At 42.0% G+C, this 142,808-nt stretch overlaps 4 protein-coding genes and 1 pseudogene across 14 annotated transcripts; 3 read left to right on the top strand and 2 right to left on the bottom strand.

Moving 5' to 3' along the window:
* The first annotated feature begins 2,033 nt into the window (after positions 1–2,033).
* RRN3 (RRN3 homolog, RNA polymerase I transcription factor) lies at positions 2,034–36,125 on the top strand. Its single transcript, XM_079120478.1, has 18 exons — positions 2,034–3,289; positions 4,774–4,879; positions 7,241–7,297; positions 11,627–11,716; positions 11,808–11,937; positions 12,744–12,803; positions 13,361–13,424; positions 14,299–14,368; positions 18,191–18,289; positions 19,996–20,088; positions 21,531–21,669; positions 23,406–23,536; positions 25,302–25,432; positions 26,708–26,892; positions 29,316–29,424; positions 31,798–31,950; positions 32,814–32,901; positions 34,383–36,125. The coding sequence occupies exons 1-18, from the start codon at positions 3,060–3,062 to the stop codon at positions 34,563–34,565; spliced, it is 2,118 nt and encodes a 705-aa protein (XP_078976604.1). The 5' UTR covers positions 2,034–3,059; the 3' UTR covers positions 34,566–36,125.
* On the bottom strand, positions 5,278–6,540 carry LOC306649460 (peptide chain release factor 1-like, mitochondrial; annotated as a pseudogene). The gene is made up of 2 exons (XR_013766958.1): positions 6,163–6,540; positions 5,278–6,038 (listed from the first exon to the last, which is right to left on the bottom strand). The product of XR_013766958.1 is annotated as a peptide chain release factor 1-like, mitochondrial (transcript).
* Positions 36,126–39,287: 3,162 nt separating the features above from the next.
* NTAN1 (N-terminal asparagine amidase) lies at positions 39,288–55,837 on the top strand. 5 transcript variants are annotated; one of them, XM_079120590.1, is made up of 10 exons: positions 39,288–39,414; positions 45,642–45,744; positions 45,821–45,886; positions 46,165–46,273; positions 47,978–48,051; positions 49,254–49,307; positions 49,777–49,830; positions 50,668–50,765; positions 52,322–52,435; positions 52,790–53,882. In XM_079120590.1, the coding sequence occupies exons 1-10, from the start codon at positions 39,334–39,336 to the stop codon at positions 52,967–52,969; spliced, it is 933 nt and encodes a 310-aa protein (XP_078976716.1). In that variant the 5' UTR covers positions 39,288–39,333; the 3' UTR covers positions 52,970–53,882. The 5 variants fall into 5 exon arrangements, with proteins under 5 accessions (XP_078976716.1, XP_078976719.1, XP_078976717.1 ...); XM_079120591.1 differs by having other exon boundaries at positions 39,319–39,414; positions 45,642–45,663; XM_079120592.1 differs by lacking the exons at positions 39,288–39,414; positions 52,790–53,882 and adding exons at positions 40,100–40,202; positions 55,324–55,837.
* On the bottom strand, positions 52,415–100,377 carry PDXDC1 (pyridoxal dependent decarboxylase domain containing 1). 5 transcript variants are annotated; one of them, XM_079120578.1, is made up of 25 exons: positions 100,160–100,376; positions 87,332–87,405; positions 86,759–86,824; positions 84,284–84,364; positions 82,300–82,446; positions 81,314–81,503; positions 78,881–78,949; positions 77,900–77,978; positions 73,510–73,594; positions 72,602–72,650; positions 72,392–72,493; positions 71,172–71,297; positions 67,624–67,674; positions 67,080–67,181; positions 64,224–64,287; positions 62,616–62,746; positions 61,604–61,709; positions 59,111–59,282; positions 58,353–58,471; positions 57,934–58,055; positions 57,017–57,109; positions 56,834–56,930; positions 55,844–55,948; positions 55,133–55,362; positions 52,415–52,489 (listed from the first exon to the last, which is right to left on the bottom strand). In XM_079120578.1, exons 1-25 carry the CDS (start codon positions 100,178–100,180, stop codon positions 52,430–52,432), a joined length of 2,541 nt encoding a protein of 846 aa, XP_078976704.1. In that variant the 5' UTR covers positions 100,181–100,376; the 3' UTR covers positions 52,415–52,429. The 5 variants fall into 5 exon arrangements, with proteins under 5 accessions (XP_078976704.1, XP_078976702.1, XP_078976703.1 ...); XM_079120576.1 differs by lacking the exon at positions 100,160–100,376 and adding an exon at positions 88,065–89,142; XM_079120575.1 differs by lacking the exon at positions 52,415–52,489 and adding an exon at positions 53,636–54,255 and having other exon boundaries at positions 100,160–100,377.
* Positions 100,378–114,861: 14,484 nt separating this feature from the next.
* Positions 114,862–130,557, top strand: MPV17L (MPV17 mitochondrial inner membrane protein like). 2 transcript variants are annotated; one of them, XM_079120599.1, is made up of 4 exons: positions 114,862–115,210; positions 118,192–118,262; positions 124,473–124,502; positions 124,698–130,557. In XM_079120599.1, the coding sequence occupies exons 1-4, from the start codon at positions 114,901–114,903 to the stop codon at positions 124,875–124,877; spliced, it is 591 nt and encodes a 196-aa protein (XP_078976725.1). In that variant the 5' UTR covers positions 114,862–114,900; the 3' UTR covers positions 124,878–130,557. The 2 variants fall into 2 exon arrangements, with proteins under 2 accessions (XP_078976725.1, XP_078976726.1); XM_079120600.1 differs by having other exon boundaries at positions 124,794–130,557.
* Positions 130,558–142,808: the final 12,251 nt, after the last annotated feature.

Genomic DNA, 142,808 nt, shown 5'->3' on the forward strand with positions numbered 1-142,808 from the left:
CAAAAGTTAAAAGAATTTACAAATAGAAAGCCTGCGCTACAGAATATCCTCAACAAAATATTCCATGAGGAGGAAATGAAAAACAACAATGGAGGTCAGCAAAGGGAGGAAATATCTTAAAGGAAAATCCATTCAAAGGAGAAACCAAGCCAAGTTAAAAACCAAAAATGAGCCCAAATGACTGGGAATACACATCATATGTCAGTAATGACCCTGAACGTTAATGGCCTAAACTCATCAATCAAAAGACATAGACTGGCAGAATGGATTAAAAGGAAAGACCCAACAACATGCTGCCTTTAAGAGACTCATCTCATAGAAAAAGACATCCACAGACTAAAGGTGAAAGGATGGGGGAAAAAACTACCACGCGCATGGACTCAGTAAAAAAGCAGGGGTTTCCATCCTAATTTCAGATAAAGTGGACTTCAAGTCAAAGTTAGTCAGAAGGGATAAAGAAGGACATTTCATACTGCTTAAGGGAACCATAAATCAGGAACATAATGATTGTAAATATTTATGCCCCAAACAACAGTGCAAATCCTTCTCAATTCCAGGAATCAAATAGACCACAACACAATAATTCTGGGTGACTTTAACACACTGCTGTCACCACTGGATAGATCTTCCAAACAAAAACTAAACAAAGAAACCACAGAACTCAATAACACAATCAAAAACTTAGACTTAACAGATATATAAAGAATATTCTATCCATCAGTGAGTGAATACACTTTCTTCTCAGCAGCACATGGAACCTTCTTGAAAATAGACCATATGTAATGCCAGAAAGCAGTCCTTAGGAAATTTTTAAAAATAGAGATACTGCCTTGTGTTCTATCAGATTATAATGGAATAAAATTAGAAATCAATGAGAAAATAAAAAACTGAAATTACTCCAACACCTGGAGACTAAATAATATGCTACCGAATGAAGCATGGGTAACAGGAAACATCAGGGAGGAGATAAAGGAAGATGTGATTCTGGGGAAGGCAGAACTGGATAAAGGAGGCTTTTATCTCAGCAAGATTAGGTGGCCCATGGATCAGGTTGGCCGAATAGGATCCTTAAAGAAGGGGCATGACTACAGAAGTCTAACAATAAATTATGCAATTTAGTTTTACGTGTGTCCTTCCCATTTTGTACCCCTACCTTCTGGGATTAAACCCAGGGCCTTGTGCATGCTAGTAAGTGTGCTACTACTAATCTATTCTCAGTTCTATTTTAATTTTTCCTAGTGTTATATTCAGGGTTCCATTTAAAATATGTATTTTTTTAACATAGCAGCCTAGTCTTTGTTTTTTGAACCTTTCACATTTACTCTTTTATTCTTTCGCTTATTTGTTCATTCAGCAGATGGGTCTTCGTGGTGAGTGCATCTTTCCACCGTGAGACTGAATGCTCCACAGGCTGGGGCTCCATTGAGCAGCCTAGTCTTATCTGTTCTTTAGAAAAATAAGTAGCTACGGTGAAGCTTAAGGAGGGGATATTGCTGGTAGTGTATACTGGTACAGCCACTTTGGAAAACTTTTTCTTTTTCATATTCAAATAATGGAATGCATTATGACAAAATAAACCAAACCTACATACAATAGGGATGTGAAGTATACTGTTGAAAAAAAGTAGTAGCATGATATAGCATGGAAATAATTCTTTTAAATTTAAAGATAAGCAAAAATGAATAGTACATTGGTGGCTGTTTGTGTAGGTTGGTGGTAGAACCTGAGCATGCTCTAGTCCTAGGTTCAATCCCTAGCACCAAAACAAACAAACAAAAACCATGTTTAGGAATATATGTGGTATTTACATAATAAAACTAAAACTGATTTTTGAAAAATCAGGATAGTGATTACCTTTGAGAGTAAAGCATGGAGAAAATCATATCTAGAAACTTCAATAGTGCTGAGTAATCTATTTTTACATTATTCAGCACATTCACAGGTGTTCTTTTTAAAATGTTCTTTTTTTCACATGTTTGCCTTTTTATTTATTTTTTATTCATTTTTATTGTAAACAAATGGGATACATCTTCTCTGTACATGAAGGAGAAGCATACCGTTTTTGTAATCATACATTTACCTAGGGTAATAGTTTTTGATTCATTCTGTTTTTTTTTCTTCTTCCCCCTCACCATGTTCAACTTTTTAAACGAAATGATAAAATGAATTGCACGAGAGTTTAGTTACACTTCTACTGACACGAATTGTGCCCGTGAACTGTATTTAGCTTTGTTTTGGGGGTGCGGTGGAAGCAATTTCTGCGAAAACAGCTCTCTTGAAGTATCCTCGTGAGCTAGAAGCCAGCTATTTCTCCATTCTTGGGACACTGATGATTTGTAATATTTTCCTGGAACTCCAAAAGCACTGTCAACTGGAGACAGCAGAAAGTTAGTGATTTGACAGTTTAACAGAACTAGTCTTTATATTTAACAAGCTGCTGTAGCTGGTTTTATGCATTAATAGTGATACACAGTTTCCAAAAGTTCAACCCCTCTTAGGTCCTGAGCAGTCCCCAGGCCTTGGCCTCTGCAGTTCCCTTTGCCTGGAAGAGCCCTCTCACTGCTGGTTGGCCTGGCTGACTTCGTCCTCCTTTTACAAACGCGTAGCTGGGGCTCAGCGGTAGAGCTTAAGCACGGTCAAGACTAACGCTCTAGAAACTGTCGCTTCTGATTTTTCACCACGGCCCAGAGGCTCTCAGTAGGTCACTTGGCGGAGGAGCAGTAGGTCACCTTGGGCGTCCATAAGGAGGGGCAGCGGCACGAGGCCGGCTCCTGGGACTCGCCGTAGGGTTCGAAGCCCCTTCTGCTGGGGGCTGGGTTAATTACAGGGCTGTTTAATTGAGGGAGGTTCTAACTCCAGGAAACCGATACTCGGGGCTGTGCGCCACGGCTGTGCGCTTGGGTGTCCTGGCCCTTCCTTTGGGAACCGCAGGACCTGGCACAGCGGATGCCCAGCGCGCGGCGGCCGGGAACACGCCCCCAGTGCGGGGTAGAGAAAGTCCTCCGAGTGGAAGGAGGGGCCTGGTGGGGGCGGCGGCGCTCCAGCCCCGCGGCCTCTCGATGCTCTCCCCACGTGGGGGCTCTGATTGGTCGAAGGCCGCCGCTCGCCAGAGCGACTTCCGGGACAGAGGCGCAGGGGAGGAGAGGTGCCTGGAAGCAGGAGGATTTCCGGCGCGAAGCGCAGACATCGCGCCGGGCGCGATGGCGGCCCAGCTGCTTCACACGCGGTTGCCTGGGGAGGGCGCCGCTTCGGCTCCAGCGGTCACGACGCTCAGCGCGTCGCGGACTGGGTAAGATTCGGGCCGTTTGCGTCTGCGGCTGTGGGGCCAAGCCCACAGCGTCCGTGTCGGGGGAGCGGATCGGAAGGGATCTGGGATAAAGCTGATGGAGTGTGGTGGGAGCAGGGATGGAGGATCATCTCAGGTGCGCGAGAGTGAGCGCATTCCCCCGTCGTGTGTACTGGAGGTGGGAGGGATAACGAGTCTGTCCTCTGGCCCCGTATCCCCCATTCATGCCTCTGGCTCCCTCAGTGGGGCCCAGGCCTAGACACTGCCTGCTTCTGTACTCTTCCCTCACTCTTCTAGGTTTGGAAGGGATTCTCAAGGGTGTGGGTTTTCAGCTGAACGCTGTCACTGATGACAATTCCTAGAAATTGGTTTGAAATGTTTCTACACACCTATGTATATTAACAGTCTTGCTGGACTTTTAAAAAGCCCTTAATCCCCATAAACACTTGGGGTTTAACTTTCAGAATAAGTAGGATGCTGTACCCGCCGCCCCCATCCACCCGCAAACCTGCTCAGTTTAAACAAGTAAACCTTGTAAAACACAGCCTTATGTTCACATTTACTTATTTATTTGTAGCACTGGGATTGAACCCGGGCCTGCTCTACCATTGAACTACAACTCCAACCCTTTTTTATTTTTTATTTTGAGACAGGGTCTTACTAAATTGTTGAGGCTGGTCCTTAACTTGCATCCTCCTGGCTCAGCTGGAATTACAAGTGTGCACCACTGTCTTCGTCTCATGATCATTTATTGAGTGCAGACTTAAACTGTGCTAGACACTGGGAACATTGGATAACCAGAGACTGATGTTCTTGCTCTCAACAGTGCTTACAGTGTGCCAGTGGTACAGTAAATAGAACAATAAATAAATGAATGAGATGATTTCACATAGTGATAAATACAACAGAGGAATGGAAGATATAAGGGAGAGATGAGGTACATTAGAGTTCTAATGGGGAAGGCCTCCTGCATTTGAACTGCAGCTTGAATGAAGTGTTTGTGATGGTGTGAACAGCAAGTGAAATGGAACCAGCTTGACAAGTTTGAAGAACAGAAAAGACAGTATGCCTACAGTAAAACGAGTGGCTGGAGATGAGGTCAAATAGGTAGGCAGGGGCCAGATTGATATATGATCTTGTAGGATTATTGTGGAACTTTGTTATAAACTAAAGACCAGTGTAGGTTGGGGGATACAGCTCAGTATTTGCAGTGCAGCAGGAAGACTGTTTTTACTGAGTGAAGAATGACTTGTTGGGGGATAAGAGAGGAAGCAGAGAGACCATTTAAGAAACCTTAGCATAGTCTCCCAAAAAGTTGTTGGTTCGGTAAATGCTTTATTTTTTTCTTATAGTGCTAGGGATCTAATCCAGGACTCGTGCATGCTAGGCAAACACACTACTATTGAACTGCATCCCCAGTTGTGCCTATTATAATTTTTGTTTTTCTGTGTCATGAACTTAATAGTTTGATAATCTTGGTTCTACAGGATTTCAGATATGATTGCATTAGAGAATGAATTCTTCAATTCTCCCCCAAGAAAGACTGTTCGTTTTGGTGGAACTGTGACAGAAGTGTTGCTGAAATACAAAAAGGTAAGAGGAGATGACGTGTAAGGTTTGGTTTTGTTCATCACAATATGGCAAGAGTTTATAAAATAAAGACCAGTGTAGGGGTGAGGGGTACAGCTCAATATTAGAGCATGTGCTTAACGTGAACAAGGCCCTGGGTTCAATTCCCAGAGCCAAGAAAAGAATAATCCACTATACATTTAAAAAATGAATTTTAGGTACCAATATTGCAATCAAATATTTAATAACATGTATGATACTATGTTCTCAAAATTAGAGTAATAATGTCTTTGCTGAGGTCTCACAGTATTTACTTAGTATTTCTTGAGAACTTTAATAAGTGTTAGAATAAAAAAACTATTAGAACATTTTATTTCTTTTTTTTTCATGATTATGTATGTTTATTACTACATTGAGGGAGGTCTACATTAATTATGCATTAAGAAATATGCATATTACTTCCCATTGTAAAAACTTTTTTTTTTAGAATACTGGTGAGTAAGCACAATTGATGTGCTATAGAATTTTCCTAAGCTCATAAAATACTTTTAATAACAAATCAACCTAAACTTTTTTGGAAATAATTTCAAGTAAAGATTCATAATCTGCATAGTCCTTCAGTGACTGTATAAGTTCATCCAGTAGATAATCTCCTTGCATAAAATCTCAAGACTGTGCAGTGATTTGTTTATTCTGTGATCTGTAACTCGGTTCTGTGGAAAATTATATGTTCTTATTTTCTCTGATCTTCCTTTAGTTCCAACCTGAATCTTCCTCGCACTGTATCTTCTGCTTATTTCTTCCTCTAGATGCATATTGTACAGCTTTGCCCATAACTTTTTCATAGCCATCTCTCTATTTTTCAGTTGAGACCTTTCTTGTTGACATTCAGAAACAACACCTGTTGGAAGATGAACGATCCGGACAGCACTGTCCGTGGTATTTACATGCTGACCCCCAGCTCCACTGGCTCGCTTACTATCTATTCTCAAATCTTTAGGATCAATCACCAGATTAATCTCAGTGGGCTGGGGTAATATTGCCACTGTCATGGTGCTAGTATGGATGCGGCCTTGCTTCTCTGTCTTTGGCACTCTCTGTACTCTTTGCACTCCCCCTTCAAATTTCATGTGTTTATAGGCTTCTGAACCGCTAATGCTGGCAGATGCATGTCTAAGGCCACCTATTTCACTTGGAAATTATTCCAGGGTTTCAAAATGCCATCTTTTATATGCAGCATACTGATACATATCAAACATCTCTGAAGTAAGTAACATTGCCTCCTGATCCCCAACTCCTTCAGTTACCTCCAGAATCAAATCATTTTCATCAGTTTCTTCTGATGCTTCAACTGGGCTATTTCTTTTTGACACAAAGTTATTCTCTGCAAGCTTCCTTAAATCTTCATTCTCATCGTGGAGCAAGGGCTCGGTCTCCCGCAGCTCCTGCTCCTTCTTGCTGAGGAGTTTGGTGGCCGCTACTAGCTCTGGCCCCCGAAATCGTAACTGGGCTTCTGACCCTGCCTGGCGCTCGAGGAAGGTCCGTAAGGGCCCGCCGCGGGCCAGCAGCTCCTCCAGGGGCGGGCTACTGCAGCTCAGGGGCCGGCGGGCTGCGCCAACAGCCCGCCCAGCCCACAGACAACGGGCAGCGCCCCACAGAAGTCCGCCCCGCATCGCAGGCCCGAGACCGCCCAGAACGTTTTATTTCTTAAGAAATTAATTACCTAAGCACTACTTTGGAACAATAAACCAAATAGAGATTTTTATTTTTGTGTTAGCTTTTCTTTACCAGTATTAGAGTTTTAACCCAGGGCCTCACGAATACTGGGCAGGTGCTCTACCACTGAGCTACCTCCCCAGCCATTTTATTTATTTTAAGACAGGGTGTTACTATGTTGTCCTGGCCTCAGACTTTCTATTGTTCTGCCTTAGCTTTCTGAACAGTTGGTGTTTTTATATTAATTTCCTAGTACTCCCACTAGATCTCACCAGTAGAAACATTTATATATAATATCCATGCATTTGAATGTTTACTATCTAATCTATCTAATGTTTAGTTCCCCTTGAATTAGATCATTATAGTGCTTTTTCCCCCCTTATACTTTGAGAATTCTCAAGAATATCAACTGCAGTATTCAAATGTCAGTACAGAAGTGTAGCTCAATATGAATGGCTTCAGAATTACTTGTCATTTGCTTTTTTTTGAAGCCCCCTTCCCCACTAACATGAGTTTTTCAATTTTTGTAGTCATGATTTTATAATCACAAGTGATATGAAAGTTATAAGGTTATTTTTGCAAATCATCTCATGCTAAAGTATAAGTAAAAGTTCTATTTTACAAGAAACCACAATAAGCATAATTGAATTTTCCCCCTTTCTTCTTTAGGGTGAAACAAACGATTTTGAGTTGTTGAAGAACCAGCTGTCAGATCCAAACATAAAGGTAACTTTCCTTTGGCCAGTAGCAAAGCATTGCTAGTTTAACAGGCATTAGTTTGTACTTTTGGTGTTAGAACTTCTCCCTATGATCCTGTCTTACTTTAACCCAGTAGTTCTCAAGCAGGTCCCTTAGTGTGACACCTAAGGGACATTTTGGCAATGCCTGGAGATATTTTTGGTTGTCATAATTGGGAGGGAGGGGTTTTGCTGGCATCTAATAGGTGGATGACAGAGATACTGAAAAATCAGGATAATAACAATAGAGGTTTTTCCAACATGGAGGTTTTTAAGGAGGATTCAGCACACTAATGTACAAGAAACAGCCTCTGACCCCAAGTACAGACTTCATAATTATTAGCTGTTACTGTGGTCCTGTTGACAGCATATGCTTCCTCGTTTCTCATTTACATTTCAGTGCACCGTTATCAGTGTGTAATTACCCTGGCAGAGAGGTTACCGGTGCTTTCCTGTGTGCTGATTTGAAGCCTTTTACTAATTCTTCATAGAGTTGGCACTGCTGGGTGTCCACTTCTTGAAAACTGGCCTGCAGTGCCTGTGCTCCTCTTCTGTTGTGATCACTTAGCTGGATTCACTCTTTCGACAGTTTGTTAACTTTGGTGTTGATTGGGTTTCCAAACTCCCTCCCCTTTCTCACTGTAGACTCTTCCCTTGTGGTTACCTTTTGCCTCCTGGCTTTAGAATCTGTGTCCTTTGTTTCTGTAGCTCAGAATGTTCTTTCAGGCTCAAGACTTGTTTCTTAATTATGTGTGGAATGTATTTATCCCAGAATTGTTATAGGTACTCCAAATTAGACATTCAGACTCATCTCCCTCCCAGACCTACTCTTCTGAAGTCCCCTGCATCCCCGCCCCCATACTGCAGACAGGGGTGCTTACTCATGAACTACATCTCCTCAGTGCTTTGATTTTTCCTTTTTTCTTCAGGGCCAAGGACCAAATTCAGGGCCTTGGTGTGTGCTAGGCAAGTGCTCTGCCACTGAGATAAATACTCAAGCCCTCTTCATGCTTTTTTAAATTTTGAGATAGGGTTTTGCTGAGTTGCCAAGGCTGGCCATGAATTTGTGGTCCTCCTGTCTCAGCTTCTGGATTCACTGATGTTACAGGTGTTACCACCACACCAACTTTTTTTCTTTTGTACCAGGGATTCCTCCCAAGGGTGCATCCTTAGCCCTTTTTTAAAATTTTTTATTTTGAGGCAGGGTCTTGCTAAGTTGCTTAGGGTCTCGATAAATTGCTGAGGCTGGTTTTGAACTTGCAGTCCTCCTGCCTCAGCCTCTGGAGCTGCTGGGGTTACAGGTGTGCACCACCATGCTGACTCTTACGTTTTACTGTTTATCGCTAAACCAGTGCTTGAACTAGGAACTGTGGAGTCTTTCTGGATTTTCTTACCCTTATCAATTCATTTACCAAGTTCTTTGGGGTGGCGGGGGCGGGGGCATCTTTCAGATCTTTTGTTTGTTGGTAGGTACTCTTTTATCTGGATTTTTCCAGTTACCTTTTAGTGGTCTATAGGTCCTATCTCCTGTATATCCCTCTTCCCTCCAGATTTATTCTGAGTAGTGTAGCCTGATTCTTCTCTCCAGAGGACATGTCTACGTATGTTATTCCCCTTCTAAAGAACTTCAAGCCTATAGCTTGAAGGGCCAGCTTCTTGGCACAGCCTGCAACATTTTTCTGTGTGCAATCTCAAGAGATACTTCATTCCCTGAAATTGCTGCTTTCATCTTTGTACCTTTGCATGTGACTTTTTTTTGGAGGAGCTCCTCTTATGCGCCTTATTTGAACATGGGCTCTGGCTGCATTGCTTTCTTACTAGCTGTGTGACCAAGGGCAATTACTGCTCTTTGCTTCAGTGGCCTCATCCATAAAATGGGAGTTGGGAGTAGCCCCTGTTTCATGGGTGGCTTTAATGAGTTGATATATGTTAAAGTTTTAGAACAGTGCCTCGCACAAGGTAAGTGCAGTATTAGTGTTTAGTGCCGTTATCAACACCATTATTGTGATCTACAGAACTACTCACTCTTTCAGACCCAGTTGCAGTATAGGCTTCTTTACTGGAGCTTTTTTTGATTCTCAGTTTATACGTTGACTTGCTTACCATATTCTCCAGCCATACTGAAATACTTTGTTTTCTGAAAACATTCTTTTCCCTTTGTAAGGAATATAACCCTCAAAAAAATGTTACCATTTAAAGACAGCTGAAGCCTCACTTCCTCTTTTTTTATTTGTAGATGAACACAATACCTTTATTTTATTTATTTATTTTTATGTCGTGCCAAGAATCGAACCCAGTGCCTCACACATGCCAAGCAGGCACTCTACCACTGAGCCAAAACCCCATCTTTTAATTTTTTTGCAGTGCTAGAGTTTGAACCCAGGATCCCCGTGCCTTCTAGGCAAGTGCTTTACCATTGAGCTACATCTCCAGTCCTTGTACCCTGCTTCTCTCCAGTACTCAGGGGCACTTTACCACTCAGCCACACCTCTGTGCATTTTCATTTTTTGGCCCATGGTCTCACTGAGTTGCCCAAACTGACCTCAAACATGGAATCCTCCTACCTCAGCCTCCAGAGTTGCTGGGGTTTCAGATATGTGTTGCCATGCCTAATCTTTGCACTTTTTTTGGTGGAAAAGAAATAGGACAGATTTTACTCATTTATTTTCCTTTGCAGTGCTGGTTTCAGTTGCTGTACACATACTAGGCAAGTGCTCTACCTCTGGGATACAGCCCCTCTGTTCAGTATTTGTATTTATTTTTTTGTGGTACTGGGTTGTTGAATTTACTCATCTTTGCATGTGGCCTCTGGTCTCAGTGAGCTACCATTAGTGTTATTCACAGTGGTTGTGGACATGGCTATAGTACAAGTGAGTTGTGGTTTACTTAATTTTCCTGCCAAGTTATTTGAGGTTTCATCAGAAATTGCTCAAACCCTTGGAAGTTTGTCACATGGTCATGGCATAGAGAGCACTGAGTAATTGAATGGAGGTGGGGGAAAAGTGGCAGCTCCTTTGATGCATGGAGCAAGGCACTGTGGGAGAGTGGACTGAACTAGCTTTGACCCCAGCAGGCAGGTTTGACCCTGGCTTTTTATTGGCTTCGTGGTTGGGTAAGTGGCTTATTAATCTCTGTTAATCTTAGATTCGTCTATTGTGAAATGGGAATAACCAATCATCTTGCTGAGTTTTTAGAATTAGAAAAAGATATATTTACAGTGCCAGTTACCATACCTGTTTCTCACTAGATGGTACTTTTATTTCCTCTAACGAGTCTTAATGAACATTAATCATTTTGTTTCACAAATTGGGGCTTTTCCTTATTTTTTTTCCTGTGCATGTTATGTATATGCATGAATATGAATAATGTCTTTTGGGGGCTTCTCTCAGTACTGCAGAGAAGCAGGGTACAAGGACTGGAGATGTAGCTCAATGGCAAATTGCATGCTTAACATGCACAAGCCCTGGGTTTGATCCCCAGCAGCAGCACCAAAAAAAGTCCTTATTTTATATAACTGATAATGTACATGGTTTTAGTTATGTCACTAAAAATTATTTTGAACAGTAATTTTGTTACCTGAAAAACATTTCATGGTAGTGGAATGAAACCATGATTTGTACAAACATATTCTAACACATTTTTAAATCCAGGCAAGATTCAATTTAGAAGTTTATTTGTTGATGACTACAGTCAATCAGCTGAAAACTATCTAGATTTCGTCAGCTCAGATATAGAGGAAATAGAGTAGATGTTGGTCCTTTGCTGTCTTTTAGGGTTTGAATCTGTTATAATTCCATGGTTTAAAAAAATCCCAGGCGTCAGCATTTGAGGTGGTTTCACTGGTAAGGGGCAAACAGTGATGAGGCTGAAGTATTATATTTATTTTTCCTGTATTTCAGAGTTACAGATTACCTTTTTTTAAAACAGGAAAGTTTCTTGTGATTTTTTTTTTTTTTATCTATTTTGATGCTTACTTTGGTTTAATTCCAAGTTTTGTTACTTTTTCACAGTTTAAATATTATTTATTTTTGCTGTACTGGAGATTAAACCCAGGGCCTGTGCACACTAGGCAAACCTACTCTTACTGAGCTACACCCCCAGCCCTTTTTAAATTTTGAACAGGGTGTCACTGAGTTCCCCATGCTAGCCTTGAACTTGCAATCCTTCTATCTCAGTCTCCTGAGTTGCTGATAGTATAGATGTGCACCCCCATTCTCAGTTCTTCAGTCTTGAATTTAAATGTTATTGATAGCTGGGATATTTTCTTTACCTTTGAAGATTTGTGATTTTGAAAGTACTTTTCTGTGTTTCATTAAAGGACGACCAGATTATTAACTGGCTGCTGGAATTCCGCTCCTCTATCATGTACTTGACAAAAGACTTTGAGCAGCTTATCAATATTCTTTTGGTAAGTTCCCCATTTATTTCACTCACCAATTCACTACTTTGAAAATAGTAACTATCAGTGAAATGTTTCCATTATCTTCTCTGAACACCAGAAATTGCCTTGGTTAAATAGAAGTCAAACAGTGGTGGAGGAGTATTTGGCTTTTCTCGGACATCTTGTTTCAGCACAGACAGTCTTCCTCAGACCGTGTCTCAGAATGATTGCTTCTCATTTCGTACCCCGTAAGTGGTTACTCTTTGCTTCTCTCTTCCTTCTTCTCACATTCCTTCCCTCCCTTTTTCCTTCCTTTTTGTAAAGAAAAGAGGTTTATTTTGGCTCATGGTTCTGGCCCAAAGTCAAGGGGCCATATCTGCTGATGGCTGCCATGCTGACCTTTCTGAGGTGGTGTAGGCAAGAGATACGCAACATGTGCGTCATGTGTGTGTGTGATTAAAAAAAAAAAATCTCTTGTATTAGAATATTTTCTTCCCCTTATGTACTGACATTTTGCCACCATGGAAAATTCCAGGGTGCAAGTGCCATTCTGATAGACACTTGTCCCCTATGGAGGCATCTCGATTCATGTTGAGCTATGATTTTGTTGAGTTGTAATTTGCTTTAGTGAACCTCTGATAGTCTTGGCACTCATTTAGGAATTAGTAGCTGTTTACAAATGACCAAGCTAAGTGAGGTCGCCCATGCCTGTAAACCCAGTGATTTGGGAGGCTGAGGCAGGAGGATCACCAGTTGGAGACCACCCTAGACAACTTAATGAGACGGTCTCAAGATAAAATCAAAAAAGGTCTGGGGATGTAGCTTATTGGTAGAGCACTCCTGAGTTCAATCCCCAGTACTGCAAAAGCAAAACAAAACAAAACAAAAAACCTGTCAAGTTGCTTCACTTTTTTTTTTTCTTTAGGTTGTGAATTAATCATTGTACTGTTTGAACTGTGGAAAACAGCTTTTTTTTTTTTTTTTTTTTTTGGTGTGATTGATTATTGTCTAAGTTTGTGACAGAGGATAACATATTTTCTTTTTCTTTTAAAAGCCCGAGTGATCATTAAGGAAGGTGACATAGATGTTTCAGATTCTGATGATGAAGATGATAGTAAGTGTAAAAAGGCTAATATTAGGTAGACGGGAGTGAAGGGAGGGGAAGGGGTGTGGGGGAAGGAATGACAGTAGAGTGAAACAGACATGATTACCTGATGTACTTGTATAACTGCATGACACATGTGATCCTGCATTATGTATAATCAGAAAATGAGATTACATTCTATTTATGTATGATCTATCAAAATGCATAAATGCTTTCTACTGTCATGTACAACTCATTAGAACAAATAAAATTAAAAAAAAAAAAAAATTAAAGCAAAGAATATACCCGGAGTGATAGAATGTGCTGACACATGTTCTAATAAGTAGATGGCAACAAATGACAACCTTTGGTAGAATCTTTTTGATACATTTGCTTTACAATGTATTGGTTGACATAAATTTGTCACTAATTTAACTAGTCTACTCAGTCTTCATTGATTGTAGAGAAAAATCTTGAAACAGTTTGTTTTATAAGATCTTCAGTTTTGGTTAGCAAGTGTTTTTGGCTTTCTTCATGCTTTTTTAGTTTTCTGTTGATGTTAATGCTCTTGACTTTTCTCCTTGTAGATCTTCCTGCAAATTTTGATACGTGTCACAGAGCCTTGCAAATAATAGCAAGATATGTTCCATCGTGAGTATACTTTTGAATCGTGGTGTTTAATTCTTAAGAAATTATGATTAAACTGGGGATACAGCTCGACTAGCATGTGCAAGGCCCTTGGTCTGATCCCCAGTGCTGTAAAGAGAAAGAAAATTGTAATCAGTTAGTAGGAAATTATAAAATATTAATTAGCATCAAATCTCAGACTGGTGTTTTTGTATTATTCTGATGAAATATCACATTTTTATAGAAAATTATTTTTCTGTTTTCATTATCTAATTATTTTTAAAAACTTTTATGCAGATTCTCCCCCAAATTTTGTATATTAGTTGGAATTTTGCTTTTTTCTTCAACAGTTATGCTATCCAGATATTTTCACTGAGAAACCTCTGTATTTGTGTCATGCCATTAAGAATAAAAATTACAGTTCTAAGAAAAGGTTTTTCAGGTTTGTGGATTTCTTTTGGAGGGGTGGACTTCAAGTTCCCTCTAGTTTATTACTGTTAATTTAAATCCAAGTTGATGACTTCTTTTCCCTTTTTAAAAAGTGTGTGTGTATATATTAGATATATGTGTGTGTATATATATGTATATATGTTAGATATATGCATATACATATATAAAAATATGGGAAATGTTTAGATTTTAAACTGAAGCTCTGTTAACTTTTGTAGAAGAAAAGCTTTCCTTTTGATTTGCTATTGATATCAAAGTTAGTAAAGCTTATTTTTCCCTAAGTTAATTTAGATTTTCTCTGAAACTATGCATTTTCACTTTGAATTGCTTGAGGTGTAGGGGTTCTTGTTTCCCTTGTGATCTATTCATATTTGCTCTTAGAAGGAAAATGTTGCCTTCCTAGAAAGTCTAGTTAACCTGGATTGATTGAAATTTTTTTTTTAAACAGGACGCCATGGTTTCTTATGCCAATACTGGTGGAAAAATTTCCATTTGTTAGAAAATCAGAGAGAACATTGGTAAGAATTTTTTTCATGGGGGAAATAATGGACAGATTGTTTTATGTGAGTTTGTTTTAGATGGTGTTGGGTCTTTTTCTTAAAAATCGCTTTTTAAGTTAATTCTTTTTTTTTTTTTTTTTTTTTTTTTTTAATCGTACTGGGGATTGAGCCCAAGGGCACTTAACCATCGAGCCACTTCCCCAGCTCTTTGTACATTTTATTTAGAGACAGGGCCTCACTGAGTTGCTCAGGGCCTCACTAAGTTGCTAAGGCTGCCTTTGAACTTGTGATTGTCCTGTCTCATCCTCCTTAGTCACTGGATTACAGGCATGCACCACTGTACCCAGCTAAAAAATGCTTTCTAGATTTTAAACTAAAGAGTAAGAATTTGACCGAGACTTTTTTCTTAGCAAGTGTTTATTGGGGATTCCCCAGTGCCCTTTTCTTTTATTATTATGTGTAAGTCATGGTCAGAATCCAATTTAGAAATATCCTTAGAGGCTTAATGCTTATGTAGACAAGAATTACTAGAAGATACTAGTTCATATTCACTAATTTTAAACATGCCTAATTTGAATATGAAAGCAGAACCTCATAGAAATCAATTCTGCTTAAGTAGCCAGGCAGGGGGGTGTACACTGTAATCACAGTGACTCAGGAGGCTGAGGCAAGAGGATCTCAAGTTTGAGGCCAGCCTCAGCAATTTAATGAAGCCCTAAGCAACTTATTGAGACTCTGTCTCAAAATAAAAAACAAATAAAAAGGGCTGGGAATGTGGCTCAGTGGTAAAGCATCCGAGTTTGATTCTTGGTGTCCCCCAAAAATTCTGCTTAAGTATTTGTACAACTTTTTTTTTTTTGTTTTCCTGCTGTGCTGGGGATTTGGCTGAGGACATTGCTCATGCTTGGCAAGCGCTCTATTGTTGAGCTCTATCCCCACCCTGCCCTGTCCAATATTTACTAGATTTTGTCTAGATTTTGATAAATGATAGTGGCTACTTTTTAAGCATAGTTTTTCCTAAATAAAGTAATAACATGTATTAAATAAGGAGTTAATAACTTTTGTTAATATTTGTGTTAGTGTGCTTCAAGTGGAACATTATAAACTACCATGTTGCTTATGAAAATAGGTGTAGAAATTCTCAAAAAATAGTAGCAGACTGATTCTAGCAACACAGGACAAGTTATGTACCATAAGTAGGTGGAGCTGATTTAATCAGTCAATATATACTGTATCAGTAGAATAAAGAACAGAAATCAGATGGTCACCTCAGTAGATGTAGAAAAAGTATTTGACAAACACTATAACCCTTTCAGGTCAAAAGCAGAAGGGAACTTTCTCAACCTGATAAGGGCATCTATGAAAAACCCACAGGTTATATCAGACTCAATGGTGCAAGACCAAAAGTTTCCCTAACATGAGGAACGGAACATGGTATCTGCTTTTGTTTCTGTTTTTTGATGGTGTCTTGCTATGTTGCCTAGACTCAGGCCATCCTGCTCCCTCGGCTTCCTGAGTAGCTGGGACTCTCTAGATGTACACTACTGGGTACCTACTCTTGCCACCTGTCTAGCCAGGGCATTTAGGCAAGAAAAAGAATGGCAAAGCATCCAGATGCAAAGTAAGACACAAGATGTTGACTCAGCCAGTAGTTCCAGCTACTTATAAGACTGAGGCAAGCAGGATCACAGGTTTGAGGGCAGCCTGGACAACTTAGTGAAACTCAGTCTTAAAATAAAAAGCCCTCCTTAAAAAGGAGGGGCTGGGGATAGAGCTCGGTTGATAGAGTGTTTGCCTCGCAAGCACAAGGCCCTGGGTTCAAATCCCCAACACCGCAAAAAAAAAAAAAAAAAAAAAGGACTGGGGGTGTAACTCAGTGGTAGACCACCTCTAGGTTCAATCCCCAGAACCACCAACAAAAAAAGAAAAAAGGAAGAAAGAAAACAAAAGATAACCTTTGTGGATTTTTTAAGGAATCCATAAAAAAACTATTAGAGCTAATGTCCGTGAGCATTGTTGTGGAATATAAGGTCAACATTAAAAAAAAAAAAGTCATAGGCTGGTGGTGTAGCTCAGAGCACTTAACCAGCATATGGGGTTCTGGATTCCATCTTCAACACCACAAATAAAGCAAGATAACAAGAAAAACCAGTCAGACAAAACAATTTAATGGGGGAGAAGTAGTCTTCTCAACAAATGGTATTAGCATAAGTGGATATTCACAGGCAAAAGAATGAAGTATATGGATATCAGCATATAAAAATGAACTCAAAGTGAATAAGAGCCCTAAGAAGTAAAACTATAAAAGTCTTAGAAATTGGGTGGGTTGGTGTGGGCCTGTAATTCCAGGTACTCCAGAAGATGAGTGAGTTAGGAGGATCCCAGGTTTGAGGCCAGCTTTAGCAACTTAGTGAGACCCTGTGTCAAAATAAACAGGGCTAAGGGTATAGCACACCTGAGTTCAATCCCCAGTTTTACAAACACAAACGAAAAACAGCAGCCAAACAACTCTTAGAAGAAAACATGTAAGTTTTCATGGCATTGGATTAGGCAGTAGTTTCTGGATGTGATACCTGAAGCATGACCAACAAAGACAAAATAGATAAATTAGACTTCAGAATTAAATGGTTTGCTTCATAGGACACTTTCAAGAAAATAAGAAAAAACTCCAGATAATGGGAGAAAATATTTGCAAATCAGGTATCCCATAAAGTATTTTTATCTATTTAAAAAAAAAAAAATTTACAACAATGGAAAGAAACTCAGCATCATTATCCATTTGGGAAATGTAGAGCAACACTACTTCATGCCTGCTAGCCTGGCCAGGATGAAAAGGGCCACAGGAACAAGCAACCGTGAGGACGGGCAGAACCTGGAACTCATCCATTGCTGGAAAAATGTAAAATGGTGCAGTCGCTGTGGAAAACAGTCTGATTTCTTCAGAAGGTTAAATGTAGAATTACTTTATGACTTCATTGATTCCACTGCTAGGTATATACCCAAGAGAAATGAAAATAAGTCGATCAGAAACTTACATGCAACTTACATGCGGAAGTTCTTAGCAACATTATATTCACAACAGCTAAAAGTAGAAACAACTTGAATGTTTTCAGACTCAAAAGTAAACAAAACATGTTATGTCTGTACAGGGAAGTACTCAGCAGCATATACAGGCTACAATATGAGTGAACCTTAAAAACATTACGGAAGACCACATGATTCCATTTACATGAAATATCTAGAATATACAAATTAATAGAAAGTAGTTGCCTAGGGTGGACTGCTAGTGGACATGGGGTTTCTTTTTAGGGTGATGTGTTCCAAAGCTGACTGTAGTGCTGTTCTCACAGTTCTGAATATATATTAAAACTGTCATACACTTATTTTTTGTAGTCAGCTGGGGATTGAACTTGGGGTGCTTTACCACTGAGCTACATCCCCAGCCCTTTTAATTTTTTATTTTGAGACAGAGTCTCAAAATAAAAGTTGCCCAGTCTGACCTTGAACTTGTAATCTTCCTGCCTCAGTCTCCTAAGTAGCTGGGCTTACAGGTGTGCTACCACACCTGCCTGCTGTATACTATAAATGTATAAATTGTATGGTATATGTATTATAAGAAGGAAAACTTTTTAAAACACTGTAAAAGTAAATTACAAATTCAGTTTACTTGGGATAATTGGTGTAATTATACTGAATGTTACATATATAAACAACAAAGTTTTTGTATTGCTAGATAATCTTTTATTTATGTTTAAACATATAAAGATGTGTAATTGATGTTTTGCTTAAATAGAAAACATTCAGTTGAAATGCTTATGTTTTCATGTTTTATGCTTTTAGGAGTGTTATGTTCATAACTTACTAAGGATAAGTGTGTATTTTCCAACCTTGAGACATGAAATTCTGGAGCTTATTATTGAAAAGCTGCTCAAGTTGGATGTAAGTATTGAGTAATCTACTTTTCTTTTTAATTTTCTTGTATCATATATATTGTTTGTTGACAACAGTGGAAAAGAATCTACACATTTAACCATCCTTTGCTATTTTGCTTTTAATATTTGTGAACTCCGTGTCAGTGCTGGGAGTTAGGGACAGTGGTGTCCCATGTTGGGGGGAAAGACATTTACACAGTCACTCGAAGGGTGTGGAAGCCCTGGGAGGAAGTGCATTTGTTAGGAGCTGGAACACCTGGTCTGGAGGGGTGGCGCACAGCAGGGCCTTCCTCAGGAAGTGATGTTGAAAAGGGGTTCTATATACCTTTTCTTGTGTTTGAAGTTTTTTTTTTTTAATATGCAAATTGGAATGCTAAACAAGTAAAAGTGCTATTTTATTTGTGAAGGGACACCCAGATAAGGTGCGGGGAATGTGAAGGGCAGTGGTGGGTCCTAGTGTGGAGGAAAGGTGAACTGCTAGTCCTCGAGGCTGAGTTGGAAGTGGGGAAACAGTGTAAGGGAAGGGAGTCCTTCAGAGGTGGCTGGAAAAACAAGTAGGACCCCTAAAGCTCAGAAATGATGTTAATAAATGTTAATAAAGGGATGACATTAGATTTAAAAGCTTCTGCTTGGCAAAGGAAGCAATTAGGAATGTGAAGAGAATCTACAGAATGGGAGAAAATCTTTGCTAGCTACTTTTCTGACAGAAGATTAATACCTAGACTATACAAAGAATTCAACATCAAAAAATCAAATTACCCAATTAATAAATGGGAAAATGAATTAAACAGACACTTCTGAAAAGAAGAAATACACGTGGCCAATAAATAAATGAAAAAAAAAAAAGTTCAGTATCATTAGCAATTAGGAAAATGCAAATCAAAACCACACTGAGGGGCTCAGTGGTAGAGCGCCTTCCTAGCACATGTGAGGCACTGGGTTCGAGCCTCAGCACCACATAAAAATAAATAAATAAAGGTTGATCAACAGCTAAAAAAATATAATTGTTAAAAAAAGTATGTTGTTACACTGCATGTTCAAATATTTAACAACAAATCCATCATTATGTACAACTATAGTGTACCAATAAAAAATGTAGAAAAACAAGACCAAAGTAGGTCTCGAAAGAGCTGACAGTGGTGCATGCTGGCAGCGTTTCCCTGGGGTTACCTCACTGTCCAGCTGCACGTGGAATCTGTTGTCTTTCTCTGGTGTATTCTGAAGGAACGTTATGAAGGTTGTCTGCAGATATCAGGCACGAATAATTGAAAAGGCTTGATTTGAGTAGTGTGCTGAACAGGATAAATGAGGTGTGGTGAGGAATCATTCACTTTGGCTTGTAGCTCAACCTTTTCTGCTCAGGTGATGGATGATGTTCTGAAAGGATGTGTGTGTGAGTGTCCAGAGCGTAGAAATAGATGAGTGAATGTTGATTTTTGTTGGGGCTGATTGAACGCAAGTGTCACATCACAGTTCATGTTGATTCATACAAGTATGTAGTGAAAGAAGCTTGGATTCTAGTATTTAGTATTGGATATAATACTGGAGTGTGATACATTCCTTCACTATCCAGATAGTTTGTAGATCTGTACCATAATTCTGTTTAAACAATATATTATATAGATACCGTTAAAGTATATGTAGCAGATGAACTTCCAGCCCCTAGATGTATTTTAAATGCTTTTATGTTTTGTCTTTTGTTGTTACATGTAGGTGAATGCATCCCGGCAGGATATCGAAGATGCTGAGGAAACAGCAGCTCAAACTGGCGGTGCCACAGATTCCACAGAAGGATTGTTTAATATGGTCAGCATTTCTATTAATGAGAGCAGACTTGGGAAGTTCATTGTTTCAGGATGTGGGAAGAGACAGCTCGTGGCTTGTCATCTTTTCAAGGGTTTAGGTTTAACAGTTAGGTTAAAATAGTTTAGCAAACCTGAAAACGATTCCTTCAGTGAGTAGTTTGCTGTCAGGTTGTTTACTGCCTGGGGTAATTTGTTTGTTTTCAAGGCTTCGAACTTGTTTTTGGTGAAATAGGTTTCACATTCGTCTATAAAATTTTTTTAGTATGTGTTATTGTCAACCACACATTGCAAGTGAGTAATTAAATTAAAAACAGGAGAGGTTAGTGTTTTACCAGTCATGTGCCTAAAAGCAGGGCTCTATCTGGGGTGGTGTTGAGGTGGGCTCAGGTCCTCTTGGGACAGTGTCAGGGAGCAGGACAGGGTGAGGATAGGGCTACGGGAGGCCAGGTCCTCCTGGGAAGTAGCGGCAGCTTCATCCTGCCAATTGCTCTGCAAAAGGAATTGCTCTTAGAGTTTGGTCCCAGCTTGAAACCAGAAATTGACCCTCTCTGACTTCTTGTCACTTAGTCATTGGTCCTCAGACATGGTCTTGGCTACTTTTCTGCTGAAGAAGGGAGATAGCTGTTAATCTTGGTTGACAACACTTCCACCACCGTGGAGATGGACTTGGGAGAGAGGACCAGGAGGGCTGGGGTTGTGGCTCAGTGGCAAAGTGCTTGCCTGGCATGTGTGATGCACTGGGTTCGATTCTTGGCACTGCATATAAATAAATAAAATAAAAAGATCTATCAACAACTAAAAAAATGTTAAAAAAAAAAGAGAGAGAGAGAGAGAGAGGATGAGGAGTGCGAGTTGGGGAATTTGGTGTTTGCCTGGCTAGCTCTTTGTGGGTGTTCTAAATGAGAATCAGGGCTGGGGTGTGGCTCAGTGCTAGAGCACACGCCTAGCGTGCCTGAGCCCCTGGGCTCCATTCCAACACCTAAATAAATAAATGGGATAGAATCAGCAGCTGCTGCTCTGCATATGGGCTTGCTTATTTTAAAAAAGTCTTTTATAATATTATTGTATTTTTTTAATACCTTTGTTTTATTTATTTTTATGTGGTGCTGAGGATGAAACTCAGTGCCTCACACGTACCAGGCAAGCATTCTATCACTGAGCTACAACTCCTGCCTGCATCTGAGCTTTTTAACCTCACAAATGCTTTTTGACTTGCATCTGTGACTGAGAGCCCATGCCTGAGAAGGTGCCTATGCATTTTCTCTTGGAGGAAATAATCGCTATAAGGGTTTTCCAAGTAAATCACTTTCACTGAAATTTTTTTTTTTTTTTTTTGCGGTGCTGGGGATTGAACCCAGGGCCTCGTGCTTGCAAGGCAAGCACTTTACCAACTGAGCTATATCCCCAGCCCTGAAATTTTTAATGTCAATTTTTACTTCTAAGGATGAAGATGAAGAAACTCAACCTGATACCAAGGTTGATCCAGAGCAGCTTGGCCAGATGGTCCATCCTGTAGCTGAACGCCTGGACATCCTGCTGTCCTTGCTATTGTCCTACATCAAGGACGTCTGCTATGTGGACGGTAACAACCTGTGATGATCTCAATAGCTGATGTACCTGGCTCTGTGCTGGATGTTTTTCATACCTTTTCTGTAGTATTAAGAAAAGTCTCTCACGTTATCAGATAGAAAAGGTTTAGAGAGATCAGCTTATTTGCTAATGAATGTCACAAAGTTTGAAAATGGTGGGAGTGGTGTTAAGACTTAGGTATAGGGCTGGGGTTGTAGCTCAGTGGTAGAGCCCTTGCCTAGCATGTATGAGGTACTGGGTTCAATTCTTAGCATCGCCATATAAATAAGTAAAGGTTCATTAACAACTAAAAAAATATTTTAAAACAAGACTTAGTTATATTTATCTTCAGAGCCTGTAATCTTCTCACTAATGTGTTAAAAGATGATATGTGGAGTTTGGCCAGTTTCAGGCAGAGTCAGATGGCACTCGAGTTGCCCAGGACGTGTAAGAATGGTGTAGCAGGCACTGCAGTGTGGTGCTTACATTCCTTACTGAGTTTAGAGGGTCTTTGCTTGGTGTCATTGTGCCAGGAGCTGGGACTGTACTGAATAAATCGGCATGCTGCTTACCCTCATGAAACAGCCAGGAGACTTTGCCAATGAAAAACAATTTTTTCCATGCACTTTGCTAACATCTAAGAATGAACTTAGTTACCGAGTGTAATAGGACTTGAATCTAGTTAACTCTGCTACTACTTTAAATGTTTTGATGTTATAAAATGTACATGTTGAGTAGAGAAAATTTGGAAACTATAGGACATTATAAACAATTGTGGCTATATTCTTAGTATTCAAAAAGCCATTGTTAGGATTTTGATGTATGTCTTTTCATTTTCATTTAGCATGTATGTACATACGAATATATGTAATTTTTGTTTGAGGTGCTGGGAATCAATTCCAGGACCTTGAGCATACTAGGCAAGCTCTAAGCCCCGAGCTATCTCCATAATGGCCCCAAATACATATTTTGATGGTTTTGAGGGAGGTCCACTAAATGTAGCATTTTTTTTTTTTCTTTCTTACTTTTTTTGAGAAAAAGGAAAAAAGTTTTATTGCTTTGCTAGTAAAGGAGAAGCTCAGGGGAATCCTGTCCCAGAGGCTGTGGTTTTGTGCATCAGAGGGAACAGGGGAGTTTTAAGGAGGTGATTGAAAGGGTACATTCCAAGTGTAAATACGGTGTTTCATAACTTACCTTTTACATGCATTTTCTTAATGTTCATTGTTCTAAAATAGTTTTTATTGAATGTATGAATTTAATTGGTCTCATTTTTCACCATTGTAAATAACAGTATAGTGAACATCCCTGTATATATATTTCTAGTTATTTGCTTGTGACAAATTCTTTGCAGTAGATTTACCACATCAAAGGACTTCTGGTACGTTAATTGTAAAGCTTCCCTTTAGAAAGTTTCACAGTACATGTGTGAAGTGAGGGACTACTTCCTTGCCGCTTCTGGATTATTGTACTTCAAAAGGAAAATCTGGGACTGGGATTTTGTAGCTCAGCGGTGGAGCGCTTGCCTAGCAAGTTTGAGGCTCTGGGTTTGATTCTTAACACCACATTAAAAAACGAAACAAGAGGAAAATCTGCAGCCCAGCATTTTGTTTTAATTACAGCCCTAATGGATAATGCTGTATTTCTTATTGGTGTCTTTTTTTTTTTTTTTTTTTTTTTTTAATTTGACAAATGAAACTGGTAACAAATAATTTTTATTCATAAAACTGAAATGCCAAATTTTCTCTGCAGGTAAGATTGATAACAACAAAACAAAGGATTTGTATCGCGATCTTGTAACCATCTTTGACAAACTCCTCCTGCCTACCCATGCCTCCTGCCATGTACAATTTTTCATGTTTTATCTCTGTAGCTTCAAATTGGTGAGTGAAAAGTCACTAACATTATCTTATTCTTGGCCACAATTTTTCCCTTAAAAACTGGGTGGAAAAAGACCATCAGGGATTTCTTTTCCTTGATTCAGTTTACTAGTATCCTTAAATAAAATTGCATTCCTTTATCAACACCGGGAGAGAAAAAGGGAGTTGGTTGCTGGGAGCTTAGCAGGGAACTCTGCAGATGTCATCCTGCCCTGGATCACTAGGTGGTGCCCTTCCCTTCAGCTCAGTTCTTTTTGTTAAAAATCTTATATGGGATATTTAATAATTACTTCCTTTATTACCTCTTAGGGTTGAGTTCTACCTAGTTCCAGTCAATTTTATGTGTTTGTGGCAGGGGGAAGGATGCTGGGGATTGAACCCAGGGGTGCTCTAATACTGAGCTTTTTTATTTTTTTATCTTGAGACAGGGTCTTGCTAAGTTGGCTAGACTAGTCTTGAACTTGTGATCCTTCTGCCATAGCCTCCCCAGTTGTTGGGATTATAGGTGTACACTACTACACCTGGTCCAACCAGCTTTTTTTTTTCTTTCTCTCGGTTTTACTTTGCTGCCAGGAATTGAACTCAGGGGCACTTATTCACTGAGCCACAATCCCAGCCTTTTTTTTGGACATAATATCTTTATTTATTTGTTTTTATATGGTGCTGAGGATCAAACTTCATGCCTCACACATGCTAGGCAAGTGCTCTACCACTGAGCCACAACCCCAGCACCTCCAGCTCTTTTCTGTATTTGATTTGAGACAAGGTCTCGCTGAGTTGCTTGGCTAAATTGCTGAGTCTGACTTTGAACTCTCAATCTTCCTGCCTCATCCTCCTGAGCTGGGATTACAGGCGTATGCCACTGCACCCAGCTCCAACCAGCTTTTTAATCCATATTTTTACAAGTTTGGGCTTTGGCCCTCATATTGGAAGTGCAAAAGAAATGCAGAAGACTCTCCCTTCTTAGTGAGTTAGGAGAGTATTGATAATGTATAAAAAGTTTAAAAACAGTCTGCCAAAATCCAAATGTTCCTAACTTTAGAAAAGAAATATTTGGCATAAGTTGGAGGTTGTACCCTTTATTAAGAAGCTTAGTCAGTCCTTTTTTCCATGAGCAGCATGATTAATCAAACACCAGCTGTACTTGAATCCATGCTTCTGTGTATGGTTAAGTTCAGTGTGTGCAGAGACAGGAAGGGAGCTTTGCACACTCAGAAGGAATTCCCATGGGGAATCCCAGGGAGTGTGGATGATCACTGGTTTCCACGTCTGGCTGAGCATCTTAGTCACTTGAAGAGTTTTCATAATATGCAGATTCCAAAGCCCTGTCTCAAACCTACTGCATATATAGCTTCAGAGTTGATCTTTTTTTTTTTTTTTTTTTCTTATTTGAGAGAGTCTTACTGTATTGTCTGCCCTGGCCTCAAATACCTGGGTTCAAGTGATCCTCCTACCTCAGCCTTCCTAGTAACTGGGATGACAGGTGTGTAACCAGCACACGTGACACTTGATTTTGATGCTCAGCTGGGTGAGGGATCCATTGGACCAATAACATCAGGATGCTTTTTAAGCTGTTTTAAATAGCATTATCTTGTGTTTTTTTTTTCAAAAGTTAGGAACCATTATTATTGTATTTATTATTAGCAGTACAACTGAGCTACTAGAACTTTCTTCCCCCATTGGTGAAGTAAAAAATCTGAAAATTCTGATAGCCAAACTATATTAAGCATTTAAAAAGGATCAGGCCAACACCTTCTCTTTTTTATAGGGATTTGCAGAAGCATTTTTGGAACATCTCTGGAAAAAATTGCAGGATCCAAATAATCCTGCCATCATCAGGCAAGCTGCTGGAAATTATATTGGGAGCTTTTTGGCAAGAGCTAAATTTATTCCTCTTATGTAAGTAACCTAATTTTCCACGTACTTTTTAATATCATGCTTTAGAAAGATTACGGCATCGTCTTGAGTCAAAAAAATTTATCTTGGTCTGTATTTAAAGTGAAAAAAATCTGTTTTGCCCATTCTGTGCAAGATGCTTATATTTCCAAAGGCAATTTAGAGTAGTGTCTCCTGTTTTAGATATGAAACCCCACATTGCAAGTATTCCCAGTATTGTGTGTGATTGCTCTGGAACGTGGAAATCATTTGTCTTCATGGGTGGCATAATGCCATATACTGTTTTCACTCTGTGGGCTTGTCTTTTTTTTCGTACCGGGGATTGAACCCAGGAGCACTTAACCACTGAGCCACATTCCCAACCCTTTCATTTTTTGAGACAGAGTCTTGCTAAGTTGCTCAGGGCCTCACTAAATTGCTGAGGCTGGCTTTGCACTTGCGATCCTCCTGCCTCAGCCTCCTGAACTGCTGGGATTACAGGAGTGTATTACCATGCCCGATGGTTTGTCATTTTTCATTCACACTTCAAATCAATTTTATCTGTTGGAGCTGAAGAAAAACCCTTTAAAAGGGGCAGTAGGAAGGGCTGGGGACGTAACTGAGTGATAAAGCATGTGCTGAGCATGGGTGACTCCCTGTGTTCAGTTACCAGCACCAGAAAAAAAAAGGGCTGGTGAGGAATTGGAGGAAAGGTCATATAAAGGCGTATCTAGGAGACCAGTTTCTTCCAGTAATCATGAAAACATCGTTAGGCAAGGATACTGCTAAAAAACCTTCCCCAACAACTTTAGAGCAGTCTGGCTTAAATTGTTGACCTTAGGACTTACCAGAATCCCATGGGAACCAGATTGCTTTTCTCCTATGAGATGTTGGTAATTGAGACAAATCTTTGCCCTCATCACCCCAGGGGCTGAGAGCACATCTGGAATCTCTTCTGAGTTAAGTAGGAGAAACTGTCCCCCATCCCTTGAGACATGTTTAGGGTCCTGTTTCTTGGAGAAGGTGACTGCTGCTTTGCCCCGTAGTTGGATCGCCATCCTTTATCTTCTGCCTCTGTCTGCACATGGGTGATTATTTCCCCTGCTGCTGGGGATGGAACTCAGGACCTTATGCATGCGAGGCAAGTGCTCTACCACTCGCCTACATCCCTGGCCTGTCAGTGGAATTTATAGAAACCTATGAATTTGTGGTTTGTGATGAATGGCCGTTGTGTGATTTTTGTCAGTCTGGTTTTCTTCCGAAATAAGTAAAGTTGACTTGAACTTTTCTTCTCCCCAGTACTGTAAAATCATGCCTCGACCTTTTGGTTAACTGGTTGCACGTATACCTCAATAACCAGGATTCAGGAACAAAGGCCTTTTGTGACGTTGCTCTCCATGGACCATTCTATTCAGCCTGCCAAGCTGTGTTCTACACTTTTGTTTTTAGACACAAGCAGCTTTTAAGTGGAAACCTGAAAGAAGGTCAGTGCTGTGGGATTGATGGTCTCAGATTGGATTTTCTTAGTGAGCTTGTCACTCTTTAGAATCATGATACCTTTCTTTTTTGAGGTTTTGGTAAAAACTATGGGTTTAGAAAAATAAAACTATGGGTTAAGAAAACTGCACATGCACTCACATTGTTACAAATAATTCCACATTGCTCAGAGGACCCTAGAGCCCTTAAGTCTTCTTTGTCTGCTAATGGACTTTAGGTTGAGGCTCCAGCTTCACAGATAGTGAAGTGGGAAGTCTGGGGCTGTTTGGGATGGGCCAGTGCCCTGCACAAAACTTCTGACAGCCCCTCTCCTTGTCCTCATAACAGCCTAGGGAAGGGTGTGGTTTGAGATCATGTGGTATTGGCAGTAAGTCAGTTTAGGCTGTTTTGTTTATTTTCATGAAAAGTTTAAATAGTTTTGTAGCTATTTTCTCTACAGTAGGGCTTCTCAGCCTTGGCATAATCCTTCATTGCGGGGGTTGTCCTGCGCACTGTGTAGCAGCACCCCGCACTTCCACCTGCTGGGTGTCAGTAGCAACCCCCTGCACACCCCCAGACCTCCTGACACTGCACATGTCCTCTGGGCAGTCTCCTTGGGCGAGAGTCACCGCTTTCACCTGAATCTTGCACGTTGTTGTGTTCATTGTATGTTTACTTACACCCTGCATGGTTTTAAGACATAGGGGTTAAAATTAGTTGTGTGAACTGGTAGGAGGATAGGCTTTATTACAAGTGAGCAAAATTTGGTTTTCTTTGTATAAATAAATGCCAGGTATCTTGATTCAAGAGGAAATATTTCTTGCAAGCCATGATGTCCCTTTTTTTTTTTTTTTTTTTTTTAACCAAAGTATACATTGAAAATATTCTGTTAAGGACTGAAGCAAGAGTATTGCAAATTCAAAGCTAGCCCTAGCTACTTTGTAAGCAAATTAGCAATTTAGACTCTCAAAATAGAAAATAAAAAGGATGGGGGTTATAGCTCCCTGATAAAGCATCCAAGGATTTAGTACCCAAAACAAAACAAAAAGTTCGATGTGGTTGTATATGCCTGTATTCCCACCTACTCAGGAGGATCACAAGTTCGAAATGCAACTTGGTGAGACACTGTCTCAAAATATAAAAGGGATTGAGGACATACCTCATTTCTCAGTTGAACCCAGAGGAGTGCCTCACGGTTCAATTCCTAATACCACCAAAAGGCGGGGAGGCTCTTAGCTTTTCATTGCCATGACAAAATACCTGAGAAAAACAACTTAAACAAGGAAAGATTTTAGGTCATGGTTTCAGAGATTTCAGTTCATGGTTGACTGGGTCCATTGCTTTGGGGTGGAGGAGGCGGAACATCATGGTAGAAGGCATGGTGGAAGAAAGCAGCTTACTTCACAGTAACTGAGGAGGAAAGAGACTGGGGATAATATATACCCTTCCAGGGCATGCCCCCAGTGACCTACTTCCACCAGTTAGGCCCTACCACCTACAGTTTCTACCACTTCCCAGTAGTTCATACAGATTATGAATCTATCAGTGGATTAATCCACTGATGAGACTAGAGCCTTCATGATCCCAATCATTTCCAAAAAGCCCTGTGACCATTGCTGCCTTCAACACATGAGCCTTGAGGACATTCCAGATTTGAACCATAGCAAATTCCTAAGAAAATATGTGTAAACACTAGTTGGTCTGTTTGCTTCTTAAATAATAAATGTGGAATCTGAATTTTCACTAATGTAGGAGAAAGAATTTTTGTTTTTCTTGAGATGGGGTCTTGCTGTATTCCCAGGTTGGTCCTGGGCTTGAGGGTCTTCCCACCTCTACCTCCTAGCTCCTGTTACTGTGGGCATGGGCCAGCACTTATTATATACTCACTAGTTCCAAGACAGAAGAAATGCAAGCAGCTGGTGCAAACTGAAAATGGGGTTCACCTTCACTGATAACTTAAGACATGAAATTTAAAATGAGGTTGCTGTTTTGTTTGTTGCCTAACATGATTATGACTGCAATCAAATCCTAAGGTCTTTTCCTTCCCTTTAACTTGGCACATGCTGAGCTTACACATGTGTGAACTCCAGATTGTCCTGTCATCTCAGTCTACCAGGAACAGGTGTCTAAACTGTGCTGTTCAGAAAAGTGGCCTCAGTCACAAATGGTTGTAGTCAGCCTGGTGACGTTCTTCTGAGCCACACATTGTGGGGCCGTTTACTTTTATTTATGCAAATAACATTGAAATTATTTTATCTTGGATGCTGGAGATCGAACCAGGGGACTTGTACATGTGAAGCACCATGTTTTACCACTGAGCTGTTCTCCCAGCCCTGCATTTTTTAAAAATGTGTGATGATTTGTACTTTTAAAGTTATCTTGAACTTTTCTGTTATATTTGTATCTTAAAAACTTTTTTTTTTAATCAAAGGTTTGAGGTATCTTCAAAGTCTCAATTTTGAACGTATAGTAATGAGTCAGCTAAACCCTCTGAAGATTTGCCTGCCGTCGGTGGTTAACTTTTTTGCTGCGGTCACAAAGTAAGTTCTGTACACTCTCTTTTATGAAATTACTTAACAATAAATGTTTGAGATTGACACAAGGCTTGTGAACCAAATTTATGTTCCTGTTAGTATTGTAAATTCCATTGTATTTTTGAGAATTACTAACAGTAAAACTTTGCAAAAACAACAGCCCGGCCCCTATGGGAAATGGCACTGCAGCTATTGTTTTCCTACTTTGGTGCCATTGGCAGGCGCTGCAGCTTTTTATTCAAAGATAAACTCCACAGAAGCATAGGCATTTTGAAAAATTGATGTAACCAGGAAGCTGAGAGGTACAAACCGAAGATGTCTAGTAGAGTGACAGCTGGAATACTAATAAAATAAACTGAACATAAGGTCAGTGTCCAGAGGAGGAGGCTGTGTGAGAAAAGGACCTGCTGTCTCAGGCCTAGTAATGCAGCTAATACGCAGGGCCCCCCGTGCCAGACGTAGGTCTGCACACCTCACACAGGACTCTTTTAGTCCTCATGTGACCCTGTGACTGCCTCACTCACCCCCTTTGTAAATGTGGAGGGGGGGCATGGGGCAAATTCCTTGCCTAAAGTCATGTGGCTAGACTGTGGAGCGGGGCTGGCATGTGGCTCAGTGGCAGAGTACTAGCCTAACATGCATGAGGCCCTGGGTTTCATCCCTAGCACCAAAAAGAAAGAAAGAAAATAAATGCAGGCAGCCTGGCTCCTTCGTTAACACTCACTCGCGAAGTTATTCTGCTTCTGGGAGAAAGTGATTCAGACTTGGGCATCTGGTTGGGATACTCTTCAGCAGTAAGACTCTCCTCTTTTCATCCTCAGACCCCATTCTTCAGCCTAAATCCTCCTCTGGTGGGCATCTAGTTCAGGGTCTCTTCTCTCTACTGAAGTGGCAAAAGTGGTAGTGGCTGTGGAGTGTGGCTCAGTGGCAGAGCGCTCCATCCCTGGCACCACACACAAGAAGGGCAGTGAAGGGTGTGCAAAAGGAACAAAAAAACCCAGTTAGCAGTAGTGTTGAGTGGGTGAAAGGTTTCTGCACATTGCTGAAGGCAGGAAGAGCTGGAAGGATATAGACTGAGGAAGTAAAGCAGAGGTAGCAGTTTCTGGAATGTTCTTGAGGTGGGGGCAGTGGGCTGCAGCTGATGGTGCAGCTGGTCAGGCTGTAGGTCTGGGGTTGGCACGTGCAGCCAGGGTCAGGGTGAGTGAATGCGAGGCTGAGAGCAGGGTGGCGCCCAGGCCCGTGCCTGGGAGTCAGCGTGCTGGTCCACGGCTCTGAGATTCGAACCACTCTCCCTGTTCTGATGATTTTTCTTACCAAGTCCTTGTCGGGAATTGTTAGCTTTTCAATGTTGGGAGGGACATAGGAACATTGTTGCACGAGTGTCTTGGTGTATGGGCTCACAGTCCTTGTCATACACCACACAGTGGGGTGGCTGGTCCAGGAGGGACAGGAGTTCACCTTGCCCAAGTCGGGTGTGGATGGTGATCCATGGCTGAGGGAACAGAACTAGGGGTGTGCTGCTTAAAGCCGCAGTGGCCCCTGGAACCTGGAGGGCCTCTGAGCCAGCGCTGTGGGCACGAAGGGGATTGGAGGGTGGCCGCTGTGAGCCGAGCCCTCCCTGAGGAGCAGCAGGGTGGTTTTCAGATTCTGTCCTATAGAGGTCACTTCCAGGAAAACTGACAGTGTGGCATGTTGTTTGTTAACGGGTTCTTCTATCTGCCCTCACCGTGCCCATGACTTCCTCCAGTTTCTGAGGCCATGACTCAGTCCCATGGCCGCCGCTCCTTGGCCAGCTGTTATTCCTCCTCAGTAACTCCTGGAATCCTATCTAACAAGCCCCTAATTTTTTTCCCCTTTTGGTGCTGGGGATTGAACTGAGGGCTCTTTACCTTTGAGCTCTGTCCAATATTTTTTATTTTTAAATTTGAGATAGACTCACCCAGATGCCGTGGGTCTACCTGAATTGCTCAGACCAGCCTTGAACTTGGTGATCCTCCTGCCTCGGGTGTGTGCCCCTGGACCCACAGACCTCTTAGTTCTATACCACCAGGCCCAGTTCTGATTCTTTTAAAACAACAGAAGTAAAGGTGCCTATCTCGTTATGTACCCTGACCCTGTGACCCACGTCTGCTTGCCAAACCTAGTCTGCCTGTGAATCATAAGCCCAGCTTCTCCCTCTAAGTGATGTTTACCAGTCTCTTTCCTTGTAAACGTGTCAATAATAGGCCCGAGAGCTGTATCCTGAATTATTTTTTGTTTATTTTTTTATTGCACTTGTTCTGTTCTCCATCTCTGGTCGTTTTAATGGTCACACTTGTCGTGTCCATGCAAGAGTAATTCTAGCATGTCGAGGGTCTCTGTTGGTTTTGGTGTTTGCAGTAAATACCAGCTCGTCTTCTGCTACACCATCATTGAGAGGAACAATCGCCAGATGCTACCAGTTATTAGAAGCACAGCTGGAGGGGACTCAGTGCAGACCTGCACAAACCCACTCGACACCTTCTTTCCCTTCGATCCTTGTGTACTGAAGAGGTAGGTCCTCTCAAACTGCGACACTGGCAGTGGTGAATTTGAATGTGAGAGATGTCTGCTTTTCCCAAGGTTGGGATTCACAGTTGCTTCATTATTGGGTGGCCCACTTGGTTGGTTTTCTAGACTTATTTGTTAGAGCCTCAGGGTCACCTCATACACGCTCCACAGGCCCAAACTGGAGGATGCCTGGAGCATTTGAGAGTCACAGGCATGGCAGGGTCTGCAGCTCTTCACCTTAGTAGGGGCCCAGAGACACGAAGCCCAGGGTCTTTTGTTTTTAAACTGGTTGTTTTAAACACACAGGGGCTCTGGATGGGGTGCCAGGAACGGAGGGGCTGCCTTTTCTGGCTTATCCCTTCTGCTGACTTCTTCCTTCCTCCAGAGACCACATCTCATACTGCTGCACAGGATAAAAGCTGTGTGATGTGTCTAGATGGGGCATTCTGGAAAACCCCAAGCCAGCCTTCACTTTATATTTGGATTAGGAAGCAAGATTTTTGCTTATTAAATAGTCCTAACTAGCAGCATGGAATTATTTTCGACTGGAATCAGATTAGTTGGTTTTCCAAGACTTATTTGTCAGCAGGTTACTGTAGGAATATAAAAAAGAGTTTCAGAATATTACATTTTAGTTTTCATTTGAATATAGTATAACTTGTCAGTATGGTTCAGAAAGTTTTGCTTGAAATATGAGAAATGGTAAGTATAAAATTCCATGTGCATGGATGAAGTTTTAATATTATCTGAGCTATAATCTTTACTTCGTGGTTTTAGGGAATAGAGCTTATGAGAAAAGAGCAGAACATTTTTTGACTTCTACTAAAGTATTTAACTGGACTTTGGTGTGTGATCCTTATTAACAGGTCAAAGAAATTTATTGATCCTGTTTATCAGATATGGGAAGACATTAGTGCTGAGGAGCTTCAGGAGCTTAAGAAACCCATTAGAAAGGTGAGCTTATGATACAGCACGCTTCCCGGGAATTTCCTTTGTGGTTATGGTCATGGTCACATGGTATACAGCAGTTTACACTTTACAAGTGCCACGTTTGTTTTCATTCTGCCTTTATAAAAGTTCCGGGCCCAGGTTACATTCTTACGTTATCTTGGTAACCAGATACTTCATACACTAACTTTGAGATGTGGTTAATCTTTACCACTCACTTGACTATTACCACTGAATAAAAATTTGGAATTGCTATATTTTGAAATGATGTCTGAAGTTGACATGAATTTTGTAAACCTTTGTGAATGTGGCTTAAGATGCAGATCGGGGCATGTCCACCAGTAACCATTATGGGGAGCTGGGCTAATTAATGCCAAACAAGAACACTGGAATCCAACAAGTAAAAAATAATGTCACTGTCTTTCCAGCACAAATAAGATGGCTTTTATTTACATTAAAATCCTCTTTAATGTGCCTGTTTCCCTCCTTTGTAAAACTATTTTTTATTTTTGTTGTGTGGGGATTGAACCCAGGGCCTGCTGCATGCTGGTCTCGCTCTCTACCACTGGGCTGTAACTCAGCCCGTTTGCTTTTTTATATGTGATCATTGGAAAGCTCATTTTATTTATTTATTTTTTGTTATAGTTTGCATTTTGGGGGGGCATTCATTCACATTGTGTTAGCTGCATGGGCTGTAACACTGAGCGAGAATGCATGTCCTATTCACCTGTCCTCATTGAGCTTAAAATCTGTTTGGAAATCAACTTTTTTTTTTTTTTTTGGTGCTGGGGATTGAACCCAGGGCCTGCTGCATGCTGGTCTCACTCTCTACCACTGGGCTATAACTCAGCCCGTTTGCTTTTTTATATGTGATCATTGGAAAGCTCATTTTATTTATTTATTTTTTGTTATAGTTTGCATTTTGGGGGGGCATTCATTCACGTTGTGTTAGCTGCATGGGCTGTAACACTGAGCGAGAATGCATGTCCTATTCACCTGTCCTCATTGAGCTTAAAATCTGTTTGGAAATCAACTTTTTTTTTTTTTTTTTTTTTTTTGGTGCTGGGGATTGAACCCAGGGCCTTGTGCTTGCGAGGCAGGCACTCTACCAACTGAGCTATCTCTCCAGCCCCAAAATCAACTTTAGACAAATAATTAAAAGTGTGCCGAGCACTTATGAGGGTAGTTTGTAATAAGGATGTGGGCATCAGCAGAAGCTTTTGCAATTATTTATCTTCATCCTTACAGAAAGCACATTCCTGAGAAAGCGGTTTCCTCTCTCCCTCCCTCCCTTTCTTTCGTGTTTGACACGGGGTCTTACCATGTTGCCCGGGCTGGTCTCTGACTCCTGGCTCAAGCCCTCCTGCCTCAGTCACCCAAGTAGCTGAGACCACAGGTGCATGCCACCGACCCTGGCAAGAAGGGAACTCTTGAAAACTTTTTAAAGCACCACTTGTGATCTTACTGATAGTATGCTTTTTACACAGGAGATGGTGGAAGATGAAGACGATGATTTTTTGAAAGGCGAAGTACCCCAGAATGATGCTGTGATTGGGATCACACCGAGCTCCTTTGATGCCCACTTCCGAAGTCCTTCCAGTAGTGTGGGCTCCCCCCCTGTGTTGTACATGCCAGGCCAGTCCCCTGTCACCTCGAGGATTTGTGATTGAGGCGCTCTGCCTTTCCATGGTGTCCTCTGTGGCCAACCTCGTTGCGAGGGGTCCCCCTGGGCTGGAGCACACGCTGCAGGATTGCGCTTTCATGCCAGACTTCCTCCAGCGTCTGAACAGAGGTGGCTGGTTCTGTTTGCTGTCCTCGCAATGAAAAGAATATCATGGTGCAATATTATACAGTGGGGTCAGTGATAAACGGTGGAGACTGCTCGTTAATGTAACATGTACATTTTTTGTGTTGCAGCTTTTTGATGAAATTGTTGTATAATTTTATATCGGCCTATTTTTAACCAATAACTTTTAAGTTTTTCTCAGAACTGCAGCCACAGGACTCCAGTGGCCGCACTGTTCTCTTTGTGCTATAATTGTGTTGACCCTGGGACTTGAGGGGTCAGAGAAGATGGAGAGAGGAAGCGGGTGATGCCAGAGCTGGGTTGGAATGTTGAGTTGAGCTGCCACCACAGCAGATCTCCAGGGACTTCAGAGACCTAGGAAGGCTAGGAGTGGATTTAGGAAAACAGAATCAGACGTTTTACCTGTGCAGTGCAGAAATGGACTTGAGAGAAAAATGGAGGTTTAGATAAATACAATTCACATTGATTGAAAGTGGGCTTGGCCTCTTGTGAGACACAACACGGTATTGTACCCTTTGACTTTTCAGCGTCCCCTCTGCAGCAGCTACACTGAGCTACTTGTGACCAGCATCAATTGGTTATTTTAGAATTTTTTTTTATCCAAACAGGAAAGGGTTTTTTCAGTCAGTTTTTGGAGTGGTTTGCTAGCTACAGTAGACCACCCTTACTCCTGTTGCAGAACCCACTGCGGCTGCGCCCAGCCTGGGTTCAGCCTGGAAGCCCTAGCAAACTTCTAGTTTTATGTCAGCACTGAGAGGGAATCTGAAGACGCCACCTTGGACAGGTCTGTGCAAGCACGTCAGGTTTGTGTTGAAGCCCAGTGTATTTCCCGTCGTTCCTTACATGTGTATTTCTTGGTGTATGTGAAAATGGTCATCTTTAAGCATATTTATTTTTCTGCTACTTCTATTTATTTAAAGGCAAGCAATATTTTCTTGATTACAAATATTTTGTAATGAAGTACTTCATTTTTCCTAGGGCTTTATATGCTCTTGTATAATTAATTACATTGATGGCAATGTAGAGTTTGAATTTCTGTCTGTAAATATCTTTTTAGAGGAAAGATTTTATTGCTTTAAAAAGTTTTGGATATTGGTGATTTTATTTTGGTGACTTGGTGGAAAATTGTTTGAGAACCTTAAGGTTCTCTTTTTTTAAACTGCTGACAAGAAGGTAGATTTTTGTATACTGGATAAAATGAGGAAATGGAATTGTATCACAGAAATTTATGGGGATTGGGATCTTAGTGGTTTGGGAAGTAGTTATAATCTAGTAGGATATATTTACAAATAAGTCTGTTTAATATCAAAGGGGTTTGAGAAAAAATCCATTGTGAAAATAAAACAATTACATGGTTATTCTGGAACTTTCATTCTTATGTTAATAAAGGGGAGGGTACCTTAATAAAAAGACTTCTCACATATGTTTTGATGTCTGTACATTGTTTTTAACTGGTGTGTTAAAGCATCTTTTTTTTTTTGTTAGCAAAAAAATTTTTAGTTGTTGATGGGCCTTTATTTATTTATTTATATGTGGTGCTGAGAGTCAAACCCAGTGCCTCACACATGTGAGGCAAGTGTTGTACCACTGAGCCACAACCCCAGCCCTAAAGCATCTTTTTTTGCACTGAAAAACTGCTCCTGAGACCTCAGCTATTTTATTTTATTTATTTTATTTTTTTGCGGTACTGGGGATCAAACCCAGGGCTTCATGCTTGCAAGGCAAGCACTCTACCGACTGAGCTATCTCCCCAGCCCCGTATTTTTGATACTTGGGATTGAACCTAGGGGCACTTAACCACTGAGCTGTTATTTTTAAATTTTGAGACAGGGTCTCACTAAGTTGCTTAGGGCCTTGCTAAGTTGCTGAAGTTGGCATTGAGCTTGCAATCCTCCTCCCTCAGCCTCCCAAGCTGCTGGGATTAAAGATGTGTTCTGCATCCAGTGAGACCTCATGTTAAAGAGAAGAATAATTGCCATTATGATTGGGAATGTTTGGAAATAAATTGCATGTCCCGGTGAGGATGGCTCCCATGTGCATCCTCTGAAGCATCAGGACTCTTCTTGAGCACGCACAGCCAAGATTGACAGGCTCGAACAGGCCCAAGGAAACACTTTGAAAAGTCACATGTAGCTGGTGTGAATGGACTAGTGTCTTCTAAAGTGTCACTGGTGTCGACCTGACTTCCCTTTCTAACAGCTGTTTGCCTTGAGCAAGTTACCAATCCCGTCTCCAAGCTTCTTTTTTGTCGAGCTGTGAAGTAGGAATAGCTGAAGCCAGGCCTGGGGCTAGTGCCTGCTTCCCAGCACTTGGGTGTCTGAGGTCGGAGGATGACTTGAACTCAAGAGTTCCAGATCAACCTGGGCAACGGAGCAAGATGCTGTCCCTAAAAACAGGAAGGGAATAACGGAGAACTGCTTTATGGTCGATGAGTGTAAAAGTTAATCATGGGACTGGTGGCTACCTCATGAAAAAAGACCTTTCCTTATGTGGAAAGTTCTTTTCAGGGCAAAGATGACTTCCGTTTCTTCCATGTCACTTTTGTGGTACCAACTTAAAAAGATCCAAATGGGCCAGAATGCTCCCTCTGCCAGTCACTGCTTATAATGGTGGTTCTTAAGTCCTCATAGTCCCTAGGTTGACCTCAGGAGCTTTGAAAAACTATTAGATTAGGCAAAACCCACGGAGTATTCTCTGCAATTTCAAAATGACTCATTTGCCCTTTCTTGGCAATGGAACGCAGGATGTCACATATGCCAGGCAAGTGCTCTACCTCTAAGCTATTTTCCAGCGATTGTTTTTTAAGACAGGGTCTGAAACTGCCTACACTGCCCTTGAACTGGAAATCCTCCTCTCTCAGCCTCTCAACTAGCTGAGATTATACATCTGCTACTGCTCCTGGCCCAAAATGTCTCACTTTCATTATCTACACTTTGTAAATCTGTTGATCAGTGGTTGCCAAGTTTTAAATTATTTTTATCTGGTGTTTTTAAATTGGTGCATTATGCTTAAACATAATGGTGGGGTTTGTTATGTATTTGTATGTGTACATGATGTGACAGTTTGACAAGTATCATTTCCCACTATTTTCCCTTTCCCCAAACTTCGCAATTCTAATAATTATTGCCCCCCCCCCCCCCGGGCTTTTTTTAAACTAGAGATTGAACCCAGAGGTACTTTATGTAGGACTGGAGAGCCTTTTTTACGTTTTATTTTGAGACAGGGTCTCATTAAGTTGTTTAGAGCCTTGCCAAATTGCTGAAGCTGGCTTTGAACTTGGCAATCCTCCTGCCTCAGCCTCCTGGGATTACAAGCCTGGGCAACCACGCCTGGCTTTTTTATTTACTGCATGCCTGGTAACCCTTTATCATCTCTATTCTTCAGGTGAGGAAACCAGTTCAAAAGAGTATCTTGCTCAGTTACACAGCTGGTATTTGCTACGTTGGATTCACATCTTCATTTTAGCCCAAATCTTTCCACTTGGGCTTTAATTTCACCTGCATTACAACAAGTCCTACTATTTGGGCTATATTATGGTGATAGAACTGGCTTTGGAATCACTCAAAGCCAGCTTTAACCTTAGTTCAACCACTTATGACTGTATGACTTAGGGCGAGTTAATGCTGTCATAGGTGTTGATGCTAACCTCCACGTTTTTGAAAAGCAAATGAGAAATACAGGTAATTCATGGAGAAGTGCTTGCCCAGTAGGGAGAAACGGTTCTGGGTGAGAAGTTGGTAAGCTGGGGATGGGGCAGACACCTCTGGACTGTCTCCTACTGTCACTTCTCTAAGTACTGGGATCTTGGATGAGGGAGCATGTAAACTGAGGGAGGTGTATGAAGGAAGAGGACGCAGAACACAGCTGGAGAGTTCTAACGAAGTTCCTGCTCTGCGTGAGGCGCTCCTCTCGTCCCAACACCTTTCGGAAAGTCACCTCCTGTTAGTGTGGTTGGATCTGTTTGAGTAATGCTCCCAGGTGTTGGAAGAGAGCCCCGCGCGGAGGCACCGCCCCGCAACGCTGTTTCCGCCAGGGTTCCAAACACCACGTGTTGCCCACGGTTTCTAGGCGTGGGGGCCGGCACAGTTCGGGATCTATTTTCCCAGCAAATCCCTGGGTGCAGCACAGCAGGGACCCCCGCTTGCACAAGGTCACACACCTGGGGAGCGGTGGAGCAGGGAAAGGAAGCCAGAGGGCACCAGCAGCGTCCCACAGGTCCCGCTGGCTGCCACCCCCCGGCGAGGGCCACTCCGCCGCTGCCCTCGCCCCGCCCCGCCCCGCGGACTCGCCCCGCCCCCTCCGCCCCGCCCCGCCCCCTCCGCCCCGCCCCGCCCCCGACTCCCACGCTCTCAGGACTCCACTTCCCGGCGCCCCTTGCGGAGGAGGCTGCCGCGCTGGGACTACATTTCCCGTGAGGCCCTGCGGTTCCTCCCTGGCTCCGATTCTCCGCGGCAATCCCTGCTTTCTGCGGGCGGCGCCGCGGCCGTCCGGGACTCCATTTCCCGGCAGCATCCGCGGCGGGGCGGGACGGGGCGGGCGGGACGCGGCGGCCCGAGGGGCGGGGGCGGCGGCGGCGCCGGGGCTGGGGAGGCCGCCGCCTCCCTGGGCCTGCCCGGGCGGCCGCCTCCGCGATGCCGCTGCTGGTCGACGGGCGGCGCGTGAGGCTGCCGCAGTCCGCCGGGGACCTGGTCCGAGCCCACCCGCCTCTGGAGGTGAGCGGAGCCGGGCGCGGGGGCTTCGGGGCGGGCCCGAGGGGAGCCGCCGGGCCAGGCTGCCCGGCGGGAGGAGCCCTCCTCCGCCCGCCGCCGCCACCGCCGTCCCTCTCCCGACCCGGAGTTGAAACTTGGCGCAGCCGGCGCGCCCGGAGCCCGGCCGCAGACGCGGTTTCCTCTCGGGGGTCCGCGGAGCTCTTCCCTCCTTTGGACCTCTGAGGGCATCTGCTCAGGCCCCTCTATTACAGAAGAGGGGACGGGCCCAGAGAGGTTAGGTGACTTGCCCAGGGTCGCACAGCGCCGCGGCTGGAGGATCCCCGGGCCGCGGCTGCCAGCGGGGCGGTGCCTCCGCCACCCCGGACCTGCTGCTTCGAGGCACACCTGGGCGTCCACACTGCTCACTGGCTCTCGCAGGGGTCCCCGCCCACCCCGTGGTGAACCGCGCTTCGTCCTTGTGCCCGCGTGGGCTGCGGACCGCGGCGGGGCAGAGGTGTCCCGGCGGGGTCCGCTCTGCTTTCGCCTCTTGCCCTGCTGCCCCCGGGGCGTGGGGCGCCTGGTTATTTTTAGCCGGAGGAAAGGGCCCTGCTTCCCCGGCGGCCGGCGAGGACCACGCCCTGATGGGAGGTTCAGCCTTTGTTGTCCTCCGGAGTCCCTGCACCCAGTCCGCGCTCTGCAGGGCCGTGGGGCAGGGAGCGCGAACAATGGGAACCTCGGGCCCGCTGGCCGCGGATCCCGCCAGCGGGGCGGCGACCAGCCCACTGGCTTGGGAGGCGCGTGCCGAGCCCCTGGTAAGTGCTGGCCGCCGTCCTGACCGCTGGCCCGACCTCGGGGGGCTCCCAGGCGCGTAGGGGAACAGGTTCGTCCTCAAACGGCTCCGATATCCCGAAGGGTTAAGGGCCGTGAAGAAAGGTGGCCGCTGTCACTCCGAGGCGTGCGGCGGAGGAAGCGGTCTGGGTCGGGACGCCTTCCGAGCTGCCCCAGCTGTGCTGCCCCGGGTCTGTGCCCCACGTCAGCTTCCCCAAGGCGTCTTCACCTTTGCACCGGGGAGCCAGCGCAGTCCCCAGCTAGACTTTGTGCTCAGTAAATACGAGTGACATAGATGAACGAACAGACTGACCCCTGAAAATGGTGTGCAGGCTGCCAGAGTGACGGCGGGGGACCAGGCGGGCAGCTCCCTGGATTCGCAAGGTGAATGTCAAGACCCGCAGTGGTGTATTAGCAGATTCCTGTGGGCTAGGCATTGCGCTGTCGCTTTCCTTGTGCGATGTCACACGCCCTTGCTGTGTAGACTAGTGAAATCACCAAGGGAAAGAAATTTCAGCTACTTAAAAAGTTTAGGTGACTCTCAACTTTCATGTCTGTTCAAAAAGGCCTATGATGGAAAGTTAGGTTGGTGTCCAGGGCACGCCTCTCAAGGAAAGTTTTGGCTTATTTAGGGAGATCTGGCCCAGAAAGGCTGCAGGGTGGGGACCATGCCTGTTACAGAAACATGGACCAGGATGCCACTGGTGGGCAGCGGGCGGGGGCCTGGTCCCGGAGAGTGAGCTGGAGCATGAAGGAAGTAAACCTGGAGAGGCGGGTCCATCCGGACGACTGAGCCTCTCACGTGACCTTTCACTTAGTGATTGAACCCACTGAACTACATCCCCAGCCCTCTTAATTTTGTAGTTGTGAGACATGCTAAATCTCACTAAATTGCTTAGGGTCTTGCTAAATTTCTGAGGCTGGCCTTGAACTTGGAATCCTCCTGCCTCAGCCTCCCAAGTCGGTGGGATTATGGGTGTGCACCAACACACACCTGGCACAAGATGTGCTCTTCAAAATGATGGCATGACTGGATACAGTGCCACACACCTGTAATCCCGACAGCTCAGGAGGCTGAGACAAGAGGATTGTAAGTTTGAGGCCAATCTAAGCAACGTATTGAGACGTGTCTCAAAATGAATAAAAAGGACTGGGGATGTAGCTAAGTGGTTAAGTACCACCCTGGGTTCAATCCCTGGTAGCAAAAAAAAAAAAAAAAAAGCATACTATGGGTCTTTTGTGTGTGATGATTAAGGTAGGCAGGCAGTACCAACATTTATAGCCTGTGACAAGCACGTATAGTCTTCCATCCTTATCTGTAGTTTTGCTTCCTGCAACTTGAACCAGTCTAAAAATATTAAATGGAGAATTCTAGAAATAAATAATCCTTAAGTTTTAAATAGCTTTTATTGAGTTATATTGCTTGATTTTTTATTGTACTGTTTAATCTCTTTTTTGGTACCTGGGATTGAACCCAGGGCACTTAACCACTGAGCCATATCCCCAGACCTTTTTATTTTTTGAGGCAGGGTCTCACTAAGTTACTTAGGGCCTCACTATGTTGCTGAGACTGGTCTTGAATTTGGGATTCTCCTGCCTCAGTCTGTCCAAGTCGCTGGGATGACAGGTGTGGCCCCCAGGACTGTTGTTAGTCTTACCGTGCTGAATTTAGAAATCTTATCACTTGTGCGTATGAAATCCTGTAGGGTTCAGTACCGTCCATGTTCAGGCATCCACCAGGCGTCTTGAACCAGGTCCCCCTCCCAAGGACTGAGTGACAGCCCGTGACCAGCCCTGGGACCCTGCCATGCACCCTGCTGCCCTGTGAAATCAATGTAGTTGCTGTTCTTATTTTACAGACAAGGACTGAGGATCGGGGAAGTTGAGCGACCTGCCCGAGGTCCCAGATCCTCCAAGTGGTGAAGCAGGGCTGGAACCCTGGCAGTCTGCCCTTGCCTTTGCTGCCGTGTAACTCGATACAGCAGCCTTAGCTGCATGGCTATTTACATTAAAATTAAAAGAAATAAAATCTAAGTATCAGTTCCTCAGTCACACTAGCCACGTTTCAAGTGCTCAAGGGCCACAGGTGGCTGCTGTATGAGCCAGTGTAGACACAGCCATTGCCACCAGGCTCCCAGTCCCTTTGTGCGGTGCCGTCTGCAGCTTAAACTCTTTATTTTTGTGTGTGGCATTAGGGCTTGAACTTGGGAACTTTTTACCACTGAGCTACATCCCTGGAAACCCTCCCCCATTAAAATTTTTTTTAAAACAGGGTCTTGTTCTGTCACCCTGGCTGGCCTTGAGCTCGTGACCCTCCTGCCTCAGCCTCGGAGCAGCTGGGAACACAGCGTGCGCCACCATGCTGGCCAGCTTCCACTTTGTTTGTTTGCACTAGGGGTTGAACCAGAGGCACTTGAACTCTAAGTCACAGTCCCAACCCCTTTTTTATTTTTAATTTTGAGACAGGGTCTCACTAAGTTGCTTAAGACCTGGCTACATTGCCAAGGTTGGCCTTGAACTAGAAATCCTCCTGTCTCAGCCTCCCGAGTAGCTGGGATGACAGGCGTGCACCTTGGTGCCTGCCTCGCCTCACTCTTAACCATTCACTCGGTTTAGTGACCATCCTGGAATGTCTTGTTGAATGCTTCCACAGAATTCCACGATGGCTTAATTAACTTAATTTCTGCTTTCTTATTTTTGTGACTTTTAAGAATTTATTGTTATTATTATTATTTACAAAAAACAAATGGGAATGGAACCCAAGGCCTCAGGAATGCGGGCAAGTACTTTACCCCTGAGCCACACCCCAGCCCTGTTTCTCCTTTTATTTATTTTTTAATTTGTTAAAAATTTTATTTATTTTGTGGAAGTGGGGATTAAACCAGGGGTGCTCTACCACTGAGCTCCACCTCAACCCTTTTTATTTTTTATTTTGAGAAAAAGTCTTGCTGAGTTGCTGAGGCTGGCCTTGAACTTGCAATCCTCCAGCCTGAGCCTCCCAAGTCTTTGGGATTACAGGCGTGCGCCATTGACCTGACTGCTTTTAAACGTGAGGATGTTTGTGAGATATCACCAGTATGAACATTCTCAGAGCTAAATCTTCATGAACAGGCTTAGGTTTTTTTTTTTTTTTAATATTTTATTAGTTGTTTATGAACCTTTATTCATTTATTTATTTGTATGTGGTGCTGAGAATCGAACCCAGGGCCTCACACATGCTAGGCAAGTGCTCTACCACTGAGCCACAACCCCAGCCCCAGACTTAGGTTTTTGAGTAGAAAAGTGATGTAACAAAATCAGTGTTTTGAGGCAGTGAGGCTGGTGGCCCTTGGATAGGACTGGCCAGGCAAGGGAGACCCTGGGGGCTGGGGCACAGAGGTGGGGAAGGGTGACGGCCACCCACTGGTGAGCTCTCATCAGGGGCCCACACCCTGGCATAGTGCCTCTCTGGATCCTCACCCACCTGACGAGTGACGTCATCCTGCCATTTACCAGAGGGGGACCCAGGCACGAGGACCGGCGGCGCCGGCTGTTGCTCGGGTCTGATGCTCATGACTTGTGCTGCAGTGAGGCTTTTGCGGTACCCGGATGGAACCCGGGCCCGCGAGGCAGGTGCTCCACCCCGGAGCTTTAGTACGTAGGTGTGACGAGGCCAGGGTGCAGCCATGGTGGTGGGAAGGGAGGCCGAGTGTGAGAGCTGCGTCTGTGGACCATTCCTCCCACGGGGCTTTGCCGTGCAGGAAAGGTCGCCAGGTAAGGGAAGCAGGCTCACCCCCTCGGTTGCCGCTGAGTGGCAGTGACCATGGCAAGCTGCAGCCTGCCAGCCACACCGTCTGTGTCTAGCCTATTGGTCAAGAAGGGCCTTTGCATTTTTAAGTAGTTGAAAAATCATCAAAAGAATGTTTTGTGACATGATTTACATGAAACTCAAACTTCGGTGTTCCCTGGGAGTCAAGTCCTGCTGGCACCGCCCGCCTGGTCTGTGGCAGCAGCAGAGCCTCAGCCCTTGGGTAAAGGAACAGCCCCGGAGAGTTGGGGAGCAGAGAGGGGACTGGCGGGAGGGAGTCTCGTGCACGTCGGTGTCCAGAAAGTGTCACAAGTCGAGAGAGTGGGGCTTCAGGTGCAGAAGGGAGGTGACCGAGTGGAGCCCTGGAGAGCAAAGCCGCGCTGCTCCCAAGCCCAGGCCTGTCTCCCCAGCACTCCGGCTGGTGTTCTTCTGGGAATCGGAGTTGTTGACGAGAGGATCGGGGTCTCTAGGAGAGTGATGACGCAGTTTTGGGGAGTGACCCTCGCGACACAGACCCTGCGGTCTGGAACGTGGCCATTTCCTTGCCTTGCTGGCTCACTTCTCACCCTGCTCCACTGACTTCATTTCTTTTCTTTTTCTTTTTTTCCCTTGCAGGGCTGGGTACTAGAGCCAGAGCCTTACTGTCCACTTCTTAAATTGAGGGGCTCATTTCATTTAATTACTGTTTTGCTTCCAAGTAATGGAAATTCCTTAATTGAAGAAAACAACAAACAACTAGTCAAACTTATCATTATTACCTCTTTTATTGATTCGCCCAAACCTAAATTAGCACGAGGCATCAGAATGAAAAGCTTATAGAAATCTGTCAATCAGCGGGGTGCGGTGGGACACCTGTGATCCTTGCAGCCTAGGAGGCTGAGGCAGGAGGATGGCAAGTTCCAGGCCAGCCTCAGCAAGTTAGCGAGGCTGTAAGCACCCTAGTGAGCCTCTGCCTCAAAATTTAAAAAAAAAGAGGGCTGGGGATGTGGCTCACTGGTTAAGCACCCTTGGGTTCAGTCCCCAGTAGAGAAAAAAAAAAAGACATCACAGAACGTTTGGAGCTAAAACAGCAGCGGCAGTAAAGTGGCTTGTGTGGCCCCGCCCAGCTGTGGTTGTCGGCGACTTTCCTCGCACACTTCTTCCCCGTGTGTGGATGAGGAAGTTTATAGCTCCGCTGTGCCTGTCACTCAGCGCTTCCACTCTGACTGCAGGCGGAGGCTAAGCCCTTCCACATGGCTGACTTGGCCTCCTGCGGTCCCCAGCTCTCGGCTCCTCTAAGCAACACAGCCGTGGCCCTTAGAACAGGTTTCGGGAAGTGGGGTGCGTAGGTGACAGGGAAGTCCTCGCCCCTCTCTGTGGCCTCGAGCCACCACTGTTGGCAGTCGGGTCACTCCCTCTCGAGTGAGGAACCGTGACCCAGGATGCTTGACTCCTGTAGGTAACACAGCTTCCTCGTCTGTCCCCGTTGCATTTTCCAGACGAACGCTACTGCTGCCCTCCCCTCCCAGCCTGCCACACGACACACTCGACACGCTGGCATGTCCCCACGCAGAGTATACTTTGGCTCTCTCCACCTATCTAGTCATTCGATCCTCACTAATTCACATCACTATTTTATTTTTTTTTAATCAAACAGGAAAGAGCCAGACTTCTCAGAGGTCAGTCTGTTCAACAAGTGGGACCCCAGGGCCTTCTGTATGTTCAGCAAAGAGAGCTTGCAGTGACCTCCCCAAAGGATGGTAGGTTAGGAAGCAGTGAATTGGGCCTTATCCCAAAAGGCTACTGGATATTTTATTTTATTTCTTTTTCAAACAGGCTCCATCTCCATTCTGGGTTCTGATGATGCCACCACTTGTCACATTGTGGTCCTGAGGCACACAGGTATGATGAGAGGTGGAGGACGCCATGCTTAAGCCAGCCAGCAGGGTGGGGCTGTTCCCTCCTCACCGAGCTTCCGGGACCGTGGAAGCCGACGTGGCTGGCCTCTGCGTCTGCATGGCACCTCCCTGTCGCCCTGGTCAGAACGGGTTGGCTGGGCAGCTCGGACTTTCTCTTTCCTTACAGGCCGTTCAGAGATGAGGCAGCCGAGTGGACAGCGTAGCCTTGGCTCGTCTCCAGCTCCCTGGAGTAACCTGAGTCATTTCACCCTTGTTCTTCAGGTAATGGGGCCACCTGCCTGACACATTGTGATGGAACTGACACCAAAGCCGAGGTCCCCTTGATCATGAACTCCATAAAATCCTTCTCTGACCACGCTCAGAGTGGAAGGTGAGCTCCACGCTATGGTTTCACGAACGGGGGATGTTGTGGCACCACACGGAGGCGGCAGCACGCGGCCCGCCGTGGTGACGGATGGGTCGCGGAGCGGGCAGGCCGCCAGTGCTGCTTCTCACAGGTCTGACTTTGAACCGAAGTCTCACCTTCAGGGATGCGCGTCTAGAGTCCGGCCGGTCAGGGGCCGCTCTAGGTGCCGCAGTGGTCCCCGTCCAGCCGCTGCTTGAAGCGCCCCGGGAGCCGAGCTGGTGCTCCGCGCGCTCCATTAGTGGAAGAGCGGGCTCAGTAAACCACACCGGGGTCTAGTGCAGGGCTGGGGCCGCGGGCAGGTGACCTCCCAGCCCAGCAGTGGCTCCGGAGTGGACTGCGGGTAGAACGGGCCCCTGCCCCGGCTGTCCTCTCAGCCCACGCTTCCTGGCACTCACAGGAAGTGGCCTGGTGTCACACAGAAAGTTAAAGGCTGGACCTCCTCACACCGCGCCCCCTTTCTGTCACTGCACAGGCCGAGCTGTCATTCTGTTGGTGGCTCTGGAGTGAACTAGCCCAGTGCCGAGCACGGGCTTAGACTCCGGGGAAGCTGTTTCACTCAGAGAACTCAAAGCACTTGAAAGGGTTTTCTCCTCTCTTTGGCCCCAGGGGTGGAACCCAGGGCCTCACCCGTGCTAAGCGTGTGCCGCTCCTCTGAGCCACACCCCAGCTCCCAGCTTCACATCTCATTCTCCGTCTGCCGTGCCTACCCCAGGTGGCAGGCCGGCCTCATGGGCATGACCTGCACAGCTGCAAAACAGCAGTGTCATTTTGTACCGGTCCCTGCAGGTTCATCCTAGACCGGACCCTTGTTCTGGACTCCGTGATTTTTGGAACTTGACCTTTAGATACACCCGGTCTGTTTCTGGAGGAACTGATTTAGTTACCGTGGGAAGCCTGGTAGCCCAGTCTGGTTGTCCAGTGGCAGCAAAGCCACAGTGGTCACAGCCCTGCTGTTTCTTTCTTATGAGGCCATTTGATGCCACACCCTGTACGGAGTACATAAGGGGTCCTGCTTCATTCCTTAGGAAGGCCTGTCGTGGTGGAAGTCAGTGTGAAGTACTCAGCATTGTCCCCTCCCCGGGCACCAGCCTCCCAGGTGGTCACAGGCTGTGGAGGTCCAGTATGAGAAGTGGGGTTGAACAGCATCAGCTGTGTCACTGGTCAGCGCTGTGCTGTGCTCACGTGCATGGCGACTCCCCTGGAGAGGTCACAGTAGGCCTGCTTCTGTCTTGTAGGGCCAGTGTTCAGCCCACACTGTGGAGGCCTTAGGCTTGTGCTTTAGAAATGCAGATGAGACCCCTCGGGCATCCTTGCCAGGGAGCCCTCCCCTCCGTCTCACCCAGCTCCTCCTGGGTGAGGACCCAGAGGCTTCGGAAGCGTCCCGCTCGGGTGGGAGGAGGACGTCATAGTCATGTCCCTCCAGAGCAGTCTCTCGCCTCTGCACAGATGTCGTCAGGGAAGCTGGGCAGGGTCCTCAGAAGACTGCCACTGGCCTTGGCAGCACCGCCCACTTACCCCAGTGTGCCCCAGATTTGTGTGTTGTGAATGAAAAAGGCCGGAAGCACCCCGGAGCAGGTCCTGGAAGCTCAGGACTCAAAATCAAAGCAGAAGCAGCGGGTCCTGCCACGTGCTGGCCTGGCTCTGACCACCGTGCCGTCTCTTTGCCAGGCTGGAAGTGCACCTCGTGGGAGGCTTCAGTGATGACAGGCAATTGTCACAAAAACTTACTCACCAACTTCTTAGTAAGTTCGTTGTTTTTTTAATAAAAATTTGCACCTGCTTTTGCTTGGGTTAAAAATCCCAACTAGAATGAAGCCTAAGAGGGAGAGAGACCTGGAGTGGATGTGGAGACCGGCCCGCTCAGCTGAACTGTACACAGAGGTGGACAGCATGGGGCTAATTCTTAGGGGCCGAGACCCACCAGCACATTCTAGTGCAGTGTGTGATCTGAATTGCACCAAGAGCAGGACCATTCCGGTGGGCATGTCCATTTTAACCCGCAGAAACTAAACACTGATGTCGTGGTTTTTTTTCCCCTATTAGCAAAAAAAAAAAAAAAAAAAAAAAAAAGAAAAAAGACTACTGTCCTGTATTAAAGCACTGGGCGGTGCTGGGACCCACGTGCCAGAACACACTGGGGCACCCCAGCCTGTCCAAAACCGATGCGACATCACAGCTCAAGTTTTTAAAAGGTTTCGCTCGGCATTCTCCCTCTGGGACTCTGATTTCAAATGCTCACAGGTTTACGCCCAGAGACAGCAACAGAACAGTATTTACAGGGAGAAATGGCCTAGTGTCCATTAGAAGTCAGGTGGCCACCAGAAACATGCTTAGAGCTCTGAATTACGTGTTCTTGTTCATGTGGGAAGAGACATACGTACAGGAAGGGTATCGAAGCATCTGCGTGGTGAGTGGGATGAACTGCTGTGCGTTCAGCTGCCCGCGGGACTCGCGTTAACATGGCTAGGATGCCGACTTGAGTATGCCTTCTTGTGTTTTCCGCCTCTTTGTTACAGTGACCATATTTTCTTTGTTTTGTTCGTTCATGCATGCGTGCAGTGCTGGGCAGGGGACCCCAGGGGTCTTGGGGATGTGGGCAAGCGCTCTACAACTGAGCTTCACCACCAGCCTCATCAGATTTTTTGACTGATAATGGGGGGGGGGCATGTGACTTAGAGGAGTTATTAAAGTCTCCTCTTAGGAGTCTGTGTATCCTCCAAAACCTCTGAGAAGAGAAAGATGGAAAGGCTCAGTCTCATCTCCCTTGGGCTTGAGGCTAAGCACGTGTCGTCGCCCCTCAGTCAGGTCTGGTCTCAGTCTAGGTGGTGGCTGTAAGGGGCTGAGGCAGAGCGTTCAGATGGCTTCTGCCCTTCTTGACTTGCTCAGCAGGGTGTTCTGCTCAGAGGAACTTGTTTGACACCCAGTTTTAAAATTCTAATTGTAGGTGAATTTGACAAACAAGAAGATGACATTCACTTAGTGACGTTATGTGTGACAGGTAAGTTTTGCCAAAACAAGCTGCAGGTTCAGGGACATTTTGCCCACACCCTTCCTGCAGGACCTAGCACCAGGACCCAAGTCAGAGAAGCTTCTCTCAACTCTGTTGGCTTTGTCCCCAGCTGCCCCTGCCCCAGCCTAGTGCAGACGCTGGACTCTCCTCCCCACCAGTGCACCTCATCTCCCTCCTGGGGACCCTCAGAGCCTATCTACCCCTGGGAGGGGAGGGCCCTGGAGCAGAGGAGCTGCCCTGTGCATGGCAGGTGCCTGGGAAGCACCAGCTCTGCAAGTGGCCCTCTCTCCAGCAGAGCCCTGCCTGCCTGGGGCTCTGCAGGGAAACAGACACAATCTCCTTTTGAGATGTCCCCCGATGCAGTAGGCTCCTTCACCTTTATTATACAAAATGAAAACAATTGTTGAGTACTTCTTAACGATCATATCTTACTAATTTTTTTTTCTTAATTTCTTAGAATTAAATGACCGGGAAGAAAATGAAAACCACTTCCCAATAATTTATGGCATTGGTAAGTAGTGTGTTTACTGGTGGGTGGAGGCTTGGGTTCTTGTTGAGGAGGTGGACTTGGGTCAGAATGTGACTTGGCAGCATTGCCATCCCCACTGCTGTCAGTGTAGGGCAGCCTTGAGTTCGAATCCTGACTCATTTTTACTGTGACACCCTGGGCATGCAACTTGACTCCTCAAAACTTTAACTGTGGAACTGCCGTTAACACCCATAACCCAAGACTCTGGGGAGCAAAAGATAGCAAATGCACAGCATCAACTGCCCACCTGTACTGGACCTGGGAGGGCCACACAGGCCTGTGGGAGGGAGTGGAGCATCTGATCTGTGGATACTTTGGGAACAAGGTAAGGTTTTGATTGAGAAGAAAATGTACAACTCTCAGGCCAGAATCTACCTTCCTCCTGTGGCCTGTGATGGCTGTATTTGCAAAGGGCTTGTGCTGTACCCACAGTATTTGTTTGCTGGGTGGGGAGTACACAGGTGCTCATTATCCTGCTCTAACTCTGTATGTGTAAACTAATTCTAAAAATTCAGTTAACACTCTCACAAGCATGTGGACACAGGGCTGCCCAGGGAGGCTTTGCCATGTCTTACTGAAGGGATGTGAGCTTCCTTCCTCCAGGCACACCTGTGGGGCAGGACAGTCACCTGGCCCAGCTCAGGCCTCAGCCGTTCTCATGGCAGAGACCGTGCTGGCCCTTCCGGAGGGGAGGCTACAGGCACGGGCCATTGTTCAGTCCCCGTTCTTTTCTCTCAACTTCTGGCTCCTGTATGATGGTAGAAACGTAAGACTGTGCAGTCCTTTGTCAATTCAAAGTCATCCTGTGGTCCCTCACAGCTGTCAATATTAAAACAGCAGAGATATACAGAGCCACCTTTCAAGATCGAGGCCCCGAGGAGGAGCTGCGTGCTGCCAGAGCTTTAGCTGGAGGCCCGGTGAGTGGGCGCGTCTGTGTGTTAAGGGGGTGAGGAGGGAAACTGCAGGAAGCACCGAAGCCTCGAGTTTTATAGAACTCAGAAAAGCCCACATCTGCCTCTTTACAGCTCAAGCTGACTTTGGGTTATCAACTCAGATCCCAGTTCTCCACCTTTTTAGGTGCAAGTACAAACCCACAACATCTAGATCCAGAGAGAATGAACCTCTTTTAATTTTAAGAACTTTCCAGGTACCTTTCCTACAAAGGGAGTGGGGAACTTCTCGCCTCTGCACTTGGGATCATGCATTCTTTTGGACCAAGTCACTGAAAAGCAGTTTCCTGGAATAATTCAATAAAGAATGATCAGATCAATTTAAAACACTAATTTCCTTAGAGTACTTTTTTTTTTTTTTTCCATTTTGGTAGTGCTGGGAACAAACCCCAGAGCCTGGTGCATGCTAGGCAAATGCTCTACAACTAATTTACATTCCCCAGCCCCTAGGATGCATTTAAAAAAAAAAACAAAAACAAAAACTGGTGCCTATGATGCTTCTTAATCATTTCAAAAATTAGAAAGTGGGCATGGTGGCACACACCTGTCACCTGTAATCCCAGAGACATGAGAGACTGAGGCAGGAGGATTAAAAGTTTAAAGATGGCCCAGGCAATTTAGTGAGATCCTGTATCTAAAGTGGGCCGGGCTGTATCTCAGTAGCAAAGCAGCCTGGATTAAAGCCCAAGTACTGTTGTAAAAGAAAAATATAAACTCAAGACTTACATGTTCCATTTGAGGGAGGGGTTGAAAAGGTCTTTAAAAGTACTCAAAAAATTCAGAATTAATTTGTGAAATGCTGACATTTAACAGGAAAACGTTTCAAGTAAGGGCAATTTGTTTTGGAAAAATGTTGGGAGATGGGATGATTTGTTTTGCCAACCTTTTAACATTTTTTAGGATTCATTTTTTTATTCAAGTAGCATAATAATCCTAATTTGGTTATTATTCAGAACACATTTCAGTAATCAAAACTGACTATTGTTGATTAAGCTGAAAATTACCATTGGCAAATCTTGGGAATTCAGAGGCTGCAGCTGTTGACGAATTAGCTTTTACAAGGTGGTGTTTCCTTTCTTTTGATGGGGCATCAAGCTTTGTGAGCTTCATCAGTTAAGAGGCGATCAGTTGCCTGGGGTGTAATTGATAAGGCAAGTTTTGTGCAGCCCTGGGGAGAACAGACTTTGGCTGGACACACCTGGTTTTGAGGACCAGCTTTGATGCTCACTGGACATGTGACTTGCCACCCGTCTCCCGTTTTCATCCACAATGGGAAGAATGCCATCTCTTCATAGGACTGCGGTCAGAACTAACAACTAGATACATGTCCCCACAGAGTGCAGCACCAAACACACGGAAGTATTCAGTAGGTGGCAACTTGTTATTATGTGAAACACAATTTTTAAGCAGCTTATCATCTGGAAGGGTGCCTTTGAACTAGACTACACTGAGCTCAGATAAAGGAAGGGTTCGAGAGGTGGGTAGCATTCCTGACGTCCTATCCTTGAACTGTTCCCTTTTAGATGATTAGCATTTATGATGCAAAGACCGAGCAACTTCAGATAGGCCCGTATTCCTGGATGCCATTTCCACATGTGGATTTCTGGTTGCAGCAAGATGATAAGCAAATACTAGAGGTGAGAATTTACAGGTTGGGTAAATCTTAGATCTCTGGACCCTGGTTTTCTCATCTGTAAGAAAAAAAACGGTTTAGACTAGATAATAGCTGCTTTTCTTTTAGTGGTAGTATTTACTTTCTTGATGTCACTGGCAGACCCCATCTAACTTCATTAGATGGGGATAAGTAATGTCCTGGGTAACTGTACAGGTGAAGCAGTAAGGAATCCATTGTTTGTATCTAGAGAGCTAGCTATCAATCTGAGAAGGTCCCGATTAATGATTGTGGAACACAAAGATACTTTGACATCTTTATCAAAACAGGGCAGACAGCCAGATTCCTTTCCTCTCAAGCCCACAATCTTGTTTTTCAGAACCTTTCCACTTCCCCTTTGGCTGAGCCCCCCCACTTTGTTCAACATATCAGATCTACCTTGATGTTTTTAAAGAAATACCCCTCTCCAACAAATACGCTGTTTCCTGGAAATAAAGCTCTCCTTTACAAGAAAAACAAAGATGGCTTATGGGAAAAGATCTCTCCTCCTGGAAGCTAAATGTAGGAATTACCAAAGAAAGCTGCTTTTTGGTATGACAAAGACCATCGGTGGGGTTTGGAAAGAAGATAAATTTGGAATGTACATCCTTTGAGTCTTAGGCCTCCTTCCTTCCTCAGCATCTCTCAAATGACTTTCAAAATAAAATCTTATTTTGGCAAAGGCATTTGTTTAGATTTACTTTTTTGCTTTGCTAAAAGGTCCACGCCCAGCCTTTTCTTTTTTGCCAGTAATAAGGGACAGAGGAAAACTTACCTGTCCCACTGGTTTGCAAATAGCTATTTCAGAAACTTGTATAAGTATTCCTAATTCTGCCACATTAGTGAATAAAGTAAAAACTATAATTGAGTTTGTTCAAAAAACAGTATTTAAAATGCAGTAAAATTCACGGTGGATTTATACATCTTTGAGTTTTTTGACCCAAAATTGCTATTAGAAAAACATTTTGATCTTGCTATTATTCTCCAATATAATAACCTCTAAAATAGTCTCCTATCAGACTAAAGAATGATACTAAATCACTGTTGTTTAAGGTCATTAAAATAAATGCCCAAACTTTGGTTATTATACAAGTTATATTTTTAGCAATTTATGTTTCTAAAGTTACCATCCAAAAGGAAGTCACAATGACTGATTAGTAGTAAGATTATAAACTGAGTTCAGTGGTAACAATTTCAAGAACCTTTATTGAAACCAACATTCAAATAGTATCTCAAGGATGAAGTTCTGTTTCAGCAAAACCAATTTAACAATTCCAAATATATATAAAAACATTTAAAAATTAATCTTGTTAAAGGTGATAATTTACCCCTCCCCCAGGTTATCTGCTATACTTCATTGCACCAAATAAACAGGGAAGACTGTGTTTAATCATCTACACCAAAAAAAAAAAAAAAAAAGTAAAAAAGGAAAATTGCATTTTAACAAGTGCCAAATGTCAAAAATCACATCAAATCAGTATAATTATAGGCTTAATGTGGCATAACTAAGGCTCCAACACTGCAATCCACAGATCACTGTGAATTCCTCCCCATCTAAGCTCTCCCATCGCTTGACTTTGTGGGACTAAAAAGGCACAGGGGCCCGACAGGAAGGGACGCAGTGCTTTGGGGTCATAGAAATGGGCAGAAATAAGGAGCTTACTTCAGTAATTTTAGCAGCAGTCTGGCTCGGTCAGACTGGAAGGGATGGCTTCTCTGGCTCTTGTTTCTGAGCTACAAGCGGAGAGAAGCTCAGGCGCTGCAGTGGCAGGTTGGTACTTACTTGAGAACTCCACCTAAGGAGTGCTGCACAGCAGGCTCAGTGTCAGGCTCTTCAGGGCAGCCTCTCGGCTTTCAGATACTAAACAGAAACGAGCTCGGTCTGCTGATTTAAAAGCTTTACCAGTATTTAAAAATATACTTATATATATATACGTGTGTGTGTGTGTGTGGTTGGGAAGAGACGTTAGAGTTACTCTTAATAGATGAATCCTTAAATCTGTTTATAAACAGTACATAAAGGGAGAAAAGGATGTGTGGCAGAGGACAGTTCCAGACAGAAGCCCTGCTGTAGCCTGGGTGGACACAGTCCTTAGTCTCCAGGAAAAGCTGCCGTTGGGGGACAGCAGGAGGCAGCCTCTTATACTCACTGTCCCACTGAGACCTGTTCTTGAAGCCAACCAATCCAACTCGATCATACCAGAGACCCTTCAACCAGATGGACGGACGCTGTGGTCTCCCTCTAGGATCGCCCGCAGAGAACCTGCAGAGTCCTAATGAAGGCTGCTTTGCCACAGTTGCTATGTGCAACCTAACAGCTTATGCTTATGTTCAGAAAATGAGAGCAAGCGTTTCAAATGGCAGGCACCTGAAATGCTAAATGTTCTTTCTGAATAAAAAGTGTTCATGGTAACTTGGGGGGGATGGGATTACTACGGTTGGGCAGGCCAGAAACAGTAGTTGGCTGTTTTACATACATATAAAATCATCAATTGCCCTCCTAGAAAGCCTGGCTTTCAGGCATGTGTTTGTGCAAAAAAATTATTGTTTAGCACAAATAAGTCACTCCTGTCATGTGAGCATGTGGCACAGTTCGCTCTTTCAACACAATTTCCCTCCCGAGAAGCGGTCAGTCCGCCCTCCACCCAGCTGTGTTTTATCTTAAGCTCTCCGGCTCTTCTACCTGTGGGTGGTCATCTTCAGGGTGCTGGGCCCCATCTTGGAGGGCCTCAGGCTGGCCAGTTGGCTGGATGGAATCCCCAGGGGGTTGCTCAGGGCCATGGGTCTCTTGGGTATTTTGCGCTGGTCCACCAGATAGGTGCTCCATCTTTTCCAAGTCTTCAATGTGACTGACAGAGCTGGTCTCACTCACAGCATCTGAACTTCTCAGAGACCTTTTGAAAGGCTTCTGGCCTAGAGAAAGATGAGGGTGGACATACCAAGAGCTGAGTGAAGACGCCCTGCCTGCCATGAAGGCTCCCTGCAACCAGCAACGGCTTGGCTTCACAGTGACTACTTTAGCAGGAGTCCTGGAATTCAGAACTGCTACTGTGACATCAACATGCTCCACAGGCCCGGACCTTTGAGGTAATCTTAATAAAAGCTCAGGAGAGTAAACGCCATGGAGAAAACACTGTCAGCTCCCCAGACCCTGGGTCCCTTGCAGTGCCACTGAGGTGTTCTTTAAGGTTAAATCTCAAGACTACTAAATGCTCAGTTACAGGGACAGGGTCTTAAGTGAAGAGAAATACGACTTTGGATTAAAGAACAGGGAAACACAGGAATGCAGCAAGCAGGAAAAAACTGTTACACGTGATGCCAAGGTCTGTTTTCCCAAGAGAAATAAGCCAACTTTATTCCTGTTAAAGAACTCAAACATGGTGATGTGAGGTACCTGGAAGTCTCTGTTTGATGCGTGTGCCTGAGGGGGTTGGAGGCGGGGTCACTCCTGTCCCTTGTACTTTGTAGACATACGTGTGTTCTGTGGACTCCAGAGAGCCTGCCAGGGAAAAAAAAGGGCAGGAGTGGGTGGAAACTGCTGGCAGAGTCTGTCCCGGGAGGTGCCGCCCGCCCTCCATCGCCTCGTGCCTTAATGTGCTGTGTCCAGCCATTCAGCTTCCCACAGACTGGTGGAGACGCTGCATGCCCCAAACGTGCTAAGAGCTAGAAAAGCTGCGCTGCAGCTGGCTCCCTTGGCTGCCCTGCCGAGTGTCTGTCCTCTCCCGTCTCCCAACAGAACGTGTGGCCAGGGCACAAGCACGCCTGGCTTCCAGGCCCAACCACGGAATGCGCTTTAGCAAGGAGCAACAGACGCCTCTCTGCTTAAGGCTGAGGCCGGGCAGGTTAGAAGTCACATTCTCTTTTGCTATTATGACAATGTAGTCATCGTTTCCTGGGGAAGGAACAAAAGAGGACCTCAGGTTTGGGAATATTATTTCCTTCACAGAACAAGAAAGGAGTCATGGGCTTTAATATCTTCCCCAAATTTCAGTGACTGATAATACTGCTGGCTGCTTGGTTTGAAATGAGATGTCCTGGTGCTGTGAGCCATGGCCTTGGCTGCCCACTGTTTAGAGCAGCTTCTGCTGGGAACTGCAAGGCATGGTAACCCTGAGGTAATCCCTGTTGCCATGAGGTTCTGAACAGACATGTCCCCACTGCTTCTAGGCACTGGGCCTGCTATGTAGGGCTGTGTCAGCTGTCTGGGGAGAAGGAAGGTGATAGCAGTAGGGCAGACATACCTCACCTGCTCAGGTGCCTGGCAGAGGACCCAGGGACAGAGAATGGGAATGGAAGAGGCTTCTTAGCAGGAGAGTTGCAAGCTCAGGGCTTCTGGTCAAAACTTTCAAGTAAGAGAGAACAGGGGCAGACTAGTGAGTCCTACCTGCTGTTAAGTTAAAAGTTCTTCCCTTTTGTGAAGCTTGCACTGGAGAAAACCAGTTCAGCACGGATCCTACTACAGGTATCTGCCGCAATACTCCCTGTAAAACATAACCTTTGCTCAGGATCGCCTTGCTACGCGCCACTCCAAATCCACTGGCAGCCAGGGTCCTTGTGGTGGCCTCACCTCTTCCAGAAGTCGCTCCTCATTCGCCTTCTGCAGCTGGACTTGAGCTTCCTGAATTCCTTTCCGAACGACTTCCGTCATGTTTTCTAGAAGCTATGTAAGACCAAGAAAGGCATTACTTGTCTGTCTCTTGCCTAGGACCTACAAGAACTATGAACACAGCATTTGGGACATTTTTCAAAAATATATCAGTAAATTCTGCATTTAAACACTGGTAAAAATGAAAATAGAAAATCAAATAGAGTATTAAAATGCTCATGGAGGCCCAGACAGACACGCTTTGGCGACTGCACTCAACTGCCAGGCAAGAGAGCAGAAATAACTATTTACAACCTGAATGTTTCATCAATGGGAAACAGACCGTTCAACATTTGTGAAGAGTCAGAAGTAATACAGAAGTCTGCCTAACAGTGAATACAGCTGGTTTCTCAGCCCTAATTTAAACTTCCTTCTCTTCCCACCCTACCCAAAGGAACTGCATAACATCTCTGTCTCCTCTCAGACATGCCAGGTTTGGAAAATGTCCTTATCTTTATACACTGGTCCTCTATGCCAAGTGGCCAAGAGGAGCAGGTCTGTTTCTGGTGCAAAATCCCATTACCAGAAACACCTGCCTCATCTACTCAGGCCCAGCTAGCTCTTTTTAGTGAGGCAGGTGTCTCCCAGTGCTGGGTCACAGCCATCCAGTCTGCTCTGCACTGCACTGCCTGGTGAGCTCACCCAGGCAGGGACTACATCACACCCACTTGGCATTCCTCATGCCTGGGCACCACGCCTAGCCCACAGGGAACATTTACAAGCTCTGTGGAAAGAACCCATGAGTAGCATTTTTGGGGTTAGCGTCTTCCTTCAGGACCCCAGCAAGTTGGTCAACCAAAACCCAGAAAAGGCTCTAAATGCCGACTGGTCTCACGGACCCTGGAGTTCTCCTCAATCTCCCGGGCGGTGACCGCAATGGTCTCCACTAGTTCGGAAACATCTGTGTCGTCACTTGCCATGCCAATGTAGATACAGCTCTTCATGCTTTTGTACTCGGGGCCTGTGGGAACAATAGACAAGCTTGGTCCCCAAGTCCTCTGTTGAGGGTGACCCCTGGGCCACTGTCCTTTATAATAACCAGGACAATGCAGAAGGTGCCTCCTTCATGGAGTAGGAAAGACACTTCTCACAGGGACAGGAAAAGGTGTGGAAGGCTGTTGAGGGGAGGGAGGACTAGGAGCCGCACTTCCATCTGCACCAAGCCAGAGCTTCCTCCCAAAAGGAAACCTGTCTTCCTTTAAGCATTCTAGGAAATGTCCTTCTTCCAAAGATCTTTACTTATAAAAGCAGTAATTACCCATTTTAAATGTAAGGTCAGATTCCAGTTCATTTAACTTTTTCAGGAGTGCAGCATGGATATTTTCCCCCTCTGGGTCTGATTTCAAACTGTTCTTATCATCATTAGCATGTTCATACCTAAAAACAATATCAAACAATAGCACTTCAATCTGAGAACAGATGTCTCTTCAGACACAGGATTGCAGGTGGAGTGTGAACTACTAAAGATTAACATGGATGTGGAGTGGGACAGATGGGCAAAGGAACCACGGATGTGTCTTGAGATCAAAAACTTAAACAAGAATATTCTGAGTGTTTGGTGCATGAAAAATAAGAAAGAAGCAAGGTCTGGAGGTCTCCTGTATGCCATGAAAAAAAGGAGATGTGCCTCCTTAGGGAAGGAAAGCAGCCTCAGGACTGCACACACTGACCTAGAGGCCAGTGGAGTGCTCTCTGGGACCTGGGGTCTTTCCCTTCTTGATATGCACTCCTGTGTACCTAGGAGGGTAACTGTCTCTCAGGGTCTCCCCCTGGTACTCACACTTTGGCACATATAGACGGCTCATGGGGCTGCCTGCTTCACAGAGTGCAAAGGGGACCAAACCACCTGTGTGCTGGGCTTTAACAAATGTCCAGAACGCGTAGGTCAGTTGTCAACAGATGACTATCCCATGACTTACACATATTCATTTTGGATTCCTAAGCTGGTTCACAAAATGACCCACCCATGTGCTTGACACAGCCAAGTCTTCATCACATGGCCAGCCAAACCTTTACCTGACAACCCCGATTCCAGGCCAGTTGGGGTCATCAACATACAGGAGACCTGCTGTCCCTTCTACTTCCTGTTTGAACTCTTCTCGCAGTTGCAGGGTACAGGTCAGGACTGGCAGTTTGCTTTGGATGCAGGCTACGAGTTGATCCACATCCTCTCCTCGAGTTCCTAAAACTGAAAACATTCACAGGATGTTCAGGAACTGCTTAGGGAATAGTTAACAGTGAGGCGGGGCTCCCCTTCCACTATTACCAAGTTCAAAAGCTCTAGATGCATCCAGCTGGCTGGAGCTGAGGAGTTTTAAAAAAAAAAAAAAAAAAAAAAAGCCACTTATCCAGATATAAACGAATGTAGGGGGCTGGAATTATGGCTTAGTGGTAAAGCACTTGCCTGGCATGTGTAAGGCCCTGGGTTTGATTCTCAGCACCACATATAAGTAAATAAAAATAAAAGATCCACTGACAACTTAAAAAATATATTAAAAAAAATGAACACAGATGGCTGTTTGAGGAGTAAATGTTCTTTTTTCCACCCCCCCAGGAGATTGATGATTTATGTATTTTTGGTACCAGGGACTGAACCCAGAGGCACTTAACCACTGAGCCACACCCCCAGCCATTCTGAGACAGGGTCTCATAAAATTGCTTAGGGTCTTGATAAATTACTAAGGCTGGCTTTGAACTTGTGATCCTCCTGCTTCAGCCTCCCAAGCCATTGGGATTACAGGTGTGTGCCACCTTGCACAGCTGAGGAAATTTTAATTCTCAAACTCTCCAATGTAGAGACCAGATTCTTCTCACAGAAAGACTGCTTTGGTCATGTCATGACATCCTTTCACAGGTTAATCACAGAAAGGAACCTCAGGTCCTCTCTTCACATCACCACAAATGGAGTTAAAGTGCAGTGTTCTGGTGCGTTTGTCTGAGACCCGAGGAAAAGCAGGGGACGGTGACAATACCATCTTTTCAAGGCAAGTGCTAGGAGATGTCAGGGCTTTGGTGCAAGCATTTTGGCATGCTGCTCCCCATTCCTGCCCTCCATTCAGCCATGACACCCCAGCAAGCTCAGGGCATGCTGCCTCGGGGGTACTCAGCTGGATTCTCCAGCCCCAGAGACTCAGCCTCCAGGGCTGGGGGTGAGGCCTCCAGCAATCTCCATAATCGCTTTTTCTTTGCAGGACAAATGCCTGCATTTTCTTGCTTTCATGATTTTGAAAAAATATCCAAAAAAGATGAACGCTCTCATGAAAAACCACCAAACATTTTCTGAAAATGCTTAAATCATCTCACAAAGTACAACCACATCTTGACTATCTTTCTTCCAGATAATATTTTAAAATTTAACACATAGAAGTTGTATATGTTCACAGTTGTATACCATGTGATATTTTAATACATGTGTGCACTGCAGTGTGCAAATCAGGGTAAGCATCTCCTCAAACATTTACCACTTACTTGGGGGAAAATATTCAAAGACCTCCTACCAGTTTTGAAATGTGCAGAACATTACTGTCACCAGAGGTCACCCGACTGTGTTACAGGACACCAGGACTTATTTCTCCTGTTGTTTCAGTCTTCACATCACTTCTGTGAGGTAATGAGGAACATGTCTGGAGGGCAAGAATCTTGCTCAAGGTCCCATGGGCACTTAGTGGCTGAGAAGGAAGGTCCATATCCCCAGGACTTTGTCATGAACACACTTCCAACTACACTGCCTTCTGAAAAGTCTACACGGGTGGCTCTCAACATTCACTGGCCTCCTGGAATCTGTGGGGGATCTTCTGGATAGCGGGACACTATCCAGGAGGGTGGCACATCAGGAGAGGGCATGGGATCTCTGTGCCCTTCCTTTATACCTTGCCTTGTACCATTCTTCACCTCTGAGTACCAAAGCATCCTGTTGTACACCTTAACTACATATAACAACGACACGACACTGACGTCCAGGCTCCTCTCCTGGACCTAGGAAATGGGATTCTCGTTGGTAGCCAGCTGCTGGAAGTTGTTAAGTCCCACAGGTGATTCAAACATCCGGCTGGGAGTGAGAACCATTGAAATAGAAAAACCAGGGTCACAGGACATCAGAGCATAGGAATTTGTGACTTCAGAAGTCTCTATTTCTGAGAAGTTACACTAGAATGTTACTCTACCTAAATGTAGTCCAAAAGAATAGTTAACGCCTTCCCAAAAAATGAGAACCTGGAACTGGGTGTGATGGTGCACTCGTGTAATCCCAGTGACTTGGGAGCCTGAGACAGGAGGATCCTAACTTCAAGGCCAGCCTCAGCAACTTAATGAGGCCCTAATCAACCTAGGAAGAGCAAAGCCCTCCTAAATTTAATCTCCAGTACCCACCTAGCCCCCAAAAAAGACAGTGTCGGAAACCACAGAACCATACGTCATAAAGACAAGTTAACAACCAGCCACCTGGACTTTAATGGACATGGAACCACTTTCTCTGGAATAAAAGTGAGGGAAATCCATGAGACTGGTTACCTGAAGCTGTCATCAAAGGGCTGAACCGCACACATGTGCCCTCGACTTCCAGGTCCATGACAGTGAGGCCACTTGCAGGCACCAGCTGTTTCAATTGCTCTCCCAGCTGTGGATAAGGACAGTGCGTCAGCTCCCGCTACACAGGACTTGAGCGTCTCCCACCTCCCCTCACCCACTCAGCCCAGATCACAGGCTCCTAGGGCTGCTGTTCTTTCATCTTCAGATTGTTGTCTCTGAATACTTACAGTGACTTCTTTTTAAAATGGCACATTTTACATTTTTTTCCCTTACTAATACAAATTAACTACAGAAAAATCTATGAGATGCAGATAAACCAAAAACACAAAATAAAAATTGCCCACACACTACTCAAAAATACCAACTGTTGACATTTGGATCTTTAATCTGTGAATAGACTGTGTGTCATAAAACATGATATTCTACACACAGTTCAGTAACCTGAAGATTTCATTCATTTTTCATTCTAATTTAATTCATTTCCCATATGCTTTGACCACAATGGCTGTTGTGAACTACTGTGTAAAGACACACCCTCTTATCAAACCCTGGCAGTGCTGTGGGCAACAGCCTTGTGCTGTCTAGAACACAATTGAGACTACGATCTGAGGTAGGACTGCAGTGTCCAAAAAGCTGCTGAGCACGCAACCTTGGACTGGCACTGACAGCACAGCACACAGGGACTTGGCCTGGGTGCTTCCGATGTGGCTCAGACCTTACCCCACACCCAAGCAGCAGCACTGCAGCCCACATCTGCTGCTCTTTTACAGGCGGATTCAGCAGCAGTGGGCACATGAGGAAACTAAGGAAAGGAGGCCTAAAAGACTTGTCAGAGGTCACGGCACGTGAGGTGGTGATCTGATTCAGAGCAGAGCCCAGAATAAGCCCAGTGCCTTCCTAGGAGGCTCCCTGCTTGTGGGTCTGAGTTCCCACGCATGAAGCCAGGTGACAATGCTCTGGGATGTAAAAGAGAGCAGACTGAAGCTTTCCTTACCCAGCGATTCAGGGCATCACAGGAATGTCTCTCCCGGCTGACTGTTGCAGGTGCCACGTTGGGTGCTGGGACAGCTTTAAGAACAGAATCCGAGGCCAAAACACAGGACTGACTCCCAGAAACATGGCTAGCTAAAAGAAACATCATAATGAAACCCCATTTCACTTAGATCTCAATATTAAAAAGTCTCATATTACTGAAATCAAATATGTATCTGACAGAAGATTTAATGTCCCACACTTTGTTTTCCTCATGAACTATGTAACAGCTGAATACATTCACAGAAACAGAATAATTTCATTTTTTAAAAGTCTGCTTTCAAAAAATTTTGAGAGGCAATCCAAAAAATCACATTGAAGGTTAACGAGTCTAACCAGCACCATGCAAGGTCAGAATGCCCAACAGCATCCACACTGGGCCTCACAAAAATTATTCTTCAGCTCTTAAGTGGCTTAGGAACTTATTCATGCCAAAGAATGTGCCAGACACGTGGGATACATATAAAGCAGGCATGGGTTCTGTCATCTCGGAGCTTATGTCTCGTTGAGGAAACAGGCCATAGAGAAAATGAAAATCACTATGTCATTGTTAGGGCTGGGGAGATAGCTCAGTTGGTAGAGTGCTTGCCTTGCAAGCACAAGGCCTTGGGTTCGATCCCCAGCACCACAAAAAAAAAAAAAAAAAGACTATATTACTATGTCATTGTTAGTGCCATGAAAGAAGGGAGGGGCTCCAATATGATGGAGTCACTTCAGACAGGACAGCAGAGCAGGTGGGCAGCTAGTGGAGACCTACATGGTAAGAAGGAACCAGTCCCTAGAAAAACAAGAGGAATGTGTTTGAAGTAGAGGGAAGAGCAAGGGCCATGGTCACGTGCTAGGAAAGAGCACTCCAGGAATGTGGAGAAGATCAGTCTGATTGAAGCACAATGAGCAAGAGGTACATGTCAGAAGTTGAGGAGGAAGGCAGGGAGGAACACCACAGCCTCACATGGCATGGGACAGAGCCTGGACTTCACTCAGCTGAAACAGGAAGATACTGATGGACTCGGCAGGGAGTGATATGCTCCGACCTCCACTTATAAAGCTCACTCACCGCCCTGTGGAGCACAGTCTGGAAGGGACTATGTAGAATGGAGGAAGTCAGACACCAGTTAGGTGGGGACCCTGGCCACCTAGGTAAAAAACAGTGATGCCTTGGACTAGGTTAGTGGCAGCTGGGACTTCTTGTGCACCACTGTGCCCAGCTGCGACTTATTTAAAAGTAGAGATACCTAGGTCTAACCTACCGAATCAAAATATCTAGGATATACATATGGCCCAAGAATCTTGTGTTTTCAAGTGACTCTTTCTTAGCCATTCTAACACTGGTCCAGAAACTGGCATTTAGTAACCACTAGTTTAATCATAACTATAGAAAAAATTTTTTACTTATTTTTTGGTGGTACTGGGGATCAAACCAATGCTAATAAGTAAGTGCACTATCACTGAGCTAGATTCCCAGCCCTCGAAAATATTTTTGAGGGCTATCTATTTAACTTGAAATAGTATCATATTTAAAGCCCTTAAACACATATATGAAAATAATCCTCTTTTAAAAATGACCTACCTGAGTCTGGTAATTCCTGGAAAAATCTGAATACCACTACTGGAGAACTGAGCTCATCTTCCACCTGCAAAAACAGAAGTCTGGGATTACCAAGTGATCATGAATTCCTAACACCCACAGAATGAAACACTGAATTTGGAAAACAGGCTAGAGATGCTCCATTTTATACACAAACACATTCTTAAAACTCAAAGGTTAAATGCAGTAGCTAGAGAAACAAAAAGCAAAGGTTTGGTAAAAATTTTTAGAAGTACCTATGGACCAGCCTGACAGCACCCTGTGGATTCCAGGATCAGCCTCTGAGAATGGTACACTGACATTAAAGCCGGAAGAAATTTGAATATGAATAGATAAACATAGTTCTAACACTAAAGATCTAAAAGGTAAGGAAAAAGTAGAACTGGAATCATTCTACTAATGCTTTCAAGAATTCCAGAAATTATCAGGATTTATTAGAACTTTTTAGACCCAAAGTGGTGGGGAGAACAAGTACTTTCTCTACACCTTATAAAATTTCCAGAACAGAATACAAGACCTGTGGGCAATGAAGATACCCACAATCTAGAACTGTATATGTATTTTCTAAACATATTTACTTAAATTTGATTCTCAGAACCAGTACTTAGACAATTCACTGCCTTAGTGCATTTCATAAGAGATGATGACAGTCACTGGACTATGAAAACACAGCAGGAGTCCCTGCTTGCCACTGAAGGAACACGTGGTCAGCCATCAGCTGCACCTTGGGGTCAGGGTACAGTGAGCAGCCATGTCCTCGGTGGCATCTGTGGTGAACGGGGGCTGGGGGCCTCTCTGGGGAGAAGTTCTCTGAGCATTCGACAATAGCAGCATTATAGCTCTAGCCACAAAACCCATGTTCCCAGGCCGAGTGTGATGACCCACCCATAGGGCCACAACAGGAAATGCTGACTTGGAGAGACAGGAAGCAGCTTGCCCAAGAACTTTCCTACCAACTTTTCAAAGGACCTTGTGGATATGATTCTGATCAAGATTTATATTCACATCCCCCAACTATTTAACGAGCTAGTTCCTGTGCTAAGATGCTTTCGTATCGGTTATCTCCTTTAACTTTCACATAAATAAGACTATTAATACTTTTAAAGAAACGGGCTCAATATTTTAAATAGATCAGCATAATAAGCCCAACAAATAAGTAGGAACAAAAAAGGTGACAATTCATCCGTTCCCCCATATTCAATTAAGATAAGGCAGAAAAATTTGAATGCTATGACTTCTACGTATATTATGGCTGACTTCTTTCCTTGAACTCTAGTGTCAAATGTTGATATGCCTAAGGAAGAATGCACAGGGTTATATATATAACCTGATTCTAGCAACATGGCAGACTGAGCTAATGCTGAAGTTTTCAATTCTAAATATCTGAGATACTGGATTAAATATAACCACAATGAAAAAAGTCTAAACTACTGCTGGGCTCACATCAAAGGTGAACTCAGAAAGAAGACTGTAAGGTGATTGTCAGGGAAGGAGCAGCATGGATAGGCCTGGGCCTTGGCTTTCAAGGACAGGACTGTGGGTTTTAATGCACAAGTGAGGGACAGCAGTGAAGTTTGCATAAAACCTTCAAGTAGCATCTATAGAAAAAAAGGCAATGAACAAATACATGATTTCAGGTAGTAAAAAATACAATGCAGAAGGAAAAAACCCCAGGGCTAGATGATGGATGGCAGTGGGAGGTTATCTTAGGGTGGTCAGAAAAAGTCTTTCTGAAGAGTGATATTCCAAGTAAGATCTGAAAGCTAAGGAACCACTCATGAGAAGAACTGGGAGCAATGAGTGTTTCCAGGCAGAGGGAGGCTGCTGCGGAGTAAAACTAAGCAATGCATGCAGGTACTCAGGACCACGGATGGCACTCAGGAAGCATCTCCCAAGGAGCAACTGCAATGATGATGATGAGTGACAGGCCCATAGTGCTTTGTGATGTTTGCCAACTATTGTACCCTCAAATGAAAAACACAGCCACTGGCAGAAGGGATGGAGCCGGGTTATGTCTGGGTTGTGGTGGCCTGATAAAGATGTTCCAAAAGAACTGGTAATTAGTTGGGTGCAGCTGTACACGCCTGTAATCCCAGCTACTTAGGAGGCTGAGGCAGGATGATGACAAATTCTAGGTCAGTCTGGACAACTCAGAGATCCTATCTTAAAAATTTTTTAAAAAGGGGGCAGTGCTGGGGATGTAGCTCAGTGGTAGAGTGCTTGCCTAGCATATGTAAGGCCCTGGGTTTAGTCTCCAGTAACACACACTCACACCCAAAACCAAAATCGAAACCGAAACCTGGTGATTAATACCATCGAAGAAACGAGGAAGAACCAGAGTGGGCTCAATACAGCAGGGACCAGAAAAGAATATAGGCTCTGTTGCCTTGATCGCCAACAGCTTGCTCATCCTGTTCTGTACTTTGGGTCTCTCTTTTTGCAATCAGTAGACTCCAACACACTTTCATTTGACAGCTAGGATCACAGGCTCAAGAAGTTATGAAAATGACTCAGTGTCACAGGGCCACCCCATGGCACTACTGAGAGCAGAACTTAAGTCTCCTGACTTAAAATCATCCCCATTTCTTCTCCATAAAGTAAGGTTTCCCCATCTAGAGTTCAGTTCAAATGGTTCCAAGCTCCTCCCTGCAGGCAATGCAGAGCCTCCCTACCCTTAACCTAGCCTCCCTCTAAGATATACCTACTAATCTCAACTCCAAATAAACTCAAATATTAGTTTTAAATTGAACTGTACTCTGCAGAATTATCAAAGAAATAGTGAGTCTATTTAAATAAAAATCTAAAATACAATGAAACAAAACATGGAAACATTCCCACCTGAGCTGATACACATTCTTGGATGTTAGTGCTGCTAAATTTCTCATTTCCTTGTCCCAGGATAGAGGGAGCAATCTCTGAGAGAGTCATTGTAGGAAGACACTAGGAGAAAATAAGAGCAGGGCGCCACTTGCTTTTCTCTTCCTCATCTCCCTTTGGGCAAATGAAAACTCTGATGTCAGAAGGCTTCAAAAGTAGCCGAAGGCATTCTGAGACACAGAAGGCTTTCTCATTTCAGAAGATGGGTGTTCTATTGTCATTGGATAGGTGAAGACACTGGTGCTTATAAGACCTTTGTGCCATTCTAAATCATAACAGGATAAATGGATGATATGAAAGCACTATAGGAATCGAAACACTGGTACAAATTTCTTCTCTTGAGCTATGTGCGTTAACGTGGTTATAAACTCACACATCTCTCAAACATTCTAGTTTTATTTACAGGAGCTGTCACAACTCATAGGTATCACATCTGGAGAAAATCATTCTATTGCTGAAGTTAAAAAAGTTACTTATTTCAAAAACAGGAAAGTATATACTATACCAAGATTTTGATGTGGTTCACTTTCTTCAAACTTTCCTGCAACCGTTGGCTCTGCAAATGACAAACAACAATTTATGTAATTTCATTAAGATTGATAGTAAATTTTCAGGAGGGTCATTGAGGGTCTGCAAACAAGGATCTCAGGCAGACAAAGGCGTCTGCTATTTGGTGATTTCTAAATTCTGGCTGCCAATTTTTACAATTCAACATCTGCAAATATTTCTTGATCTTTCAGTTAAAATTTACATGCACTGGTTCAAGAAAAGTTCTTTCTAGTAAGACATGTGAATTTGTCCTATTAGCAATATAAGCCATTTATTAAAAACCTACTAAGTTCAGCTGTGTATGGTGGTGCACACCCATAATCCCAGTTACTTAGGAGGCTGATGCAGGAAGATCACAAGTTTGAGGCAGCTTGGAGAACTCAATAGACTCTGTCTCAAAATAAAATATAAGGGCTCGGGGTGTAGCTCAATGGCAAGGTGCTTGCCTACCATGCGCAAGGCCTGAGTTAGAGCCCCAGTTCTGCGGGGAAAAGACAAAACAAAGCAAAAGCCACTTGAGCACAAACACGAGCAAGGCATGGCACTGACTGCTGGTGGAGGAGATGAGGGGCAGCCAAGGGAACATGTGCTTGTGAGTTGGTTGAGGCCTGACTCCGTCACTTACCACCTAAGGACCCGGATAAGTCACCCAGCCTGTCACTTACTAGCTATGACCTTGAACATGTTATTTAAGCCCTCTGTGCTTGTTCCCTCAACTTTAAGATGGCATCTTACTGGGTGGTTGTGAAAATCAAATACATCAATATACATTATGTGCTCAGGAACAGGGTCTAGAACACACTGTGCACTATGGAAATGATGGCTGCCATCATTGCCACTGCAGAATGTCTCAATTTACCAGGATGGGGATAACAGTTAGCAGTATGGATATACTAGTCCAACAGATACTCATTGAGCATTGGGTTCTGGAAACCCCTCATGAAACCTAATTTGGTGGTGGTGGTCATGGGGTTCTGGGAACTGAATCCCAGGGCACTCTACCACTGAGTTATATCCCCAGGCCTTTTTATGTTTTTTTTTATTTTGAGATAGGGTTTTGCTAAGTTGCCCAAATGGGCCTCAAACATGCCACCCTCTGCCTCAGCCTCTGAAGTTGCTGGGATTACAGGTACACACCACCATGCCCAGCCTAAAACCTTTTTTTTTTTTTTTTTTGTGGTGCTGGGGATTGAACCCAGGGCCTTGTGCATTCGAGGCAGGCACTCTACCAACTGAGCTATATCCCAGCCCTAAAACCTAATTTTTAATGTTATTATCAATGGAACTTACATCCTAGTAAAGTTGTGAAATGAGTTGATGCATGTGAAGTGCTTCACAGTGCTTGACACTGAGTAAATGCTCCATGCCTGCTACCCATGAAGATGCTGCTGCTGCTGCTGCTAAAGGGAGTTGGGGGGAGAAGACTGCTCTCTGCCCCCAGGGAATGTGAGATATACACGGACTATAAAGCACGAAAGTACACAGAAAACTGTATCTGCTGAAGTCCATGCAGTTTAATGTGTGCACTTACAACAGTGAGTCAGCAGCAGGGGCTCAGTCAAATGCTCATAAGTGTTTGAGGTCAGTCACAGATTGTGCTTGCAGGAAGATGCCAGAGTGTGGTGACCTCAAGGGTTTGGCAGTTAGTGTCGTCATTATTTTCCTGTACCCCACAGGCCAAAGGGAATTGAAAAACTCTCCCCTGAGTGCCCAAGCCTTCTCTAAATTAACTAAGTTACTAGGGCGATACCGGCTCCTCTTTCCTAAGACCCAAACTGAGACATGAGCTAATAGCACAAGAATACTTAAAAAATATAGTACTTTTATAAACATAAATCTTAAAATTATTTTTTTAGGGAATTATACTATGAATCAAAGGGTCACTGTCAGAGAAATAAAAGCTAGTTTTTCTTAAAATATAAAAATGACATTAAGGAAGTACCAATTCCACCCCCCCAAACACAGTGTTACATATAATATTCAAGAGGCAGCTGCTTTGCAAGGATGTTCAATATTATACATGTAATAAGTACGCACATGTGTTTGCACGCATACACACACATATTGTTTAGATTTTTTTTTTTTTTCCCCAGGGCCGAGGACCGAACTCAGGGCCTTGCGCATGCAAGGCAAGTGCTTTGCCACTGAGCTAAATCCCCGACCCCAAACACACATATTTTTAAGTGCTGGAAAGTGAACCTTTGTGCAGGCTATAAACATGAGCTCTACCAATGACTGCTGTATGCCCAATGCTCGCTGCCAATCCAAAATGATTTAAACATATATGCATAACTTACTATGTAATTAGGCACTTTACATACATTAACTCATGAGGTCCTCATATAACAATCTTTAGTAAAATTATATCCCTGTCTCACAGGGGAGAAAATGGAAGTGTTGAAGATGACACCATGCTTCTGAATTTAACTAGGGCTCAACTCTCACACTGCATAAATACTACTTTTTGCATTCTAAAAGTTATGGTCTGAATGTTTGTATCACACAAAATTCCTCTGTTGAACCAAATCCCCAATGCAATGGTATTAAAAGGTGGGGACCTCTGGAGGTGATCTGGGCATGAGGGTGCCTCATGAATGGAATTAGTGAGGGTACATACAAAAGGGACTGCAGTCTGTTCCCCCTTTTGCCATGTAAGGACAGACAGAAGGACCGTATATGAGGAAGAGGCCCTCATCAGACTCTGAATCTGCTGATAAGAAATTCAAATGTATTGTATGTTGTTACCTTGACTAAGGTATTTTGGTATAGCAGCCAAATGGATTGAATATTTAACTACAGCATAATTATACATTTTCCAAAATTAGAACACCTCAAATGCAAAGAGAATTAGAATTGACCCCCAAACACTGCAATTTGGGAACCCAAGCCAGTGTGTTAGAAGTATGCATGTCGTTCATATCCTACCTTTAACCTCCATATCCTCTCACCCTAAAGGGTCAATCAAAGGGAACATTTATTCCCCTTCTACATCCTTCTCCCTCCCTGGAAGTCATCTTGTGATTTCTCATTCTAGGCTGACAGTGGTATTCCTTTTAATCTGTGTGTGTGTGTGTGTGTGTGTGTGATATATATATACTGGGAATTAAACCCAGGGGTGCTGTACCACTAAGCTACATACGCAGCCTTTTTTTTTTTTTTTTTTTTTTTAATTTTGAGATGGTCTCTGAAAAGTTGCCCAGGTTTACCTTGAACTTGTGATCTGTCTGCCTCAGCCTGCTAAGTGGCTGATGTTACAGGTGTGTGCCACCAGGCCCAGCTTCTTTTAATCTGATTTCATCTAGCACAAATGCTGGGTCAATGCCAGCAGCTGCTCCTAGATCTTCAAACAAGAAACATACATGCAGGGCAGTAAGTCTGATTGTTTATGAGATGATAAGTTCAGATGAAGAGGTGCTGGATGGAGAATACCCAAACGTTTCTGCGTTTTCTTTGCTTTTGTCAAGGAGACTTTGTGATTCATTTAAACTTCAGGTTTCTACTCACCAGTTGACAGGCATGCTTTATCCTCTCCACGATTCCATCAAGTCCCAAGTATTGTAAAGATAACCACAGAGGCAGGGCACGGAGTTTGTCTGCTGGCTTATTTGATGTAAGACCAGCAACTAATGTCTGAAAAGTCAATTATGGGTGCATTAATCCAAGGCACTGAAACCTCAGAAGTAACCAGCTACCATTTATACACACACTCTATGTGACAGATGCTTTGCTTTCTTTATCCATTTGATCTCCCCACACTCCAAAGGAATTCATTCCAGGTAGTTGAGTTCAGAGACTTGGCTTTATCCAAGGGTTTAGAGGTAAGGAATGACAAAGCCAGGAAGAGAATCCAGATGGGTCACAGGCCTGTGTCAGAGCTCTCAGTCGTTCAAAAGGCAGCCACTTGCAAGGGTGCCCTGAGCATCCTCAAATACCCGGCCATTATCAAATGAGTAAGATATCAACTGTTTTAGCAATAATCATGTAACATGTATTTTGCGTGTGCCTGCCATTAACCTACTATCAAAAACCACAACTTCTGATTTTTAAAAAAGTATATTACGACCTACTACACAATGTGGATCACAGGCCTTAAAATACTTCCAACTTGGTAATTCTACATCTGAGAACCTATTCTAAGAAATGATTTGAAATGTAGAAAGATGTTCACTGTCTCATTATTTCAGTAACAAAAATATGAAAACATTCAACAGGTTCACAAATGGTCATGATAAAAAACCTGATACTTAAGTGACTATTATGCAGTCATTAAAACAATCCTTCATACATAGTATGAGGTGCATAATAGAAAAATATATGATATGGATCACTTGTATGAAAATTAAAACAAAAAGATAGTGAATCAAGGAAAACTTTCACTCTCCCCTCCCCCCCATATTTTGTCCCTAGCTGGGCACTGTGGCACACACCTATAATCCCAGTGACTCAGGAGGCTGAGGCAGGAGGAGCACAAGTCTGAGGCCAGCCTCAGCAACTTAGTGAGATCCTGTCTCAAAATAAAAAACAAAAAGGACTGGGAATGTATCTCAATGGCAGTGTGCCCCTGGGTCAATTTCCAGTACCACAGAACAAACCACTACCACCACCACCACAAAACAGGCAGATCAGAGAGAGACTCATCTGGATTTTCAGCCTCCAAAATTGTATTTGTCTCTAAAGGCAATAATGAGTACTAGTGACTCCACACTCGAGAGAGGACAGCTCACCAAGGCAGGGTCATCGTGCTTGTAGAGTGTGACTGCGGGAACAGCCGGCAGGCCCAGCCACGGGCCAGGAGTCAGCGTCATGCTGTCACATCTGGTTGCAGCCTACCAAGAAGAGGACTTCTCATTAAATTGTCAGAACACACTAAACCCAACTCCCCTTTCATTTAAAAAAAACTTTGAACACCAATACTGAATCAATCCAGAACATACCAGAACTGACGAGGAGATATAACCCAGAGCCAATGTTGCCAGATTCACACTGGAAGAAAAAACACCAATCTAAGAACTAATTGCTTAATGTTACTGATTCATTCAATATGTACTTTCCAATAAAAAGAAGGCAGCTGTGCTATTGCAGCATGACACACAAATGTCTTTCAGATGTCATTAGCTTTTATGACAGCAAAGGAACAGGTGGATCATGCAAATTCCAAGAAAACCTTCAAAATGCTTCAGGGCAGCTCCTGTGCACTCAATCATGTGTATGCTATTTGGCATCTTTCGCTGCTACTATTTCCAGTCGTTGCTCTGTTTGGAGATGGAAAAGAAATCTGCCTTGGATGATGTGTGGGCACCACTCTGGCTTCCCTGCACCTGCTTCCTACTTTCCCCTTAAAGGCACTCCAGTGGCCTCTGAGAAACACCCAAGTTCCTCTACCAGAACATGTGCTTTAGGTGGACACATCACCTGCTCCAGAAGTGGATGGTTTCGTGACCTAAGCTGTCAGTGTATTGTGCCCTGCTGGAAGGCAGGCTGGGGTCTGTGCACTGTAATAGGAAAGTCATCCCATTCAGCTGACACACAGGATGCCAGCAAGTGCCTCTGGTTAGGGGAAAGAGGTGGGAGGAAGACAGTGAATTCTGCTTGACATTGTACCTAAAGTCAGCCCTAACACTGGTCATTTTTAGTTAGACAATAAAATCTTTTTTTGGCTCAGTCAATTTGGGTTATTTTGTTATCTGCAACCGAAAGAACCCTTAGTGATAAATGTCACTACAGAGAGGGCCTGGATGTCCATTCTTCTTCCTCTTCTTTTTGTGGTGTTGGGGATGCCCTGGATGGCTACTTTCATGAAGACTACGTACAGGCCCAGCACGGAGCCACACAAGCCACCTACCCTTCCACATGAAGCCAGATGCCATACTGCTCACAGAGCTCTTTCAGACGCCCAATCTTGTCTGTGTGGCCTACTGCTGCAGTTCCTATAACGAAAAAAACAAGCAGGGATATCAGGTAGAACAAGGATCTCCTGAGTGTTCAAATATAGGAACGTTTATGTACAGCATCTCCCCCAGGAGGGAAGAAACTTATTACATCCCTATTTTAAGATTTTTCTTTGTAGACTGACTTAAAATCAACTTCTGCAAGTTGATTTATGTAAGCTTATGTGTACTCTCCATTATATGCATCTAACTGTATTACTGTATTACTGATTTTCTATCCACTAGACCCAATGAATATGAGAAATAGTCAAGTCTCCCGTGAAGACAGTATGGGTTTGACAACAGTTCAACTGCATTCTGTAAGTTTTTTCTTTAGCTTTTCTTTATATATTTCAAAGTCCTGTCCATAAGCATTCATAACTGAGTTACATCTTTCGGGCATAGAGTCTATTTTACCCCACACTAATGTGGCTACAGTATTTTTGTCAGCATTTGCCAAAAATATTCTTCCTCACCCTACCGTCACGGTCTGGGTTATTTTGACTTAGGTGTGTCCTTTAGACACATGCGCGCACACACACAAACCTGGGTTTTTTTCTTTGTTAATATAAAACATGCAATCTGAAGCCTATTTAAACATCAAGCACTTTGAGCTACTCCCTTGGTGACATGATTGCGCTACAGATTTTGTTGGCCAGGTTCTTTTTCAGATGGAGTTTAAATCAAATGTTGAGTCATGTATTCTCCCAGTTGTTTCAAATTTCCAGTTAGTAGAGTTACAACTAGTAAGATTTTATGCCCCTACCAATGCTGAACAAACCACTATAAAGAAAATGGCTTTTTTCCCTCAAAGTCTATGCCAGGAAAAGGGCTGAAAACTTTTTCACACACAAATCTATCTCAAAATTTAAAAATTATCTCAACTGACATACTTAATTTGGTTGAAACAAGATCAAACGCCAACACATGACTCTTCCATCACATCAGAGCACAGAGCTATGTTTAGTGACTGGACCACATTCAGACTCCTTTTCACATTTTATGGTAATGTCTGCTGACTAACTCCTGGGATGTGTCTTCTGGTGACTGCAATAAATCTCACTAGGAAGTCACTCAGTCACATGCCAGTGGCAGCCCCTTTAGTCTATCAAGTGAGTGAATATGGGCAGATCTGTGTTTATCTTTACACAATAAGGTAAGTCAGGCAGGAAGTGTGGTTTCTTTCTGGCAATAAGGATACTTAAGTATTTTCTTTTTTAAAATAAAGAGCTTTACTGAAGCACAATTCACAGGCAATAAAATCCAATCATTTAAGGGTACTATTCCATGAGCTGATGATATGGTAATGTTACGGTTTCTCTGGAGGCACTGCCATACTCTTTTCGGAGTGGCTATAACATTTTGCATTCCTACATGAAGCCAATTAAAGACAGGCAGTTAGGATAGACAGGTGATCGGGTCAAATGGAGAAAATGGAAGCCAGTTTGGAAGCGGAGGTTGGAGACTGTGCCTGGGAGATTGGAATGTCAATGTCTACAGAGCCCTTTGATTACCAAGATTACCTGCCTATATTACCTCTCCCAAAAGGTTGCAGACAGGGAGTTGTTAATGCCCCCTGGGCTGTTACCTGCCTGGATCACTCCACTTGGCCCTGGCCCTGCCCCTGCCCACCAGCAACTCCAGGGCCTAGTCACAGAGGTAGGAAGGAGAACGATAAGGTGGAGAGGAGAGCAAGAGAACAAAGGAAACTTTAGTTCATAAAAGGGGCAGGGTACTCTCACTTCTTGGGATACCAGAATGCCAGCTATGGCCCCTTATCCCTCCCAGAAGTCTGTGTTACTGCTTTTAAATAAAACCTGCCTCATATGGTTGCCTTGGGGTGCTTCTCTAATGTTCAAACTTCAACATTTGAGGAAGCACTATTTGTCACTGATAAATGGTGGTAACACTACCGGCAACATGAGAGCTCTAGTTACTCTGCATCTTCACAAATATTTGACACTGTATTTTTAATTTCCTCCACTCTAACAGAAATAGTAATATCTCATCTTGGGGTACTTTTTGTGGTGCTGGGGATAGAACCAGGGCCTCAAACATCCTAGGCAAGCACACAACCACACAGCTATACCCTTAGCCCTCACTGTGATTTAAAATTGCACTTTTCTAGTGACTGATGACATTAACCATCTTTTCAAGTGCTTGTACAGTCATGTATTTTCTTTGGTAAGTGTCTATCCAAATCTTTTGTTCATTTTAGGTAGTTTCTTCCTGCCTCCCCTCTCTGTAGTGCAGGGGATGGAACCCAGAACCCTGGAATACCAGGCATTCTACATAGCACTGAGCTATATCTCCAACCCTCTTGTGTTCATTTTAAAAACTGTACTGTCTTTTTATTGTTGAATTGCAAGAGTTCTTTACATATTCTGGATACAAGATATTTCTCTGAAAAGTGTTTTACAAAATATTTCTCCCAGTCTGTGGTTTGCTTTCATTTTCTCAACATAATCTTTTGAAGAGTAAAAGCTTTTAATTTTCTTTCCTTCCTTTTTTTGGTGTTGGGGATTGAACACAGGACCTTGCAAATGCTAAGCACTCACTTTACCAGAGTCACACTCCCAGCCAAGCTCTTAATTTTCAATAAAGTATAATTCATAGTTCATGTTTTTTGTGCCTTACTGAATCTTTTTTGAGATACTGCCCCGGCTACCCTTGAATCTGTGGTCCTCCTTCCTCAGCCCCGAGTGGTTGGGAGTACAGGCATGTAGCACCATGCCCAGTCCTAAGAAATCTTTGCCTAACCCAAGGTCACAAAGATTCTTTCTGTATTTTCTTGTAGAAGTTTTCTAAGTTACGTTAGCTCTTATGTTTATATCTATGAACCATTTATAATTAATTTTTATATACAAAGTGAGGTGAGGGTTGAAGTTCAGTATTTTCCCACATGGAAATCCAAGTTTTCCAAGACCACTTGTAGAAAATACTATACTTTCTCCTTTGAATTATTTTGACATATTTGTTAAAAACTGAGTGACCATGAGTGTATTTCTGAACTCTCCATTCTTTTCAATTAATCTCACATTTGTAATCTCTTATTTGTAGCTCTGTGTGTGTGTGAGAGACAGGAATGGAACCCAGGACCTCACACATGCTCAATGTGCACTCTACCACAGAGCTACACTCCCAGCCCTTATCTATAGCTTCAGAGGAAGTCTTGAAGTCAGATAGGGTAAATCTTCAAATTGTGTTCTTTTTCAAAATTATTTTGGCTATTCTTAGGTCCTTTACATGTCCATATATACTTTAGAATCAGCTAATCTATATCTAAATAAGAAACTGAAGAGAGAGAAGGAGAGGTGTTTTTTGTTTTGTTTCATAGTACTGGGGATTGAATGCAGGGATTCTTTACCACTGAGCTATGTCCCTGGTGCCTTTTTAAAATTATTTTGAAGCAGGGTTTTGCTAAGTTGCTGAGGGCAGCCTTGAGCTTGTGATTTCTACCTCAGCTTCCCCAGTTGCTGGGATTATAGGCATGTGCCACTGCACCTGAGAAGCAGCGAAGGTCCTGACAGGAACTGAACGGAATCTACAGATTAGTTTCAAAAGAATGGACTTGACAATATTGAGTTTTCCAACCTACGTGCATGGCATATCAGTCCACTCGTTTAGGTCTTCTTGAATTTCTTTCAGCAATATTCTATAGTTGTCAGTGTACTGCATATACTTTGTTAAATTTATCCATAAAGTTTTCATTTTTTTTGATGCTATTATAAATGACTTTTTAAATTTACTTTCCAATTGTGTATTGCAAGAGGTAGAAATTAAGAAACCTTGCTAGGTTCATTTAATTAGTTCCAGGAACTTTTTAGTTTCCTTTGGACTTTCTATCAATAAAATCATGCCATCTGCAAATAAAGACTGTTTTACTTCTTCCCTTTTAATCCAAATATCTTTTAGTATTTTTCTTGCTTTACTCAGTATCTAGGACTTAAAGCACAATGTTGAATTCAATACAATTAGTGAAGCAGAAAGTGGTAGTTGACCTGCTACCCTATGAGGTGGATATTTAAGTGTGACATTTAAAAACTTAATTTAGAAAGGAAGTACATGAAGGAAAGGAAGAAGTGCTGACAACCTAAATGAAAAAAGTGCACATGCACACCCACACACACTCCCAAAACAAACCAACAACTGAAATCCTAAACGCTAACATTAATATCATAGTTCTCACTATCTGTGTGGATACAGACTATCCTGAACATTTCTTAAGACTTGGTCTTTTGAGGCTAGGTATTCACAGTCCCTCTGGCATGTTCGTGATTGAAGATGCAGGCTTATGAGACCTACCAGCATTTGCAACAAGCAGCAGGGGCAGTCTTCCTCGTTCTATGTCGTCTTTAATCATTTTCTCCAGGAAGGCCACATCCTGGGACCAAATAACAAACCATAAGACAGGATGCAATCAGCATAAAAGCTACACAATGAAAAATTATGACTTCCAAAAGAAGCAGATGACTCTCAAATTTAATCACTCAGATCTCTTCTTACTCTTGACATTTTTATTTTCCCTAATCACAGATATGAAAACCAAATAGTTTTCCTTGAAACTGATAGAAAAATCAGTTAAATGAGATAAAAGGTAAAAACTATACCTATGCAGAATATTTTTCTAGTTTTAAACACTTAAAAGAAAATGTTCTCTCAACACCCCCCAGTCAACAAAGTATCTATACTAATGTTAAAATTAGTATAAAATTTAAAAATGAACCTATCTTGAAGAACAAATGCAGAACCCTAAAGTCTGTCCTTTTTCCTCTGGCTTCAGTTTGGAGAGATTTATCATTTGCATGTCTAAAAATAAGCAAAACTCAACCCCAAGATAATAAAGAATCTCGTTTTCAAAATCCCATTTATCAATCCAGGCAACAGCGGTAACTACTTAAAAGAATGAGCTTCAAAAGGAATTTCTGGTACTTATTTTGGTAGTCTTGTTTCTATTTAAAGTAATAGGGCTGGGTAGAGTTCCTGCTTAGCATGCACAGGCTCTGGGTTTAATTCCAAACACCCCTGCAAAAATAGGGGAAAAAAAAAAAGGAGCAGCAGGTGATATAGTGATTGATTATACGATTCCTTAAGAACTAGATGCTCCTGACCTATATACTAGCCAAACTTCATGCATATTCAAACAGAAGCACGTATTACACATAGAAATACCAAAGCAATAAATTAATAAGCTAATAATTATCTGCAGGCCAGCAAACAACTTCAGTTGAAGACAATTTCAAAACTCAAATCCATATTATTTAATAAACCAAAAACAGAACTTACCATCTGATGCTGGGATCCAAACATAGTGTTACAGGGCACACGGCACAAGCAGGGGAAGGGCAGGCCAAGCTGCGAGAAGAGACGCACGACTTTAGAACAAAGTTCTTTGTCACTATTCGCTTATGATTGTGAAAGATGGTGGGTCAATCTTTCATTTGAAAAATCTCTCCCCTTAGGAACTCTTAATATATAAGTAGGTGTTAAAAAGTCAAGCCAAAACCAAACCAAACAAAATGATGAATTGCCAAATACTGTTTAACAGGATATAATGTTAAATTTTCTAAATGAATTTGAGTAACTGTCTTTGGTACATTCTACCATATACCAAAAAACAAACACTTTTCCAAACAAAGAAACACTGGGCATTCTGAGTGGTAATTTAGGATTTTTTTCTCCAAGCATTACTGGTAAATAATACCAGCTAAAGGCATTCAAAGAACAATATCTTATTTGTGGGTCCACCCACACTTAAAAAGTAATAAATATGGAATAACAGATCTACATTTCTTTCTTTTCTTCCTTCTCCCCTCCTCCCTCCCTCCCTTTCTTTCTACCAAGGATTGAACCTAGGGGCGCTTAACCACTGAGCCACATCCTCAGTCCTTTTCATTTTTTATTTTAAGAATGGGTCTCATTAAGTTGCTTATGGCCTCACTAAGTTGCTGAGGCTGGCTTTCAACTTGCAATCCTCCTGCTTCAAGCGGGGTTTACATGCATATGCCACTGCTCCTGGTCAGATTTACATTTCTTAGGTGAGGTCAGTGTTAAGAATGGAGACAGTACTCATCAAATTAATTTTATACTCAATTTTTAATTCCCAAATCCTCAAGGTGTTTGTAAGTTTTAGGAATTGTAAACAGTTGCACATACTATTCTGTGTAATTAAGACTTGGCAGCATTTAAAGATAAAAAAAAATTAATCAGTACTTTATTCACATTTTCCTCCTTAAATGATTTTTAAAAGAATTTAAAAAGTGAGCCAGGTGGGTTGGCACACCCCTGTGATCCCAGTGATTCAGGAGGCTAAGGAAGGAGGATCATAGGCTCAAGGCCAGCCTCAGCAGTTTAACAAGGCCCTAAGCAAGTTAATGAGACCCTGTCTCAAAAAAATAAAAAGGGTTGGGGATGTGGCTCAGTGGCGAAGCATCTCCCAGGTTCAATACCTGGTACCAAAAGAAAAAAAAAAATTTATAAAAGTGACACCCAAGTAAAATAAGACATCAAAATAGTACAAGTGAAAAGGCTCCCCTAGAAGCCACTAATCCACAATTGTTTTTTAGCATATAACTTTCTAGATATTTTCTGTATGTGTATATTCAGACATATATACATCTGTATTTAGACAAATCTATTTTTTAAGTATAAAAACCACCTATATAAGCATGTGCATGTTTTTAAAAGCATGAGCACAGACATTTCACATAAACCTTTCTGCAACTTGCTTGTCTCAACAGAACACTCTCATACATCTTTTGAAGACTGGATTGTTGTACTAAGATCATAAGAATCTGGCTTGCAGTAGGTCCTCAAGTAATTTGTTTTATGTGTCTATAGGAATATACAAACACCCTAAATAGGAGGACATAATTTTTTGCCATCAGCCATCACAGTTCAGAATGAGCTTAAGTCCCTGAGTTGCCTCTACACATCTCTCAGGGCCTCTGCCTTTCCAACAACCCTCCAACCCTCTGGGTTTTGCATTAAAACATTCTTGGCCAAGAGGGTTTACAATCTTTTGATCTTAAGGTAGTCCCCCTGGTTGGGCTTTAAAAATAGTAAGGCTCTTTGAGTGATTCTGGATTGAGTCTTAAACCTATGAGAGGAATATAACCCTAAATTTAGACAAAGCTTTATATATAAAAATGTGCAAAATAGTACTAAAAAAGAGTGCTACCTGAAAGTGATCATAAAAAGAAATGTCCAAAGGGGAAACGGTCAATTAAATTTCTATGCACTCATTTGAAGAACTGTCAAGACACTAAACGTGCATGGCATACTTGTTATAACAGGACATGAAAAAAGACAAATGCAACCATGTAAAAACATATATATATCATTTGACTAAAGTATGGAAATAAGGTAAAACTTTTGACTGCAGTTGACACTGAGTAATTAAAAACACATAACTATATCTATCATATGTAATTTCTAAGTTCAATAATACATGTTTTGTTTCTTTGTTATAATAAAACAAGAACTTGAACAGCAGCTAAGGAAATAAGCCTTCACACTTTCAAAGCTTCAGGACAAACTGGGAGTGGCAATGTGCATTGGCAGTCCCAGCTTTTAGGAGGCAAAGGCAAGAGGATCATTTAAGCCCAGAAGCTGGGGGTCAGCCTGGACAATACAGCGAGTGAAACCCTGTTTAAAAAAAGCGCTTCATGACAAAACATGACACTGTTTCTTCAAAACAGTTGCCTTATACCACGTTACCTGATTACAAAGGTACTGGCCCAGGCCAGGTCTAGCAGCGGCACTGAGATAGATAACTGGTTTTTTGTTATACAACACGTTGAATCCATCCACCACAAAGTCTTCATATCGGGAATGAATGGCAAGCCTACAGATCTTTGCAAGTCCTTCTCTTTCCTCCTCATGGAAATAAGCACAACCATTTTCATACCTATTAAGAAACATCCATATATTAATGTACTTCTATTTCTGATTAATTCTGACTTTATATGTTAATCTTATAATCATGGAAGCAAGCATTTTCTCAAACCAGATAATGTCAGAGGATAAGAATGTGAAACACTGTCATCTTAGATAGTTGACAACTCACTGCAGCTGGAGGCTATACAGGAGAGCAGTAACAACTCTTCATCTGTACCTAAGTCCAGAAAGAGGAGAAACTATGGAAAACAATAGAAACTTGGAGTCTCCCAGATAGAAAAAGTCTGAAGACCATGGTTCCAGCTTATTCTACATGAAGGCCAGCAATGAATAATGCAGGCAGGGTTGTTAGCATAGCTTCAGCTCTAAAACATCCAGAATAAACAAAATTGCCAACAATGCTAGTTAGGCTCACTTTTGCTTTTATTATAATCTGCTTTGGGCTTTTTATTCTTCTCAATATTCTAGAGAAGAAAGGAAAATATGAATAGAGGTATTTGATCCAGATCACTGCTTTTCTATTAATATGTACCAATTAGGAAAATAACCAACTAGAAATAAATAATTGCTGACACTATCATATGTGCATGCTTACGTTCTCACTTCTTTACATATATTAATCCACTAGCTCATCCTCACAATAATTCCATGACAGCTACTAATGTTACCCACACTTAGCAGAGGCATGCAGAGGTGAAGAAATTCTTCCAAGAAGGGCCCAGGGTAGAGCTCCAGAAGAAAGCGCCCTCACATATCACTCAGAAATAACTTTAGAGGAAACTGAAAACTCTTGATAATGTCTTTACCTGAAAATTCTGCATAGCCACAAGGTAGTATCTGAAAGTATCCTAGTTGTAAGTTTTCTCAGCTTCTCCTTGTCCAGAGTTGAAATAAAAGCTCCCAGACTATGTCCCAACAAAGCCATGTGACCTTGTTCTCCTATATTCTGAATTCTGTTAATAAAATTAGATTAAGCAAGTATTAGAGTCAAAGCATAAAAACCAAACTAGAATTTAGAGAAACCTGTCAGACTTGAAATCCACATAATGTCACAGAAAGCAGAAGTTCAGAAAAATCAATGCATATAAGGTACTGCAAGTTTGGAGAGGAAGATATTTTTTCAAAATGAGTCCTAAGCAATAAATAGCCCTCTTTTTATTAAGCAGATATGAAGTGTTTTAGAATAATTTACTTCTATACTACTTTAAAAATTAAACATCAAGCTTAAGAACTACAGAGGAAGGGCTAGGGATGTAGCTCAGCAGTACAGCACTTGCCTACTAAGCATAAGGCCCTTGGTTCCACCCCTAGCACTGGGGAAAAAGAGAACTACAGAGGGTAGAACTAAGATAAAATGAACAGAAAACTTTTTTTTTTTATTTTTTATTTATTTATTTATTTTTTTTTGCGGTGCTGGGGATTGAACCCAGGGCCTTGTGCTTGCAAAGCAAGCACTCTACCAACTGAGCTATCTCCCCAGCCCAAGAAAACATTTTAAAAAGAACTGTTATAAGAACAATTTACTGCATTAAACAGTATTGAAAATAGTATAGCAAATTCAAGGGGGACTAGGTTTGTTTTGTTTTACATTTAATTAAAATATATGGATTAATTTCCCTTATATAGAATAACTAAGAATAAATAAATTTATAACTGTTAATTATAAGCATAAGAAAAAGACAACCAAATAGGATTATGGACCAAAGGAAATAAAATACATCTAAAAACATATAAAAAGACTTAAACCCGGTTCAAAAAAAAAAAAAAGTAAATTAAATTATGCTGAAATATCTCACTCAGATTTCTCACTTATCAAAACATCACTTATCAAAGATCCTTAAGTCTGACAATACCCTTACAGGCAGTGGTGTGAGAAAAGTATTCTCACACACGGTGGGTGGGACAATGAACTGGCTCAGCTCTAAGAAGGACACTTTGGCACATCTGATCTACCAGTCCCACTTCTCAGACCCCTCCAGACACTTGTCCAAAGTTGTTGGCTACATTTGTTCCAGTAAAACATAAAGAGGAGACGAGTTAAAGAAAACACGCTTCATCCATCAGAGTAGAACTAAGGAATTCTTAACAAAAAGAAATCTCCTTAAGTACTGACGCTAGAAGACACAGCAGAAAACCACAAGGTGCAGAACATGTGCATGGTATTTACGCACCAGAGAGGTGGGCATGGCCATTCTGCTTGTGTTACACACACACACAACATAGCTATGGAAGAAGATGCAAGAGACTAGTAATTGTCTCTCTCTAGGGAAGAGAAACAGGTAGGGAGGCAGAAGCATGAAGGAACTGTCTTTGCACACTCATTTTTACCTTCTGAATTCTGAACAAGGAGAATGTATTACTTATTACAAAAAATTTTAAAAAATCAAAGACGAAATAGATGAATAAATAAAACAAACAAGCAATTTCCAGACAATGTATGCTGGCACCAATATTTTCAACTGCAGCACCCTTAGGAAGAAGGAAAAAGCACATAGCATTTATTCTTCAGTTCTTCTACCAGTCCCTTTTGAAAGGTCCCAAACCATAAAACTATCTAATTTTATTAAATGCCTCCTTTTTACAAAATATATTACCCAAAAATACATAAACGTTTTTGTGAAAAGACATTTGCCTAGTATGCATGAGGAACTGAGTACAATCCCCAGCACCACATTAAAAAACTAAATAAAATAAAGGTATTGTGTCCATCTACAACTAAAAATATTTAAAAAAAAAAAAAAAAAAAGAACACAGACTTTCAAAGGGAAGTTGCCAATCATTCTCCATTACCGGGTACTCTGGGGCTCCTCATCTTCATCTCCGTGCATCAGATTCTGAACTAACTGGAGGATGCTCACCATATCTTGTCCACTGCAGAATAAGAGAGTTGATGAACTGGCGGGAAGAGCACACACACACACACCCACTCTCCCAACTATTTTTCTTATCCAAACTAGCTTTGATAATTTTTTTTAATTGAGAAGCTACAAGAGAAATATGTGCTTTGACATGCAGTTCATACTTTTTTGAAAACAAACCTCAGATTATAAACTGATTTCCAAATATTACCTTACTTGTGATTAACCCCTTACTTAATATATGTTTGATTTTTAAGAATTTGACCAGTCCTGCTCTGACAATACTGGTTCATTTGAATCCTGGAGTAGAAATAGAGAATAGTTAATGAACGTGTTAGAAGAGTCAAAAGTCCTTATGAGATGCTAGAAGGTCACAAAAGTAGCAAGAACACTCTAACACCATTGGTTTACCTAGTTTTCCTTCATGTAGCAGACTAGTCTACTTGGATCAGCAGCCTTAAACATATAATGTATGCATTATTTACCATCACCTCTTCCCCAAGTTGGGAAACTTGAGATCTGCTTTAAGTGTAAATAGATTCACTGCCATCCAAGCAATGTCAACAACTGTTCATGACATGAGGGGCAGAAACAATACAAACAGCTAACATCATAAGCAATGGCAAGGCAATGTGTGAAACAGAAGACAGAAAAATACTATTTCTAGTAATCAGAATATGACTAATAAAATTTTTCTCTTTCAAAAAAGAAGCACTGACAAAATAATCCTTAAAACTTCCCTCTCCCCAGGGTGATCACCTTCAAGTGAGAGGAGCTCTAATTCTTTGACAGGGAGGGAAACTTGAGGCCCACCTGGAGGTCAGCCTTGTGACCTTGCACGACCTGCCGTTACAGAATGGTGAGGACACAGTGGAAAGTGCCTGTAAAGCACACAACACTACGCCTGCCATCTCACTAGTCTCAAAGATTGGATGGCAGTGTTACCAGGTGTGAATGCTCCTGACCAGTGGTTTTAATGTGCTGTCCTTTTGAGAATTACAGATATTCTTGGGAGTTTCTCCTCTGAGGAAACTTCTGTGGAATCAGAATAAACAAAACCCCGTACTCCCTTCAGGCCTGGAGTAAGGAGACTTACAGGATTTGCTTTCTATTCTGAGGTAGAAAGCACTTTAAGTCTAGAAGGTCTTAAAAATTTGCACAAACCATGCTATAGCAGGAGTGCCTACTTTAAAATATTAGTATCTGCGTATGTTAGAGACAACATTTACTAGCTCACACTGTGAGCCTTCCTCTATACTCTTCTTTTGCAATCTTGTACAATTTATATTCAGGTCAAGGAACAATTTAAGGGAGTTGTACTGTTGACCTACGTGAAGTTTCCTGGTTATAAAAGAAAATAAGTTTGTTTCAGGGAAGTTGGGCTGGGACTTTAATTCTAGAATGACTAACCCTTTGAAAACTGAAATCAGCTACTTATTTTAAAAATATTTTTCTAGTTGTTGATGAACCCCTAGGCCCTGAATTCAGCTACTTATTTTTCTGATTTTCCCCCCACTAGTTCAAGCTAAAGCCTTGATAGATTTTTTACTTCAGTTGCTAAGAACTAAACACTCTGTCAATCAATGATTAAAGTTGACCTTTTCCTTTCATTTAGGATATTATAAGAATGATAAATCTTAGCAAATTAAAATATCTCTCATAATAAAACTCAGTCCACTGAATAGATCACAGTTTTTAAGAATGAACTAAGTATGATATTCAAGTTATAATTACAAATTCATGAATGGCTCTGAGTCATGAGGTTGTACTAAGTTCTGAAAAAAGCTGGTAAGCTCAGCATTATCACTAACCAGTCAATGGCATTTCAGTTTTTTAATGTTACACTGCACATCAATCCATTTAAATTTTCTTAGCCAGGCACAGTGGCACACACCTGTAATACCAGCTACTTAGGAGGCTGAGGCAAGAGGATTTTGAGTTCAAAGTCAGCCTCAGGAACTTAGCAAGGCCCGAAGTAACTCAGTGAGACCTTGTCTTTAAACAAAATACAAAAGAGGGTTGGGGATGTGGCTCAGTGGTTAAGTGCCCTGGGTTCAACCCTGGCACCAAAAAACTAACTAAATAAATAAAATTTAAAAAGGGCTGGGGATATAGCTCAGTGGTGGAACACTGCTGGGCTTAATCTCCAATACCGCAGGAAATATTCTTTTTATATTTGTGCTAAAACTAAAATTGTAGGACTAATGATACAGTAGAGCACTTAGCTAGCATGCACAAGGCCCCGAGTTCAATCCGTAGTACCACAAAGGAAAAAAAAAAAAACAAAAAAACAAAAACCTACACGCAAACTAAAATTGTAAGTAAAATTGTAATTAAACAACGGTAAATCTTGGGTTAAGAAAAATATACATCCTATCTAAAGGCACTAAACTTTACTGCCACCTACCTTCCCTGGAGTGGCCCTGGAATATCCTCTGACATGAGCTTCTTCCCATTTTCATCCTCTATTCTTCTAATTTAAAGGAAAGAAAAACTGTTTTATCATACCAAATTTTAACATCTCAACATGCAAAATGACCATGTTAGCCAGAATCTCTTCATTACTGATATAGGATTTGAAACAAAATAATCATATCTCCCTAGGCCCCAATTTGGGATATAATTTGAGTTTCAGGAAAAGAATGTGAAAAACCACCACCACCACCAAAAACATTTCAACCCATTTCTTGGTTAATTCATGCCCTATCTGACCTGAATGTATAGTAAGAAGTATTTAGAGATTCAAATTAAAGTATTATCTACTTAAAACTCTTAACAGACAAAACTGAAAATTATGGCCTTCCCACCAAAGTCCTTTAATTACAAAGCACCTTCTACCCAAGACAAATATCAAATTTAAAGTCAGCAGAAGTTATGTGTGGCATTCCTGAGTTAAGAGGTGTCTTTAAAGAAGGAAACCAGAGCCATCAGAAAACAGGTTGGACGTGCTAAGCAGGGTGGCTCTGTCCTGCACACTCACCTCTGACTCTCCTCCAGCATCTTCATTGCCTCCTTCAAGTTTCTCCCCATTTCAGCTAATGTAGGGTCTGCTATCTGGGAAACAAACCAGACAAGATTAAAGATGAACACTCCTCTGTCACTTCTATAACATAATTCACCCTCCCCCCCAAAAAAAATCAAATGCAAATCTACTTTCTTCTGGCTTTATTATAAAATTCATAAATATATTATAGTACATGTAAATTCCAGTAATAGGTATGTAGTTCCAGGTCAGTAGGCTCACTTCATTCTTCTTAGTGGTCACACCTGATTCCATTCTTTCTATGGTTTATTTAACTAGTTCCAAATTAATGGACCCCAGGGTTATTCCACTTTTCACTAAGTCCACAAAAAGTATGCATGGTATGTTACTTGTTTTATTGCTGTAATAGGCTGAAAAATGCTTACCTCCCCTGTCTTCCCTAGATCCTAATTCCTGGAGCCTGTGAATGCTATTTTATATGGCAGTCTTTGTAGCTGTGATTAAGTTAAGGATCTTGAGATGGTGCCCTAAATATAGTCACAGGTATTCTTATAAAGGAGCAGGCAGAGGGAGACAACACACACAAGAAGGTTACATGAAGACAAGAGAAATCTGAAGATGCTGGCTTTGAAAATTGGAATGATGTGGCCATGAGCTGCAAAATGCTAGCAAATGTCATATGCTGGACAGGCAAGGGAAGACCTCTCCCTCTGAATACAGCCCGGCCCACCTTGATCACAAACCAGGGACAAGAACTGCAAACTCTGGTTCCAGAACTGGGGGAGAACACATTCCATTTTCTTTCCTTTTTGAGAGGGGCTCTTGCTATGCTGTCCAGGATGACCTCTAACTCCTGTACTCAAGTGATCTTCCTGCTACTGCCCCCAGGGTAGCTGGGATACAGACATGTATCACCATGCATGGCTTTGTTCCAGCTGTTTAAAACCACAAAGTTTGTGAAAATTTGTTATAGCAGCCATAGGAAGCTAATATACCCATAAGTCTAGTCTGTAAGAGCTTCCATAAACAGAGCATCTATTTGGAAGAAACTGTAGTAGTGATGGTATCCAGAGGATGGACAGTCTCTCATTTTCCTTTCTTCTTAATCTCCATAGCATAGTGCCTTGGATCACTATGTAGTATGAATTTTGTTATAAAAAATTGCAGAAACTCTCTTCTCCTTTCTCACCAAGTGTCTGCTTGAAGGAGGATCTGTATTTCTCCTTCTATTCATATTGTCTATTACACCTGGCAATATCTTCTACAGCACAGGTGTGTAGTAAGTGTGTGCTACATTTAGTTTTACATTTAGTTTTACATTATATCTTCATATATTCCCAAGAAATTCTATCAGTTTACCAATATAAGAATCAGAAAATGTCAAATTCTAGAAGGGACTTTAGGGATCTAGGCAAGTGTTCTTGGGGAGAATGGGCTGGGTAAAATGTTGGAGCTTCCACAGGAGGCATCACATGCAACACCAGACCTTAAATTATACTGCAGAGCTATAGTTACAAAAATGGCATGGAATTGGCACCAAAACAGACATGAGACTAATGGTGCAGATTAGAAGACACAGAGATAAACCCACATAAACACAGTTATCTCATGCTAGACAAAGGTGTCATAAACACACCTTGGAGAAAAGATAGCCTCTTCAATAAACGGTGCTAGGAAAACTGGAAATCCTCATGTAATAAAATAAAATTAGACCCCTATCTCTCGCCTTGCACAAAACTCAACTCTAACTGGAGATCAAGGACCGAGGTATTAGCTCAGAGACCCTGTACATGAAGAGAGGGCCTATAGAATAGGAGAAAATCTTTGCCACCTACACCTCAGATAGAGTATTAATTTCCAGGATATATAAAGAACTCAAAAAATTTAACACCAAAAACCCCAAAAAAAACCTCAATCAATAAATGGGCAAAGGAACTGAACAGATATTTCACAGAAGAAGAAATACGAATGGTCAATAAATTATGAAAAAGTGTTCAACATTACTAGCAATTACAGAAATGCAAATTAAAACTACACTGAGATTTCTTCTCACTCCAGTCAGAATAGCAATTATCAAGAATACAAGTGACAATAAATGTTGGCAAGGATGTGGGGTAAAAGGTATACTCACACACTGCTGGTGGGACTGCAAACTGGTGCAACCACTCTGGAAAGCAGTAGGGAGATTCCTTAGAAAACTTGACCCAGTTAGCCCACTCCTGGGCATATACCTAAAGGACTTAAAATCTGTATACTATAGTGACGTGGCCACATCAATGTTCACAGAAGCTCGATTCACAATAGCTAAATATGGAACCAACCTAGGTGTCCTTCAATAGATGAATGGATAAAGAAGTTGTGGTACATATATACAATGGAAAATTACTCAGTTATAAAGAAGAATAAAATTATGGCCTTTGCCAGTAAATGGATGCAACTGGAGGCTATCATGCTAAGTGAAATAAGCCAATCCCAAAAAAACCGAAGGCTGAATGTTCTCTCTGATATGGAGGTGCTGACTCTCATAGGCAGGGGTTATGGGGAGGAGGGGAGGTTCATCAGATTGGACAGGAGGAAAGAGATAGGAAATGGGAATGGGAAAGACATACAGTGAATCAGAAATAACTTTCCTGTGTTCAAATATGAATACATGATCTGTATAATTCCACATCATGTACAATCACAAGAATGAGAAGTTATACTCCATGTATATGTCAAAATACATTCTATTGTCATGTATAACTAAAAAGAACAACAACAAAAAAATTGGGGCTTTCAACTCCCTAATAACCATTAAGCAGATTGGCTTTGTTTTATACATAAAGTTTTGAATAGTTTCATTTCTAAAAACTCTCATTAAAAAGAAGAAAATGGGGCCGGGGTTGTGGCTCAGTGGTAGAGCGCTCACCTAGCATGCATGAGGCCATGGTTTGATCATCACATAAAAATAAAGGTATTATGTCACCTGAAACTAAAAAGTACATATATTAAAAAAAATCTTAGAGGTGAGGAAATTAAGACTGAGAAAGGTGAAATGATTTACCAGTGGTCATGCAGCTAATAAATGACAGCCAGAACCCTGGGTCCCTGACTCCCATTCCCAGCCTCTATTACATCACACTGATGCCACAAGGGCTTACAAAGTAATCATGTAGCCACATCCATTCTGATTTTTAAACAAATTAGAAAAATCATTTTCAAATAGGTGTTTTTAAATAAAATCCACAACTTAAATGTAACCACAGACAGGTTGGGAAGCAATCTAGAGCATCTCAGTGCTCCGATTATGAAGAGGAGGAACAGATAATGGTCAAGAAAATATATCTCAACTCCTACTAAGTCTACTGGTTATGTTCCCCCTTATCCTCATCTCTGATGACTCCAATCTGCATCCCCTACCGTCCGGCCCAATGAAAAGATAAGCAGTTTTGCTCGGTCGATCATCCTGACCTCCATGCCTCATGCTTCTAACACTTGCCTCAGCTGAACACCTGTGGGCCTGTTATCTACCTCTAGCTACCTACTCAATCACAATTCAGTATGTCCAAGAAACCCTTGTGGGTAGAAGCACTTTCACTTTTTCACATCCCCTGTAATGATACTGATGCCATTTTTCTCTAAACCCACTGTGAAACTTCTTTGCCTGACAAAAATGATTATATTTATGGGAACAATGGAACAGAAGCCTTGAAATTAGGCCATTCTGATGTGCAACTGCCATTTATTCTGATGATTCCCTATATCCTTTATGTGAATTGTTTCAGGAATATTCTTTCCAGCACAGATATATTCCCCAACTAGACCTGGAGGACTCCCCCACCCCATGCTGGGAATTGAACCCAGGACCTTGTGCATGCTAGGCAAGCACTCTACCACTGAGCTACAGCCCTAGCCCTTTTAATTTTATTTTTGAGACAGAGTCTCACTAAATTGCCCAAGCTGGGCTCAAACTTGCAATTCCTCCTGCCTCAGACTCCTGTGCTGCTGGGATTACAGGCCTGAGCCATTGCACTAGCTTAGATCATGAACTTCTTGAAAACAAGAATTCATACTCCCATTAATTTTGACTTTTCTTACAGAACTTATTGTACTCTCTCAGCACTGAATATCAACATACTATCTCTTTAACAGTCAATTGTCCCTATAAGATTGGAACAAATTTTGCAGTTAAGAAAAGAAAAAAGACTTTTAGAAACCACTTTATGTGAACAATATGAATTTATAAACATTAGAATCACAGGCAATGACAAGATGCTCACACTGAGAAAGGCAAAAGGATCATCCCCCTTCTTAGTCTCTCATTGAGCAACTGTTCTCCCTCCTACTTGCTTCGGTGGGGTAAGCAGTGGGTGGATGTGGATGGATAGGGAAAGCAGCATTTATAGTTATAGTGGAGTAAATTAAATGTGAATATGACTCCAATGCTGTAGACCCTCACATGCTTGTTGCATTAACTGGATAATCCAAGATACAAAGTGTTACCAGTAGCAGGATCATATGAGGTTCTAAGCCAAGGAATGCTTGAAGGAAAGTTGTACATTTATTAATGGATCCCTTAAAACTAAAAGCCATGCCTACATAAGCTTCTACACTAAGGATAGTCACTACCTTCTTATTCACATTTCCTACATCTATTACAGTGCCAGACAGGGTAGCTGCATGATACATGTTGCTTTACAGTATCAGGGCAACAGCCAGACACAAACCGAAAGGAATAAATGGCATACAGAAGCCTATTTTCAGCATACAGAAGGGGGCTGCTTTATGATATTGACAAGCAAAATAGTTCAATGTCAGGTTCTTAGGAAGAATGTCATAATTTCTATCTTTCAGCACCAAACACAGAGCCTGCCACAGAATTTTAGTATTCAGTAAGATTTATTTTCCTTAATTACCAACTTACTATAATCCAGGCATGATGCTAATAAACCCCTTTACATACGCTACTTCCTAATTAACACAAAATCACAGAGTTAGTATGCTTTAGAGTCAGAATTTAAGTCTTTATTACTCTAGAACCAGTGCTCTTAACCACTAGTCAGTACTGCTCTCTATATTACAATGTAAGTCAATGAGGTGACTCACACTCTGAAAAAGCTCTTGTGCTCAAAAATCATTATAACCTAGTCTTAATTTTAAAAATGACCTTTGCTTGATTAACGTTTTCATTTAGGAAAAAAAAAAAAAAAAACAAAAAACAATGATTCTCTGTACAGGGAAACTTTCTATTCTACAGTAGTCCTTACTAGAAGACTATAATCTTATCATTCAAACTAGGGCATTATCAAGAGTGAAAGGGTATACTATTAATAATTAAACCAGGACTAAAGGTATAAACTGGGTCAGTCCTGAGCAAACCAGGATGTGCAGTTACCCTACCCTTAACTAAAATGTTTACTTCAGATCTTACACCATTATTCCTCTTAGCAAAGTCCAGGGAAGTTTATATGATGATGACCGTTTATGAATTGGTTAAAAGGTTAAAAAAAAAAAAAAAAAGGCTGGGCACAGTGGTGGATACTTATAATCCCAGTGGCTCAAGAGGCTGAGGCAGGAGGATCTCAAGTTCAAAAGCGAGGTGCTGAGCAACTCAGTGAGACCCTGTCTCTAAATGAAATACAAAATAGGGCTGGAGATATGGCTCAGTAGTCGAGTGCCCCTGAGTTCAACCCCCGTACCAAAAGAAAGGAAAGGGGTTATGGCTCAGTGGGTAAGCACCCCTGGGTTCAATGCCAGGGGGAAAAATAAAAGACACCATGAAACTGGACAGCAGCAGCACACCTGCAGGGCAGGGGCTGCCAGTGGCATCACGATCTAAAATCTCACAGGACTGCTGCAACGGACTTCTTTTTCTAACTGTGAATGTGTTTGAATACATTTATAAAGGGTCACGTGAAGAGTAGGGCTTATTTTACTTAAGTCTTTATAAAGCCTTATATAAAACTTGAGTAAACTAAGCTGACTAAAAATCTGGGTTCTACTAGAAACAATTTCAGAAATAAAGGTCCCTTTATAAACAGACAAGCCAGCAGTTTCCAACCACTCCTGAGGCTGGGTGGTGGTTGGTAGCCTCCCACCGTCCTCAAGCAAGCCCACCAGGTGCACGGTGTGCGAATGTGCCGTAGTAGGGGGCTTGTCCAGCAAAGAGTACTGTAAGCCAGGGCGGAGTCCTAGCACTTCCTCTGACCCTGGGTCCTTAAGCCTTAAAGAGGCTTGCAGCAATCACACCATTAGAAAACAAACCAAAAACCATGCAAAAGAGAGAGCACTTACAAAGCGTGACAATCCATGCACACCTTTTCTAATCACAACATTGACGGGTGGCATTGCTGAGAATTCAGTTACATTTTAGGCTGCAAATTTACAAATTGTTAAAACCCAGGCACTTTTGTCTCCTTCCATCTTCTAAGAACTGGATACTCTCTGAAGACATTTTTAGCTATCATTCACTCTACCCCGAACATGTCTGTGAGGACAGGAAGACATACTGTAATTATTGGCTCATTAAGCATCATAATGTTCCTAGTTGAAAAGGGATGTGTAAGTGCTGTTGAAGTGTACCTAGTAGTATTTAACCTTGCAAATTCCTCAAGAAGCAGAAAAAACCAAATGGGGCAAAAATACACAACTGAGTGGTAAAAAATCTGGTAGAGTTGAGGCAGCAACAAAATTGAAACACCTGCTATCAAATCCCAGGCAGAGAGAGCAGTATATGGAGGGAGAAGAAAAGGCATCCGAGTCATTTGTCTTAGTGAAAATACCAGAGATCCAAGTTTAAGTTTCAAAAAAAACACCTTAAGACCAATTATAACTCCAAAATCCTGGATATTGCTTCTGAACAATCAGTTCACTTAGAAATAATATATCATGAGTAAATGCTTCCCAATAACCATGCAAAGGGAAAAACACTACACAACAGGCCTTTATTTTTTAAATCTTTCTAGTTTATCTGGAATCATGGTTCATTTTGGGACAAAAAGAAAATTGCTTAGAGTAGCATGCTACACAGTAACTAATACAACTCTTTCACTGATGGGCTTCTAAAGTTTTCCTAGGATTTGTCAACAGGTGATCAAATCTGAAAGATAAAGGTACCTATTATCTTTGGGCTGGGGGCATAACTAGTGGTAGAGCACTTACCTAGCTTGCCTGAGGCCCTGGGTTTCATCCCCAGCACCAAAATTAAGAAAACAAATTATCCTTATTAATATCATCACTTCCAAAACTGAACTGGAATTATATAGGATTAATGATAGTTATTTCATCTTAAAAATACTAAGAAAATCTGGAATCTAAGAAAATACTTAAAAATTCTAAGGAAAGGAAATCACCAATTCTTGATATGTCTTCAGACTTTTAAGGCTGAACTGTGTCAAGCTGCCAATATTAACAGTTACCCATGTACAAACAAAACCAGCAACTTCTAAGTAAAGACATTATTTTGCTGTTTTTGCTCTTCTGCCATTAAAAAAAAAAAAGTTACAGGAAAAGTTGACTCCTCTCAATCATTTTTAATCCAGAATGCATCTTTCATAGAAATTAAAAGTAGATGGGGTACAAGTTTGGATTCCAAAAACTATCTAACTTTAAGGAAGCTTGATACTTAACATTTGCAGAATACAAAACAAAAAAGAACCCTATTGCACATCAACATTTACAGCAGGACAATTCATAATAGCCAAGCTATGGAACCAGCCTAGGTGTCCTTCAATAGATGGATAAACAAAATGTTGTACATATACAGAATGGGATATTACTCAGCCATGAAGAAGAATAAAATTAAGATATTTGCTGGTAAATGGACGGAACTGGAGGCTATCATGCTAAATGAAAATAAGTCAATCCCCCAAAAAACCAAAGGCTGAATGTTTTCTCTGATATGCAAATGCTGACTCTCAATAGGGGGAGACTCTCAATTAGGGGGAGAGGTGAAGGTTCATCAGATTGCACAGGGGGAAATGGGGGGAAGAGATGGGGAATGGGAAGAGGAAAGGCAGTACAATGAATCAGAAATAACTTTCCTGTGTTCAAATATGAATACATGACCTGTGTAATTCCACATCATGTACAATCACAAGAATGGGAAGTTACACTCCATGTATGAATGTCAAAAACCATTCTGCTGTCATGAATAACTAAAAAGAACAAAATATTTTAAGAGTTAACAAATGGCTTTCCTGTCTCTTGATTCATATTCTGCCAACAATAATACAAGGACAATCATATCATAAAGTAAAAATGTACAAAACACAATTAAAGCAAACTCTAGAAAAGTGTAATTCCAAACTAAATATTCTTCTTAAAGAATCTCTTCCACAAAATCTTTCCTGGTCACTTCATGCACTCCCTGTTTCTTAAGTCTTGTGCTAGTTTTACCCCTCCTTGCTATTCAAGAATTTGTATTAAAATGCGTATGCTCCTTATAAACACAGCTTCCTGATGGGACCATGTCTTAATCATCTAGAGTCTCAGCACCAAGCACTGGGGTTCGACCTCGGCTAACCTTCAGCTAATAAAAAAGTGTGAATGAAAACAGCTTCTGCTTTTGGTGAAGTCAGACAAAACTAAGGTCAGACAACTCCTACCTATAATTATAACTCCAAAATCCTGGATATAGTGAAACACACATGGAAATGGGGACCACATTTGCAATCCTGAATAAATCAAGAATCACCAAGATTATAAGTTTTTAGGAGCAGGAACTTTGTGTCACAGTTAAGTCCAACCAGTCTCCTCAGGTAATCATTTACTGACATCCACCCTGCACCTGTACGCAAAACCCTCACTTCATAATGAGGCAGGAATCCACTTTAAACAAAAGCCGAAATCACAGTCTATCAGGTCTGCATACAACACCTTTCTTTCGACACAGAAGAGTGGACTCTGCAAAGGCACACAAGGAAACTGATCTTTGCAAGCTTGGCTAAGAGGGGGTTTTCCCCTCAAACTTTTTAAGAGCAGGGACAGGAATTCTGGCAGTCCTTATCAGCAAGTAAGGATCAGGAATGTTCTATTCATGCTACTCCTACTGCTCCTTAATAACCTTTAGGGTAACAGCAAAATGATAAAAGATTTCCCAAAACCTGACCCAAAGAGAAAGGGAGCGGGGGACAAAACAACTTAGTTTTGGATGAAAACAAGAAACAAAAAAGGGCTGAGTTATTATTATTTTGGAACCAGGGATTGAACCCAGGGGCATTTAACCACTGAGGCACATCCCCAGCCCTTTTTTGTATATTTACAGACCAGGTCTCACTGAGTTGCTTAGGGCCTCGCTAAGTTCCTGAGACTGGCTTTGAACTTGAGATCCTCCTGCCTTAGCCTCCTGAGCCTCTGGGATTATGGGCATGAGCTGTAATTATTTAAGTAAAAAACAGGGTTCAAGTTGCCTCTCGGGATGATAAGAGATGTAACAAATTGGCCAGCTCTATAGTGCTACCCAGCAGAACTTTCTTTGGTGATGAAAATGGACTATAGCTGCTCTGCCTAGTAAGGCAGCCACAAGAAACACATGGCTCTTGAGCATTTGGAATGTAGTTAGTAGAAATGAGAAAATGAATTTTAAAGTTTAATTAATCCAGATTTAAGTTGGTCATGGTGCCTACTGACTCTGCAAAGCACAGCACAGCTCTTGAGTCTCTCAGTGATCATCACCCAGAAGCAATTCTTTCCATCCTTTGGGGACAACTGCCTCCACTGGAAGTCATTTTTAGTTGCCACAACTCCGGGGAGAGAGGACTATAGCATCTTGACAGTGGGAGGTCAAGGATGCTGCAATGCATGGGATAGCCCCCCCACCCCCCTTACAGAGAATCATCCAGCCCAAAAAGTCAGGAATGCTAAAGTTGTCAATCTGCTAAGTTGGTTCAAGGATGGAATTAAAGTAAACTCAAGGGTCGGGTGTGGTGGCACATGCCCATACTCTCAGCTACTTGGGAGGCTGAGGAAGGACGATCACCAAGTTCAAGGCCAGTTTTGGCCTTTAGTGAGACCTTGTCTCAAAACAGAAAATAAAAAAGGGCAGAGATGTGTAGCTCAGTGGTAAAGTGTCCTGGATTCAAATCCCCAGTATCTCAAAAAATAAAGTAAACCCAAGGCAAACTGCAGTACATCTTGTTTAAACAAATGCCCAGGAAGAGATTTTTTAAGCAATAGGAAGCAGTAGGTCTTTACTGAAAGGTGTAGGTGTGTATGTGGTGAATAATTTCTTAAGATTGTCACCATGAATAATTACCTCCTGTGGCATTTTTTTCACTCAAATATTAACACAAAGAGTAAACACTGAGATTATTCTACAGGGCCCTGTTTTAAGTTGGACATAAAGTACCGAAGGCTCAAGACCCCAGCCCTTCTCCTGCTTGAATCCCTTGCCTTCTCAATTAACCTGCCTGGTTTCTTAAGACATCCCTCATTTCAGATACAAGAGAACTGATATTGTTGTGAAAGAAAAGCAAATCAATGCAAGCAAGTGGCTCTGTCATGGCAGGGCTGCACATTTACACATTACCCAAAGAAAAAGCAAGGGTCAGAATTATATTTGAACCAAAGGAAATGTAAGGAGTGATTCTACTAAATGATGATAGCTTCCCACATCTAAGTCAGGCAATACTTGAAACTTTAGACCATGAGTATCAAACAACACTGTGGTTTCTACAGTCATATAAATTATGCAAGGATCAGTTTAAATGGGATCATTCAGAACTGCTCAAATAGCTCACACTTATGTTAGCAATGTAGAATTTAACCCAGAATAGTATATTCCTCAAAGAAACAGGAATAATGGACACAATTCAATGTTTCACTTTGATTCAAATTGTTTTTTTAGAACATAAAAGTCATCAAAGTTCATACCATGGCAATGCTTTTTCTTTTCTGCCCACCGAGCATTAACAGAAATTGTTCATTATAAGCAAAACTTCCTTTACTTAATTGAATATAAAAATGACAAATAATCCTAGCTCTAAAAAACTGATTCAGAATTTTCACACTAGTCTAAGGCAGAAACTTCCATCCTACATGTTCTGAATTCCTAAGTTTTGTGCAATTTTTGTGAACATCCCATCTTTAACCATGCTGGAGTTCCAATACTTGTTCAGATCTTCATTTGGAGAGTTTAAGATCCTTCATCATCAATTCACATTTAGGGAGCATCTATCATAATCTACTAATCAAATGTCAGAAAAGTAATATTTAAAGCAGGATTCCAACCCACTCTGTTTTGCAGATTTGCCTAGAAAGAGCTACTCTTGGAGAAAAAAAAAAAAAAAAAAACCCATTTCTTTCAGGTTTCTGAATGACACAAGCCCACCCCACCTTCTCATGAAATTGGAAACAACACAGAAGAGACATTTTTAGCATCACTTTATATTCAACTACTGTGTTACACACATGATCTTGACCAAGGTTTCTCAGGTTCAGTAGTACTGGCATCTTGAGCCAGATAATTCTCTGGTGTGTGGCTGTTTTGCACAATGAAGAAGTTTAGCAGCATCTCTGGCCTCTTCCTATTGGGTACCAGCAGCATCTCCCTGGAACCATCCCACCCCCACCTTGTGACAATCTAAAATATCTCCAGAAGTTGCCAAATGTCCCTCAGGGAACAAAATTGCTTCACGGTTGAGAACCCTGATCTTCAATGAAATTCAAGTACTAACAGGTAGGCCCTGTGCTAATCAGAAGACTCAAGAAAAAGATATTATCTTTTCCTTTTCTTGTTTTCCATCCAATTTATGTTAAACCACCAAGGAATAGGTTATACCATTGCGTGTGCCTGAAGACAATCTGGCTTAATTTCTACAAATTACTGCCTTCAATTCTCCAGTGATAAATGAACAAATCTATGGCAGCTGCTGTTTTGAAAACAAAGTATGTTATTTCTGACCATTCAACATTAAAAAGGAAACAGTCTTAAACACCAGCATTGTTCCTGAATTCCACATGTAAGAAAAACTGCGTCTGCATCCAACTGGACAAGCAGAATCCCAAGCTGAAATATGGAATAGGGCTCTGAGGAAAGACAGAATGTCAGGTACCGAAGGAAGGACTCCGTTAAGAAACCCAAGCACCTGTTCTCATTTACAAGCCCCAGATCCGGACAATTAGAATCCATTTCACCCGCCAGAGCAGTCAGTCCAGTACATCACGCCGCTGTTCTCTCAAGGGGAAAACGAGGGAAAGAGCTGGTGAATTGGAGGCTGACGCCAACATCTCTCCTGGCCACCAGAAAGGAGGAGCCACGAAGTTGTGGAGCAGCTGCAATCCCCGAAACTAAATTCACAATCTATGAAATACCCACCCGCTCTAGACCCCAGTGGTTCTAGCCCGGGGTTCACAATCTACACGATCGGAATCACGTGGGGGAACTTGCTAAACACGTAATACGAGTCCCACCCCCCAGAGGTTCAGACCCGAGGGCTGAAATCTTGTATTTTCACTAAAGGGCCCTGCGCACGCTGAAGTTGCAAGGCCACTGCTCTAACAATTTTCTTCCTAACTCGGAAACCACAGAAAACCTTGCAGCTGGCTTCGAAACCACTGGGGCTTCTTTCCTGGCGCTCGTGGGGTCCAAACTGGTAGCTGCCGACACCCGAGAGGGCCAGCCCCGGCTCAGGCCGGCCCCTCGCGGAACCTCGGCAGGCCCTGGGTCGGCCGCTAAGGAGCCCGGCCGTGACGCGGCCAGGCCGGGCCGCTCGCCCTCGCGGCCAGACCTCCTCGGCGGCCGGTTAGCCCCCGGCCCCTCCCGGGTCACAGTGGCAGCTCGCGGGGAAACAGTCGCCCCGGAGGCGGGGGCCTGGGCCGCAGCGCCGCCCTACCCTCCCGACGGACCTTCTCTAGGGACGCGTCCATGGCTGAGGCGGCCGGCGGAGTCCGGTGAGTCGCCCGGCAGTCCCGGGCGCTACTTCCGCCTCCCGCGCCCGGCGGTGGTTTCCACGCTGGCAGCGCTGACGTCCCCCGCGCCCGCAGCCGGCGGGGCGGAGACGAGGAGGAGCTGCCCGGCGGCGCCGCGGGGTGGGGAACCTGCCGGGTGCGGGAGGCGAGGCGGGGTGGGGCGGGGCCCCGTCAAGGTGGGCGGGGCCCTCTAGGCTTCCGTACCTGGCCGTCACGCCGACCAGCCCTAACGCTCCCAGGTGAGAGGGGGAGGTGAGATGGTGAAACAGTACCAAACTCACTTTGTTCAGAAGTTTGTCGCAAATATCCAGGTAGAAGTAAAGTAATAACAAATTATCCTTCGTGTGTTGAAGGTCTAAAAATAACTAGTGACGCACCTTCATTTTCTGGTCCAGGCTTATAAGTCTCCTCCACCCTCAGCATCCCTCAGGAATGGAACAGGCCATTCACCTCAGGAGGGTGGGGCGGGCGAGCCTCCTCGCGCATGCGCAGGATCGACGGCGTCCAGCGTGCTTCAGGCTTTTGGGGTTTTGAGGCTTCGTGCCTCTAAACGAGTTCTGTAGTTTACTACAGGCGCTGGGCCGAGCCCAGGTGTTTGTCCCAGCCCTTCCCGCAGGACTCTGGACGGGAAAGGTTTTGAGACAGATGGTCCAGCCTCCTCCTGCATGTCACAATTAGGACTGTCGGGTGATAGGTAGTAAATCTGCTGCTGCTCTTCCCTGTTACAACGGCCCTCAGGCGTAGGAATCAAAGCTCATCTCTCAGGTCCAGTCTAGCTAGGATTCGTTCCCACACACCCTAACAACTCGTACTGCCCCCGTCATCGCTTCTCTCAAACCGTATCATTGTCCTCCGTTTCTAACGAGTGGGCTGGCGTGATTTGATTAGTGCCAGTCTCCACTTCGGGATGCCGGCCACGGTCGCAGGCAGTAGCACTTGCCCCCTAGAAGACCAGTGATGTTACAGTCACAATACCGTTCCTTTTCTCTCCTGTTTATACACATCTCTTCCGAAGTCTGTGTAAATGGGTGGCTTTTCCCGTGTAGTAATTAAATATTTTGAGCTATCTTATATTTTGGTTAAGACCCAGTTAATTACATTGTTTTCTAGCAAAGGAAACCTGCGTGCTGGTTTACAGTGTGCAATAGAAATTTGTGACTCTCCAAAAAGCTCTGCAAACGAAAGTAATGATCAAGTTTATATCTTCCAAGAGCTAAAAATTGTGCCTCTGCTCGAGCAAAACAAGTCACTTTGCCTGTTTGATGAAAATTTTCAAACATTTTTAAAAAGGTCAAAAGAATTGTACAATGAACAACCATGTATCTACTACCTAGATTCTATAGTTAAAACTTTTTTTTTGTTTGTTTTTGTCAGAACTGGTGGTGGAGGGATTGAACCTAGTGCCTTATGCATGCTAGGCCAGATCCCCAACCCTACAATTAACAATTTATTTTATTTGTCTTATCATATATAGTATCCATAAACTCATCCATCAATATATGTTTTGGTACATTTCATCTCTGATCACCCAGATATAATTAAAGACTGATTATTAAAGACTCATAATGTTATATGACCAGGTGACACAGGCCCTTAATCTCACTACTCAGGAGGCTGAGGCAGGAGAATCCCAAGGCCAGCCTGGGCAACTTAGCAAGACCCTGTGTCAAAATAAACTTTAAAAAATGGATTGAGGTCATATCTGTAGTAGAGTATTCCTGGGTTCAGTCCTTCCTACCAAACAAACAAAAACTGGTAATTTTAAAAGCCACTTCCAAGTATCTGTGGATTCCATTACAAAGTATATTCTGCAAAACAAATGCTGTAGAGATAAAAGTTTACTGTTTTAAAAGTAGACTTTGAAAACCCAACATAAAAAAGTGGGAGAATTTGGTTCATTTAAAATTTAACCAAACATTGATAGCCAAATAGCACAGTTAAGTGATAGAAATACATACAAAACAAGATCCCTGCCCTTAAGGGAAACTGCTTTGGGCAGAGGTCTTTTAATCTGAGGTCCAGGTAATTAGTGAGACTCCAGAGACTATGCCCAAAATGTTGTGTGTGAGTACATTTTTCGGGGGAATGTAAAATGTCCACTGCTTTGAGTTAATACTTAAGTTTGTGACTCTCCCTCTTCCCCTCCAGCTGATAAACTATAATGCAGCATTCTTTGGGACATTAAAGAGTTATGTGTAGATATTATGGGAATCTGCAACAGGAAACCACTAATTGTGGGAAAGTTTAATCTCCACTGATATATGTCTTACATGTGTTGTTAACAGACCTTTCTTGGTTAATAGGCAAAAAGGAAACAAAGTACAGGAGGTATGTGATTATTTTCCCCTTCGGGTCCATTCACATGATTTTGTTGTGACCTAGACAATAATTCCAACGATATTGTAGATTAATATCTTAATTTTTTACTTTTAAAATCAACCAACTGATGCATGTGAAAGATTTGATTATTAATTCATCACCGCAGTGCAAGAATTATAAATTACCAAAAAATGGGAGGGCAAAGACAGGTTAATAGTGGTACAAATAGAATAGATGTTTCTAGAAGAATTAAATGAAGGCACAGAGATTTAAATATAATATTTGGACATAAAGAAAACCTCTAGAGGAAATAAAACAAACAGAAATCAGACATTGGAATTGGCAAGAGATATTGTAAATGGCAATAAATTTCTCACTTTTACATGATGGAGTCAGTAGTTTCTAAAGAAATAAGAATTTTTTTTTTTTTACATAAGTGAAGGCATTTATGTAATGGGGTTAGGGGATGAAGACAAGGGAAAAGGGTGATATTCAGTTTTACATTATTCTGCACAGTTTTGATTTACATTATTTGTATGCTTTTCTCTCATGGATTAGAATTTTTTATGTAAATAGCCTGTAAGAAGCTGATTCCAATCAGTTTTTTGAACCACCTGAGCAACTTCAGAGAAGTCTGCAATTCCTAACAGCAACTCAAGGTGGCAACCTTGAGATGGGTTGTGTCTTACCTTGCTTCATTGGTGACAGTTTTTGCTATCAAACGTATTTAAAGAATATATTTATATTTAAGGATATATTTATATTAAATGATGTATTTATATTTAAATAATATACATGGTTATTTATATTTTCATGTTTTATTTATATTTTTCCACATTTTTAATTAATTTCGCCAATATCACTCCCCAGCTCTTCCCCCTCCCCTGGCATTACCCCACCCGCCAGGTGTCCCTTCCTCTATTCCACTGTTTTCACTTTGGATTTCCATGAGATGCCTCCCCACACACCTTTCTTTTCCTTTTTCCTGTATAGCTTCCACATATGAGAGAAAACACATAATCCTTGACCTTCTAACTTTGGCTTATTTCGCTTAACATAATGTTCTCAGGTTCTGTCCATTTTCCTGCAAATGCCATAATTTTATTTTTCTTTATGACTGAATAAAATTCCATTGTGCATATAGACCACATTTTCTTTATCTATTCATCTGTTGATGGACACCTAGACTGGTTCCACAATTTAGCTGTTGTGCATAGTGCTGTTACAAACATGAGTATGTGTGTATCACGATAGTACAATGACATTAATTCTTCAGGATAAATACCAAGGAGAGGTACAGCTGGGTCATATGGTGGTTCTAGGCCTACTCTTTTGAGCAACCTCCATACTGATTTCCGTACTCCCACCAACAGTGTTAAAGTTCCTTTTTCTCCATATCCTCTCTAGCATTATTGTTTGTTCTTTTCTTTTTCTACTGGGGATTGAATTCAGGGGTGCTTTACCACTGAGTTATATCCCTGGCCCATTTTTTAAAAAAATATTTTAAAAATTGTTGATGGACCTTTATTTATTTATATGCAGTGCTGAGAACCAAACCCAGTGCCTCACACATGCTAGGCAAGTGCTGTATCACTGAGCTACAGCCCCAACCCCCTTAACCCATTTTTTAAAATTATGAGACAGGATCTCACTACATTGCTAAAAATGTTGAACATTTTCTCATATATTTGTTGGCCGTTTTTATTTCTTCTTGTGAGAAGTGTCTATTTAGTTCATTTATGCATTTATTAATTGGGTTGTTTTTTGGTGGTAAATTTTTTGAGTTCTTTATGTATTCTGAACATTAATCCTCTGTCAAAAGAGCAGCTAGCAAAAATTTTCTCCTGTTCTGTAGGTTCTCTCTTCACATTCTTGTTTCCTTTGCTGTGTAGAAGCTTTTAAATTTGGTGTCATTCCATTTATTAATTCTTGGTATTTTCTCAGCTTTAGGAGTTCTCTTGAAGTTATTGCCTGTGCCTATGTCTTGGAGTGTTGACCCTATGTTTTCTTCTAGGAATTGCAAAATTTCTGGTCTAATTTCTGGGTCCTTGATCCATTTTGAATTGATTTTTGTGCAGGCTTAGAGATAAAGGTCTAGTTTCATTCTTTTACATAATGGATAACCTGTTTTCCCAGCACCATTTTTAAAAAGACTGTCTTTCCTCCAGTGTATGTTTTTGGCACCTTTTTCAAGGATCAAGTGACTGTATCTCAGTGGGTTTGTCTCTGTGTCTTCTATTCTGTATCATTGGTCTATGTGTCTGTTTTTAATGCCAGTACCATGCAGTTTTTATTATTATAGTTCTGTAGTATAATTTGAAGTCAGATATTGTTATACCTCCAGCATTGCTATTTCCCTTTTTTCTCTTTTAGAATTGCTTTGGCTGTTCTGGGTCTTTTTTATTCCCAATGAATTTTAGGACTTTTTTTTTTTTCTGGTTCTGTGAAGAAAGTCATTGATATTTTGATGGGGGTTCACTGAATCTGTATATTGCTTTTGGTAATGTGACCATTTTAACAATACTAAATCTGCCTGTCCATGAATATGAACAGCCTTTTCATCATCTGAGGTCTTCTTCAATTGCTTTCTTCACTGTTCTATAGTTTTTATTGTAAAAGTCTTTCACCTCCTTGGTTAGATTTATTCCAAGGTATTTTATATTTTGAGGCTATTGCGAATGGAATTGTTTTCCTGCTTTCTTTCTCAGTGGATTCATTATTGGTGTATAGGAAAGCTATTGATTTTTGTATGTTGATTTTGTGTCCTGTCACTAATATAGTATTAAGGGAAAATTTTTATTGTTCAGATATGCATAAAAGATCTGGGCTTTTTTGTTTATTTGTTTTTGGTACTGGGGATTGAATCCAGGGGCACTTAACTGGAGTCACATCTCCAGCCCTTTTTTATTTTATTTTGAGACAGGGCCTTGCTAAGTTGCTGAGGCTGGCTTTGAACTTGTGATCCTCCTGCCTCAGCCTCCTGAGCTGCCTGGATTACAGGAGTGCACCACTGCACCTGGCAAAAGTAATTAGTTGTTTAATGTCTGTCTTCTTTGGTATAAATGCCATTTTGGCAGGCAGAGAGGTTAGTCTTTAATATTACTATATTCTCAATGACTGGCAGATAGGCTAGTCAAAAAATATTGTTGAATGTACGAATAATGAATATATACTAGCACAATGAGTAAATTTTATTTTTCCAAATATTTTCATTGTTTTCAGTGTGGGTTTCATGAGTATCCTATTTTAAAGACCCTCCATGGACAGAGAGGCAATTTACCACCCAAGTGTCGCTAACCCAGTGTCTAGGGTGCGTTAGGGGTTCCATGAGTAATTATTGAATACATCAATTCAACAAATATTTTCTGCGGGTCTATTATAGGCCAGGCAGTATTGTAGAAATTAGGGATTCAAATCAAAGGTGATTAAAAGAAGTTAAATTTTTGTCTTTTTTTGATTCTTATACTCTATTGAAATGGATAACAAATAGCAATATAATACATTAATTACTTACAAATTTAAGGCAGATAAAGTAGGATAAAAGAATAGTCAATTAGGAATGAATCCATCCCTCAGCTATCAAGTTGAAATCTGTGTTCTAAACACTGAAAGTATTTGTTCAGTGATAATTTGTGAGACATAGAAGAAAAGTAAGCAAAATAACCACTGCCATCAATGATGTAATGATTTATTAATATTAAAGACTTTGTGGGAAAACATTCCTGTTGCTATTTTTCTGGTACTCAAAGGACTATTTTTTTATATTAGGAAGTTTTCCTCCATCATCTAGTTAACACAGAAGCAGAGTTGGCTGTGAAGTCTTTGGAAGATCTGAAGCAGATAAGTTAGGACAATGTGGTCATGTGAAAATAAGGATTTCAATTCAGATTTAAAAACTACAATTTAGCTTGCTTCAGATTTCTTTACATTTTATGAAAGTACCCAGATTTTTCTAAAATGGTGCACCCCAAACGTAAATAAGCAATGATGATATGAGAAGGAAAAACATGTGCAAATAGTCAATAAACATGTATAAAAATTTACCATTACTTGTCATAAAAGAAATGCAAGCCAGTCACAGTAGTGCACACCTGTATTCCCAGGAACTCTGGAGGATGAAACAGTAGGATCACAAGGTAGAGGCCAAACTCAGCAGTTCAGCCAGGCCAATGGCCCACACTTGTAGTCCTAGCAACTGGGGAGGCTCAGGCAGTAGGATCACAAATTTGAGATCAGTCTAGGCAATTTAGTGAGATCCAGTCTCAAAATGGAAAAGAAGACTGGGAATGTAGCTTAGCGGTAGAGCGCCCCTGTGTCCAGTCCTTCGTACTGAAAGAAAAAATGTTTGAAAAAGTCTACAGCAGCATTGTTTATAATTGTATGAGTTGTATAAAATTTATACAATTGTATAAGTGTATAAAATTGAAAACAACTTATATATCAAATAATATAATACAATGCAGTTGTCACATTGTGAACAAAAACCTTGTGCTTGTGGGGCACACTTAGCTCCAAATCAAAGCAGCCTTCCCTTCCATTCAGGTCGCTACCAGTGAAATTCTAGAGCCCACATGAAGAATGTTCTGGAATACACAATTTTCCTCTGCTGTCACACCACAATACACACAGATGACTTCTGTGACCTCAGAAGATGTGGGGGTTTCTCCCCACCAGCACACCATTCTGCAGCAGACACCAGCTAGGGTGTCCTCTAATTGAATTCAGTTCTGACACAATCTACCTGGAGCTAGGGTCAGATCCCACAGGTGGACGTTTGAGTCCCCAAGACTGCTCCCCACTTTAGATCCAGTCTCAAGTCTGGGCCTCAGGAACTTCTGACCAAGGGGCTAAAAACAGGGGTTCCCATATCCCCTGCTCAGGTTCATGCTCAGGCTCACAGAACTCGGGCCTCGAAGATCAAAAGTCACCCACCAGATACTTGCATGGACCCAAGTGAGGAGTCAGTTGTTTCAGTAGGCTCAAGTTCACAAAAGCAGTCAAGATCCTGCAAGAAAAGGAACTCGGGCAGCCGTGACCATTGTGACCCATACGTCAGAGGCGTCATCCACAATGAAGCTCATGGGAGCATATTGCTGAACTATGGTGACCTCTCAAATTGGTGATAAAAACAAGTAACTAAAATCAACTGAAGCAAGAGGCCTTCTTCAGGTTTTCCCTCAGTTCCACCACCTCTTCTGAAAGGGTGGGGCTTTGGTCTCAAAGCCTTTTAGGCACAGTAGTCTTTCAGTTGTCGGAAACTTTAGGATCAGAAGAGAAACTAGAGTTTATTTATTGTGGCTGAGTTGGTGGTTCTTATGAAGCCCCAATTCATTTTTACAAAATGAAATAATAGCAGCTACAATAAGCATCATTGTGATCATGTGCATGTATTTTTAATGTGATCCTCAGTTGTAAATTGAAGCTTAGTTCCCCACTTACTCCCTGCTGAAAGAGTTCCTAACAGAACTCTCCTTTTACATTTTAATACTGTGCTTGGTTCCCCAGTCCTCCCCCACTGTTCGGAGATCTTAATTCCACAAGAATGTGTTCTCTCATTATTGCCGGAGGGCTCTGAATCACAACTTCCACAGATGACAAAGCATCACTGTCATTAATTAATGTATCTTAGAACACCTTTTGTTTGTAGGCCATGCTCGTCTTAGCATTAGCTTGATTTATAGATTGTCTGTAGTTACTGAATTTTTGAAAATCGTTTTTTTAAATTAATTTTTATTGTAAACAAAAGGGATACATGTTGTTTCTGTTTGTACATGGAGTAACAGCATACCATATGCATAATCATACATTTATATAGGATAATGATATTCGATTCGTTCTGTTATTTTTTCCTTCCCCCCCACCCCTCTTTTCCCTCTATACAGTCCCTCCTTCCTCCATTCTTGCCCCCCTCCCACCCACATTATGTGTCATCATCAGCTTATCAGCGAGATCATTCGTCCTTTAGTTTTTTGAGATTGGCTTATCTCACTTAGCATGATATTCTCCAATTTCATCCATTTGCCTGCAAATGCCATAATTTTATTATTCTTTATAGCTGAGTAATATTCCATTGTATATATATACACCACGGTTTCTTTATCCATTCATCAATTGAAGGACATCTAGGTTGGTTCCACAATCTGGCTATTGTGAATTGAGCAGCTATGAACATTGATGTGGCTGTATCTCTGTAGTATGCTGAAAATCGCTTTTAAGAGGAGACAAGAACACAGCCATTCGTGTAGAACCATCCAAGTCTTCTGAGCATTCCTTTCTTTTTCTTTCAGCTCTCATTAAGTAAATGAGTTGAGCTGCTTGATAAAGACCATCCTGGATTTTGGCCGGTACACCTCTATGGATTGTTCCCATTCCCTGGCCTCATCCAGTCTCTGTGGGGAGTGATGAGACCATGTAGAGACCATGCAGTAGGCTCTCAGGGACACTAGTCCCATCCCTCTGGGGTTGCCAGATTGAGCAGAATAAAAATGAAAAATACAGGGTATCCGATTAGCCTTTAATTTCAGATGAACAATGAAGACTTCTTCCAATGTAAATATGCCCCGAACTTTGTATGGGACATGCTTACACTAAAAAACTTATTCATTGTTCATTAGATATTAAAGGTAACCGGGCACCTTCTATTTTACTTGGCAATCCTAATCCCCATTTCCAGCTCCAGGTCTCCTTTTCTAAGAACTGAATTTTGTTTATTTGGCTCAACAAATTGGATAGAGAGAATTGAGTCGGAATCATTAGGGGGGGTTTCCTTTTCTCATGGAGGAGGAGAAGCAATTCAAATTCTTTCTACAGCCTACAGTTTACTGCCTGGTACATTATGGTGCTCAATGAATTATTTTTTTCATCTCTTTTTCTAATTCTGGAATTATTTCAAAATTTAAAAATTAGGCCACAAAGAAACTGAGAAAATACAAAAAAAATTTATAATTCCTTGTATCTTATCAGAGGGAATGAAATTAGAAATTAACATGACAAAACCCTGCAGAAATTACACAAACCTAGGGAGATTGAACAATACACTTTTGAAAGGTGAATGGGTGAAGAAAGAAAATGGGAGAATTTTAAAAATTCTTAGACTCGAATGAGAATAATGGGGGGAAAAAATACCAGAACATCTGGGACACTATGAAGACAGTTCTAAGAGGAAAGTTGACAGCTATGAGTGCCTACATAAGAAAATCAGAAAGATCTCAAACAAACAACTCAATGGGGAATCTCAAGTCTCTTGAAAAAGAAAACAAACCAATTCCAAAACCAGGAGAAGGAAGGAGATAATTAAGATCAGAGCTGAAATCAATGAATTGAGAATAAAATAAAAATAGAATCAATGAAGCTGGGCGTGGTGGCACATGCTTGTAATCCCAGTGGTTTGGGAGGCTGAGACAGGATGATCGTGAGTTCAACCCCAGCCTCAGCAAAAGTGAGGCACTAAGCAACTCAGCGAGACCCTGTCTCTAAAGAAAATACAAAATAGGGCTGGGGATGTGGCTCAGTGGTTGAGTGCCCCTGAGTTCAATCCTGAGAAACCAAAAAAAAAAAAAAAAAAAAAAAAAAAATCAATGAAACAGAGTTGGTTCTTTGAAAAGATAAACAAGATTGATAAGTCCTTAGCCAAACTAACCAAAAGAAAAGAAGTCTCAAATTAGAGTAGGGAAAAAGGAGGATCACTACAGATGTCACAGAAACCCAGCACTAATTAGGGATTATTTTGAAAACTTATACTCAAATAAATTGGAAAACCTAGAAGAAATAGATACATCTCTAGACTCACATGATCAATAAAATTGAATCAAGAGGACAGAGGAAACAAATGGATCAATAACCTGTAATGAGGGGGCTGGGGAGATGGCTCAGTCAATAGAGTACTTGCCTTGTAAGCATAAGGCCCTGGGTTTGATCCCCAGCACCGCCCCCCCCCCCAAAAAAAATAACCTGTAACGAGATAGGAGCAGTAATAAAAAGCCTCCTAAAAAGAAAAGCCCAGGACCAGATGGATTCTCAGTTGAATTCTACCAGACCTTTATTTATTTTTTAGTTGTTGATGAACCTTTATTTTATTCATGTATTTATATGCAGTGCTGAGAATTGAACCCAGTGCCTCACACATACTAAGCAAGTGCTGAGCCACAACCTCAGTCCTTCTACCAGAACTTTAAAGAACTAATGTTAATACTCCTCAAATTATTCTATGAAGTAGAAAGGAATGGGGGCATTTCCAAATTCATGCAATGAAATCAGTATCACCCTAATACCAAAACCAGATAAGGATACATTAAGGAAAGAAAACTACAGACCAATATCTCTGATGATGAACTTAGATGCAAAAATTCTTAATAAAATATTAGCAAATCATGTTCAATGACATATTAAGAAGATTGTACATCATGACCACGTTGGTTTTATTCCAGAGATGCAAGGATGGTTTAACATGAACAAATCAATAAACGTAATTCATTGCATAGATAGAATTAAGGACAAAAATCACTTAGTAATCTCAATAGATGCAGAGAAGGCCTTTGACAAAATTCAGCTCCCTTTTATGATAAAAACTAGGGATAGAAGGAACCTACCTCAACCTCATAAAGACTTTATGAAAAACCCAAAGCCATTCTCATAATAAATGGGAAACTGAAAGCATTTCCATTAAAAATCTGGGACAAGACAAGGATGTCCATTCTCACCACTCCTATTTAATATAAAGCTAGAAATTTTAGCCAGAGTGATTAGGCAAGAGAAGGAAATAAAAGAGAGAAAAATAGGACAGGAAGCCAGGCATGGTGGCACATGCCTTGAATTCCAGTGGCACAGGAGAACTGCAAGTTCAAAATCAGCCTCAGCAACTTAACCAGACACTAAGCAACTCAACCAGTCCCTGTCTCTATATAAAATACAAACTAGGGCTGGGGATGTGGCTCAGTGGTCCAGTGATGCTGAGTTTAATCCCCAGTACCCACTGCCCCCCACCAAAAAAAAAAAAAAAAAAAGTCAAATTATTACTGTTTGCAGATGATACCATCCTATATCTAGAAGATCTAAAAAAACTCCACCAAAAGACTGCTAGAGCTAATAAATTCAGCAAAGTAGCAGGTTATAAAATCAGCATACAAAAATTGGTAGCTTTCCTATATTCCAATAATGAAGCTGCTGAGAAAGAAATCGGGAAAACTGTTTCATTCATAATAGTTTCAAAAACAAGCCAAAAAAAAAAAAAAAAAAAAGAAAGAAAAGAAAGACCCTAGCAATAAGTCTAAACAAGGAGGTGAAAGACCTCTACAATGAAAACTATAGAACACTGAAGAAATTTTGAAGACCTCAGAAGATGAAAAGACCTCCCATATTCATGGACCAGCAGAATTAATATTGTAAAATGGCCACACTACCAAAAGCGATACACAGATTCAGTGCAATCGCCATCAAAATACCAATGACTTTCTTCGCAGATCTAGAAAAAAAAGTCCTAAAATTTATTTGGAATAATAAAAGACCCAGAATAATCAAAGCAATTCTAAGTCAAAAAAGCAATGCTGGAGACATCACAATACCCGACTTCAAATTACACTACAGAACTATAATAACAAAAACTGCATGGTACTGGCATAAAAACAGACACAGACCAATGGTACAGAATAAAAGACAGAGAGACAAACCCACTGAGATACAGTCATCTGATCCTTGATGAAGGTGCCCAAAACATATACTGGAGAAAAAGCAGCCTTTTAAACAAATGGTGCTGGGAAAATAGGTTACCTATATGTAGAAGAATGAAAGCAGTCCTTTCTCAGCCTGTACAAAAATCAACTCAAATGGATCAAGGACCTAGGAATTAGACTAGAAACTAGGCAAATCCTGGCAGAATATGTAGGACGAACACTCCAAGACATAGGTACAGGCAATGACTTTCTCAGTAGGACCCCTGAAGCTTTGGAAGTAATGCCAAGATTTAATATATGGGATGTTATCAAATTGAAAAGCTTCTGTACAGCAAAGGAAACAATTAGGAATGAGAACCTACAGAATGGAAGAGACTCTTTGCTAACTACCCTTCTGTTATGGTTTAGGTATTAGGCATCCCCCAAAAGTTCACATATGAGACAATGCAAGAAAGTTCAGAGGTGGAATGATTAGGTTATGAGAGCCTTAATCTAATCGGTGAGTTAATCCACCGACAGGGACTAACTGGGTGATAACTGTAGGCAGGTAGAGTGGGGCTGGAGGAGGTGGGTCACTGGGGGCGTCCCTTTGGGGTTTATAGTTTATTCCTAGTGTGCAGCATCTCTCTCTGCTTCCTGGTAGCCATGTCCTAAGCCACTTCCCTGCACCACATTCTTCTGCTGTGATGTTCTGCCCCACACTGTTGGCAGAGCAATGGCTCCAGCTCTCTGTGGACAGAGACCTCCGAAATCATGAGCTCCAAAGTGAACTTTTCCTCTGCTAAAATTGTTCTTTTCCGGTGTTTTGGTTCTGACAGAGGGCTAATATTTAGATTATATAAAGAACTTAAAAAACTTAACACCAAAAAACCAAATAACCCTTTAAATAAATGGGCAAATTAATTAAACAGACACATCTCAAAAGAGGATATACAAATGACCAATAAAAGTATGAAAAAACGTTCAACATCATTAGCAACTAGGGAAATGCAAATCCAAACTACACTGTGATCTCATCTCACACCAGTCAGAATGGCAGCCGTCAGGAATAATAATAATAATCAATACTGGAGAGGATGTGGGGGAGAAAAAGGAACACTTTTACACTGTTGATGTCCATCCAGTGTGGAAATCAGTATGAAGGGTCCACAAAAGAGTAGGCCTGGAACCACCATACGACCCAGCTATCCCACTCCTCAGCATTTATCCTGAAGAATTAAGTCACCATACTATCGTGATGCATGCACACCCATGTTTATGACAGCACAGTTCACAAGAGCCAACCTGGATCCAGCCTTGGTGTCCATCAACAGATGGATAAAGAAAATGTGGTAAGTATACACAATGGAATTTTATTCAGCCACAAAGAAAATGAAATTATGTCATTTGCAGGAAAATTGATGGAACTTGAGAACATGTTAAGTGAAATAAGCCAAAGTCAGAAGGTCAAGGGTCATTCATGTGTTTTCTCTCATATGTGGAAGCTGGAGAGGAAAAGGGAAAAGAACTGGAGGGGAGGGGGATCAAAATCAAAAGAGAAGATCAGTAGAGGAGAAGAAAGGGACCAAGAGGTGGGAGGAGGAGTGGGGGAGAAGTGTTGGGGAGTGATACTGGCCAAACCATATTGTTACGTGTGGGGGCTGGGGATGTAGCTCAGTTGGTAGAGCGCTTGCCTCTCAAGCATAAGGTCCTGGGTTCAATCCCCAGCACCGCAAAAAAATTAAAAAAAAAAATGTGTGCATGCATGAATATGTAACAACAACAACAAAATCCCACCATTATGTACACTATAATGCATCTATTAAAAAATGGAGGAAAAAATTAAAAGTTACACATTGAAAAATTAAGTAAAATAGGGTAAACATGTAGTAAACAGGGTAAGAGTAGGAAAAGAAGCAAAGAGAAAATGAGTTCCATGAGGTCAGAGCTTCCACCTGTTCTGGCGCCCACTGAACCCTGCTGGTGGGACAGTGCCCGGGAGCTCAGGCTGTTGTGGGGAGGCAGTGACAATGAGGGCCAACCGAAGAGAAGACCGCAGTAGGCGCACTGGCCTCATCTCACGTTCATGAAAAGCCTCGGATTTTAACCTCTGTTGTTCTCCAAAGGCAGTGGCACTGTCAGGGTCGAATGAATTCTTTACAGGCGAGCATTGCCATTTTGCTGGGCGAATGTCACTACATCTTTCATTTTGTGAGACAGAATCCACATGGCACAAAATTCACCATTTTAAAGTGTACAGCTCAATGTCTTTTAGCGTATTCACAAAGTTGTGCAACCATCACCCCGATCTGAGGACAAAACGTGTTGGTCACTCTGAGACCCCCAAGCCGGGGAGTAGTCACCTTCTCTTCTCACGTTGCCCAGCCCCTGCCCACGACTCATCTACCTTCTGTCCGTCTGGATTTGCCTATTCTGGAGATCTCGGGCAAATGGACTCTAGCACGGTGGGGACCAGGCGCTTTGCAAAGGCTCAGCCCCCACGATGGCCAGCGGCCTCGGGATTGGACGGGCGGGTTGGGTGTGCGCGGGCCGCCCAATCGCTCTCGAGCACCGGAGGAGGCAGGTGGAGTGGAGGTGGAGTGGAAGTGGAGGTGGAGGTGGAGGTGGAGGTGGAGGTGGAGGTGGCGGCGGCGGCGGCGGCGGCGGCGGCGCGGTGCAGGAAGGCGGTGGGGCGGGCGCCCAGGCGCGGGCATGGCTGGCTGGTGGCGGGCGCTGCGGCACGCGCCCCGGCGCTTCCCGTGGCCCACCAACGTCCTGCTCTACACCGGGCTCTACTCGGCCGGCGACGCGCTCCAGCAGCGGCTGCGGGACCGCCCGGCGGACTGGCGCCAGACGCGGTGCGTGGCCACCCTGGCCGTGACCTTCCACGCCAACTTCAACTACGCGTGGCTGCGCCTGCTGGAGCGCGCGCTGCCGGGCCGCGCGCCGCGCGTGGTCCTCACCAAGGTGCTGTGCGACCAGCTGTTCGGAGGGCCCATCACCCTCTCGGCCTTCTACGTCGGTGAGGGACTGGGGCAGGGTCCAGGGGACGGGGTCCTAGAGTGCCTGAGAGCCGAGATTGGGGCACTGGGGTCCCGGACGGAGGTTAAGGGACTGGGGGCTGGAGGATCGCTGCAGGGTTGTGGACCGTTGCGGGGACTGGGCCCTGAGGCAGAAGCAGGGAGCTCGGGAGGTGGGGATCAGGGTTGAAAGCCCTGGGTTGGAGAGTGGAGGCTGGGAACCTGGGCTGGGGTGCCTAGGTACTGGGGGTTGAGGTTTCTCAGAGAGAGAGACCAGGGAATCTTGGGGGTTGGGGAGCCCAGCGGGTCAGAGCAGGGAGACTGGGGTAGGGCAGAGTTCAAGACTGGGGCATAGGTAGGGTTTGGGATCCATTTTTCTAAACCCCAGCTTGACCCTGTAGCAGCTGCAATCCCTGGGGCCATCCTACTGGGGGGTGGGAAGTTCACACTTGGGGCTCTGGGTCCAATGCACCATCAAAGTGCTAACGGACCTGGGAGGACCTCAGGCGTGGGAGGCAGAGCAGGTGGAACCTGACGCTGGGCCTAGTGCCCAGCAAATTCACACCCAGAGTCCTACTCCTTCTTTGGTAGTGAGATTCCATGGGGGTCTCACCGGGAATGTGAGGGGGCTCTATACCTGCAAGGAAGACTTCTCTTCAGAAAATGTGCCGGGGACTGGAGGGCCTGACCACCAAGAACAACAGAGGGGGTTGGTAGCTTCCCAACATCCTAGCAGCTTCTGTAGCCTCCAACGGGTGGGTAACTGGGGAGGGACACTCATTCTTGAAGAAAATCTCTACAGTTTGTTAGTAGTGGGAATCACAAATTCCACCCCCGCCCCCATGGGAGGGAACCACTCTCAGTGGCTGTCAGTGACTTCTAAAACTGGTTGGGAGCAGGGAGCTACCATCTTGAAGAAACTTCCCTGACCAAAAGTCTTATTTAGGGAGGCTAAAGATAAAAACAGAATACAATCTTCTTCAAAACCAGATAAATTTCTAGCCCAGCCTGGTGGCACACTTCTGTGATCCAGCTGCTTTCCCTACAGACCCTACAGGAATCATCAAAGACCTGGTTGCCTATTGAAGTCTCAGCTAACCTGTGGCAGGTGGGGTCAGTGGGATGGAGAGACTACATAGCTGGACAGCAGGAGCCTCCTGATTTTATTGGAGGATCTGTTCCTGGTCCCAAGGTGGAAATTCCCAACCAGGTTTGCAAATAGGTTCCTATGTCTGTCACTACAGTGGTGGACGAAGGGGTTGGGACTCTATTTAATCTTTAATTGGTGAAGCAGGCACTCCTTACTTTTATGTTACAAATGAAAAAAAACTGAGTTGAAGGCATTATGTGATTTACCCAAAGACACCATAATCCAGACTCCCATTCATTTTGGGGGGGGGGCGGGAGCAGGGGGGGGGGCATGGTGCTAAGGCTCGAACCCAGGGCCTTGTGCACACACTGGGCAAGCCCTCTGCCAACTGAACTATATCCATAGCCCCCGGTCGTGTTCTTGATCCTGATCAAGCTGTTGGTGAGCTGTTGTCTGAGATCAGCCTCAGCGGTTCTGGTCTCCTGTGATTCAGGCCTGAGGCCCCTGGTAGAGACTCCTGCTTGGATTGCTGCTTTGTTTTGGCATTCGATTTCTTGTCCAGTTTTCCACTCTTCCTGTTACAATGAAGGGGGAAAGCAGGAGGGGTGAGTCGGATGCTTGTTTGAGGTGTTACTTGGAAATTGCCTGAGTCAGATGATGCTTTGTTCCAGGGCCACCCTGGGAGACAGAGTACTGATGGTTATGAGGTCTGGCTCTGGAATCGGGCAGCTGGGTCGAACTCTGCTGCTATTAGTCTCCCTAAACTCTTTTCCTCCTTTTAACCTTACCTACTTCAGTGAATTGTTAGGAGAGTCAGAAGAACTGGTACACGTGACGTGCATAGCATTTAACTAATGCTGGACAAGTGGAACACAGTATTACCAGTATTTTTTGTGGGGTTTTCTTTTGATTCTTGTTCTAAGAATCTCCTGCAATTGACTAATGAGACTGATTTCCCCTCCTGGCTAATCAGGGTTGGGGGAGAATTTTTAAATCACATTCACTTTTATACCCTTCCTAAGAGAGTTTTTTTTTCCCCCCCTCCCCAAATTTCTTTTCAGGGATGATGAAGTAGTTTTCAGGAAGGCTAAACTGATACCCCACATTAAAACGCTGATTAGAATAATACTGATGGGAAATTTGTAGTTGCTAGAATATCCGGAGTCCACTAGCCTTTTTAAAATGAATGACATTAGGGTGGCACTGTAGCTCAGAGGTATAGCATGTGCTTAGCATGCATTAAAAAAAAAAAAAAATTAAAAATTTCAACATTTCACAAAAAGTTTGAAAATGTCACCAACAGTTTTATTATACTAATGCTACCTTTTTTGTATGGATTCATACAGTTTTTTTGAAAAAAAAAAAACATTGATTTCATTCTGCTGTAACTGTTATTCTCACTTTTTATTTGCCATTCCTTTAAAATTTATCTAGCTTTTTTCTTTTTTTTAAGGGGATTGAACCTGGGGTCTAGTACATGTTGGGCAAACACTGAGCTAATCCCTATTCCTTTTTATTTCTAGACAAATCTTGCTAACTTGCCCAGGTACACCTCAAAGTTGAGATCTCCTACCTTAGGCTCCCTAGTAACTAGGATTATAGGAGTGTGCCATTGGACTGGGCTATAATTTATCTAGTTTTGAAATGAAGATTATGTTCTGTTTTCACTATTGGGTCAAAAGGAATATATTGAGCGAGTGATAATGGCTGGTTACTTTGAATATGGGAATGAAAAACTTGAATAAAAACTGTAATACAGTAATCTTCCTCCTGGATCTTTAAAAAAAAAAAAAAAAAAAGTTAAAACCAGGGCCTTCTACACACTAGTCCAGAAGCATTCCACCCCTGAGGTACATCCCAGCCCTAAAATTCTGTGTGTGCTTTTGCATATAGGAATGAGCATTCTTCAGGAAAAGGATGACATATTTTTGGACCTGAAACAGAAATTCTGGAATACGTATAAGGTAAGCCAGGTTTTTAAAATTGTAATCAATATACTCTTGTAGATTTTTAACATTAAGTACATTTTAGTAAAACTATTCATAAATTAGGGTTCCAGTGTGATGGGCTCTGTATCTCTGTCAATACTTTGACAGAAGTCTTGAACTTTTTTTCTTTCTTTCCCTTTTATCCAGGACTGATTTTGAATCCAGACCCTGAGCACGTTAGACAACTGCTCTACCACTGAGCTATGTCCCCAGCCCTTTTAATTTTTACTGAGACACCGGGTCTTCCTAAGTTGCTGAGGGTGGCCTCAAACTTATGATCCCCCTGCCTCAGCCTCCCCAGTCTCTAGGATTAAGGCATGCATTTAAATATTTTTAAGTAGTTGTTTATGTTTTATTTTTGTTTCTTTTCTTTTCTTCTCCTTTTTTTTTTTTTTTTTTCCTGTGATGGGATCTGGCTTTGTTGCTCCAGCTGGTCTCAAACTCCTGGGCTCAAGCGATCCTCCTGTTAGCTGGATTTGAATTTTTGTTTTGATAGATGATTGGGAAGAGACTTAGGGGTGTCTTTGCTTCTCATGGGTAGAAAAGAATCTCTACATTTTAGCCAATGTTCACAATGATTTTGCGTTTTGTTACATTTCCTCTTATTAGTGATCACCATCTATTTTGTAAATTTCAGAGCGTAGCTGCAAAATAGAAATCGGAGAATGTGAGTGGCTTAATAAAATCACTCTCACATTCACTGTTTCCAGGTGTGCATTCTGCTGAATCCTTGTGAAAAGAACCTTCTTAATGCCACAGAGGTATTTATGGAGAAGGATAATGTTTCCCTTAGGCTTGGAGCAAGTCACCTGCTATACTGTTTGCTCAGTACAAATACATACAACCCGGCCCTGCACACATTTCATTCATTTATTCAATAAAAATCTGTTGAACAGTATCCTAAGGCTTGGCAAAATCAGGGATATTTTTCATCTCTGGCCCACAGCAGATTTGATTCTGTTAATAACAATGAGATGAATTTTCAGGATTCTGGAATGTATGCAGATGGACCAAATATTTCAGATGTACTAATTCCCTATCGGAAGCAGTGCCCAGGGGTGAGGGACGTGCTCAGTGGTGGAGGGTGCTCATGTGTGAGAAAAAAGACCTGGATTCAGCCCCAGCACCAAAAAAAACCAAAAAAACAAAAAAACAAAAAAACAAACCATTACCAACTCACACTGAGCTATTACATGTGCTGCTTCTAGCATCTTCTGCTGCCTGGTACTAAATTCCAGTACCAGTCACTTGGTGGTTAGAAGCAGAAGATGGAGATTTGAGACGATGGGTGTCCTTTGAGCCCCTATACTCAGGGACAGTTCCTCTAAGGAAAGAAGTAATTCTTGTTCATTCTCCTGGAGCAGAAATTGTGGGCCCAAATGTGATTTTATTCTGCTTGATTGTGGAAGAAGGGTGAAGGTTTCCCATTATATCCTAGAGCGGACAGAGATACAGACATGTAACATTTAAAAAAGAACAAGAAGCAACCGGGTGTGGGGGTGCATGCCAGCAATCCCAGCAACTCTGGAGGCTGAGGCAGGAGGACTACAAATCTCAGGCAGTCTGGATAACTTAGTGAGACTGTGTCTCAAGATAAATAATTTTAATAGAGGACTGGGGATGTAACTTAGTGGTAGAGCATTTGCCTAGGATGTGCAAGGCCCTGTGTGGTGCTAGGGAGCAGCACAAAACAAACAAAAACAAAAACAAAAAAAGCCCCACTCTCTTCTGGATACTATACTAGGTGCTAATGGAAGATTAAAAAAAAAAATACACACACAGGCACATGCATGCACAGATTCTATTTTTAAGGGACTTACGGTCTAGTGGGATACATAAACAAATAGACAAGTCTTTAGCTAGACCCCTATGAGAAGTGTTGTAGGGCCCCAGAGCAGATGAGCACTGAGCACAGGGTAGAGGTGTGGGGGTGAGGCTCAAGGAAGACTTCCTGGGGCAGGTAATGCCCAAGCTGAGTCTCAAAGAACAGGTGGAATTAGGCAGATTCCTGGGGGAGGGCTTTCCAGGGGCAGAAGTTGCTGAATGGGGTGCACAGTGCATAAAACCCTGTGCTGGGCCTGTGGGAAGGAGGCACCAGCTGTTCGATGTTCACAGAATATTAACTGTGAATTAGGGAGCAACTGGGAGTGAGTGTGCACCTTGGAGGGTGTTGAATGCCATGCCAAGGATCTTGAACTTCACCCTTAGGTAATAGCAACCAGGGAAACTAACCAGGAACTACTGTGACCAAGTTCACCTAAGAAATAAGCAGTGAACCTAGGACTGACATGAGCCAGACTGAGGAGGTGGAACTGACAGGTCTTGATTGATGGGAAGTAAGGATGAAGGTCCACGGTGTGGGATGGCCTGAGTTCGGTTTGGGGAATGTTGAATTTCAGATCCCTTAGGCTATTCTCAGGGAGGTTTTCATTGCACAGAAGAGAGTTCAGAGCTGGTGGGGTTAGATGTGGGAGAAACTGGCTTCAAACGAGGCTCTTGATTCGAGCTTGATCGATGAAACTGATAGCACAGGGTGTTTGGAGTCAGAAGAAAAGTATTCACAAAGAATCCGCCACTGGAGTTGGGGCTGTGGTAGAGCCCTTGCCTAGCATGTGTGAGGGACTGGGTTTGGTCCTCAGCACCACATAAAAATAAATAAACAATCTCAGGGGTTCGGGAGGCTGAAGCAGAAAGATTGCAAGTTCAGAGCCAGCCTTAGCAAAAGTGAGGCACTAAGAAACTCAGTGAGACCCTGTCTCTAAATAAAATACAAAATAGAGCTGGGGATGTGGCTCAGGGGTCGAGTGTCCTGGGTTCAATCCCTGGTACCCTCCCCCCCCCCAAAAAAAAAATAAATAAATAAACAAAATAAAGGTTTTATGTCCATCTTCAACTAAAAGAAGTTAAAAAAAAAAAAATCCACCACAAAGAGATATCTTGTGTCCAGTGGTAGTGAGAGTATTGGTTGTAAAGGAACCACCTCTTTGGCCAATCCATGTTCTTTATTTTTTGGTGGTGAACCACATCCCTAGCTTTTTAAATTTTGAGATGGGACCTTGCTAAATTGCTGAGCCTGGCCTTGAACTTGTGATTCCCCCTGCCTCAGGCTCCCCAGACACAGGGATTATAGGGGTGAACTGCCACACCCAGCTCCAGTCTGGGTTTTTTAGATGGTGGTGGGAAGGAAGGGGCCGGTTTATGTGTGTTTTGATTTGGGTGTTTATTTTGTGCTCAGATGGCATGCAATTTCAGTCTCCTTTCTCCAGCTGCATACGGGGGCTCAAATGTATCACCTCTTAAAGGTCAATCTGATATTACATTCTTTTCTTGTCCAGTTGATAGTTTTTGTATAGTTGCTAAGTTGCCAAGGCTGGCTTTGAACCTGCAATCCTCCTGCCTCAGCCTCCGGAATGGCTGGGATCACAGGCATGCACCACCTCGCCCTGCTGGCCATTGTTTTTCTTGACATCACATGGTGCCCTCAGTGCTCAGACTTTGGTCTCTAATGCCATTCCTTACAAAAAAAAGAATGAATGAGGACTTCTCAAAGAAATGGCCGATTCCAAGCCCAGGGAAGGACAAGTACAAGGTACAACGGACTAGTTACGTTTGGAACATCTTGTTATACCAGAAAGTAAGGAAGTAATTATTGATTTATCTTTTTTAACTTGAGCTTGAACCCGGGGGCACTTAACCACATCCCCATTGTCATCTCTGTTTAGTGGTATTGTTCAGGGACATTTCCTGATTTCCTGAGCCTTTTTTTTTTTTCCCCCCCAGTCTTTAGGACATTGCTATCTCTGAAGAATACTGTCCTATATTCTTCCCCAGCCCCTTTTTCTTTTTATTTTGAGACAGGGTTTCACTAAGTTGCTAAGACTGGCCTCAAACTTGAGATCCTCCTACCCCAGCCTCCTGAGTTACTGGGATTACAGGGGTGCACCACCACACTGGGCAGGAAGTAGATTTTTTAAAAGAAAAAAAAAAGATGGGGGGTGTCACAAGGACATAGGAGCCAGCTTGAAGGGCCTCCTACTGGCTAAATCTGGGACATTTGAGCACCAAAAATAATTAAACACTGTAATGGAGTATAAACCACTGAAAAAAGTAGGAAATCTTGAGTCCATACTGATAATAAAGAGAGAAATACCCGGGAGAGAACAGGCTCTTGCTTAGAGTAGAATACTGAGCACCAGCAGGTCAAATAGGGGCTCACTGCTGGAGGAGAAAACTCACCCCTGGGCAACCCATTACAACAGGAGAGTGGTTCAGACAGAATCAGAAATGGATGCGGAAGGGCTGGGTGCAGTGGTGCAGGCCTGTAATCCCAGCAGCTCGGGAGGCCGAGACAGGTGGATCAAGAGTTCAAAGCCAGCCTCCACTAAAGCGAGGCCCTAAGCAACTCAGTGAGACCCTGTCTCTAAATAAAACACAAAATAGGGCTGGGGGTGTGGCTCAGTGGATGAGTGCTCCTGAGTTCAATTCCCTGTACCCCCCCAAAAATAAATAAATAAATAAATAAAAAAAATTAAAAAAGAAAGAAATGGATGCAGAAATAGTAGGGAGGAGGGCATTCTGAAGGGGAGCGGGATATTTGTTTGCGTGGTCTTAAAGTGCCCCCCTACAGATCACATTATTGCTACAGATGCTAGTTTCAAGGCTGAAAGAAGGGTAATTGTACAGCAGAAAAACTGGACATCTTAAGCAGGTGATCAAAGCGAACAGCTCCAGACAGTGGCGGATGGACATCACATGCCTTCTGATGGGATAACTCAGGCCAAGGCACCACCAGCATGTAGTGTTCCAACCAGGAATTCATAATCCACATCTGATCACGCGTAGAAACAGATGAACCTCCCCAAATCAAGATATTCTTTTTTATTTTAAGAGAAGGCATGACTGTATTTATTGAAATCAATAACTGTATAACCTAAAGAACTATTGTTATATAAAAGAACGTCCTAATTCTTAGAAAATAGATACTTAAGCCTCCAGGGGTAAGGGGCAATTCTGTGTACAGCTTCCTGTCAAATGATTCAGAAAACCATATCAGATAGACAGATGCACACACGCCCGTGTGCCTGGATAGGTGCATGGAAGGTGGGTAGATGGAGGCATGGAATGAGTAAACAATCGAGCACGTGGGGCAAAATGTTAGCAAAATAGGTGAATTTGGGTAAAGTATATACAAATGTTCTTTAGACTATTGTTAGTTTCTGTAAGTTTGAAATTATTTCCAAATAAAAGCTTTTTTTTAGAAACTATAAAACATGAACCAGGAGCAGTGGCTCACACTTGTAATTCAGGTGACTCAGAAGGCTAAGGCAGGAGGATTGCAAGTTCAGGCTCAAGGTCAGCCTCAGCAACTTAGTGAGACCCCGTCTTAAAATAAAAAGGGCTGGGGATGTGGCTCAGTGGTTAAACACCCTTAAGTTCAATTCCTGGGACCAAAAAAAGAGAGAGAGAGAGAAGAAAAGAGAAACAAGGGCCACAGAAGTCAAATCATGTTTGGATGGGTTTAGCCTTTCAATTATTTTTTGGTACCTTACAAAAATACTTTGTTAAATTCTCAAATGAATGTATACTTTAAATATAAAATATGTATTATGTGTAATGCATAACAATGTAACAATACATAGTATAGCTTTGATTGCAACTGTTTAGTTTAGAAACTTCAGAATACATAAACTAGTAAAAAGAAAATAAGTCTGAAATGGGAGCAATGTCCACACCTGTAATTCCAGCTCTCTGGGAGGTGAAGTTGGCAGCATTGCCCGTTCAAGGTCAGTTTTGGCAACTCAGGAAGACCCTGTCTCAAAATAAAAACATAAAAGGGTCTGGGGTGTAGCTCAGTGGTAAAGCACTCCTGGGTTCAACCCCTAGTACAAGAAAGAAAGAAAGAAGTGAAGGAAGGAAGGAAGGAAGGAAGGAAGGAAGGAAGGAAGGAAGAAAGAAAGAAAGAAAGAAAGAAAGAAAGAAAGAAAGAAAGAAAGAAGAGTGGTTTTAATTTAATCAGCTTAGTATGAAATATCGTACCACCTGGGAATTTTATCTTCCTCATGTTTTTTGTTCTTTTATAGAATGAACCACACAATTGTGTGTGTGTGTGTGTGTGTGTGTGTGTGTGTGTGTGTGTGTGTTGGTGTGATTAAAAAAAAATTCTAATAAGGTTTTTCTTTATTCTAGACTGGTCTGATGTACTGGCCTTTTGTACAGGTGAGTTTCAAACTACTCAGAACCTGGGGCTGGGGATGTAGCTCAGTGGTAGGGTGCTTGCCCGGCATGCCAGGAGGTCTAGGGTTTGATCCCACCCAGCACTGCAAAAATAAACCAGACAAATAAACAAATTCCGCTCAGCATGCTAACCCTGGCTTTGATGCGTGGAGCCCTAACAGACCCTCTCTGTTCCAGCTGACCAACTTCAGCCTTGTTCCCATCCACTGGAGGACAGCTTATACTGGACTCCACGGTTTCCTCTGGGCCACCTTCCTCTGCTATTCCCAACAGAGTGGCGATGGCACTTTGCAGTCAGCATTTGCCTTCCTTCACAGAAAAGAGGCCGACGTGGGAGGAAGTCACCCAGGGAATTAAGGAGGCAGGGCCCACATTCATGTGACTACCTTTTGTTCCCAAAGTGCACTGAATTCCCTGCAGAGAAAGCGATTCATTCACTAGCTGTGTCTCCATGTTGAGGAATCGCAGTTCTGCAGACACACTTGCTTTTAAATGATCATGATTACTTTAAATTTTATCCAGATCTCCTCCCCCAATTCTAGTCTGAAAATCCTACTTCTCTAATCCTTTCACTTTTCTAATATTTTAGTTAAAATTGACTGTAGTGGCAAAATGGCATCTTAGAGTTATTACTATTTCTGTTCTAATATTTTAGTGCCTGTTGAATTTAGGGACCCCAGTGCTAATTGTTTACATCTCTATTTTAAAATCTCAGGTTATCTCCTAAACACTTTTGGATCAGTTTACCTTTTATATCAAATATAATCCTGATGGTACATTTCTACTTACATAGAATTCATTCAAGAAGACTGAATAATCAGATTCCCCCTTTAAAATACTCCATAATTATTATGCTGATGCTAAAATTCTGTAAGCACATTTTCATCATCAATAAAAGAATCGTGACCAGGTGCACACCTGTAATCCCAGTGACTTCAGAGGCTGAGACGGGAGGATCATGAGTTCAAAGCCAGACTCAGCAACTGAGGAAGACCCTAAGCAAGTCATTGAGACCCTATCTCTAAATAAAATATTAAAAAGGACTGGGGATGTGGCTCAGTGGCTAAGCACCCCTGATACAAAAAAAAAAAAAAAAAAAAAAAAGTGAATGATTAATACATTCCAAACAGAATATTTGATTGATGTCTTCTACTTTTATATTATGATATCTGTGTATATTTTTAGTTAATGTTTCTTAGTTTTGAGCATATTCAGTTGACTAATACACCCCCATTTCCTAGATATGTGAAACAAAAATATTTGTCTTCTTAGTGAACTATAATGAATGAAAGTTCTAAAAACCTAATAATTTTTCTTCTTCTGGAAGGAGAAACTTGAGTCCATACTGTACCAGGGAAAATAGTTACCCCAAATTTCACACGGATGTTTTTGTCTTTTTTTTTCTTGAAAGTGCCCTGGATTGAACCCAAGGTCTTGCTCATGCCAAGCAAGCACTGCTGAGCTACACCCAGCTTACCAATACTGTACTTTTAAAATTCAGTGCTTTAAAATTAATCTGTATACTTTAAAGTAGGTATGAGGAACTTTACCCAGTATTTCAGATTTATTCAGTTTGTCTAGCCTCGACACCAGCAGGTTTAAAAATTAGGTGAATAACTGGATGTGGTGGCATGGACAGATATTCAGAAAGCTGAGGCAGGAAGACTGCTTGAGCCCAGAAGTTCAAGGCCAATTTGGGCAACATACATAGAGAAACCTCATCTCGCAAAAATAAATAAACAAATAAAAATAAAATTTAAAAAATTAAAAATAAATAAAAATGATGTGAATATCTCAAGAAGTTTCAGCCTCTTTCACCCAAGAATTACCCCACAATTCTGTCACTTCCAATAGTATATTTCCCAGTTTTCTGGATGTGAAGCCCTGAACTCCTCTTTCTTTCTTTTTATTTTTGGTACTAGAGATTTGACCCAGGGGTACTTTACCATGGAGCCACATTCGCAGCCATTTTTGTTTGTATTTTATTTAGAGACAGGTTTTCACTAAGTTGCATAGAACCTTGCTAAATTGCCCAGGCTGGGCTTGAACTTGTGATTCTCCTGCCTCAACCTCCCGAGTTGCTGGGATTACAGGTCCGCACCATCAGGCCGGGCCTCTGAACCCTTTTTTTCTTAAAACTCTTTAATTTGTCTTGAGAATTTATATTTAAGATCAATTTAAGAATGTATATGTAAATTTTTAAGCCTATAATTTGTATAACTTGTAATATGTTTATATAATTCATAAACATGTAACTTAAGTATATAATTTATTCAAATGTAATAGATATTAATGTATTTTACATTTGAACAATACTAAGGAAGTTTCTAGATGGTTGAATTCTAAAACAATTTGTTATTTGCATTATTTCAAAAGTTGTTAATACAACAGGAGAGCTATTTGTTAACACAAAGCAAATTGTATCATCAAAAAAGTGTATACCCAAAGGACTTAAAATCAACATACTATAGTAACACAGCCACATCAATGTTTATAGCAGCTAAATTCACAATAACTAGATTGTGGAACCAACGTGGATGCTCTTCAGTAGATGAATAAAGAAACTGTGGTATATATACACAATGGAATATTATTTAGTCATAAAGAAGAATAAAATTATGGCATTTGCAGGTAAATGGATGGAATTGGAGAATATCATGCTAAATGAAATAAGCCAATCCCCAAAACAGCAAAGGCTGAATGTTTTCCCTGATAAGTAGATGATGATACATAATGGGGGAGTGGAGGGTAAGAGAAGAATGGAGGAACTTTGGAATACGTAGAGGGAAATGAGAGGGGGGAGGGGCAGGGGTATGAAAGATGGTGGAATGAGACAGAATCATTGCCCTATGTACATGTATGATTACACAAATGGTGTGAATCTACATCATGTACAACCATAGAAAGGAAAAGTTATACCTCATCTGTGTACAATGAATCAAAATGCAGTCTCTAAAAATAAAAAAAATTTTAAAAAAGTGTATCCAGGATAATTATAATTAAGTACTACGTTGCAGAATTTTTGAACATCTAGTTTCCATCTGCAGTCTCAAGAGACCTGACCCTTACCAGAAAATTGAAAAATGGTGTCTTGGTGCAGAGGGGAGCCTTCCTTCTATATGAATGGAGACGGGGTCTTGAAGGGGAGCGTACAGAGACGTACTTGGAGGCTGGGGGTGGGACTCGGTGGCAGAGCATTTGCCTAGCATTTGCCTGGGTTTGATCTGGAGCACTGCAAAAATAAAAAAAAAATTAAAAAAAGAAAGAAAAGAAAAACAAGAAAAAGAGACGTAACTTCTAACACAGAGGGAAATTTCCACTAACCATTCTGCAACTTTGAAAAATGTAGCTACTTTCATCTAACTCACTTTAATTAAAAATCATGCATAATTTGCACCTAATCAGTCTTTTTCATGTGTAGGCAAATTAATGAAAGTTATTTGAGAGGATGGGTATGTTTAAAATCTAACAAAGTGTGAGAGTCTTTTCTGAGACTTCTTTATTTTTCTCAAGATCTGTTCAGTAGGGTAATTTGGTGGAGAGAGTAATGGATTATTTGTCCTCTGTAGTGTCAGTGAATTTGGTAGTTATGGGTCCCACTGAATTTAGCTCAGCAGAAGGAAGTTTCGGGAAAATTTAATTATTACCATATGTGCATTGCGTTCTTTGGGCCAAAATAAGAAACTGTTTAAAGAATGAAAGAAATAACAGATACTAAAAGTTATGGTTCAAAGAGTGAACATTTTCATTAATGACTATGATTTTGGTCCCTAATAAATTAAGGAAAAATTTATCCTATCTCTTTCAAATTAAAACCGTATAAAGAAAATTAACTTTGGCACTTTGGGTTGTATCTCATAGGGCCTTCACATCAACTGACCAAATTAAATGTAGATAGTCTCTTTAATAGAGACAGATTACCTGGGACAATTTCTAACCCATGTGCCATCACGATGTATTTTATTTGATTACAGTGTTTCTTCCAAAGTCCATCATCCTTTAGGATCTATTTGCAGCGATCTAAAAATATTTTTTTTGCTACATGGCAATTTACTTTTAGTTCAGTGGAATTTCATGTGAATTTCTACAGAGTGTTTGCCAAAACAAATTATGGTCTAAAACAACCATAATATAGTTTTAGAAGCAGCTTTCATTTAAAATTAGGTTCATCTTCTGAGAGTATTAAAAAGTTAATGGATTTCTGTGCCTGCAGTTTTTGACTTTGGATTGACTTCATTTAATCCAGTGTTACTCATAAGCTACAGACTGTAAAGGAACTCAAATTGCTGAAAATGTAAGGAACTATTGAAATATTTTCTTTTAATACTGCCAGCAGCCCGTAAGTAAAAAGGGAAATCTGGAGTTTAAAGATAAAGAGCCTGTAAAGAGATGTGAATAGAAGAAAATAATTAATAACTGAGTAAGATTTTTGGTACACATTCAGTGAAAGCTTGTCTTTTTCTATTCTTGGTCTATCAATCTTTCCTTCACTGAATCTTTTTTTTTTTTTTAATTTTTATTTTCTTCACTTTATTCATGTGTCTCTTCCTTGTTCTGTGTGGGGGTCTCCACCAACGCCCCCCTCTCCAGGGCTGGAGGTGCGGCTCAGGGGTAGGACATATGCTCAGCATGTGTGAGCCCTGGGTTCCATCCCCAGCCTCCCCAAAGAGAACGACCAAAACAAAAACAAAATCTAGATCACCTGCCCTTCACCATTGCCAGTACCTGGACCCCTTCAGCACTCCAGGGAGGTTAGAATAATGGGCCTAAGTTTGGGGTCAGTACCCAAGTGATGGTGACAACCGTGCATTGGAGAAGAGGTAGCCCCCTTTTGCTCTCTCCAACCTCTGGATGCCCCTTTTCTCTCTCTGGCTGTAGTGCTCTATCTTTCAAATTAGTTCTTGTTTCTTTTCCTTGCCTCTCAAAACTCCTGTTACAAAAGCCATCTTAATAAACTATTTGACTATAATGTGTAGAAAAACCTTTCTAGATTTTAAAAAAGTTTTTAATTTGTTCTTTTTAGATATAAATGACAGTAGAGTGTATTTGACATATTATACATTCATGTAATATAACTTTTTCTAATTAGGATCCCATTCTTGTAGTTAGATTTATTGTTTTTTTCTTTTCATTTTTCTTTTTTTGCAGTGCTGGGGATTGAACCCAGGGCCTTGTGCTTGACCGGCAAGCACTCTCCCAATTGAGCGATATCCCCAACCCTAGATTTGTTTTTTAATTGCTAACATGAACATATCTTTGGATGGCTTTTCAGGAACTCTTTCTGTGGGGAGAGAGAGGAGGTTATATTTTTGGCAGAAGATTCCTGGTACACTTTACACGATGCCATCCAATTCCTGTTGGATGAAAACCAGCCTGGCAAAGATCATTGCCATGATTGTGAGTTTTTGCAGTGTCTAGTCATTCTCTGTGTATCTGTCTTCCCTACCAGACTGTGAACTTCTTGAAGGAAGAATGTATTTCTTATTCATGTTTGTATCTGAGGGGTCCCACACGGGGTGGGCACAGAGCAGAAACTCAGCAGGATTTTTGAATGAATTAGTGTAGTTGTGGATTTTTTTTCTGTCTCTTTTTGCTCAAGTCTGAACTGATCACTGGTTCACTTCATCTCTATATGCAGATAGCTCTACTGTGTTAATCTCTGTACAGCACAGACTCCCTCCAGCTCCAGCCCCCAGGGCCAGACAATTCTGTTTGCTTGGAGGTGGAAATGACTTGTGGGCTTTGGGTCCTCAGTCCTGCTTGCAAGTATCCCTCAGAAGAACATCTTTTCATGTTTCTCCCCATCTTTACAAGACCAGGGGCTTGGTCTTTAAAGGTTGAATGGAAGCTGGTCGCAGTGGCGCATGCTTATAATCCCAGTGGCTTGGGAGGCTGAGGCAGGAGGACTAGCCTCAGCAACTTAGCGAGACCCTAAGCAACTTTTTAGTGAGACCCTGTCTCAAAGTAAAAAATGGGCTGGGAATGTGAATCAGTAGTTAAGCACCCCTGGGTTCTATTCCTGGAACCCAGGAAAAAGAAAAAAAAAAAAAAAAAAACAAAAAAACGAGGGAGAGTTAAATGGAGCCAGGAATGGGAAATGTTGCTCAGTGGTAGGGCATTTGCCTAGCATGCATAAGGACTTGGATTTGATCCCCAGAACCCTTCAAATAAATAAATAAAAATTAAAAGTTGGATGGAATAATCACTAAATAACCTTTGTATACATGTGTTAATATTTCATAGGTCATGGTGCAAACTAGCGGGTTGTCTGAGTAATGACCAGAAGATCACACCTGTTATAGAATGGCAGTAAATGTTCCTTTCTGGGGCCTCTGAAATCACAATATGTAGGTGCCCCTTGGTCTTCCTTTTCTGCATTTCACTCCCCAGGGCAAGAAAGTCCATGTGACCTGAAAATGGAAATTCATCCAGGTAGCCAAACAATTGCCAAATAATAGAATTGACTACCTTTCCATGTTGGGTTGCGAATGGATGGAAGGTGTGTGCTATGAATTTGTGCCTGTTGGGGACTGAGAACTGGTTCCTGTTAAGTGGCAAGCCTTCTACTACTACCACTAGACGGCTACCGCAGGGCTATTCTTTGCTTCTATCCTGAGGTCAAATGCTGGGTATTTGACCTTGGTTCCTGCCGTGTTGCACATTGTCATTTAGTATTCATGATGAATGTTCTATCTACTTATTTTCTAATACTTGTAACAGTGTCCTGTTCCTCTGAACCACGTGGCCAGAATGTTCTTTTCCTATTTCTGATGGGAAGTATTGTCAAAGCAACACTATTTGCTTCATTTTCAAGTTCAAATTTTATGTATTATTTATGTACATTAAAATTTTGATGTAGTATGACAGTGTATAAGAAAAATAAATGAATTTTAATTAAGTACAGCAAATGGCCGACTATTTTGTTATTGATGATATGATTAATCTGAGAAATATAGAAGGGTAATGAGATTTATAACCTATAATCTTTCCTAATAGTCTTTACTGCAAATACAAGATGTTTTTGTTTGTTTCTTTTTGTGAGACGGGATCTCACTGTTGCCCAAGCTGGTCTCAAATTCATGCCCTGTAGCAATCGCAGGCACATACCACTGTGTTCAGCTTGCAATTTACAATATTTACACCTTTCCTTTGGATTGAGATACAAGTTGCCCTCATCTTTCTGTGTGTTCTTCACCACTTACTGAATTCTTCCACATTTTCCAGTATGTATGGTTATAGATCTGAAAACTTGGAATTGAAATCATTTCCAAGTGTTTTCTCATTCTTTTTGTAGCATAAATAGAAAAAACTCAGTCTTAAGATCATCTTAGCTGTGTGCGGTGGCACATACCTGTAATCCCAGCAAATTTGCGAGGATTGCAAGTTCGGGACCAACCTCAGCAACTTAGTGAGGCCCTAAGCAACTTATTGAGACCCTGTCTCTAAATAAAATCTTCTAAGTACCAAGGAGGCACACTTAAATCTGTTTGAAGTTACTGGTGTCACATTTTCCACTATTTTCATATGGTCTTTTTGATCCAGAGTCCAGTAATTTCTTCTGTGATTCAAATTCATTCCTACGATTGTAACCAAAGCAGACTTCCCTGAACACATTCAACGAAGGAACTGAGACTGTGCATTTGAAAAATAGATTGTTCTATAGTTGAGTTAGCAAACATAGGTTCATCCTGTTTAAGAATGTGCAGTCCCTCCATCTCTGTTACCCAGGGCGCGCCCTACGTGGCCTCACTGCATTTCCAGCTGCCCTATCCTGCTGAACCTTGCGGTCAGGATATCCAAAGTTCTCTTCAGGTAGGCGAGCCCCAGACTGGTCGGATCCAAGATGGCTGCCAGGGATGACCCCTCCAGGTGACCTCTAGCTTCATGAGAATCTAACTCCCATGGTAAGTGATGCACCTACCAGCCGCCATGACAGCAAGCACCAGGCCATAAAAGGAGCAGAAAAACAAACAAACAACAACAACAAAATGGTGAATTGAGTTCCAGGAAACTGCTGCCTATGCCAAGAAAAGACATGAACAGCGCCTCTGCTCCATTAGCCAATCCTTCCCCCTTATTTCTTTTGCTCTAAATCTATGATTTCTCCATCTGAAACAGGCATTTTTGAGGTAGGCTCCCCTTTCTCCATTCTTTGGTCACTGAATAAACTTGTGCTCTTGCTGCTCAACCTCAGTCTCGAATTTGGCTTTGCAACACCTGACTGGAAAAGATACTCTTTGTGGGGAGCTCCCCCTTTTAGGAGAGGGACCGGCAGATCGTGGGTAACAGCTTAACAACAGCCTAATAACTTCAGAGAAATGTGTGGTTAGGCGATTTTGTTGTGTGAACATCTCTGAGTGTGCTTACATAACCCAGATGGTCTAGACTACTGCACACTAGGCTGTATGGCATGGGATAACCCATTGTTTCTGGGCCTATGATGAACAAAACAACACAAGGCCCAATCAAGACAGGAGAACATGATGCAGAGGCATGGTAGAGTGCATGCTTAGCATGCGGAGGCCCTGGGTTCAATTCCAACACCAAGATGATGAGAAAGAGAGAGAGAGAGCGCGCACGAGAGAGGGGCTTCCTACACATCTGCTGGCTCTATATGACGTCATATACTGTTTTCCACTAAACTTTTGTTTTTTAAAAAATTCTGCTGCTGCTAGAGATCAAACCCAGGGACAAGCACATGCTAGGCAAGCACTCTACCCCAGCCACAATAAACTGTTTTGATAAGTAGGCGTTCACTTTAAACTAATGATCAAAGTATAGCAGAGCAAACGCATAAACCAGTAATGGTGGTTTATTATCAAGTATCATACACTGTACATAATTGTGCTTTATTTCATATGACTGGCAGCACACCAGGCCTGTTTACAGCAGCACCAACACAAATGCAGTGCCTTGTGACATTGTGTCAGCGATGACATCACAAGGTGATGGGATTTTCCAGTTCCTTTATGATCTTACAGGGCCACAAATGTGGTCCATCATTGACCTAAATGTCATTATGCAGCCAGGGACTGTGTACTCACATGCCTGTAGGTCACATAGATCTTTCTGAGGCTCAGGAAGCTGAACCAATTTGCTGGCTGCTCTTTCTGTTTTTATCCACCTTTGTGTTAGGTCCCTTTCCATTGTTCTGTTGTTTTAACAGTTTATTATAATTGAACTTTTGTGGCTATGATGGGAATAGAAACTATTGTCAGGAAATCAGTTGGCGTGTTGGAGACCAGATCCTCCTCCCTATGCACAACACTTGGTTTTTAGCTCTGTAATTTGAACAGGTGTGGGGTTTTTCCACATCCTTTGTGATGAGGGGAAGAGTTTCTGTCGGAGGATGATGGTGCCGGTGATCAATTAAATACTAATAAACATCTAATTAATAAACACAAGAGTCAATAATCTTTTTCAAATGGAGGGGGTGGGTGTGATGGATTGGGCCATACCAGATCTGACCTCCAATAAGATGGAGGACCCCACCTTCACCTTTATTTATAGTCACATAGGTAAAGGGGCCCAGACTGGGAGGGGCTTCTTCTGTGAGGAACAGGATGGGGTGGAGTTAGGGAAGCCATTTGCTTACAGAATTAGCATTTCCTCAGGGTTGAGCCACCTCTGCACAGGGCCACCTACCCCAGGCTGTCCGAAACAGTTTCTCATGTCTGTCTGTTCCTGGGAATCGGACCTTGGTAGCCCATGGCTCAGCCAAGTCTGATTCTGCTCAACATGGATGGCTCCCCACAAACAGGGATGGAGCAAATCAAATGAAGTTACATGTACAGCTCGTGTGTCAGGTTTGTGAAGTTCTCTGTATCATTTTGTCTAAATGCTTTCTGCTTCAGAGTTGTGAAACCAAAGGGAAAGCATTCCCAAATTCCATTTGCTTTCCTTAATAGCACATCTCTTACTTGAATATTAGAATGTTCTCAGTGTGTTAGTAAAGGTTCTTGTAGAGTTGGGCTAATTTAATTTTGTTGCTAATAAAGAAAAGTGCAAAAAATCAGTTTTGTCTGAGTTGAATGCCAGAGAAAATGCTTAATAATATTTAGAGGACTTAATAAAGGGATATGAAGTATTAAATTAATAGCCCGAACAGGAAGATATAACCCTACCAAGCAGAAATAATAATCTGTCAAATTTTTGCAGACTGTTTTTGCTCTGTAATGATAAAAATGCTAAAAGCAAATCATGATTTCTAGGCTTTTGGCCAATAATGAGTTTTTGAGAATAAGTACTAGAGAATTTCCTACAGGTGATGTGAGGATTTCTGAATAGAGCTAACGATTACAAGTAGCTTATTTAACCCTCTGGGAGAAAATTCAAAAGACAATATGCATATCTCAAGTCATCTCTCAAAAGTTTGGAGCAATTAAAGATTTACCTAAAGGATTGAAAAACTTTTCACTATATTAAAAAAAAAAAGCTTATGAAAAGTAAATTATAAGGTGAAGGCTAGAGAGATAATCTTTATTTTTTTCTCTTTATTTATTGTTTTTAGATAGACATGACAGAGTGTATTTTGACATATCAAACATACATGGAGTATAATTTCCCATTCTTATGGTAGTACATGATGTGACATTTCACTGGTTGTGTATTCATATATGAACATAGAAAAGTGATGTCTGATTCATTCCACTGTCTTTCCTATTCCCATCCCCCCTAGAGAGCTAATCTTTAAATGTGAATGTGGAGAGAGAATGGTGAATGATATAGCAGGGGTTCAGGTCAGTCACATAGATGGGAGGTCTTTAGGTCTCATCCCCAGCACTGCCCAAGAAAGAAAGAAAAAGAAAGAAAGAAAAAGAAAGAAAGAAAGCCAGACATACAGGCAAATGTGAACTGCTAAAATCAAAACACTTACTATTTCCCATATGCTTTCCCTACTGTAGACCTGTTCCTGAAAACTCAGTCCTTGTCCCCAATGCCAATCTGATAATGAGGCCATGGTTTTGAGAAAAAGGAAAAAGAAGGTTTACTGCTTTACTAGCAAGGGAGAAACGCAGGGGACTCCTGCCCCAAAGGCTGTGATTCTGCCCATCAGCAGGAACAGGGGGCTCTTAAGGAGGTGACTTAAAGGCTACATTCCACGTGTTCTCTGTTGGAGTTGTAATTGTAAGTCTCCCAATTCAACTGGGAGATCATCATCTCTGAGGTCTTCTGGTACCATCTCCAAAGTCTGGGTTACTTTGTTCCTATGGTGGGTGTGTACTCAGGGACAGATAAGGCTGCAGAAGATGGGGAAGAAAAGTAACCCTGTTTCCCCTGAAATTAGGGAGAGGAAGAGAAAGAAACATGTCCATTTAAAAATAAGTTGCAGTGGCAGAACAGCCAGGTCTGTATTCAAAGCATAAAGTGAACCACTGTTACATCTCCCCACTGTCAATTTCTAGCTTCCATTTCTATGGAAAGTGGGTGACAACATCTCCAAACTGCTTCCTGCTGAAAGAGGGCAAAGTTGGGGGAAGTAACCCAAAGTCTTTGTTCTCCATCAGGTGGGGCATGGACAGTTAAAGTGCATTCAGCATCAGAGTGGTTCAGAGGTCCACAGTGGCAGATGGCAGGTCACTGGAGAAGGCATACATAGGGCAGGGGTCATGCTAGGACATCAATAAAGACAGCAAAGCATTATGTTTTTGTAATTAGCACAAAAGCAATTAGTATTTCAGTCAGTCTCTGAAAACCATGAGGACAGTAACTCATAATCTTATCCGTGAGAAACAGACCAAGTTCATCAACATAGGAGGTTAGGAAGATTTGTAGGTCTATGAAATCAAACTCAATTAACTCAAGACAAATTTGTGACTCTTGTCATTATTATTAGGCGCTCTCACATAAGAACCCTTCCAGCTTTACTTACTTGGTGGGGCTGACACAAGTGTACATCTTAAGTTACATTAAAAACCATTGTTTTTCCTTTTAAATGTCCATGTAGGACTGAGCTCAGGCTATACTCTCCAGCCAGGTGTTTAGGACCAAGTTGGTCAAATTGACCTTGTTCCTATCCGCTCTAAAATCAACTGAGATTCCTCAGAGATCACTCTTGGGGACATGTGTGAAGCCTCCTGGCTCCTTTAGCTTTTCTCTACCAGTGGTGCCACCTGCCAGGATGGGTTGGGGGCTGGCTGACCATATGTGTTTTCTCTTGGAAGCATCAGGGGCATTTCTGTCTCCAATGACCCTCCTCTTTGCGGAATGTGCACTGGTTAGCTTCCTGCTCTCTAGGGTCCTCTCAATCTCACTGATCAGCAGATTGGGTGACTCAGCAGAGTTGCCGGATCCAGAGAGGGGTCCCCTTATTCTCTGGGTCCTGGATGACCTTAAAGGGCAGGGGCTAAAGTGTTGGCTGCTTTTCCCTTGGGCCTTTCACCTCTTTGACTTTGGTCTCCAAGTTTTTTGGTTTTAAACACCTAGCAAGTCAGTTTTACCAGTCTTAAGGAGGGAATAACAGTATCTGTAATTTTACAGATACCCCTTTTATTTAATTGGGGTTAATATTAGTACCACAAATCAGCATTAGATACTATCTGCCCTGTAGGTAATGGCTAATTACCTCAAATTAATCCAGGTATTTTTTTTTAATTAATTTTTTTAAGAAGTAGTACCTCTGCAAAACACTAACAGCCAACAGTTATAAAGTTTACAAGGAAAATACAAAATGAAATTCCAGAGCAAAAACAGATTCAGTTTGTGTAATAGCTATGAACCAAGAAAAAATGACTTTTATAATCTTGAACCTTTACCTAGTTATGTATTATAGCCTCTGTCTGAGATCATAGTAATCTTTACACAAAAACCAATCCTTTGAACCCAACTTTAAATGAACCTTAAATGAATGACTATTTTGGAACCATTTTAACATGGAGTAAGGTGGGAGACAGGGCCTTATCTCAGGTAAGGTGGGGCTCTTCACAAATAACATGGTAGAACTTTACATCTGAAACATGAATCAAAGAAAGGCGAAGAGAGCTTTTAACTTTCTTTTTTGTGGAAAAAGTAGCAGAATGTTTCCATGTTTTACAATGTCACCTTTAAACAGATGGGGCTGTCCTTATTATCTTCCAAAAATACATTTAAATTCCTATTTTAGTGTGAAGAGCAACACAAAGTTGTATATAATTGACAACAGATTATTTTAAAAAAATATTTTAGTTGTAGGTGGGCACAATACCTTTATTTTATTTTTATGTGGTGCTGAAGATTGAACCCAGGGCCTCACAGGGCTAGGTGAGTGCGCTACCACTGAGCCACAATCCCAGCCCCAACAGGTTACTTTATCCAGCTGTGAAGCATCAAATGACATGAATAAATACCAACCAAATTTGTTATTTCTATACAATTATGAGGCTTTTGATATAGATCATTTTAGTTTGGAGAACACCATTTGGCAAAGCGCTCTCCTAAGCTTTACATTTAACTAAGTTTAAATTTCAAAGTACAAATTAGAATCCAGAGTGTATGGTAACAGCAATCACAGATCTGCACGGGTTAACAAAAATCAAAGGATAGCCTTAAATCTCTTGGAAATCTCTCTAGGAAATCCTAGGACACAGTGTTAATGATCAGAAATTGACTTAGTCGAAGCAAACAGATATAGGACAGGTCTTCAAATGACAGTGTGGCCCTTCTTTGTCAGATGCAATGTATAAAAGAGAGCACTTATTGGTTATCTTGCTGATAAGCTTACATACCATTTTATAAACTTTTATATAACACTTAGGCAAGGCTTAGAGAGATATAGTTCTCAGATGCATACATATACCTAGTCATATATATTTTGGGTATCAACAATATTGTTATAACCTAAATAACAGTTGTTTGTTTAACCAGTTACAAAGTAGTCATTCAAGACTTTAAAGCAGGTACAAACCCCAATTCCTTTAAAACTTATTTTTCTCAAGTAATGAAACCTAACAAACACAAGAAATTTACCTCAATAGATAACAGCAGGTAAATGTTTAAGACTTTCCTTCATATCAGTACAATAAAGTTCAATTGTGCTAATTATAGCCAATTAAATCACAAACTTTTTGACATTTACCTTTCACAAATCTTCTGTGACTTACTTAGACATTCACAACTTTACATCTTTAGTTTTGTCCTCTTTCATCTTGAACTATAGCCCAAGAATATTACTTGGCCAGACAAAAGGCTTTCTCATTCAGAAACATTTCTTTTACCTTCTAATTTTCTGTATTAAAATACATTTCCATACTTTTTAAAATTAATTAATTAATTTATTTATTTTTATTGTAAACAAATGGGATACATGTTGTTTCTGTTTGTACATGGAGTAACAGCATACCATTTGCATATTCATAAATTTACATAGAGTAATGATGTTTGATTCATTCCATTATTTTTTCCTTCCCCCTCACCCCTCCCACCTCTCTTTTCCCTCTATACAGTCCCTCCTTCCTCCATTCTTGTCCCACTCCCACCCCCCATTAAGTGTCATCATCCGCTTATCAGTGAGATCATTCCTCTTTTGGATTTTTGAGATTGGCTTACCTCACTTAACATGATATTCTCCAATTTCATCCATTTGCCTGCAAATGCCATAATTTTATTATTCTTTATAGCTGAGTAATATTCCATTGTATATATATACCACAGTTTCTTTATCCATTCATCAATTGAAGGACATCTAGGTTGGTTCCATAGTCTGGTTATTGTGAATTGAGCCACTATGAACATTGATGTGGCTGTATCTCTGTAGTGTGTTGATTTTAAGTCCTTTGGGTATAGGCCGAGGAGTGGGATAGCTGGGTCAAATGGTAGGTCCATTCCAAGTTTTCTAAGGAATCTCCACACTGCTTTCTAGAGTGGCTGCACTAATTTGCAGTCCCACCAGCAATGTATGTGTACCTTTTCCCCCACATCCTCTCCAACACCTATTGTTGCTTGTGTTCTTGATAATAGCCATTCTAATTGGGGTGAGATGGAATCTTAGTGTAGTTTTGATTTGCATTTCTCTTATTACTAAAGATGGTGAACATTTTTTCATATATCTTTTGATTGCTTGTAGATCTTCTTCTGTGAAGTGTCTATTCATTTCCTTAGCCCATTTGTTGATTGGGTTATTTGTATTCTTGGTGTAGAGTTTTTTGAGTTCTTTATATATTCTGGAAATTAGTGCTCTATCTGAAGTATGAGAGGCAAAGATATTCTCCCACTCTGTAGGCTCTCTCTTCGCATTGCTGATAGTTTCCTTTGCTGAGAGAAAGCTATTTAGTTTGAATCTATCCCAGTTATTGATTCTTGCTTTTATTTCTTGTGCTATGGGAGTCCTGTTAAGGAAGTCTGATCCTAAGTCAACAAGGTGAAGATTTGGACCTACTTTTTCTTCTATAAGATGCAGGGTCTCTGGTCTGATTTCAAGGTCCTTGACCCATTGTGAGTTGATTTTTGTGCAGGGTGAGAGATAGGGGTTTAGTTTCATTCTGTTGCATACGGATTTCCAGTTTTCCCAGCACCATTTGTTGAAGAGGCTATCTTTTCTCCATTGCATATTTTTGGCACCTTTGTCTAGTATTAGAAAATTGTATTTATTTGGGTTTGTGTCCGTGTCCTCTATTCTGTACCATTGATCTACCTGTCTATTTTGGTGCCAATACCATGCTGTTTTTGTTACTATTGCTTTGTAGTATAGTTGAAGTTCTGGTATTGCGATAGCCCCTGTTTCATTCTTCCTGCTAAGGATTGCTTTAGCTATTCTGGGTTTCTTATTCTTCCAGATGAATTTCATGATTGCTTGCTCTATTTCTGTGAGGTACATCATTGGGATTTTAATTGGAATTGCATTGAATCTGTATGGCACTTTTGGTAGTATGGCCATTTTGACAATATTAATTCTGCCTATCCAAGAAAATGGGAGATCTTTCCATCTTCTAAGGTCTTCCTTAATTTCTTTCTTCAGTGTTTTGTAGTTTTCATTGTAGAGACCTTTTACCTCTTTGGTTAGATTGATTCCCAAGTATTTTATTTTATTTTTTTTTTTGAGGCTATTGCAAATGGAGTTGTTTTCCTCATTTCCCTTTCAGCTGTTTCGTCGCTTGCGTATAAAAATGCTGTAGATTTATGTGTGTTGATTTTATAGCCTGCTATTTTGCTGAATTCATTGATGAGGTCTAGAAGTTTTCTGGAGGAGGTTTTTGGATCCTCTAAATATAGAATCATGTCATCAGCAAATAGTAACAGCTTAAGTTCCTCTTTTCCTATTTGTATCCCTTTAATTTCTTTAGTTTGCCTAATTGCTCTGGCTAGAGTTTTGAGGACAGTGTTGAATAGAAGTGGTAAAAGAGGACATCCCTGTCTTGTTCCCATTTTTAAAGGGAATGGTTTCAGTTTTTCTCCATTAAGAATGATGTTGGCCATGGGCTTAGCATAAATAGCCTTTACAATGTTCAGGTATGTTCCTACTATCCCTATTTTTTCTAGTGTTTTCAGCATGAAGGGGTGTTGTATTTTGTCAAATGCTTTTTCTGCGTCAATTGAAATAACCATATGATTCTTATCCTTAAGTCTATTGACATGATGGATTATGTTTATTGATTTACGGATGTTAAACCATCCTTGCATTCCAGGGATGAACCCCACTTGATCGTGGTGCACAATTTTCTTAATATGTTTTTGGATACAGTTTGCCAATATTTTGTTAAGGATCTTAGCATCTACATTCATCAAGGATATTGGTCTAAAATTTTCTTTCTTTGATGTGTCTTTTCCTGGTTTGGGTATGAGGGTGATATTAGCTTCATAGAATGAGTTTGGTAGGGTACCCTCCTTTTCTATTTCCTGGAATACTTTGAGAAGTATTGGAATGAGTTCTTCTTTGAAGGTCTTGTAGAACTCGGCTGAGAATCCATCTGGTCCTGGGCTTTTCTTGGATGGTAGATTTTTAATGGCTTCTTCTATTTCATTGTTTGATATTGATCTATTTAAATCGTGTGTGTCCTCCTGGTTCAGTTTGGGAGGAGCATATGTCTCTAGAAATTTGTCAATGTCTTCGGTACTTTCTATTTTGTTGGAATACAGATTTTCAAAGTAGCTTCTCATTATGTTATGTATCTCAGTGGTGTCTTTGTGATATTTCCTTTTTCATCACAAATTTTAGTAATTTGAGTCTTCTCTCTCCTTCTCTTTGTTAGTGTGGCTAAGGGTTTATCTATTTTGTTTACTTTCTCAAAGAACCAACTTTTTGTTATGTCAATTTTTTGAATAGTTTCTTTTGTTTCAATTTCATTGATTTCAGCTCTGATTTTAATTATTTCCTGTCTTCTACTACTTTTGCTATTATTCTGCTCTTCTTTTTCTAGGGCTTTGAGCTGTAATGGTAGGTCATTTAGTTGTTGACTTTTCATTCTTTTCTGGAATGCGCTCCATGCAATGAATTTTCCTCTTAGTACCACTTTCATAGTGTCCCAGAGATTTTGATATGTTGTATCATCATTCTCATTGACCTCTAAGAATTTTTTAATCTCCTCCCTGATGTTTTTTGTTATCCATGTTTCATTCAATAGCATATTATTTAGTCTCCAAGTGTTGGAGTAATTTCCTTTTTTTACTTTGTCATTGATTTGTACTCTCAGTCCATTATGATCTGATAGAACACAAGGCAGTATCTCTATTTTTTTGCATTTCCTAAGGGCTGCTTTGTGGCATAACATATGGTCTATTTTTGAGAAGGTTCCATGTGCTGCTGAGAAGAAAGTGTATCTGCTCGTTGATGGATGGAATATTCTATATATGTCTATTAAGTCTAGGTTATTGATTGTGTTATTGAGTTCTATGGTTTCTTTGGTTAGATTTTGTTTGGAAGATCTATCTAGTGGTGACAGCAGTGCATTAAAGTCACCCAGAATTATTGTGTTGTGGTCTATGTGATTCCTGAAATTGAGAAGGATTTGTTTGATGTGCAGGGATGCACCATTATTTGGGGCATAAATATTTACTATCATTATGTCTTCCTGATTTATGGTTCCCTTAAGCAGTATGAAATGTCCTTCTTTATCCCTTCTGACTAACTTTGGCTTGAAGTCCACTTTATCTGATATAAGGATGGAAACCCCTGCTTTTTTACTGAGTCCATGTGCATGGTAGGTTTTGTCTCATCCTTCCACCTTTAGTCTGTGGATGTCTTTTTCTATGAGATGAGTCTCTTGCAGGCAGCATATTGTTGGGTCTTTCTTTTTAATCCATTCTGCCAGTCTGTGTCTTTTGATTGATGAGTTTAGGCCATTAACATTCAGGGTTATTATTGAGATATGATTTGTA

This window comes from Sciurus vulgaris (assembly GCF_902686455.1).
Source record: "Sciurus vulgaris genome assembly, chromosome: 18".
Classification (NCBI taxonomy): domain Eukaryota; kingdom Metazoa; phylum Chordata; class Mammalia; order Rodentia; family Sciuridae; genus Sciurus; species Sciurus vulgaris.

What these genes read in the sequence shown, in the direction of transcription:
- PDXDC1 (XM_079120578.1), bottom strand. Translation starts at nt 100,180, where the DNA reads ATGGACGCGTCCCTAGAGAAG. An exon ending in CCAGGGCCACTCCAGGGAAG is followed by an intron (nt 84,365 to 86,758) that starts GTAGGTGGCAGT and finishes CTTATTCTGCAG; the next exon opens with TGGACAAGATATGGTGAGCA. An exon ending in CCCTTTGATGACAGCTTCAG is followed by an intron (nt 59,283 to 61,603) that starts GTAACCAGTCTC and finishes GAATGTTTTCAG; the next exon opens with TTTTAGGAACTCGAGGAGAG.
- MPV17L (XM_079120599.1), top strand. Translation starts at nt 114,901, where the DNA reads ATGGCTGGCTGGTGGCGGGCGCTGCGGCACGCGCCCCGGCGCTTCCCG. An exon ending in AATTCTGGAATACGTATAAG is followed by an intron (nt 118,263 to 124,472) that starts GTAAGCCAGGTT and finishes TCTTTATTCTAG; the next exon opens with ACTGGTCTGATGTACTGGCC. An exon ending in TGTACTGGCCTTTTGTACAG is followed by an intron (nt 124,503 to 124,697) that starts GTGAGTTTCAAA and finishes TCTCTGTTCCAG; the next exon opens with CTGACCAACTTCAGCCTTGT.
- NTAN1 (XM_079120589.1), top strand. Translation starts at nt 40,116, where the DNA reads ATGGGAACCTCGGGCCCGCTGGCCGCGGATCCCGCCAGCGGGGCGGCG. An exon ending in GACCACGCTCAGAGTGGAAG is followed by an intron (nt 46,274 to 47,977) that starts GTGAGCTCCACG and finishes TCTCTTTGCCAG; the next exon opens with GCTGGAAGTGCACCTCGTGG. An exon ending in ATGATAAGCAAATACTAGAG is followed by an intron (nt 52,436 to 52,789) that starts GTGAGAATTTAC and finishes CTTGTTTTTCAG; the next exon opens with AACCTTTCCACTTCCCCTTT.
- RRN3 (XM_079120478.1), top strand. Translation starts at nt 3,060, where the DNA reads ATGCTCTCCCCACGTGGGGGCTCTGATTGGTCGAAGGCCGCCGCTCGC. An exon ending in GAAAATCAGAGAGAACATTG is followed by an intron (nt 14,369 to 18,190) that starts GTAAGAATTTTT and finishes TTATGCTTTTAG; the next exon opens with GAGTGTTATGTTCATAACTT. An exon ending in CAGAAGGATTGTTTAATATG is followed by an intron (nt 20,089 to 21,530) that starts GTCAGCATTTCT and finishes TTTACTTCTAAG; the next exon opens with GATGAAGATGAAGAAACTCA.